The sequence below is a fragment of the Nuphar pumila genome, chromosome 15 (genome assembly GCF_984573655.1).
Source record: "Nuphar pumila chromosome 15, dmNupPumi1.hap1.1, whole genome shotgun sequence".
Lineage (NCBI taxonomy): Eukaryota > Viridiplantae > Streptophyta > Magnoliopsida > Nymphaeales > Nymphaeaceae > Nuphar > Nuphar pumila.
In genome coordinates, this window is record NC_143263.1 from 58524908 (window position 1) to 58669086 (window position 144179).

The 144179-nt window shown below is 37.1% G+C and overlaps 1 pseudogene; it reads right to left on the bottom strand.

Annotated features, from left to right (window-relative positions):
• Positions 1 to 22519: 22519 nt before the first annotated feature.
• Positions 22520 to 115016, bottom strand: LOC149815428 (solanesyl-diphosphate synthase 1, mitochondrial-like; annotated as a pseudogene).
• Between the last annotated feature and the right edge of the window lie 29163 nt (positions 115017 to 144179).

Consider the following 144179-nt stretch of genomic DNA (forward strand, 5'->3'; position numbering starts at 1 on the left):
CTCGTACCGACAGGTCGAGCCCCATCCCATGAATTTTCTCGCAATTTTCAAAACGGAGGCGAGTATTTCAAAACATTTTCCAAAATCCGGTCAAGTTTGAATCGCAAAAGCATTTCCCTCTCTCTCTTCCGCAAGGAGGGGAAGACGGGAAAAATTTCGCGACGATAACAGCAGGGTCTCTAAAATTATAATCAGGTGTTCGCGATGTTGATCCCAGGTCTTCGAGTACACCAGGATGTCATTGATGAACACGATCATGAAGGTGTCCAAAAAGGGTTTGAACACACAGTTTATGAGGTCCATGAAGGCTGCAGGAGCGTTGGTGAGTCTGAAAGGCATAACAACAAACTCGTAATGCCCATACCTGGTTTGAAAAGCTATTTTGGAGATATCATCTCCCTTAATTCTGAGTTGATGGTACCCAGATCTAAGGTCGATTTTAGACAATATCCTAGCCTTCCTTAGCTGATCGAATAGATCCTTAATGCGAGGCAATGGATACTTATTCTTTATTGTGGCCTGATTGAGCATTTGATAATCAACGCACAATCGCAACGATCCATCCTTCTTTTTAACGAATAGTACAGGAGCTCCCCAGGGCGAGACACTGGGGCGAATGAAACCCAAATCCATCAACTCCTGCATTTGCTTCTTGAGCTCCTCGAGCTCAGCTGATGCCATTCGGTATAGAGCTTTAGAAATCGGTGCGGTACCCGGTAGCAACTCGATGTTGAATTCCACTTCACGAGGCGGGGGAAGTCCTTGCAACTCCTTTGGGAAGACGTCTAAAAAATCATGAACAACCTCCAAATCTCTGATTGAAACTTGCAATGACTCAGACTAGACGACACTGGCTAAAAAGGTAGTGCATCCCCTTCTTAGGTAGTTTTGCGCCTTTAGCGAAGAAATTATCTTACTAGCTCGAACTGATCTCACGATCTTGAATTCCATCTTAGGCATCCCTGGTGGAGACAAGACAATTCTACTATCGCGACAAAAGATTTTGGCATGGTACTTGTGCAACCAATCTATGCGTAGGATGACGTCGAATTTTGTCATCTCAAGCAGGATAGCACAAGCAGGCAAGTACCGACCGACTAAGACTATATCCAAAGTTGGTTCGTAGGTTGCACAAACTGTGTTCTTTCCAATTGGATTATACACGTCGAGAACATTTTCAAAGGACTAACAGGTAAGTGCAAGTGTTCAACAAACTTTAAGGAAATAAAGGAATGAGTGACACCATAATCAAAGAGTATGAAAGTTGCTTGGTTAGCGACCAAAATGGTACCTTGCACGAGCTCGCCCTTGTTCAACTGCTCAACCGTAGCGGTGTAGAGGCATCCTGGCGTCTTCTTCTGGCCGCTGGATTGTGGTTGTTGTGGTGGTCGAGGAAGCAGAGGTGCTCCGTTATTTCGCCTGATATCATCAATCACCTTTTTGCGGCATTCACGGATGTAGTGGCTTATCTTACCATAATACAAGCATCCAACGGTCTCACGAGGGCATGCTTGCCCAGGATGGGGTCATGAGCACTGGGGGCAAGCATCACTAGCTTGCTGCATGATTGGAGGGTTGCCCTAAGGGTGCTGACGCTTGTGAGGAGGAACCTGCCTCCTTCCTCCTTCCCTTTTTACAAAAAAGGGCGGCCGCTTGGCTTGGCCGCCGGAAGGGATATTCTTCTGCTCTCCACCTGCAACTGGTGGCTTCTTGGCCTGGGTGCTCTTAGAGATCTCCCAGTCTTGGTTCAGGAGGGTGGCAGCCATAACTACCGCGGAGAAGGTTGGGGGCATGCTGCTGAGGACCCTAGGTTGGAGTCCTTTCCTCAATCCTCAAACAAACTTGCCGGCCCGTTCGCACTCACCGTCGAACAGGCCGGGGCAGTAACGCTCTAGTCTTTGAAAACTGACGATATAGTCCACCAATTTGGATCTCCAGAACTAAGCGTTTCAAAATCGGGATAATGCACGAACAAAAGCTATACTAAGGCTGACGAAAATACAGAAAAACGCACAGCACGTTACACACGCACATGATAGGTTTTAGCTAGAAGAGAAGGGAGAAGAAGACCTACCTCTCGGGCGATCCGAAGATTGAGGGGAAGAAGAGAAGAGCGAACTTTGCTTGACTCCATGCCATGAGGAACCTCGGTGATGCTGTCTAACATCTCTTTGCTGTACTTTTACAGGGATCCACAGGTGGTGGTGTTCCGGGATGAGGAAGAAGAAGAAGAAGTGGTGAAGATGCGTAGAGGGTCGTACGGGGGTAGAGACGACCGGCCATGGAGAAGTAGACTGCACCCCTACCATGGCTAGAACACTCCAATGCTGCAAATACCTGCAAAAGACAACCTCAATGATTAGTTTCAGCAGGGGGAGAAGAAAGACAAGATGTGAAAAGAAAAGAATGGAAGAAGGGGGTGGCGTCTCCATTGAAGATGGTCTCCATGGATGAGGAAGAAGGTGGATGAGAGGGGCGGCTTGAGAGAAGGTGGAGTTGAGCTAGAATCGTGCCCCTAGGGCACGAAAATCAAAGCAAAAACAAGGAATGGCTGGGTGTCTCCCCCTCTTTTGACAATTTTGCTTGATTGGGTTTATTTTAAAAAATAGTGTTAAAAACAAAAGAATTGTTGGGCGCCTCTTTCTGCAGGGGGTTTTCAGAAAATGTTTTATGAAAACGTGAATGGGTTGGAGCTGGGTTGAATCCATGTATTTTGACCCAAATCCAGGATCCAAATGGCCGTCTGGATCCAAATCTTCTAAATCGGCTCTGAGATTTGACCCGTTACACTGTAAATGCATTAATTCCTTCATTTTAACTCCGAATTCGATGAAATTCGAACCAGAGCTCTATAATATCATTATGTATCTAAGTGTATGCTCTTAACCTATAGATGATGCATTTATGCAGTGAAATTGTATTAATAGAACATATAATTTATGCATCATCAAATACCCCCATGCTAGAATAATTGCTAGTCCCTAGCAATACACTCTAACATGCTATAAAAATATGGACTACCCAATAACATGAAAGCTCTTATTGAATAAAATAAAATAAAAAAAACTAACTCACTTTCGTAGGAATCACGGTTGCATTTAGCACATGCAACAAGCCCTTTAAACCCTTGGGTTACCCCAGTGGACTAGTAAGGTCTCGTGGGGGTTTGCAGTGATGTTACCCACAAACATCAAAATCATGCATGAATAATTTTTCAGAAATAATAGGCAATTAAGAACTCTTTGTAAACATATATTTCATGTAATCTACATTTTCAAAACAAATTCAGAAATTTCTATGCCACCACAGTAAAATTTATTTTTCTTTCACTTCTCTAAACTTGTAATTATTTATGAATTTTCTCAGAAAGTCAAGTATTATCATGTTTTACTCATTTATCCTCACCTGTATGTTTTCTGCACAGTATTCAATAATTATTCTAAGCAATGAAATTTTCTCTTTCAGCTCATTCTTTTTCTTTTGATATTCAATTTTCCATTCTTTTTCATTCTTCTAAATTGAGCACTATTTCGAATATCAAGTCTTGTAACCCATGTAGCGAGCTTTGGGTCAGTGACTCCCAGGTCGACCGACCTTAGGGCACTAGATACAAAGTATCCCTCAGACTTAATTGCTCGAGTCACTAAACCTTCTATTCTAATAGTTTACGTATAGTTTTCCTCTCATCATGTGCAATGTCTCTATCCCTTAGGCTTTCTATGCAGTCCATGTAACAAGTTTTCGAATCACTGGCTCCCAAACCAGCTGGCTTTGGGGTACCAGGTGTAAAACACCCTTCAGACTCTACTTACTCGAACCACAAAGGCCAAAGATATCGACTAGATAAGAGAATGATCTCCTTCGTTATCCATTTCGTAAGAGACTCAAACATTTCAACTCGTGTCTGAGTTCTACTACTAGGATTCACGAAGAAATCAACAACTAAACGTAACTCTATTCTATTAAGCTCATTTTTCAAAAACATAATTCAATTGCTCACTTTTCTCATAAAACACACTGTGCATACTTATACTACAGTGATTCAAAACTTTATAACATGTAAATACTATCTTTTCTTTAAACTATTTCATAAACAACTACTCCATTTAAATCAGATAAGAAAAAAAAAATTTACATGGGGCTTACAATTTTCTAAATTGTCAGATCATGCAGATAAACAATCATAAATGCTACAAATTATTCTTAAAAGACCTACTTTTATGAGTTTTAAGCTATCAGACATAAAGAATTTTTTTTTAAAATTTGTGCATCTAAACCATCCCCCCATGCTTGAATAACATTGTCCCTAGTGGCATACAGAATAATGCAAACATGCAATGCAGATGCACACTTCAGAACAATAAAATGAATAAGGAGAAAGGATTGATACAACCTGATATACTCGACCCTCTGGAGTTGTCGATTGACTGGACTCTGCACTACCACTATGCATGTACAAATGCATAGTTTTTTACTCATTTGGTCAATGTTCTACTCTTGAAGGCTTCTTCATATCCAATTACTTGAACTCATACATTGATGGATCGATGCTCATACATGACAATCATGCAATCCAAAACAAAAGAAATGAAATCAAAACATAATTCAGAATAAAACACGAAAACAACTAACTACTTTATTTCTAATATACATATGATACATCCTACTTAAAGTTAATAAAATAAAATTCTAATGCATAAAGCAACTACACTATGTCAGAATTATTTTATAAAACTAATCTACATCTAAATCAGTAAAACAATGAACAAAATAGCAGCTAACCTATGTTAGAATTAAACTATGAAGATTAAGCTAATCTAAATCAGCAAGTTAGCAACTATTCTATTTTAAACTATGTTAAACTAATCTAATTAATCTATGAATTTAAAACATCTACTCTAAATCAAAGAGTTAAACAACTAAACTATTTTAAACTATGTTAAAGCTATCTAATTAAACTATGCAAACTATGTTAACAATGTTAAACTAAGCTTATTAATCTATGAAATAAAAGACAATCTAATCTAAAACACAATATCAGTAAATACAGGAATTCACAACTATTTTATCTAAGACCCACCTGTTTAAGTAATCATTAAAGCATGGAATTCAGTGAATCTTTAAGAAAAACAGCAAATGAACCCTATATTTTTCTAACAATGTTAATTCTACAAACTAAAATAATTAAATAAACTATGCTAAACTAAACACATATATTAATAAAATGATATCTCAGAAATAATCAGAATAAATCGCCGTTCCCCGGCAACGGCGCCAAAATTTGGTTGCACTTTTGGAAGTGACATTTTTTTAAAACATATTTTCAATAAACACAAAGGAAAATCGTCAACCAAAGATATAAAAACCGACTTTCCACCGAAGTGGCGAGTACGGGTCGAATCCACACGGAACAGGATATTTCTGAAATAATTCTAAAATAACACTTTATTAACATAAAATTTTTACAATCTATGTCAATGTTTACAAGTTACATTAAATAACATTCTAACTATGAAAATAAACTACAATAGGCGGCAAAGTCTTCAGCAGGTCTCCAGGGGCAAAATTGTCATTTCACATCAAGTGCAGTCGCACATCACAATTGAATTGCATCTGTGAACCTGTTCTATCTTAACAACCTACATAATAAAAACACAAAGTCAATAACTAAATCAATAATTAATCTAAATTACATCTACAACTATTTCTAAACTATTTCTAAATTAAACTACAGTTAAATTAAACATATAAAACTAAAGTTATACTAAGTGAACTAACTAAGCTAAGAAACTCTAATTACTCTAAATACTGTTAATATACTAACTACAATGTTAGAAAATAGTAAAACTACACGAAATCAGACAAATAGTTAAAAGACAGTTTTGTCCCTAAAGAAGGCAAAAATGGATTCTGACAGCTTTTTGCAAAATGACTGTTTGAGGGGACAAACGAATTCCAAAATTCATCAAATCACTTCTATTCTGTAAAAGACAAATCCAAAAAACTGACACATTTTACAGAACTAAAAAATAAGTTCTGGATCTCCAGAACTAAGCGTTTCAAAATCAGGGTAATTTGGGAAATCGCTGGACCCGAAATTTCAAAATCCGAAAAAGTTGTTTTCATAATACGCTTAAAAACCAGACCAAATCAACTCCGATCAAGCTGAAATTTGGTCTGAAGACAGTTAACATGCAGATAAAGTGAATAGAAAAATAATTTTTAGGAAATTCGATAAAAATCCACGTATGATGACGAGTGCACGATCGGGTAAAAATTAAGGTTTTGGTTCAATGCACTATTCATCCCTTTGAATCCACTAATGCATTTATATTTTGAAATCATAGACAAATACAGTCCTAAATAAACCTAAACTACTGCTAAACTACAGAAAACAATAACAATTAAATTAAATATTTAAAACTAAGAAGTAACATAATCAACTAATATTAATCCTAATCGAAACTACTTGTTAAATCTAATCTAACCTAAACTTACTAACTAGCTAACTCTAATGCTAATCTATCTAACTGAACAACAAATCTACTAAGTCTAATATACTCTAACTAATGTAATTAATTAATGACTAATTAATCTATAGCTAGTTCTAAAACCTAATTAAAACCACTAATGACCTATGGTTAAATAAACTATAGTTAGGAGCTAACTAATAACTAGAATTGAATTATCTACTAAGGTTACATGGTACGGTTAGGTTAATTAGGGTCGGTTAGATAACTACAGTTAGCTAGGGTTATTCTAACTAGAATTACTGGGGGCGGTTAGACTAGGGTTGACTGAGTGAGATAGGTTAATAACTAACTATAATTAGTTAACTATGGTTAGTCTCCTAGGGTTAACTAATTATCTAATGACTAGGGTTTATTAACTAAGGTTGCTAGGGTCGGATGGGATAAGGTAGGGTTAACTAAGATGCTAACTAGGGTACGGTTGGGATGATTAAAATCGGTTAGGGTTGAGAGGGTTTAACTAGGGGTCGGTTGTGGTTAGTATCCTAACTAAGGTTAAGTTAACTAACTATGGTCGGCTACTTAAGGTTAATGAACTAACTATATTTAACTACCTAGAGTCAAGCACTAACTATGATTAAACTAGGGTCGACTAGAGTTAGTAGGGGTCGGTTAAGGTTAAATAGGGGGTTAGCTAAGGTTCTAACTAAGGGCTTTAGGTTCTAGTTGAGGTTTGACTAGGATTGGACTAAGGTTTTAGCTAACTAGGGTCTACTAAGTTAGTTTCTAACTTAGGTCAACTAAGGTTTAACTATGGTATAACTAGGGTTAAGTTAGGGTTACGGTTAACTATGTAACTAGGGTTTAACTATGGTTAGACTAACTACTTAAGTCTAGTAACTAACTAAGGTTATGTATTTAACTAGAGTTATTCTAACTAGCACTAACTACTAGCTAAGGTTAATACCTATGGTTAGCTAAAGTCGACTAAGGGTAAACAACTAATTATAAGTAGATACCTAAGGTTAGGCTAATTAACATTAACTAGAGTTAGGGTTTATCTAGGTGGCGGTTTTATGATATGGGGTTCAAGTGGGTCCACGCCACCCTAGTTGGGTCACTTCCTTACTAACTAAGGTAGAGTTAACTAACTATGGGTAATTAAGGTACGGTTAAGACTAACTATGAGTTTGACTACCTAGGGTTAGTTAGTATTAACTAGAGTTAGACTAATTAAAGGGAGTTAGGGTGACGATTTAGGATAGGGTATTGAATTACACGCCACCCTAAGGTCATTAATTACCCTAATAACTAATGGATATTTCCTAAAACACTAAAGTAACCCTAAATTAACTCCTACATTGAATATACACTAAAATTAGTAACTACCTAAAAGGATATACACGAATTTTTCAAACCATCCTAAACTAATTAACGCCTAATGAATACTACCATAAATAGAATACACGAATTCTAACAACTAATCTTATTTCTAACTTTATTAAATTAATTAATTAACACCTAATTAATGCTAAGTCAATCTAGGCAATAATAAATAGGGCTATAAAAATAGAAATCCACGAATTTGGTAGAATCTAACTCCTTCTTTTCTTGCCTTAATTGCACATTGGAAAGTGTTTGATTTTAAAAACCGTCCAGCCTATTGATTCACACGTTTTTCCAAATTTGCACTAAAAGCATTAAAACCTTTTGAATTCTTTCCCAAAAACACACTATACGATTTTGGCTAGATTTAAAAGAAGAGATAGCATTTAAAATTTTGCCAAAATCGAGTAAACCATTTTGGAAACTCTTTTGAAAATCCAAGCATTAAATCCTCTTTTTGAAAATTTTTCCTAAAGCATCCCACACGATTTTTGGGGTTGGCCTTAAATGAGCATTTATAATTTCAAAACTTCCCCAAAACTCGTGTAAATGCTTTTGGAAGGATTTTTGGAATTCCAAAGGGTTTTCAAAAATCATGTAACACTCTTTAAAAGGCCCTTTGGAATTCCAAAGGGTTTCCAACTTTGAAAATGAGAAGTCATTTATGACTTGGTTGGGAAATAGGGATTTTATTAAAAGCAATTCATGGATTTGGAGGGGTTGGTCTTCTACCAAAAACGGATTTCAAAATAAAGACTCTAATGCCCTTTGACTAAAATCTACATTATTTACATACCTAGGCTAAAATAAAATTAATCTAACTAACTTACTATCTATATAAATTAGTCCAAGGGTATGAACAAGAACTAACGAATTGGACAACTCTATTGAATTAACACTACACCAAGAAAAATGAAATTCTATATTAATGCTAATTTAGCTATAATGAAAATTAAAGATCATAATTATTCTAATGAACACATACCTAAACTAATTATCAAACCCAATAACAATCATCTATAAGCTACTATCTACAAAATTTTTAAGCAACACACGAATTGAACAAACCTAATATGCAATCTACATTAAATTAGCAACATAAAAACTACAAACTAAGGATTCTAAGCAAAACCTAATTATGCTATCTTACACATGATATAACTAAACTATTAAAACTAAAAACATGAAGAAATGAACAAACTACTATGCTGTACATGAAAATAAAAATAGAAAAACGAATGCTACACAACCCTACAATCGACTAAATTAGAACAAAATAGAAATTAAGAAGTAAACAAAAACTGCTACATGATGAAGACTACATCTAAACAATAATGAAAACACGTTAATCTAATTTATCAAAATATAATTAACCTACACTACAGCCGGCTGGACATTCTACCTAAAAACCAAAAAGACAATACTCGACTAGACAATTTCACAAAATCTAAAAACGCATAAAACAACAAATGATCTAAACACTTTTCCTAAAATACTAAAATCGATTAAGACAACATCTATTAGACTTAGAACAACTGAAAAACACAGATGCACCACAGAAATATTTTTAAACACACGCACACACCCAAAAAACCTAAAAACTCCCAACGTTGGATTGAAAAACATACAAGTAAATGACCCAAACACCTAAACATTCTACGTGCTGGCCTTTGCACGAACAAAAGCTATACTAAGGCTGAAGAAAATACAGAAAAACGCACATCACGTTACACACGCACATGATAGGTTTTAGCTAGAAGAGAAGGGAGAAGAAGACCTACCTCTCGAGCGATCCAAAGACTAAGGAAAAGAAGAGAAGAGCAGACTTTGCTTGACTCCATGCCACGAGGAACCTCGGTGATGCTGTCTAACATCTCTTTGTTGTACTTTTACAGGGATCCACAGGTGGTGGTGTTCCGGGATGAGGAAGAAGAAGAAGAAGTGGTGAAGATGCGTAGAGGGTTGTACGAGGGTAGAGACGACCGGCCATGGAGAAGTAGACTGCACCCCTACCATGGCTAGAACACTCCAATGCTGCAAATACCTGCAAAAGACAACCTCAATGATTAGTTTCAGCAGGGGGAGAAGAAAGACAAGATGTGAAAAGAAAAGAATGGAAGAAAAGGGTGGCGTCTCCATTGAAGATGGTCTCCATGGATGAGGAAGAAGGTGGATGAGAGGGGCGGCTTGGGAGAAGGTGGAGTTGAGCTAGAATCGTGCCCCTAGGGCACGAAAATCAAAGCAAAGACAAGGAATGGTTGGGCGTCTCCCCCTCTTTTGATGATTTTGCTTGTTTGGGTTTATTTTCAAAAACAGTGTTAAAAACAAAAGAATTGCCGGGCGCCTCTTTCTGCAGGGGGTTTTCAGAAAATGTTTTATGAAAACGTGAATGGGTTGAAGCTAGGTTGAATCCATGTATTTTGACTCAAATCCAGGATCCCAATGGGCGTCTGGATCCAAATCTTCTAAATCAACTCTGAGATTTGACCCGTTACACTATAAATGCATTAATTCCTTCGTTTTAACTCCGAATTCGATGAAATTCGATCCAGAGCTCTATAATATCATTATGCACCTAAGTGTATGCTCTTAACCTATAGATGATGCATTTATGCAGTGAAATTATATTAATAAAACATATAATTTATGCATCATCACCTTCGTTCGTACCTTGCACCATCCTTAATATAAAAAGATACGTAAGTCAGGATTCAAAGAGACATAGTGAAGAACCCAAAATATCGTAGTATTTCTAAGTGTCAAAGTTATAAAAACCCAACAGTGCTGGTACAAAAAGTCACTTTACAAAAAGCAACAGAGTACACAAACTCTAGTACAAAAAGTTACTTGATAAACAAAAGGACAAGCCGATTATCGAGAAAAGACAACGAGTCCTATATCCTTTAGGATCGACGAGAGTACTTCTTCAAGTACTCTCTTGCGATACTCGTATGTCTTATCCCTCGCGGAGGAAAAAATTGATGCAAATCTTCATTCGGGACTCCTTGATTGTGAGGAGGGGTCGTGGGGGTGTAATGTGGCGAAGCATTTGGCGCATAAGGTGGCGAGGCTAAAGTATATTTCAGAGAATCTGCTGAGTATTGGGATGAGTAAGAGGCTGGTGTGTATATTGGCGAGTTGGGTGAGGGTCTATAAGCGGGCGAACGATTGCGTTGAGCACCCTCTTGGGGAGAAAAATGCTCATCAAACATCGGTGCCTCGAAGGCACCTTGGACTGAGAAAGTTGTGTCTTCCAAATCTTGGGCTGCAGACACCTTTTTGTCGTATGCTTCTCTGAGTTGGCAATTAGTCATTGTGTGCCCGTTTTCGCCACAGAAAATGCATTCCATCACGGCCCGCCAGGGAGATTCTGCTTCTGATGATTCCAAAGTGGTATGATGGTTAAGCAAAACGTGCTTTGGCACGTGACCATTTAAGGGAATCCGCATTTCGAAAGGCACTGGCTCACCGGGATAGTTAGCATAAACGTGCCATGGGACGTGACCCCTATCCTGATAGTGCACTGTTGCCCATGTAGTGGCAAGTGGTGCTTGGTAAGCATTTGGTAGCGTAAAGCCCCAAGAATCCACAAAAGTAGGAGGGTTCGACCTTCTTGCCCAAAACTTAGTTCGGGACCCTTCACGGTCGTGACGAGAAGTCGTAGGGTTTCTTTCCCTACTTAAACGGCAACGCATCCGTCATGCTCCTCAGCCTAGTACGCACTCTGCACCATCTGAAGGATTCATATTCTTTAAACAAGAGACCCCAAATACCCATGTAAGGTATGCTTAAGTTAAATAGTAAAAACATTAATAGGAAAAGAGATTACTTACAGCGGGATGCGGATGTCAGATGTCCAAGAATCACTGTAAACCTTTGGCTCTGATACCAAAGTTATAATGCCCCAAAAATTTCAAACTTGTAAACATTTTTTAAAACGGTTAGAAGACTAGAGAATCACTTTTCTTTTCAGAGTTTATTTATAAACTCAGTGGAAACATGACTTTAAAAGAAAAGAGGGCAAGCCGACAATCTTTGGTATGTTAGCTAAAAGCGCACAAATGACAAAGGCATAGCTTGCAAATATCTAGATGAAATCATAAACAGTTTCAAGTTGTACAAAATTTGGATTTCCTTAAGAAATCCGTAAAAAAAACCCAAAATGATCAGAACAAGAGCTGCGAGTGGTAACAGTGGATCCTGAAGACATCTCGCAATCGCGCCATCGCCTGCTAAGTATCTAATCATCACCTGTACCGGTAAAATGGATTAGTTTTATGAAAAACTAGTAGGTGCACAAGTAGACAGAAATGTCTGAAAGAAGTATAAATAATTAATTATGCATGATGAGTAACTAAATAGTTATTGAATTAACATGAGCAATTTAATAGCATATGTGAAAGTCTAACTAGCACATGCTACACATTATATCAAAGCATTTAACAATGAATTGAAAATTACTGAGCATTAAGCAAAACAATAATTCTATGCTTATTAGGTAGAGTGCACAAGTTACTTTATGTTTCATTATTAACTGGTCTGTGGGTACGCGCAGACGCAATTTGTAGAAACAACTGAAACTAGTTCGGACGTCTGTTATTCTATGTATTTTGAATAACCCGAATAGCTAGTTGAGTCTGCTCCTAAGGGAACGACCGTTAGCCGAGAGAGGATTCTCCAAAGGCATTCGTGGCTACGGATGCATCATACTTCTGTAGAAGTCCAAAAGATCTACCACCTAGGATAATGTTTGGTAGTCTGATCCTCTAACTCCGATGACTGAGGACACCAAATCTTTGCTCGTAGAATGGTTGTTAACAACCTGTCCATCGAAGTGTGTGTACCAATCCATCCTCTCTCTATACAAACAACAAGAAACGAATGGGTGTGTCAGGGGTTACTTAACCAATGACTCATTCTACATGCTCTGGTCTTTTGACCCAATCGAGCATCTTACCTGTGAAAGCAAAAATCAATCAATCTGCAATGTGGTTTACCAATGTGCTCATAGCACTGGTCAAGGTCATATGACCGTTTCAAACATCTGTCGTATTACTCGCATGACATGCATGTCTATGAGCACGTTACGAGGAAGGGTTCTAGGTCCTCAATAGGAGCCTCAACAACATAATTTGCAAAGATATAATGTCATCATTCTAAACTTTTGAAATGACCAATATCATGTGCCAACTTATGGCATGTGATTTTCTTGAATCTTGTATTCGTTATCGTAATGTCAACATGCAACGCAAATTTTGACACTGATAACGATGAATGCGGATTTTGCACGAGAAAATTATGCTCAAAAGCTTGCACGAGTCCCAAATTTTGGGAAATCTCGAGCTGCACCAAAAATACTAAACAGAGTGGAAAAACTACTCCTTCTGAACGCTTTGATTCGGAAAAAACAGCTGTGATGGCGCAAATACCCAAAGCCTCCAGCGTTATTTGTAAAATTGTTCAATCGATGAATCCGGGTTCTTACAAAGGACCCCTTCCATCATCGAGGTTGCAAAGTTTAAACCTTGTTATTCCTTGATTGCAGGCGCGAGAGAGGTGCAAGCCTATGCACATTCCCTGAGTTTGAAACTATGAAACTCTGTACGAAGAAATGCTACAAGATAGTCTGTGTGATAGCAAGGTGAAAACAACAACAATAATGCAAAAACACAAAAGCCTGGGCACAAAGCGCGACGGCAAGTTTAAAGACAGAAAACAGAAAATGCGAAAGCAAAAGCCTGGGTGCAAAGCGCGACAACAGATTTAAAGACAAAAAGCAGGAAATGCGAAAGCAAAAGCCTGGGCACAAAGCGTGACGACAGACATGGAACAAGAAGTGTGAAGGCAAAGGACAAGGATTGTGAAACCGCGTCCTTGAGCTAAAACACAGAAAGTAGTAAATGCAGAAACAAAAGCCTGGGCGAAAAGCGCGACAACAAATTTAAAGACAGAAAGCAGAAAAATGCGTAAGTAAAGGACAAGGATTGCAAAACCGCGTCTTTGAGCTAAGAGCATACTTATATACTTATACGTATGCAAATATATATTTTAATTCTTCTGGTCTTTAATTATTTAAGCTTGGTTCAGTTATTTAAGTCCTTGTGCAATTTCCCCTACCTTGGGATATTACGAGGAAAAAGTCGTCTATGAGCGTAGGTGATCGGTGGTTCGGTTCACGGGGCGTGAACGGGCTCCATTGCGTAAGATGCAAAGGTACGTTATTAGCATGCATTTAAATGAATAAGGAAAAAGGCAACAAGGGCCTTCAGTCAGACAAGTATAGGTGGTAGGGGCAAGGCCCCTACCGCTTTCTTAAAATAACAAGGCAGGAGCAAGGAGGCCCCTACTGGCTTTGAATAGGAATGGGGCAGGGCCAAAGGCCCTTACCAGTTTCAAATAGCAAGGCAGGGGGCTTGCCTTCCCCTCTGCTCGATAAATGAAATAAAGGCAAGGGGCGAGCCCCTTGCCTGATTGGAAATTAAATAAGCAGAGGGGGCTCGCCCCCTGCCTGATAAAAACAAGGGCAAGGGGCTCAAGGGGCGGCAGAGCCCCTTGCCTGACAAAAAAAAAAAAAAGAAGAGGAAGGCACGGCAGGGGCCGCCGGCCACCTGCCGGCCTTCTGGCGAACGTAGAGGATGAGGGGGAAGAAGACAAGAGAAGAGGAAGGTTTTACCTGGGCCTATCGAAGAGAGAGACATCGTCGACGGGGCTCGCTGGAGAGGAGAGCGAGGGAACAAGGGAGAGATGCAGAGAGGCGAGAGATAGAGAGAGAGTCAGGGGTCGTGGGAAAGGATTCAAATGCCTCTCCTTCCCCCTCCCTTTTATAATGACACAGGGGGCGGCCAACCGCCTGTGTGTCACCCACGGCCAGCCCCTAAAAGCCCTTTCAATGGGCAGGGCTGGCTCGGGTATGGATCCGGGTCGGGTTCAGACCCGACCCAGGTCCCCCTTTTTTCTTTGTCTGGGTTTACATTATGTGAATCTCATAGAAAATATTCATGTATCTCAGGCACATGTTTGGCAATTTTCAGGAAATCAGAGGCTCATCTCAAGAAATTCATAAATGTGAGGCCCATTCTTGTGATTAGGGGCAAAATGTTGGCCCCCAAATAAAAATTTCCCTAATTTTAAATGGTAGAAGGTTTAAAGATAAGAAACTACATTTGAGAAAATTGAAGGATTAGACCAAACTAATTATTAAATTGTTTTGCATTCCATGAAAAATCTATTTGGTAGGATTGTTTATCTTCTAGGAAAAAAACTGGAAAATAGTCTTGTGATTTGGTTTCAATATTTGTCTTAAGATTTATAAGATCTATAACCTTCACTTGTACAAATACCTTCTAATTCTCACTTTGTCTAATCTTCACAGTTGACTGAACATGTATGCCACTATTGTCTTAAACTAAGAAAAAGACTTGTCCAAAGTCTGAATCTCTCCACAAATGTAACTATAGTCACCAAAATCAATATTTGTAATTTCTTGGCAGGACTATCTCTCAGGATTTTAGAAGCCTTTCTATAAATCTTATGAAGTTTAAGTAAAAATAAATTTGAAGAAAGAAGTTCAGGTAAAATATTAAACACAAAATAAGTTCATCAGTAGCATATGAAAAAGATGTAATGAAAATTGCTTTACTTGAACTCAAAAGTTCAAATAATGTGGTAATAGTTTCTGAAAATATCCCAATACCTTGTATGATTTTTCTGACATTATCACCAATAATTTTGATATAGCAATTGTTTGAAAATAGTCATATGTCCTTTTTGCTTTTTGAGAAAACCTTTCCTGCAATATTTTAAAATATTTCTTATACTGGTTAACACTATCACCAACTATGGTTGTCATTATTAAAATGTTCATCAATATGTGCAAGATTTAATCTATCAGAGATTCTAACTGCAGTAAGTGTAGTTGTAGAACAAGGACTATAATCACTTTTATACCATACTTAGCTTACTTCTCTATGAAACCTTTTTTTCTGAGCCAATTTATTGGGTGATACTATATATATATATATATATATATATATATATATATATATATATATATATATATATATATATATATACATACAATTGATGTGGAAAGATCCATTTTTATCTTAAATAAGGAAGAACTAAGTATATAATATTGCATTATGAAAGAAAAAATTCTGGAAGCTATAATGTTTGAGCTTCCAGAATATGGTGATGAACAACATTTTTTGTTAAAGAAAAGGTTTTATTGGTTATTGCACAATGTTCACAACAACAACAACAACTACGCCTTCATCCCAAAACAATTGGGGTCGGCGATATGAACCAACAAAGAAAATCATTTTGGGTCTTCCACATGAATCCTTCTCCTCCAATCATTTCTATCCAATGTCATGTCCTCTGTGAGGTTCAAAGCCTTCATATCCTTTCCTATCATCTCCATCCAAGTCTTCCTAGGCCTACCCCGACCTCTTTTAACTAATATATTTTCCCATTTCTCCATCCTTCTAACTGAAGCATCATTAGGCCTTCGCCGAATATGTCCAAACCACCATAAACGATTTTCTCTCATCTTATTTTCAATGGATGCAACGCCTACCTTCTTACGTATCTCCTCATTCTGAATCTTATCTTTTATTGTATTTCCACACATCCATCTAAGCATACGCATCTCAGCTACACACATATTTTGAATATGATGTCTCTAGGCAACCCAACATTCCGTACCATATAGTAAAGCAGGCCTAATAATCGTCCTATAAAACTTTCCCTTCAACCGCAATGGCATTCAACGATCGCACAACACTCCAGTTGCACTTTTCCATTTCATCCACCCAACTTTTATCCTATGATTTACATCTCCATCAATTTCTCCATACTTTTGAATGATAGATCCCAAATATTTGAAACAATCATCCACCAAAATTTCTTGCTCACCAAGCTTCACTACACTCCCATCACTACTCCGTTGCTTACTAAATTGACATTCCATATATTCTGTCTTACTCTTACTCAACTTAAAACCTCTTGCTTCCAATGTCTGTCTCCATAATTCTAACTTAGCATTATCCCATCTCTAGACTTATCAATCAAAACAATATTATTAGCAAACAACATACACCACGACACATTTTCTTGAATTGCACAATGTTCACAATGATGTAAATACTGCATTATGGCTTCCATGCTGGTATTCTTGATCAGATTATAAGCTTAAGTTCATAGATGTAGGATTTACTTATTTTCTTCTTGTGAACATGGAACTATGGCAATTTAGTTGTTTATTGTAGTATAGGTACCCCCTGTTTGGATTACTTTTTAAGTTGCTCCTTGCCATTTATGCTTATTTTAAATAGCAAGTTTCGGTGTTCGAATCTTTTACTTTTACTTTTTAATGGTTGTTTATAAATTTCACCCCTTTTGATCCCTATCACCACCATCACTTCTCCACAGTTACCATCACCGTGATCACTACTACCACATTTCCACCACCACAACCATTGCCACTATCATCATCTATCACCATTACCACCACCATTTACATCACTAATATTACCACCACCACCACCACCATTACCATTACCATTGCCATTGCCATTGCCATTGCCATTGCCATCACCACCACTATCATCACCATTGTCACCACCTCCATCCACCATCACCATAACCACCACCACTACCACTACCACTACCACCATGCCATAATTACATTGCCACCACCACCATCCACCACTGCCACCACCACTACCATCTACCATCATCCAATGACAGAGCTAGGAATCTAAACTAGGGTGAGCACAATTGTACAGTGAAAAGAAAAAAAAATACAAAAAACCTAAAACCTAATTAAATATTTATGTACTGAAAAAACCAACTCCTAAATCATAAAAAACATCATATCATTCATATATATAATAATAAAAAAAATAAAATCCTTAAAATTCTAAGTTTATAACTGAAATGAAGCATGTAGAAGCAAGTTTAATTTTGAATGAAAAGAAAAAATACATAAATGCCTAAATGCTAATTGAAAAAAAAAACACAAAAAACCCTAAAACCTAATGAAATATTCATGGTTCATGCTATTTAAACAATAAAAATTAAATAAAAAAGCTAAATCATAAACAAACATCATTCACATGTATATGTTAATTGAAAAAAAAACTCTAGAATTTCAAGTTTCTAACTAAAATCAAGCATTTGAAATCATCAATCATATTTAATGTTAATTGAAAATAAAATGACTCAAAATAATGTCGCATTAATCTCATTTGCAAAAACAAAATAAGAAACCTAATTGCTAATTGAAAAACAAAACAAAAGAAAACAAAAAACTCTTAAATCCTAAACTCTTAAAAAAGCACAAGATGAAGAAGATGGAGTGCCCATTGCCCATGCTTGCTGGACGTCGGATTCAGATGACACACTTAGGACTTGAGAGAGAGAGACCACCACCTTGCAATGTGCCAAAGTAAGTTGCCGAACAGGAGGAGATACTCGTTGAAGACACAAGGATTGTGTGTGTGTGTGTGTGTGTGTGTGTGAGAGAGAGAGAGAGAGAGAGAGAGAGAGAGAGAGAGAGAGAGAGAGAGGGAGAGATGTAAATGGGTGGTGTCCACCCTGACCTGAGACTCTATTTAGAGTTTTGGGGTTAGGGTGGGCACTACCGAAGCAGGTTATATGTCCTCCCCCAAAAACGCAGGTGCATCTTCGAGGGTCCGAATGAGCGCCACATATATAAGCACATCGAGCTTGTATCCCTGTGTATGTCGACATCACTTAGCATCGGAGTCCGTTGGAGTTGCAAAGAGTTAAGTACTCTTTCTCGCCATTCCTGCCATAAAACAATGATTCAAAAAAGGACAAAAATGTCCTCCATCCAGAAAAGGGAGGATGATCTTAACTCTTCAAAGTCTAAACGTTCTGTTTTCACCCTAAGCAGTAAACTCCCTTGATACCACTGAATCACCCTTTCACGATGCAAAGAAAAGGAAAAAAATGTCCTCCATCCAGAGAAGGGAGGATGATCTTAACTCTTCAAATTCCAAACGTTCTGTTTTCACCCTAAGTAGTAAACTCCCTTGATACCGTCGGATTAGCCTTTGACGATGCACCATCTGCTGTAACAAGAGCTCCATTTGACGACGCACCTACTATCGTCGAAGCAACCTTTGTTGTCGTTTGCCATCGTCGGAGCATCCTTTGTCATCATCTGCGTAGTAGGAGCACTGTTGCCACCATCGACTGCATCTACCTTCTGGATGTTTCTCCTCCACTGCCAGATTACCAAAACTCTTATCGTTTCGGTGAGTTTTGTGTAAGGTTTTGTGATCATCGCAAAATTTTTCCTCTCGTAATATTCTCTCTCTTCCCTCTCTTTTCCTTTTCTAACCTTTTATTTTTCTCCTTTTTAAAGGAAGAAGAATAAAAGATAGAAAAAGAAAGAGAGAAGCGAAAAGAAGAGAAAAGAAGAGAAAAGAAGAGAGAGAGGAACTCTTTTGCGGGGTCTCACTTGACCTTAATTTTGAAAATATTTGAAATAACTCGCCTCCGTTTTTAAAATATTCGCGGGAAAACTGGGAGACGGGATTCGCTCGTCGGTATGAGGTTCGACCGTTCCTGGCGCCTTTACCAAGGGTAATCAAACCAAGGGTCGAATTCTTGCCTTTTGCTTTGCTAAGAATTTATCTAAGGATTTATCCTAAGTCTAGATGCACAAAGAATCATGCTTGTGCAATGCAAGGATGTATGCTCCTTTTAAAAATGATTTGAAAAAAAAAATTCCCAAGTGTTTCTAAGATGAATCTGATAATGGAGTGAAGAAAATGATTTCTAACTTTAGAACTTAAGATTTGAAGTTCTAAGTTTTTAGAATAATCAGAGCTTAGGAAAATGAATTTGGATCTTGAGAGAAATGATCTTGAAACTGAGATAAAGAGAGAAGAAAGGAAATTTCAAAGTCATAAATGGACTTTGAATTTGAAAGTTTGAACTTGGATGAATATTTGGAATGGAATTGAATTCTAACTTTGAAGTTTTGAAATTAGAAGAAAATGTGGGAAATCTAAAGTGAATTGAGAAGTAGAATTGTTTTGAAAGTTGGAATTCAAGATGGAATTTGAATCCAAAGTCTGGATTCTAAATAGAGTTGGAGATTCAAAATTGAATTCTGGATTTAGAATCCGAAGTGGGAATTGGATCTGAATTCTGGGATCCAAGATAAAATTGGATTCTGATTTTTAAATGAGATTGAATCTAAGATCTGAGATCCAAAGAGAATTTGGATTCTGGATCCTAGAATGAAATTGGATCTGAAGTCTGAGATCCAAGATAGAATTGGGTTCTGGATCCTAAAATGAAATTAGATCTGAAGTCTGAGATTCAAAGTAGAATTTGGGTCCTGGCTCCTAAAATGGATTTGGATCTGAAGTCTGAGATCCAAAGTAGAATTGGGTTCTGGAGCCTAAATGGGCTTTGGATCTGTAATCTGAGATCCAATGTAGATTGGATTTTGGATCCTAAAATAGAGTTTGGATCTGAATCTGAGATCCAAAAGTAGATTTAGGTTCTGGATCCTATAATGGAATTTGGATCTGAATCTGAGATCCAAAGTAGATTTGGGTTCTGGATCCTAAATGGGCTTTGGATCTGTAATCTGAGATCCAATGTAGATTGGATTCTGGATCTAAAAATAGAGTTTCGATCTGAATCTGAGATCCAAAGTAGAAGTGGAATCTTGGATCCTAGAATGGATTTGATCCAAGATTTGGAATCCAAGATGAAATGTGGATCTGAAGTCTAAGATCCAAAGTGGGATTGAATTCATACTTGGAAATCTGGATCCGAGTTGAGATTAGGATTTTAACTTTGGATTCGGATTATGAAAAGTCCAAATAGGACCTTTAAAAATAGATCTGGGTTTTAGAAACCCAGTTTTAAATTTTAAAACTTTAGGAAGATTCAGATTTTGAGATTCAAAATCAATCTCAAACTGCTATTGAAGATAAGAAGATAAACTTGATTTTGATTTTGAGAATGAATCAGAAACTTCAAAGTTTAATTTGAACTTTGAAATTGAATTTTTGAATTGAATTTGGAATTTTGGGGTTTGAGTATGGAATGGTTTTGAAATTCCAAAGTCAAATTGGACTTTGAAATTGAGATAGATTTGGAATTCGAAATAGAAATTTGAAGAAGGGATATTCACAATCACTTGGGTTTTTGAAAGAAAGGAATTTTGAAAATATGATGCAGTTCTATCCTAAATGATGAATGATTTTAAAGAATTTTAAAATTGGATTTTGAAAATCGTATTTCATTCTTTACATGAATTGAAATAAGATGGAAAATATAATACATCCTTGACTATGGTCATTGAATGTATTATATAATAATCTGTATTTAAATTCAGGTGAAGAATAAAACATATTTTTGTGCTTTTATAGAGTTTAAAATGAAATTAACTCTCAATATACCCTGACTATGACCATTGGTATATATTTTAAGCCAATTTTAAGTTAAACTCTAATAAAAGAAGGAAATATTTGAAAAATATGAGGATTTTTGAAGAGGATCCAGTGTGGATCAGTGTTATTTTATAAGAGATAAAAATCCTAAGTCTTGTTTACATCCCGACTATGGCCGTTGATGTAAATCATCAACTTAGGATTAATTTACCTCTTACGAAATGGTGCACGTGCCGTTTGTGCCGCCATTTTGTGAGATTTTGGAAAATAAGGGCAAAAAATATGAGAACAAGAAATTCATGATATTTACAATGCTCATTCATTCTATCTAAAAGCTGGAAATTTAAATTTTCATTAATATCTGGCTTATTACAATGTCGAAGTTGAAAACATCGAAAGCTTTCTAATTTCAAGCTTCTTTCATGTTCCTGCAAAAAATAGAGTTAACACTAGATGTATGTAGGAAACAATTTACCTAACACTACTTTGGACCTAAGGTGCGATTGATGAAGTACTCATGTGTATGCAATGACAAAGTATGCACTAGAATTATATATTAGAACCTACATGTAACATCCTAAAGTAATGATGAAGTTCAGATTTGTTGAAAGAGGTGAAAGAGTATTCTGAATTAATTAGGGTATACATACTATCTAAATGGAAATATGACACTCTAAACTGTTGGGAAAGTGGGAGCTGACATATATACATGATACCCTAAATTAGTAGTAAGATGAGATGCTGAGTGGGGTGCCATATGCCATGAGCTGGATGCAAATCCAGGTGGTACCGCGATGGGGATGCTAACAAGGGATGGGGAATGGGAACATGGTGCTGTTGAAAGTGACAGCAGATTTGCTGTTGGGATACCTACAGCAAGGTTGAAGGAAGAGGTGAAGTGGAAAGAAGGTATTTACAGTGGTAGTGTGCTGGATGCATATGCCATAATAAGTGATTTATAATCACAAAACATAGGTGTTGTAGGGGATGGACAGCTGTAAGTACAACAGTGGTTGTGCTGGAGATGGCAGGTAAGTGTAGAGAGAAAGAGAGAGGTGGTGAGCTAAATCAATTGCTGAACACCAAATTAATATCAATAAAATTTTACAGAAAGAAAATGGCAAGACAGAAGCAAAAGAACAGATATTGCTACAGTAGAACCTGTCAGAATTGATCTTCGTTTATCATTATAATGAACCAATAGCCTAGCTCCAGTAATCACCAGTAACGCTGCTGGAACAATATAATAACTCCATGATTGAGAATGCAGTGTTTCCACTGGCAGCGGAAGGTTGGTAGCTGCTTTATTCTTTGTATTCCTACGCTTCTGCCATGGTAGGCGAGTGTAATGTCAACATTTGTAGCAGCATCAAAACCTCGGTCAACAACATCACCCAACTAAGGAAACTCTTCCATAGCAAATAATATTGGACCCATCACAATTCCACGGTGGATGTCAGACAAAGAACCTTTCCCAAGGGAAGATGATGTTCTCGTGAAGTCTAGAACATCATCAGTCAGCTGAAATACTAGTCCCTGTAAATCAATAAGATTTATAATTTTATTGACCAGTCGTCAAATGAAGAGAATCATAAAATATGTTTTGAAAAGCAAAGGAGTGCCACTAAAGTAATTGGTCCACAACCATATGGAATTTCTGCTGCTAAAAAAATGAAAGCTTCAGTTACGGTTGTGAAGTCACATAGAGACTTCCAAACCATAATTTAACGAATGATGCAGGAACAACAAAGGTCAACTTATCAACAATTTCTGAAAGTCCCGGCACGCTCAGCAAGAACAAAAAGAGATCAACTTATCAACAAACCTGAAAGTCCTGTCATGCTCAACCAACTCAGACGACATCTTTAAACAGCCCTCAGTAGGATACTTTATGGATGGGTCTCTTCATTAGACCTGTCTTTTCTTGATTCAAAAGCTTGGGCTAGGTTTGTTGGCTGTGTACTGGGAGCAAAAAGAGAAGTTTCTTGTTCCCAACAAACGTCATCTAGAATGTTCTCTCAGGGCCAAAATTGACACTTAGAATTTCATTACTAATGAATACCAAAATTTTCGAGAATCAGAGGGGGAAAGGATGACTTTGATGAAATATTGAAAACATCATAAGTTTAAATCACATTCCGACCATACTCATAAGCGACCATTGAAATTTCTGTTGTTTGTCCTGCAAGCAAAGCAATAGGTTTGCAACTGTTAGATATCACTGATGTTGTCTTGTAGTATGGCTTCTGCAGATAATAATCCATGTCGCAACATCAGCCAGCAGTAGTTGCCATTTATATCATTTCACTAGTCACAAGATGCACTATAACAATAGCAATTATTGATACAACTTTTGTATCTCTTAAAGATGCAAGAGTTACACATGCCCTGGAAAGTATAAAAAAAGGAAAAAAAAATCCCCAGCTAGTACAGTTACCTTATTTCCCATTACAAAATCGAGTGAACCTGTACCACGCCTTGTCTCTGCATCATTTAGAACATCCTCATGAAGAAGGCTTGCCATATGGATTATTTCAGTAATCTCTGCAATACACTGCTGCCGTGCACGTAGCTCCTTGGATAAACTGTCAAGTGCAGTACCTCAATATCATCTGCTTAGCCAGTTTTCTGACACCGGTACTCCGAAAGCCCCTGGAATCTGACACCGTTATCGATTCATCATCATCAGCCAAACCATATTTAGTCAATTACGTCTCCTCCCAATATTGAGATTTTTAACTGGGTATTATCTGAAACAAAGTCATCATAAGATACAAATATTTTATCATAAAATTAAAATAGTAATGTCTGTAATGAATCATCAGAAATGAGAGAGAAATGAATTAAACATATCAAAAGAAGTATACGCCCCCTTTAGGTTTCCTGTGTTGAATCGCAGCAAGACTCTCAGAATAGTTGAATTAAGTATACCATGGCTGCGTAATTTTGAAGGAGACAACTTTCCCGATTCATCAAAAGGAAGTCTTTCGAGCATCAAACGAAAGGGCAGGTCAGTCTCCATTTGCCATATACAAAGCTGATGTAAGGCAGGTTGACAATTCCTCTCCTTCTGACTGAGAAAATCCTGAAACTTCTGTGCTCACATGATTGTAACTGCGCTGACAGTGTCTATGTTATTTTCATTTAGCCCCAGTAGGAATGGTGTGAAAGTGCACTAGGATCTAGGCAACGAGCACTAGAGGGGGGGTGAATAGTGCTTTTAAAAATTGTCTATGGAATATTAAAGGATTTTGCAAATCGAAAAGCAAACACACAAAGAACCCAAGATTTTATCCTGGTTCGGTCTATCCCGACCTACATTCAGTCTCCATGCAAAACCCGCTTGAGATTTTCACTATCAACCTTGTTAACTACAAGATCACACAAACCAAAACCGGTCCCACTTTCAGTAACAACCCTACTGAAAGCAAACAACTCCTTTACACCAAGGAGTCCTTCTTTTTACAGAAAATAAGTAACAACTTACAAAACAACCTATGAGCCTTCCTTTTGAATGCAAATGAGATGTTATTGGCTTTTGAGGTTGTTGAAATACTCTTACTCACGAATTCACTATCTTTCAAAGTGATTTGAGTGAAAAACTGAAGTGAAAATATCACGTGAGTGAGAAAACAAATACTTGAATGAATAGGAGTGAAAAGCAATAAGTAAATGATTCAAATCGATTGAATTCTTGTTGTCTTTGAGTGTACAATGCACTCATATTTATAGTTAAAGTTTTTCATACGTTGAGGGTATGAAAGGGTATCAAAACTGTCTATTTCGAACGATCAAAACGTTTGAAAAATGAAAAGATACGCCTTTTTTTGAAGTTTCAGGAAAATGACAAAATTAGTCGACTGAAACATCAGTTAGTCGACTAATAGTTAGTTATTAGTAGACTGATAGTTATCGTCGGTCGACTAATCTGTTAATCGAGCCGTTTGAAAATCTAAACTTTTGAAACTTAGTCGACTTGAGAAAAGTTAGTCGACTGCTGCTAAAATCTTCTGAAAAACAAACATTCTGTTCGGTCGACTGATAAAAAGCATTAGTCGACTGCTGCTAAATTTTCATAAAACACATGTTCTGTTCAGTCGACTGATAAAACCATTAGTCGAGTGCTGCTAATTTTCCAGAAAACAGACATTTTGTCCAGTCGACTAATAAAACCTTCGGTCGACTAATTTGACAAAAATGACTTCTTAGAAAATATGGCGCGAAAGGATTAGTCGACTGGTAAGTCTATTGGTCGACTAATAAACATGAAAATTTAAGAAAAGAGTTTTCTAAAAAGATTTTCATGAGGGTTCTTTTTAGAAAAGTTTTTTCTAAAGACTTTTAAGGTGAAATGCAACCTAAATATGCACTCTAAGTAAGGCTCTTACAAGAATCTAAGACTTTTAATGAATTAAACATTTGCACACTAGTCTTCAAAGATTCTTCACTGAATTCTTCAATTTCTTCATAGCCTTAGCTGAAATGCAGTTGATTCCACTTGCTCATCATCAAAACCTTATACTTGAAGTATCATGTATGGCTTCATTGTCTTAACATGGTGATCATTGATCACTCCCTAAGTTGAGTAAGCGATCTGACTTATGCATATCAGTCTTCGACACTCCATTCGACTTGTGCACCAAGAAGTCGATTCATCGATCCCTTTGATGGCGTGAACACAGCCCCTTTTCGTAACCGATTCGAATCATCACCAACCAATGCTGCTAAAAAAAAAACTTGGGAACCAAAGGCTTGATGACATGAATGGCCACAATAAAATCCCATCTTAGTTTTGCCGGGAACAAACAGAGTATAATTAGAATGTGTAGCAGGCTTGCAACAAAAAAAAACACAAGGAAATGCCAGTACGCAACAGATCAATAACAGAGAAAATGTAAAAAAAAAGAAAATGTTCGGAATGATATAAAAGATACAGGAAGATACGAATAAATGCAATAATGGATCAATACTGGTGTGAATTTATCTCATTACCTTGATTTTTAAACCAATTGTTCAGCCTTCGAAGTGCTCATAGACCCCTTTTCCAGTTTGATTGATGGAGAGGGATCCTTTTATTGTCAGGTTTCATTCACTGTCAAGAATACTGGTGACAATACCAGAACATGAATTCCAGTTTACGAATTCGAAATCCTCCCATCCGGACCATGAAGCCATAATTTCGGAAATTAGATTGGTTTCATCATTGGTGGTTGTTCAAGATTTTAGCAAATCCCTGAGGTTCAATCTACCATGAGTTTTCTCAAGCTCATGCATCCAGTTTTCTTACTTTCCAGCCGATTCAAGTACGGATTCACCGAATGTGGAGTCCATTTTGTCCCGAAGAGCTAAGCGATAGTGAAGAACTGATGCAACAACTCATTGCCATCATTAAGGGTATCCGTGATAGGCAGTCAATGATATATCACCGAAGGAACATCAGATCTAGGCTTCTTATACTGATATTAACAAAAATAAAATGGAGAAATAGGAAGTAAAAAGGGAAATCAAAGACAATTGAAGCAAATGGGGGATCGACTGTAAGGTGAAACGGGAGAATGAAAAATAGGGAATCGGAACAACTCCTAGACAGGGAGCAGGGTGTGATTCAAAACAAGAATCATACGGAAATTTAAACACAGTAAGACAGGACGTAGAAGGAACTATTGAAAACAACTTCAAGCAACAAAACGAAATCACAAAACAGAACTAAGAAAAGAACAACAACAAAAAAAAATGTTGGAATCGCTTGATTTTGGTGGCTGTAGCACTTGGTGGGTAGGTACTGCGATAAGCAGGCCGACACCACCAATGATGCATCAATGGTAGCCCAAAACAGGTAAAAGAGGAAAATCAGAAAAAGGGGAAGAAGACTTACCTGATTTGCAAAAGTTCTGAAGAAAGGGGGAAAGAGGCTTCTTCTGTGACCTTTGGGAGGAAGACTTCAGAGGAGAAAGAGGGATCAGAGAAGAGACATGGAGAGGTGAAAGAGAAGAAGATGAAGAAGCAGAAGATGGATGCAGAGAGGAAGGAGAGACGATTCAAGAAGAAGGAAGAAAGTGCGGGGGTGACAACGGATCCCTGGATGAAGAGAACCTTCGTGCCTTTTTAAAGATGACAAGGAAAATTCTGGAAGGGAGGAGTTCGTTGAAGATGGGCGACTGGAGGGAGAAGGTGCGCGATGGAGAAAGTTGTTGATGATCTACGACTGAAGATTGTGATGGTTCAGAGATGGCTTCAGAGAGAGGGCGCACTGGAGAGAGAGGGTTTGGAGGATGTAGGGTTTCGGTGAGAAGAAGGTGCAGCAAGGTTTTTTTTTCATTTTTTTTTCTTTCTTACGAAGTATTTTAACAAACCCTAAAAGAATTTTTTTTTACCGAGGAGCCCCTTTGATTTTCAAGATTTTACAAAGAGGGGGGGGGGCTCCCGAGGTTTTTAGCAAAATTGTTTTTCAAAAGGCTCAAAATCATTTGTTTTTCTCAAAATTTTTCCAATTTTTTGGTTTTTGTATTATTTTTAAAATTTTTGGTAATTTTAGAATAAAATCCTAATGTTTGTGAGAAAACAAAGATTAAAACTATTTTTTTTGTGTTTTTGCAAAAAATATTTACAAAAGAAAATTTTCTGAGAATTAAAAGCTATTTTAAGAAAATTTCTTCAAAAAAAATGTGTTTGGATCCGGATTTTGAGGAAGTATGGATTTAAAGTACTGGATTCGGATCCGGAATAGGTTTTGAATATATCAATATTTTAACTCAGAAAATCTGAAGTTTATCTTTGAAATTGCTTTGATTTTCTCAGAAAACGGGGTTAGGGGCAAAAAGGTCATTTTTACAAAACTTTGAAAAATTTGGGGTGTTCACAGATGCCCCTCTTTGCTACTAAGCCGGTTGAAAGCCGAGCTTAGTGACAAAGACAACACTCCAAATTTTGAAAATGCCCCAATCAGCGGGTCTGAACTGGGCGTGGAAGAATTATTTTGAAAATATGGCTTTTCAGGTTTAAAACCTTATCCTGAATGGTTTTGGGGAGACGAAATCCTCGAAATGATATGATTTGAGTAGAGAATGAGGAAATCGTGATGGGACTTTGGGTGAAAATTCCGAAATGGTGGGAAATGAGAATTTTGATCAGGTCTCGTGGGTGAGACAAGATACTCTTATCAGAATGATTCAGGTTTAGCCCTTAACCTGGATGGGACGAAAATATATCAAGATGAATTTGAAATGAGGAAAGGAATACACGAGGGTCTTGATGGGACATTTTTGAAAAATGTCTTGTGAAATGAAGCTCAAGTGGAATCCTATCCTGGATGGATATACAAAGCATGGGTTCCTTGATGGGAATAACCATGATGGGATTGGAAGAAAACATCTTGTTAGAACGAGGAATCTCGTTGGAATGAGTCTCAGGTTTAACCCAAACCTGAAAGAAAGATACCTCCTGAAGCGAGGTTTCGGATTAACTCTTAACCTAAATAGAAAATCTACCATACGGATTTCTCGAATAGAGAAACCATAATGGGACCTTTGGAACTTGGACGAACAAATCTGAAAGGGGTTTTACGTGAGGAGGAAAATATAGGGTTCCCTAAAGCTTCGAAAAGGGGAAGAAATTGGGCGTCTCATTATTGAGACTGAAATAGCTTTTAAAATCTATGACCTCTCGTAGGGGGTTCAGGTTTGACCCTTATCCTGAGTGGGGGAAATCTACCATACATGTTTCTTAAAAATGGAAAAAGCATGATGGGACCTTCGGAATTTGGACGAACAAATCCGAAAGGGGTTTTTGCGAAAGGAGAAATATAGGGTTCCCTAAAGCTTTGAAAAGGGAGAAGAAATTGGGCATCTCATTGCTGAGACTGAAATAGCTTTTAAAATCAAATGATCATTCGCAAATGGTTCAGGTTTGACCCTTATCCTGAGTGGGGGAAATCTACCATACGGATTTCTAAAAAATGGAGAAAGCACGATGGGACCTTCGAAATTTGGACGAACAAATCCGAGAGGGGTTTTTGCGAAAGGAGGAAATATAGGGTTCCCTAAAGCTTTTGAAAAGGGGAAAAAATTGGGCGTCTCATTGCTGAGACTGAAATAGCTTTTGAAATCTATGATCTTTCGCAATTGGTTCAGGTTTTTGACACCTTATCCTGAGTGGGGGAAATCTACCATACATGTTTCTTAAAAATGGAGAAAGCATGATGGGACCTTCGGAATTTGGATGAACGAATCCAAAAGGGGTTTTTGCGAAAGGAGAAATATAGGGTTCCCTAAGGCTTTGAAAAGGGAGAAGAAATTGGGCGTCTCATTGCTGAGACTGAAATAACTTTTAAAATCAAATGATCTTTCGCAAATGGTTCAGGTTTGACCCTTATCCTGAGTGGGGGAAATCTACGATACAGATTTCTCAAAAATGGAGAAACCATAATGGGACCTTCGGAATTTGGACGAACAAATCCGAAAGGGGTTTTTGCGAAAGGAGGAAATATAGGGTTCCCTAAAGCTTTGAAAAGGGAGAAGAAATTGGGCGTCTCATTGCTGAGACTGAAATAGCTTTTGAAATCAAATGATCTTTCGCAGATGATTCAGGTTTGACCCTTATCCTGAGTGGGTTGTCCATACGAAATTCTTCAATGAGAAAACCGTGATGATGCCCCTCTTTGCTACTAAGCCGGTTGAGAGCCGAGCTTAGTGGCAAAGACAACACTCCAATGTTTGAAAATGCCCCAGTCAGCATGTCTGAACTGGATGTGGAAGAATTATTTTGAAAATATGGTTTTTCAGGCTTTGAAACCTTATACTGAATGGTTTTGGGGAGACGAAATTCTCGAAGATGATATGATTGAGTAGAAAATGAGGAAATCGTGATGGGACTTTAGATGGAAATTCTGAAATGGTTTGAAATGAAAATTTTGATCAGGTCTCATGGGTGAGACAAGATACTCTTTTTGGAATGATTCAGGTTTAGCCCTTAACCTGGATGGGACGAAGATATATTAAAAATGAATTTGGACATGAGGAAAGGGATATACGGGGACCTTGATGGGACATTTTGGAAAATGCCTTATGAAATGAAGCCCGAGTATGATCCTTTCTTGGATGAATGTATGAAGTATGGGTTCCTTGATGGGTGGAGCCATGATGGGACTGGAAGAAATCATCTCGTCCAAACGAGGAATCTCATCGGAACGAGACTCAGGTTTAACCCAAACCTGTAAGGAAGATACCTTGTGAAGCGAGGTTCCGGGTTAACTCTTAATCTGAATAGGAAATCTACCATACAGGTTTTCTCAAAAATGGAGAAAGCACGATGGGACCTTCGGAATTTGGACGAACAAATCCGAGAGGGGTTTTTGCGAAAGGAGGAAATATAGAGTCCCTAAAGCTTTGAAAAAGGGGAAGAAATTGGGCGTCTCATTGCTGAGACTGAAATAGCTTTTGAAATCAAAGAATCTTTCGCAAATGGTTCAGGTTTGACCCTTATCCTGAGTGGGGGAAATCTACGATACAGATTTCTCAAAAATGGAGAAACCATAATGGGACCTTCGGAATTTGGACGAACAAATCCGAAAGGGGTTTTTGCGAAGGGAGGAAATATAGGGTTTCCTAAAGCTTTGAAAAGGGAGAAGAAATTGGGCGTCTCATTGCTGAGACTGAAATAGCTTTTGAAATCAAATGATCTTTCGCAGATGATTCAGGTTTGACCCTTATCCTGAGTGGGTTGTCCATACAGAATTCTTCAATGAGAAAACCGTGATGATGCCCCTCTTTGCTACTAAGCCGGTTGAGAGTCGAGCTTAGTGGCAAAGACAACACTCCAAATTTTGAAAATGCCCCAGTCAGCATGTCTGAACTGGATGTAGAAGAATTATTTTGAAAATATGGTTTTTCAGGCTTTGAAACCTTATCCTGAATGGTTTTGGGGAGACGAAATTCTCGAAGATGATATGATTGAGTAGAAAATGAGGAAATCGTGATGGGACTTTAGATGAAAATTCTGAAATGGTTTGAAATGAAAATTTTGATCAGGTCTCATGGGTGAGACAAGATACTCTTTTTGGAATGATTCAGGTTTAGCCCTTAACCTGGATGGGACGAAGATATATTAAAAATGAATTTGGACATGAGGAAAGGGATATACGGGGACCTTGATGGGACATTTTGGAAAATGCCTTATGAAATGAAGCCCGAGTATGATCCTTTCTTGGATGAATGTATGAAGTATGGGTTCCTTGATGGGCGGAGCCATGATGGGACTGGAAGAAATCATCTCGTCCAAACGAGGAATCTCATCGGAACGAGACTCAGGTTTAACCCAAACCTGTAAGGAAGATACCTCGTGAAGCGAGGTTCCGGGTTAACTCTTAATCTGAATAGGAAATCTACCATACGGGTTTTCTAAAAAATGGAGAAAGCACGATGGGACCTTCGGAATTTGGACGAACAAATCCGAGAGGGGTTTTTGCGAAAGGAGGAAATATAGAGTCCCTAAAGCTTTGAAAAAGGGGAAGAAATTGGGCGTCTCATTGCTGAGACTGAAATAGCTTTTGAAATCAAAGAATCTTTCGCAAATGGTTCAGGTTTGACCCTTATCCTGAGTGGGAGAAATCTGTCATACATGTTTCTCAAAAGTGGAGAAAGCATAATGGGACCTTCGGAATTTGGACGAACAAATCCGAAAAGAAATTTTTGCGAAAGGAGGAAATATAGAGTCCCTAAAGCTTTGGAAAAGGGGAAGAAATTGGGCGTCTCATTGCTGAGACTGAAATAGCTTTTGAAATCAAAGAATCTTTCGCAAATGGTTCAGGTTTGACCCTTATCCTGAGTGAGAGAAATCTACCATACAGGTTTCTCAAAAATGGAGAAAGCATAATGGGACCTTCGGAATTTGGACGAACAAATCCGAAAAGGGATTTTTGCGAAAGGAGGAAATATAGAGTCCCTAAAGCTTTGAAAAAGGGGAAGAAATTGGGCGTCTCATTGCTGAGACTGAATTAGCTTTTGAAATCAAGAATCTTTCGCAAATGGTTCAGGTTTGACCCTTATCGTGAGTGGGAGAAATCTACCATACAGGTTTCTCAAAAGTGGAGAAAGCATAATGGGACCTTCGGAATTTGGACGAACAAATCCGAAAAGGGATTTTTATGAAAGGAGGAAATATAGAGTCCCTAAAGCTTTGAAAAGGGGAAGAAATTGGGCGTCTTATTGCTGAGACTGAAATAGCTTTTGAAATTAAATGATCTTTCGCAAATGGTTCAGGTTTGACCCTTATCCTAAGTGGGTCGTCCATACAGAATTCTTCAATGAGAAAAACCGTGATGGGACAGGAAGAGATACTTCCTTCAGAGGCAACTATTTTGGAAAATATAAACAACGTTAGGTTGCATCAAAATGGATATTGAATGTTTATTTTATTCTTGGAATAGCTAGAAAGTTTTGCCAATAAGATAAAATCATAGTAGATTCAAACGCTTGGAAATGTGCACATATGTGCAAAAGATATTCCCTCTTTTACCTAGAGTATTTCCTCCAGTGAGATTAACTCTTCGATTTTAAGAGTCAAATTCAAAAAATTTAGCACTGATGATTTTCTTCAAGGAAGCTATCCATTTCCCTGATATGAGAATAAAAGAAATATTCTTAATTTCATAAAAGCAGGAAGTGAAGAGATATTGATAAAAGAATTTTGCATGAGAAAAGATGACTTCTGGCAACTTTGGCAGTTTGATATCTGGGTGTTTTCCCACGATGATCTTTTTGCACTCTTTTTTGAGTCTTTGGGCTTTCTCGGGTTTTTCTCATCATCCTTCATTTGGATGTCCTGACTTTTTTCTCTTTTTCAGGGAAGGGTACGTCACAAACTCCTTCATCTCGGAGATGCTCCGATCCTTCTTTCTCTCAAGGATCACATATGATATTGGTTCAAAAGGTCTTTAGATGATAGCTGGAATCAAATATCTTTTAGGGTTTGTCGGTAGGCCCATCACATCTGCCTTCATCTCGACAGTGATCCGAACTTTCCCTAGAAGGATCCGTCACAAACTCTGTCATCTTGGAGATGTTTCAAATCTTCTTTGGCCCCGGGGATCTATTCGCTTAATTCGCCTTCATCTTGACGACAATCGAGAGATCTCTTTTGCGGATATTTGATTGAAGCTTTAAATGAATAAATGAGGAGATATGGATTGAGTGGATTCTTTTTATAGCTCCAGATATTTCCATTGCCTGATTGCCAGAAAGTCATTTTTAAAACATGCACCATAGCCAAGATCAATATCAATTCGCTTCTGGCTTTTCAATATCATTGAAGATTTCTTTCATTGATCATATCGAGGACATTTCTTACATCCTTTTGGTTGATCAACAAGAAAAGATTTGAATTTTATCTTTTTCGCAAAAAGTTTCACCTTTTGGAAGGAAATACAAGAGGTAATCTAAGAAAATTCTTTTTGTGCAGTAAGAATATTTAGAATCAACAAATGCTTTTAGCAAATTAGCAAAGTTTTCATGAATTCTTTGTGAAATAATCACTCAATATAGATTTTGATGAGACCTTGAGTTGCAATCTTCGATTCCGGAAATACATGACCAGCAAAAAGCTGGGACTTTTGAAATACATGACCAGCTGTAAACATCCCAAATTTTCACCCTCATCCAGTGTTTGTCCATTTCATAGGTCATCACAGATTATTGCATATCATTGCATGTATTCTGCATTTCATTTCATCACATCTCATTGCATTGCATAGCATTGCATGTCATTACATCTCATTTTCGAGATCCAGCACTCCTATTTCAAAACATTCAATCCAGATTTGAATTTTAAAGCTTTATTTCAAAATCAATTTCAAAACCTGGGTTTTTATTCAATACTCTGTCATTTTTCCAACCCCAGGACTTTATATTTCGAAATATTTTCGCAAGGAAACAATCTGGATTCATTTCAAATTCAAATTTTAATCGATTTCAATTCACAGATGAGACCCATTGAGGTGGTGTCGCTTTTGAATTCCTCTATTCATCAAATTTCTCAAATTTTTGAAAGTTTCAGTCCGATCAGGACTCTGTCTCAGAGTCCTAATCCAGTCAGGAGTCTGTTTTTAAGTCTGTTTTACTTCCATTTTCAGTCTTTTTCGATTATTTTCAAAATTTAGGTCATTTTACAGAGTCCAGTTAGTTCAGGACTCTATTTTAGAGTTCGGTCGAGTTAGGAGTCTAACCCTGACTGTGTTTTCTGACTTATTTCATCATTTCTTGATAAAATCTTTTGAAAATTCTTTCATTTGGCTTTTAAAATCTAAAATCTCAGAGTCCTAAGAGTTCAGGACTCTAACCCGGAGTTCCAGTTCGCTTGAGACCCTATTTTCAAAGATCTTGAATTTCAAATGTCGATTTTAACCCTTTTTCAAAGCCATTTTCAATGTTTATTTCAAAATTTTCAAAATTAGATGTGGGCCCACTCAGTTGGCGCCACATCCAGAGGAGTTTTAACCCAGTTGGAACTCTATGCCATTTCAAAACTTTTAATTTCAAGTTTGCTTTTGAAAATCTTTTGAAAACTCTCTTAATTTTAAGTTTTAAAATCATTTTTTGACAAAATCAAGTAGGGCCCACTCGGGGTGGCGCCACATTTGAGAAAGTCAGGGTTAGCTTAGGCTTAGTCAGTGTCTTGGTTAGTTTTAAAAGTTTAGAAGAGTCAAAATCTATTTTGAAAACTCATTTTTAGAGTTGGTTTTTAAATTGTTGTTTTTAAAAGTTTTAGTTAAAACTTTAAAAACCCAATGTGAGAAAATGCCAAGTGGCACCACATTTGGGGATTTTCTAGGTTTAGCTAGGGGCTAATTAGGACTTAATTAGGATAATCTAGGCTAGGGTTAGTTAGGTAAACTCACACCAAAATCGCCCCCCTTAGAGAGTCCAAGATTTTCAAAAGTGTTAAAATTTAAACCTAATTTTTTTATTATAAATAGATGCATAAGGGGGGTCTATTTTTCCATCTCTCTCCTATTGGATTCTTGGAGCTTCTCTCTCCTCTTCAGCCCTTCCTCCATTGCAGCAACCTCAAGGTAATTATTTTTTTTAATTTTTAGTTTTTATTTAATATTTTTCATTGTTTTAAGCATGATTTAGCCTTTGGCACCATCACCTTCATGGATTAAACCATGGATTCAACCTCAAGAACCATCAAGAATCAGCAAGAACGATCCAAGAAGGTGATCTAACCCTGTTTTGGATGATTTACAGAGATTTTAATCCATTAGAATTGATTTTAATATGATTCTTTACATTATTAACCAATAAAATATATGATTTACCCCTTTTAATGGGTTAAATCTATGTTTTAAAGGTGATATCAAATTTCAGCCATTGATTCCCTGTTTTTATTTTATTTTCATGGTTTATTCATGTTTGTTTTACGTTCTATAGCATAGAAATAATTTTTATTTACTGTATTATGGTTTATTTTATTGATTTACATTAGTTAATGCATGGTTTGTCAAGTTTCTTAAATTTCTGTGTGTTTTAGGTTTAGAACAGTAAAGATAATGTTATTTCGGATTGACGTTCTCAGTTTTTATTTTTGATTTTTTTATATGTGATGCATGCATGCGTTATTGAGTTACTGTAGAAAAATCAGAGGTTTTGGATCTCGGGAACCCTGTCAAAAAAATCAGACATCAAATCGGGGTTTTAAAGCTTTAAAATCGTGGTTAAAATCAAGAAGGTAACTTGCTGTTATGATATTTCTCTCATCTTATATTCGATTTTAGATCTGTAAAGTGCTATGGATTCACATTGAGTAGGTCTGTCTTCTGTGAAATTTTCGGATTTTTTGATTACTTTTTAGTATTTTTCCCCTTTCAGAGAATCTGTTTTTAAATTTAAAACTCGTTAGGGTTTACCAAAACCCTAATCAGACTTGTGTTAGTCATAAATCCCAAACCACAGATCTGATTTTAGATTTGTAAAAAGTGAGTATTGTTATTTTTCTGTCTACTATTCACCACTAAAATTTCAGAGATTTTTGTTTAGGTTTTCTATTTATTTTTGTATTTTCAACCTGAAGTAGCCGTTTTAATCCCTGTTAAAAGTGATATATTTTAGCCCAGATTGCCGGAAGGGTTTCTCCCTAACCGGAGATGATTTTTCCGATATGTAAATTGGAAAATCTCTGTTTTTCTTCTTAGTTAGTATCTGTAAAATTTCATAAATTTTTATGGAGATTTGACCCCTGGTTCAGGTCTTGGACTGAGACTGGTTGGTGAATTAGGTCAAAAATAGCATATTTTTAGGGTTTAATGCAATTTTCGGGTTAATTCAATGTCAAAAAATTATTTTTATAATTCCAATTCTACATTAGGGTTATAAAAAGTGCAGGTACCAATTTTTATGTATTTTGGAATCCATTTGATCTCTGAATTAAGCAAATTGCAAAACCGGGTTCCTGAAAGATCCAAAAACACTGCTAAAATCACAATTTTTGTGATATTCTTGAATTTTCGTGCATAAGCATATATTTTTAGGGTTTAATCATGTTCATAATCATATTAGGATGCTTTTGGTTTAATTTTGTGCTCATTTGATTTCATTTAGTGCATAAAACTTAAGTTTTTATCAAAATCTATTTCTAAAAACCCTGATTTCAAGGCCATAGTCTTGCTATCGGGGGCAATTTGGTCATTTGACCTAAATTTCGAAATCCCTAACCCTAATTTCATATTTTTAATCATGTCATAGCATATTTGGTTTGAGTTTATTCCATTCAAATTTCAAAACTTGCATTTTATCAAAATATCTTTCTAAAAACCCTAATTTCAAGGCCATAGTCTTGTTATTAGGGGTATTTTGGTCATTTGGACCCCAATTTCGAAATTTCATATCTTACCTTCCTTATTTATTCCATTTTATTTCATACTTTATCACTTTTGATTTAAGGGAATCATGGCAAAAAGGCTTATATCTAGCAAAATCCAACAATGTCCTGATATTGTTGGATAAATCTAGAAAAGCCAACATATTTTCATTAACCAAGTTTTCTAGTTTTGCAGGTACATTGAAGACTTTATTTTTCATGTATTTAAATTTCAATAGTGATGTAATTTGTAATTAAACTTTGGAATAAGAATTTATATTTCCTGCTTAGCTTAGGTTGCATTGCATATAGTTTATTTTTATAATTTTAATGTGTGATGGATGATGATTCATGCATATTTTTACAAATTCACAATGGTCTACACGAATGGCACATGCACTAGCTTTTATGAAGTTTATAAACTTGGTGAAATTTGAATTTATGGCCATAGTCAGAATACGAATGATACTGAGATTTATGATCTTCACATTAGCCACATTCAGCCTACACTCTTAGGCTAACTTCAAAAATGCACTGCATTTCTCAAAAACACAAAAAGTATTTCTCAATTCCTCAAATCCATATTCATTCATTTCATGCATTTGCCAATTCCAATCTCAATTCAAAGAAGTTCATTTTCTCAAAATCTCCTAAGTCTTATAGCAAAATCGATTTTCCCAAAAGCATTGAATTTCAAAGAATATTTCAAGTGTTTTTCTCAAGTTCATAAACTCAATTTTCCAAAGTTATGCAGTCAAGTTCAAAGTTTGAAGTTAGAATTTTTCTAAGTCTTATTCAAAAGAATATGGATTTGCCAATGATATTTCAAATATTTCCCAAGTTCCAAATTCAATTTTCTAAGTTAGAATTTCAATTTCAAAGTTGGAATTCAGAGAAACCAAGTCTCTCAGAATCGATTTTCACCAAATGTCAAGGATTCCTCAAAATCGATTTTATTTCTCTCAGAAGTACATTTCAAATCCCAATTCATGATTTTCCAAGATTTACATTTTCTAAATATTTCAATCATTCAAAGCAAACATCATGTTTTCAAAATGTGCATTTTCTGAAAATTCATAGCACATGCCTGATTCTATGTGCATTTAGAAATTAGAATATGATTTAGACAAGTTGAATAGAGTAGAGCATAAGATTGATCCTTGGTTCAATTACCCCTGTTAAAGGTGGCAGGAACGGTTGAACCTCGTACCGACAGGCGAGTCTCATTCTACGGAATTTTCCCACATTTTAAAAACGGAGGCGAGTTATTTTCAAAAATCTTTTTCAAAGGTCAGTTTGATTTGCAAAAGTAAAAATTTTGCGATGATAACAGGTTTGGCGACCGTGATGGGACCTATCTTTGCTTGATCAATCTATTGCTCTACTTAGTTCAAATTGTCAAAATCGATTTCCATGGAATGTCAACCTTGCTTTATGATATCATGTGAACCTAGGAGCCTAGACTTGAACCCAGCTGACATGGAATGCATGTAGACTAGGTATGGTTTGGTAGGACCATATTGAGGAGGAAATTTTCATGCTCACATAGACTTAGGTCTAATACAACACTCCTCAATTTAGGAATTGTATGAAAACAATGTTTGCTTCTTCAAAAATTTTAAAATCTCTATCTCTTTAGGTTTTAGAGCCTTCTGATTTGCTTGCATGTGCTCATGTTTTCAAAAACCACCCTACCTATATTGTCCCGGTCTTCACGTTGTTGGGCTCTCTTCCAGAACCATAGTTCGGGACAGAGCCTCACAACTGGGCCACCTATTTGGGTGAAAACCCCCCTGCCACGTACCAAGGGCCATAGTCCAACGTATATCGGCAGGTGCTCAAGGATGTTGGAAAACTTGAACCTAGAACCGGAGAAATTGATTTTATGCCACGTACATCGAGCCTTGGCTTGAGTATATAGGCATAACTGGATTAGACACAGATGATCTGAACCTTAGAGTTAGGATTAAGGTCCTACAGCCATTTCAAAATTTGTGTATCTAGAGTCAGCTTTTAGGGAATGTTGTTTGTGCATACTTGTTTATGCAGAATTTGATTGAATATGTTATTTCCTTTTTATTTTCCATATTTTTCCCAATTTTCTAAAATACTGGACGATTTTCTCAAAATTCCCCAATCTATGTCCATGTTTTAAACCTTGGACGATTTTCCAAATACTTCATTTTCCATTTATTTCTTCATATTTCATCAAACCCTGGACGATTTTCCAAATTTCCCTTAATTTCTTTCAAAACTCCAGGTGATTTCCCATCTTTCCTGTCTTCTAGATCTCGAATTTCCTGCTTTATTTTTATCCTGCCTGCATTTTTCTCAAATTTCCTGTATTTTCCCAAGTCTTATTCCAATTTCCATGTCTTCCAGTTCGATGGCATCCAGTCAGCTTGATTCAGTCTTCCCTGAGGGTCACATCTCCTACGAGGTGCGACAAAGTCTTCCCAAACATCGAGTCCTCAGCACCGGATCCTTCTTTCCCCAATGGTACTATTCATGGTTCAAGAACTTCTCTCGTATGTTTCTGGACCATCTGGACGAGTGTGGATTGGAACTGGCGTCCGCAGTGGGAAAGCAGACAGTCAACGGCAACTTGATCCATGCACTAGCAGAGCGGTGGAATCCGAGCACTTCTACCTTCTGGTTTCCGTGGGGCGAGATGACAATACTGATGGATGAATTTTCAGAGATTATGGGATTGCTCGAGCCAGCCGGTCAGCCTGGAGATCCATTGGAGAAACAGTTTCTGATTAATGTTAAGGGTCTGGACCCTAAGGATGCCTTAGCTCGCATGACAGGACGCAAGTCTTGGCCATTGATAGAGGAGGATGGAAACGAATATGTGGACCTGCTCGAAATCTACAGACAGTATGGAACATTTGCAGAAGTCAGCTTGTTGTCCAGGACGGCTCGAGAGAGAATTCAGCACGCGATGGTTCTGTGCACGGTGGGATTAGCTTTCTTTCTTGATGGACGGAATTACATGGATATCAGAATAGTTCAGCTTCTAAGGAGATGGGGAAGTCGACAGACCAGCCGCCTCTCAATAGCCATGGCCGCACTCGCTTTTCTATACCGAGGGTTGACTCGTTTCGCACTCGGAGAGTCGATCCTAGTCGAAGGGTGCACCTATGCCTTGCAGTCTTGGTTCCTCCGACATGTGCCAGTCCGAGCCAGTTCCTTCAGATACAATGGTGAAAAGCTTCTTCCAGTTGCGCGATACCGGTTCCTGATCGACAACCTTCAGGAGGAAGAAGTCGTATGGGACTACTTTGATCGTCAGGAATCACCTCCCAGATATACTTATGCATATGGTAAGCGATTCAGGCTACTTGGCCCATTCTTCTGTGCATACTATCATCCAGAGCGGTGTGTCAGGCAGTTCTCTCAGAGGCAGAAGCGCGTAGAGATTCGTCCACTAGCCGGGGTTCTGCCAGAATTCGATCTCGCATCAGATCAGTGGTCCGGAGCATACCATTCTGCCAGACATGGCTGGGATTCCTTTGTTACTCTCACTATTTTTCCTGGTCCTCGTGTATCTTCTGATTATCCAGAGTGGTGGAAAATTGTTTGTCCCCCTCCCCTCTGTCAAGTGTATTTTTGATAAAAGCATGTTTTTCCCCTCAATAAAATTCCTTTATTTTACATTTCACTTTGGTTTGACGACCTCGCCTAGGTAACAAGGCATATTTCCAGTTGTTTATCTTGCAAAGAATAGCAACGCAATTGTCGTAATCCCAGCGACGACTCAATCCCTAGTAATGGGATATTATTTCAATTGTCTACCAAAATTCTCAACAAATATTTTCCTCCAAACCAAATTTCCTTCAGAAGCCTAACCATCAGTTCTACCTCAAGAGAGCATCAGCAACATCCAAGAGAACATTTGTGATATCCGATGGTTCATACAAGATCCAGAAAGAAAACCACATCAGTTGAAGGCGTCGCGTACTCAGTAGCTTCAGAAGAAAAGATGGACTCACCTCGATCCATCCAGAGTTAGGGTCAGCAGGCGGATGATGGCATCGATCCCCAAATGTACGTCGTGTTAAAAAAAATGATGACCAAGATGCTGGCAGAGCAAGCTGAGGCCAGTACTGAGCAAATTCAGACCAAACAGAAAGATAAGGGTCATGCCGTCAAGAATGTGAAGATCAGCAAAAAGCAGAGTCGTCACGAGGAAATATCTGATGAGTCAGAATCAGCTGACGATGCTGACAAGGAATGTGAAAATAAATATGAATTCAAAAGGTCGACTCAGGGTCAGGGGTCGGCTTACAAATCCAAAAATCAGTCTGTTAATGACCCTACTCAGTCACAGCTAAAAGACATGATAAAAATGGTCAAAGATCTGCAGGCCCGCGACAAGGGCAAGAAAGTCTTCACCAGCGAAGACTTCTATGATGGTTTAGATGGGGACGGCAATCTAGATAATCTCCCCAGAAAATTTATCAAGTTTGATGGTTCTGGCGACCCTAAGGCTCATCTCGCCATGTTTTTCGCTGAATGTTCACGATTCAAGCGTGACAATCGGGCACTCTTCCTTTGCTTCTCTCGCAGTCTGGAGGGAACGTCAGCTAAATGGTACTCGAAGCACATCAACCCCATAGAGCTGAAAGAATTTGATAAGGTGGTGAATATGTTCATTGAGCGCTTTCTGTTCAATGCTGAGGCGCTCCCGACCCTCAGCCACCTCTGTGGCCTGAAACAGAGAGAAAATGAAAAGGCCCGAGATTTTATCCATCGCTGGAGGTCAGCTTGCAACAAGATGAGAGACCCCATATCAGAAGGGCATGCTTTGTCCCTAATTCTAAGCAATTTCTCGCAACCTCTAAAAGGCCTCATCTCCACCGCACCATCCAGAACCTTTATAGAGTTAACAGAGCGAGCCGAATGGCTCGAATTGAGTATGGAGAATGGTTTCTACGAAGGTTTCACTTTCACCAAGAACAGCGGCCAGAACGAGTCAAAGAAGAAGACTCACTTCACTAATTCTGTCAGTAATAATAAATGGAATCATCGCAAGGGGCAGAATAGAGACTTTTGTTATGGGGCAGGAGGTTCAAACAGGAATGATCAGAAAGGGAAGCCGATCCCGCAATTCAGCAAGCCGCTAGAGCAGGGACCAAAACCTCGAGAGAAAGTGAAGCATGAAGGATGGAGCTATGACAGGAAATTCACTCCATTAGATCAATCACTCGAGACTGTGCTCGAGTACATGTTGACCAAGGAGATGGTCAAGTTGCCAAGGCTGGCCGATCCTCCCGTTCCTATGGGAAAATTCAAAGACCAATTCTGCAAGTTCCACAGAACAGTGGGGCACAATACCGAGAATTGCTTCGTTCTCAAGAACATAGTTCAAGATCTTATTGACAAGAATCTTCTGATAGAAGGTGACGAAGACGAGAATATAGATATTTTGAAAGAGCCATTTACTCGTCATTCTACAGTAGTTATCACCGAATAGTCATTTCAACCACAGGAGCATATCAGGCCGTGCTCTGAAAATGACATGCAAGCTCAGCATCAAGTCCTGGTATTGCAGCAGGCTCGGTCCAAGGCCCAGAAGATGGACCTTATTTCAGCTTTCGGCAAATTGAAAGCATCTGACAAGCCCGCTGGGATATCTCCCGAGGTAGCCAGAAGTATGCCATGGCTCCCTAAGCATCTCATCAAGTCCACCCCAAAGAAAAGTGAGACATCCACTCTAAAGCCTATTACAACATTATCCAATGTCTCAATTTTGGACTTAACCCAAGCTTCCGCTAAACATCAGCAAGTATTAAATAATCTGTTGCAGAAAATCAAGGTGAAACCAAGCATAACTCCGGAAGACATGGCCCACATAGTCAATCAGGCCATGACTAATGCTCCAGTTACTTTCTCCGATGAGGATCTCCCTAAGCCTCATGTGTTCCATAACAACGCCTTGTATGTTGTGGTTCGAACCAGAGGGATGACAGTTCCTCATGTGCTGATCGATGGAGGCAGCAACCTCAATATATGTCCGGAAATGACTGCCAAAGCTTTGGGCATAAAAGAAGAAGAATACATTCCAAATCCAATCACCATTTATGGATTCGACAATCATGGCCAAACAGCGAAAGGAAAAATATTCCTAGAGATCTTCATTGACTACTCGGTCCATTCAATTCTCTTTCACGTGGTCAATGTGCCGCCCACTTATAATCTGCTTCTCGGGAGACCATGGATCCACAACACAAACGCAGTACCATCTACTCTGCATCAGTGCATCAAGTGGTAAAAAGGTGGTATGATCACGATGGTTTTGGGCGAGGATCCGGAGCAGAGGCTTGCACAACCCATGATTCCCAGGCCCTCTTTCACTACTGATATCCCTAGCATTAGGAGTATCGAAGAGGTCAGCTTTGAAGAGAATTCGAGAATAATGCAGACGGCAGAGCAACCCGAGCATACAGTGGCTGCGACCCGATGGGGAGGTCCACAGTTTTTCAAGATTGGAGGACGAATTGATTAGAACACACTTAAGGATCATCCTCTATTCTCCCAATTTATGAAAGCTAAGAAGGGATTTGATTTATTAGTGAAGCACGGCTACCAGCCTTTTTAAGGCCTAGGCAAAAATGAAGATGGTCGTCTTGAACCAGTGATTCCTCAGCATTGCCCTAAAAGGACCGGATTGGGCTTTAATGGCCGAAGATCTCAGAAAGGGACTGTTTTCATTAAGGGAGCGCATTAGAAGAATTCCTTTGTCTTTCCTTTTCTATTCTTTTGTCGGGATGATATCCCATTTCATTTTCATCATTGTCATTTTGATTAATTCTATCTTTCAATAAAGTTGCCAGTTTCCTTTGTCTATCTTGGTGCCATTTGTCTCTTTACTCCTCAATATTAGATCTTCACAAAATTGAAATCATTTTGCTCTTTTATCTTTCCAATTATTTTCAATAAAAGCAATTTATTTCATGATGAGCAATTTCCCTAAATCAATTTATCCTCCAATTTTCAGAATGTCTTCCCGATCTATCAAGAAGCTCGTCTTTAATCCAAAAGCTTGTTCGAAATCAGCAATAATTCATCAGGTCAGAATAAGAACAGAATGTGGTCAAACTGCAAAGCAGTCAGAAGAATCCGCAGAGTTCGATTCAGCTCTTCAAGAACTGCCAGAATTTGCATCGGTTCAGAAGCAAGATGAGCCATCATCCTTAGTTCAAGATCCGACTGAGGATATCAATATCGGATCAGAAGACAATCCTAAAATTCTCAAGATTGGCAGTGGTTTGAGTCCAGGAGAGAAAGAAAGGCTCACTAATTTCCTCAAGCAGCATGAAGAAGTATTCGCATGGACTTATGAGGATATGCCAGGTTTAGATCTGAAATTGGTGGAACATCGCCTCGTTTTGAAGCTTGAGGCGAAACCAGTCAAGCAGAAGTTGAGAAAAATGGATCATCGAATCGAGCAACAGGTCAAGGAAGGACTTGAGGATCTGCTTAAAGCAGGATTCATTCGAGCAATTGATTACCCGGATTGGTTGGCGAATATCGTAGCAGTTCCTAAGAAGAATGGGAAAGTGCGAATCTGTATCGACTTCCGTGATCTCAATAAAGCCACTCCAAAGGATGACTATCCGCTCCCAAACATTAATCTCCTAGTCGATAGCACAGCCGGGCATGCTATGTTTTTCTTTATAGACGGATACTCCGGATATAATCAAATCAAGTTGGCCGCTCGTGACCAATCCAAAACATCCTTTACCACGCCATGGGGCACTTTCTGTTATACAGTCATGCCATTTGGGCTCAAGAATGTTGGGGCAACCTATCAGCGTGCTATGGCTGTTATTTTCCATGATCAGATGCACAAAATCATGGATGTATATGTTGATGATATTCTAGTAAAATCCAAAAAAGAGGAAGATCATATCAAAGCTCTCAATCAAGTTTTCAAGCGGCTCATTCTTTACAAGCTAAGACTCAACCCACAAAAATGTGTTTTTGGAGTCGAATCAGGCAAGTTGCTAGGCTTCTTAGTCAGCAAGAAGGGGATAGAGATGGATCCCGCTAAGGCCAAGACTATCATTGGCATGCCCGCCTCCGACTAATCTCAAAGAATTGCGTAGCCTTCAGGGACGCATGCAGTCAATTCGGCGATTTATATCCAATTTGGCCATGAGATGTGAGCCTTTCAATCATTTGCTCAGAAAAGGAGTGAGGTTCGAATGGGGACCTGAGTGTCAGCAGTCGTTCGAACGCATCAAGAAGTATCTTCTTAATCCGTCCGTTCTAAAACCACCAGAATTGGGAAAGCCCCTATTGCTATATATTTCAGTTAATCAAGTTGCTTGCGGTGGATTCTTGGCACAATACGAAGAAGGCAGTTTGATAGAACATGCCATTTACTATGTGAGCAAGACCTTTATTGATTATGAGAAGAAATACTCTCTGATAGAGAAGACATGCCTAGCTCTGGTATGGATGTGTCAGAAATTGAGACATTATCTATTGGCGTCTGAAGTCAAGATTCTATCTAAATTAAATCCTCTCAACTACATTCTTGAACAACCATTTCTCAGCGGACGAATCGCCAAATGGCAAGTCCTATTAATGCAATACGACTTAGAATATGTCTCTCAGCAATCTATCAAAGGCCAAGCAATTGCAGACCAATTAGCAGTTTTTCCTCTAGCAGAGGATGTTAAAGCTGAGGATGATTTCTCCGACGAGCGGATCTGCAATATTCAACAATCCCCAATTTGGAATTTATTCTTCGACGGTTCCAAGAATATGGCAGGCATAGGAATCGAAATTCTGCTAATTACATCAGAGAAGGAGATGATTCCCTTTTCTCTTAAACTGGATTTTCAGTGCACTCATAATATGGCCGAGTATGAAGCTTTGATACAAGGTCTGAAAATTCTACAGGACTTCAATGTCAAAAGAGTGCATGCTTATGGCGATTCTTTGTTAATCGTCAATCAAGTTCTGGCCGAATGGCAAGTGAAAGATCAGAAATTACTTCCTTACCAGAAGATTGTCTCAGCGCTTGCCAACAAATTCAAAGAATTCCAACTTTTTCATATCAAGAGAGATTTCAATCAAGTTGCAGACAGTTTAGCTAATCTGGGATCCATCATGTCTTTCAGGAGTGGAGAATCTTGTCGCTCATTTGAAATTGGCAGACTTGATCAACCCGCTTTCGTCCCAGTAGAGCAGATAAACCAGGCTGAGCAAAAAAAGAAGCCCTGGTATCATGATATCAAGAATTTGATTAAAACTGGCGAATTTCCTCTAGAATTATCAAAGAGAGAGCAACGAGCAATTCAACGCATGTCTGCTCGATATTTTATTCTTGCCGACGTCCTTTATCGTCGTGGATTCAGTCCTGAGTATTCCAGATGTTTGGACGAAGAAGAAGCCAAAGAAGTTGTGCAAGAAGCACATGAAGGCATTTGTGGTGGTCATGTTGGCTATCAGACTCTCGTCAAACAAATCATCCGAGCAGGATATTATTGGAGAACTATGCAACAAGATTGCTATCGTTTTGTGAAGAAGTGCGTTCAATGTCAGATGCATGCGCCTTCCATACATGCGCCAGCGACATACTTACAATCTGTCGTCTCGCCATGGCCATTTTCCATGTGGGCTTTCGATATTGTAGGTCCCATCACTCCTTCAGCCTCCAATGGTCATAAATATTTTTTTGCCGCAACAGAATACTTTACTAAATGGGTAGAAGCAGTCACTCTACGCACAGTAGAAGGTCGACACGTGGTTTCTTTCATCCATAAGAATATCCTTTGTCGTTTCGGTATACCGCATGATATTGTGTCGGATAATGGCAGTCATTTCAAGAATGAGAGAATGAGGATATTATGCTCAAAATTCAAAATTCATCATCATTTTTCCGCTCCTTATTATCCTCAAGGGAATGGTCAGGCAGAGGCCACCAACAAGATTCTGATTCGAATCCTGAAGCGAACTTTAGAAACAGGCCGTGACTGGCATGAAAAGATTCATGATGCATTATGGGCATACAGAACCACCATTCAAACTCCAACGAATGCTACTCCATCAGAACTTATCTACGGAACTGAAGTAGTACTGCCTCTACATGTTCAGAAACCTGCTCTAAAATTTGCATCACTTCTAAAATTACCTCTTGATCAGTATCAGCAACAACGGCTGGTACAACTTGATTTGCTCGATGAAAGAAGGCTCAGAGCAGCAGAGCATGCTCAATCCTATCGCCAGAGGATAGCCCGACAATATGCAAAATCTGTCATTGAGAGAAAATTTTGGGTCAATGATCTAGTGCTTAGATCAACAGCTTATCTCAGGCACCGCCCGGGTGGCAAATGGTCGCCAAATTGGGAAGGTCCTTATGTTGTCAAAGAGGCACTACCTCGCAATTCATATCGGCTCATCAATGCTGATGGAATAGAATTACCAGATCCCATCAATGCTCGACATTTGAAAAAATTCTATACTTGAACAATTTCCTATTCTTTGTAATTCTTCCAAATTTTCTTCAATAATGATCAAAATTCTTTTTCCCAGTTACACTGGGGCATTTTAAAATTTTGTTTTTATCTACAAATATTCCGTATGCAGGCAGGATAAACAAATCTCTCATTTCACGCACTTGTGCACGCATGTGCACCCATTTACATTCATTTGCATTTGCATGCATTCATTCGCATCCATCTGCATCAATTTGCATTTGCATCGATTACCCATTCAGGATAAGGGATAAATCCTAAGACCCCGACAGTTGCCCAAGTCATCGTGAGGGTGAAGACTGAAAATTTTCCACCAAAATCAATTAGTAATTCTTCAGAATCCAGTGTTGTGCTGGTAATTTTTCAAAAATCCAGTGTTCGTGCTGGTAAATGTCCAAAACCCAGTGCTCGTACTGGTAACCATTTAAAATCCAGCACTCGTACTAGTAACCTTTTAAAATCCAGTGCTCGTACTGGTAACCTTCCAAAATCCAGCGCTCGTACTGGTAATCTTCATAAACCCAGTATTCGTACTGGTAATTTTTCAAAACATAATGCTTGTATTGGCACATTTTCAAAATCCGGTGTTTGCACTGGTACACTTTAAAATTCAGTGTCCACTAATTTAGTTTTCCTTTGAGATTCGAGTTCCGACTCGAATTTCCTTTCCTTCCACACCGGTTTAAGTTTGCCTTTGGGATTCGAGTTCCGACTCGAATCTTCTTTCCTTCTGGTTAACCTAGTTTTCCTTCGGAATTCGAGTTCCGACTCGAATTTCCTTTCCTTCCACACCAGTTTAAGTTTTCCTGCGGGATTCGAGTTCCAACTCGAATCCTCTTTCCTTTTGGTTAACCTAATTTTCCTCCGGAATTCGAGTTCCGATTCGAATTTCCTTTCCTTCCAACCGGTCTAGTTTTCCTTCGGGATTCGAGTTCCGACTCGAATCTTCTTTCCTTCTAGTTAATCTAATTTTCCTCCGGAATTTGAGTTCCGACTCGAATTTCCTTTCCTTCTAACCGGTTTAGTTTTCCTTCGAGATTCGAGTTCCGACTCGAATCTTCTTTCCTTCTAGTTGATCCAGTTTGCCTTTGGGATTCGGGTTCTGACTCGAATTTCTTCTCCTTCCAAATTGATCTACCTTTCCTTCAGGAATCGAGTTCTGACTCGAATTTCTTCTCCTTCCACGATGGATCTAGTTTTCCTTCAAAGATTCGGGTTCCGATCTGAGTTTTCCTTTCCTTCAGAGTTGGTCTAGAAGATCCGAGTCCCGACTTGAATCTTCTTCTAAATTCAATTCAGAACTGGTCTAGAAGATTCGAGTTCCGACTCGAATTCTCTTTCAAAATCCAATTCATCTAGTTTCCTTGAAGAGTTGAATTCCGATTCGAATCTTCCCTCAAAAACCCAGATTAGCATCTGGTCCATTCAAAGCTCACAAGTTGGAATCATTCCTTCTTAAACTATGATCCTTAGGTTAAATCCCTATGGAATAGATAGTTCGTAGGTTGAATCCCTACAGAACCCATGTCGCTCCCAGTGAACCAATGCCGTTCTCAATTGAACCAATGTCGTTCTCAATTGAACCAATGTCGTTCTTAGGCCGAATCCCTATAGAACCCATGTCATTCTCAGTAAACCAATTCACAATTTTGACCTTCGGGTCAATCAATTTCCAATTTTCAATTATCAATTTCCAATTTCCAATTTCCAATTTCAAATATCAAATTTCAAAATTCCAATTTCCAAAATTTGACCCTTTTGAGTCACCCAATACCGAATTTCAATTATTTTCTCTTGCGAGAGACCCTTTTTATAGGGAGAGTTCGAGGGAGCTCGCTCTTTTCGCATGCTATCCAATTCGTTCACTTAGCCCCTTTTCAGGGAGAGTTTGAAGGGACTCATGTCTTTGTGAACCGTTTGCAAAACAAAATTCTAAATTTCACACAATGAACCCTTTTATAGGGAGAGACTCGACGGAGACTTGCTTTCCTTGTGGCCCCCCAAATTTCAGACTAGGCCATTTCATCATGAAGGACCCTCTTTTCAGGGAGAGTGTGATGAACTCGTCCCTTCATGACCAATTTACCAACCTCACCAATTTCGGGCCCCTTTCTATAAGAGAAGCCTAATGTTAGGAAGTTTTGACGAAAGCTTAATTTCTCTTCGAAAGTTCGTTTTGCAAACACCTCCTCTTCAGGGAAGAGAGGAGTAATTCCCAATTCTAATTTCTGAATCTTCTCCTTTGGGGAAAGGAGAAGAGAATTTTTGTCATGGATGTGTTGCGTTGCGCTTCAAATGCTTGCTTTCACAAAAGGATTTCAAGAAAGTTTTGCCAATTTGTCATTAAATATTTGTTGATTTCAAAAATCTTTATTGCACAAAATTATTACTTCAGAATACCTCCACTATTACTTCCGAAAGGACAATGCTTTCGCGAAAAAGGATTCAAAGTTCAAAATCTTTCTATTGGCCAACCAAAAGGATGAAGAATAAATCCGCGATATGGCCAGCAAAGAGAATTCAATGTTGTTGCCAAGCCATGAGTGATTGATATTGATCGCAGTCAATGACACATTTTTAAAGACCATTCTTGAAAAATAAAGCAGTCGAAATATCCTGGGTGATACAAAAAAAAAAATCCACTCAATCTCCATATCTCCTCAAACACCCAAGCTGCAATTAAATATCTGCAAAAGGGATCTCTCAATTGTCGTCAAGATGAAGGCGAATTAAGTGAGTCGACCCCCGGGGCCAAAGAAGATTTGGATCATCTCCAAGATGACGGAGTTTGTGACGGATCCTTCCAGGGAAAGTTCAGATCACCGTCGAGATGAATGCGAGTGTGATGAGCCTACCGACAAACCCTAAAAGATATTTAATTTCTGCTATCATCAAGAGATTCCCAACTAATGAGCCAATAACTATCAAGATAATCCCTGAGAGAAAAGAAGGATCGGAACATCTCTGAGATGAAGGAGTTTGTGACGCACCCTTCCCCAAAAAAAAAAGAGAGAAAAGTTAGGACATCTCCAAAATGAAGGATGATGTAATTCCCGAAAAATCCAAGAGAGCTCCAATCTGCTAAAAAAAAAAAAGAGTGCAGAAAGATCATCATAAGAAAAGAATCCCAGGATATCAGACTGCCGAATCTATCAAGAATCTTCTTTAATTTTGTGAAATTCTTTTATCAATATTCTTTCACCAATAGCTCTCGCAATATCAAGAATACTTTCTTTCCCGTCCATATCAAGGAAATTGATAGCTTCCTTGAAAGAAAACCAATCGCAAGCAATTTGAATTTGAATCTTGATTCTACGGAGTTAAGCTCAGTTGGAGGTAATACTTCAGGTAGAAAAGAGGGAATACTTTCAAAACAATACGCATCACTTTCAATTATTTTGAATCAACAATAATTTTCAACATTTTGACAATATTTTCTAGCTATCCTGGCGTGAAGCGAGAGCTTGAAGTTCATCTTTGGCGCATCCTTACATCAGTTGTTATCCCTTTTAGGACTTGATAACGGGAGTTTTCAAGATTCCTTCCCTTCTTTGGTATAATCTGAGCGCACGGGCTCTCAGATTCGCACACTTCCCTGTGTCCCCATTGTCCCACCATAGACAGTCCAATTTCGGCTTGAGGTTAAGCCACCAATTTCAGCAAAAGGCAATTTCAAAAGTTAATTAGTCTCAGCAATGAGGCGCCCAAAATCAATCCCTTTTCAAACTTTAGGGACCCCAATTTCCTTCCTTTCGCAAAACCCCTATCGGATTCATTGTGCGGAAATCCGAAGGTTCCATCACGGTCTCTTCTTTCGAGGATTCCGTCCATTTTCTGCCCAATCAGGATAAGGGTACAAACCTGGGCCTCCTTTGATGAGGTATTCCATTTTCTGCCCAATCAGGTTAAGGGTATAAACCTGAGCCTCCTTTGATGAGGTATTTCATTTTCTGCCCAATCAGGATAAGGGTACAAACCTGGGCCTCCTTTGATGAGGTATTCCATTTTCTGCCCAATCAGGTTAAGGGTATAAACCTGAGCCTCCTTTGATGAGGAATTCCATTTTCCATCCAATCAGGTTAAGGGTATAAACCTGAGCCTCCTTTGATGAGGTATTCCATTTTCCGCCCAATCAGGTTAAGGGTATAAACCTGGGCCTCCTTTGATGAGGTATTCCATTCTCTGCCCAATCAGGTCAAGGGTACAAACCTGAGCCTCACGTGGTGAGGTATTTCATTTCCCAATCAGGTTAAAGGTTAAGCTTCGTTCCATACGAGGTATTTCCCATCTTATCCAGGTTAAGGGCAAAACCTGAATCTCATTTCTTTTTGAAATAAAATTTTCTCCTTATTCCCCATTTCATATCTACCATCATCATTTGAATAAATTCTTTCATACCGAGTCAGACCCATCTAACTGGGGCATTTTTATGGTTCAAATTTGGTATGTTTTCTTTGCCACTAAGCTCGGCTCACAACCGGCTTAGTAGCAAAGAGGGGCATCTGTAAACATCTCAAATTTTCACCCTCATCCAGTGTTTGTTCATTTCATAGGTCATCACAGATTATTGCATATCATTGCATGTATTCTGCATTTCATTTCATCACATCTCATTGCATTGCATAGCATTGCATGTCATTACATCTCATTTTCGAGATCCAGCACTCCTATTTCAAAACATTCAATCCAGATTTGAATTTTAAAGCTTTATTTCAAAATCAATTTCAAAACCTGGGTTTTTATTCAATACTCTGTCATTTTCCAACCCAGGACTTTATATTTCGAAATATTTTCTCAAGGAAACAATCTGGATTCATTTCAAATTCAAATTTTAATCGATTTCAATTCACAGATGAGACCTATTGAGGTGGTGTCGCTTCTGAATTCCTCTATTCATCAAATTTCTCAAATTTTTGAAAGTTTCAGTCCGATCAGGACTCTGTCTCAGAGTCCTAATCCAGTCAGGAGTCTGTTTTTAAGTCTGTTTTACTTTCATTTTCAGTCTTTTTCGATTATTTTCAAAATTTAGGTCATTTTACAGAGTCCAGTTAGTTCAAGACTCTATTTTAGAGTTCGGTCGAGTTAGGAGTCTAACCCTGACTGTGTTTTCTGACTTATTTCATCATTTCTTGATAAAATCTTTTGAAAATTCTTTCATTTGGCTTTTAAAATCTAAAATCTCAGAGTCCTAAGAGTTCAGGACTCTAACCCGAAGTTCCAGTTCGCTTGAGACCCTATTTTCAAAGATCTTGAATTTCAAATGTCGATTTTAACCCTTTTTCAAAGCCATTTTCATTGTTTATTTCAAAAATTTCAAAATTAGATGTGGGCCCACTCAGTTGGCGCCACATCCAGAGGAGTTTTAACCCAGTTGGAACTCTATGCCATTTCAAAACTTTTAATTTCAAGTTTGCTTTTGAAAATCTTTTGAAAACTCTCTTAATTTTAAGTTTTAAAATCATTTTTTGACAAAATCAAGTAGGGCCCACTCGGGGTGGCGCCACATTTGAGAAAGTCAGGGTTAGCTTAGGCTTAGTCAGTGTCTTGGTTAGTTTTAGAAGTTTAGAAGAGTCAAAATCTATTTTAAAAACTCATTTTTAAAGTTGGTTTTTAAATTGTTGTTTTTAAAAGTTTTAGTTAAAACTTTAAAAACCCAATGTGAGAAAATGCCAAGTGGCACCACATTTGGGGATTTTCTAGGTTTAGCTAGGGGCTAATTAGGACTTAATTAGGATAATCTAGGCTAGGGTTAGTTAGGTAAACTCACACCAAAATCGCCCCCCTTAGAGAGTCCAAGATTTTCAAAAGTGTTAAAATTTAAACCTAATTTTTTTATTATAAATAGATGCATAAGGGGGGTCTATTTTTCCATCTCTCTCCTATTGGATTCTTGGAGCTTCTCTCTCCTCTTCAGCCCTTCCTCCATTGCAGCAACCTCAAGGTAATTATTTTTTTTAATTTTTAGTTTTTATTTAATATTTTTCATTGTTTTAAGCATGATTTAGCCTTTGGCACCATCACCTTCATGGATTAAACCATGGATTCAACCTCAAGAACCATCAAGAATCAGCAAGAACGATCCAAGAAGGTGATCTAACCCTGTTTTGGATGATTTATAGAGATTTTAATCCATTAGAATTGATTTTAATATGATTCTTTACATTATTAACCAATAAAATATATGATTTACCCCTTTTAATGGGTTAAATCTATGTTTTAAAGGTGATATCAAATTTCAGCCATTGATTCCCTGTTTTAATTTTATTTTCATGGTTTATTCATGTTTGTTTTACGTTCTATAGCATAGAAATAATTTTTATTTACTGTATTATGGTTTATTTTATTGATTTACATTAGTTAATGCATGGTTTGTCAAGTTTCTTAAATTTCTGTGTGTTTTAGGTTTAGAACAGTAAAGATAATGTTGTTTCGGATTGACGTTCTCATTTTTTATTTTTGATTTTTTTATATGTGATGCATGCATGAGTTATTGAGTTACTGTAGAAAAATCAGAGGTTTTGGATCAAGGGTACTCTGTCAAAAAAATCAGACATCAAATCGGGTTTTTAAAGCTTTAAAATCATGGTTAAAATCAAGAAGGTAACTTGCTGTTATGATATTTCTCTCATCTTATATCCGATTTTAGATCTGTAAAGTGCTATGGATTCACATTGAGTAGTCTGTCTTCTGTGAAATTTTCGGATTTTTTGATTACTTTTTAGTATTTTTCCCCTTTCAGAGAATCTGTTTTTAAATTTAAAACTCGTTAGGGTTTACCAAAACCCTAATCAGACTTGTGTTAGTCATAAATCCCAAACCACAGATCTGATTTTAGATCTGTAAAAAGTGAGTATTGTTATTTTTCTGTCTACTGTTCACCACTAAAATTTCAGAGATTTTTGTTTAGGTTTTCTATTTATTTTTGTATTTTCAACATGAAGTAGCCGTTTTAATCCCTGTTAAAAGTGATATATTTTAGCCCAGATTGCCGGAAGGGTTTCTCCCTAACCGGAGATGATTTTTCCGATCTGTAAATTGGAAAATCTCTGTTTTTCTTCTTAGTTAGTATCTGTAAAATTTCATAAATTTTTATGGAGATTTGACCCCTGGTTCAGGTCTTGGACTGAGACTGGTTGGTGAATTATGTCAAAAATAGCATATTTTTAGAGTTTAATGCAATTTTCGGGTTAATTCAATGTCAAAAAATTATTTTTATAATTCCAATTCGACATTAGGGTTATAACAAGTGAAGGTACCAATTTTTATGGATTTTGGAATCCATTTGATCTCTGAATTAAGCAAATTGCAAAACCGGGTTCTTGAAAGATCCAAAAACACTGCTAAAATCACAATTTTTGTGATATTCTTGAATTTTCGTGCATAAGCATATATTTTTAGGGTTTAATCATGTTAATAATCATATTAGGATGCTTTAGGTTTAATTTTGTGCTCATTTGATTTCATTTAGTGCATAAAACTTAAGTTTTTATCAAAATCTATTTCTAAAAACCCTGATTTCAAGTCCATAGTCTTGCTATCGGGGGCAATTTGGTCATTTGACCTAAATTTCTAAATCCCTAACCCTAATTTCATATTTTTAATTATGTCATAGCATATTTGGTTTGAGTTTATTCCATTCAAATTTCAAAACTTGCATTTTATCAAAATATCTTTCTAAAAACCCTAATTTCAAGGCCATAGTCTTGTTATTAGGGGTATTTTGGTCATTTGGACCCCAATTTCGAAATTTCATATCTTACCTTCCTTATTTATTCCATTTTATTTCATACTTTATCACTTTTGATTTAAGGGAATCATGGCAAAAAGGCTTATATCTAGCAAAATCCAACAATTTCCTGATATTGTTGGATAAATCTAGAAAAGCCAACATATTTTCATTAACCAAGTTTTCTAGTTTTGCAGGTACATTGAAGACTTTATTTTTCATGTATTTAAATTTCAATAGTGATGTAATTTGTAATTAAACTTTGGAATAAGAATTTATATTTCCTGCTTAGCTTAGGTTGCATTGCATATAGTTTATTTTTATAATTTTAATGTGTGATGGATGATGATTCATGCATATTTTTACAAATTCACAATGGTCTACACGAATGGCACATGCACTAGCTTCTATGAAGTTTATAAACTTGGTGAAATTTGTATTTATGGCCATAGTCAGAATACGAATGATACTTAGATTTATGATCTTCACATTAGCCACATTCAACCTACACTCTTAGGCTAACTTCAAAAATGCACTGCATTTCTCAAAAATACAAAAAGTATTTCTCAATTCCTCAAATCCATATTCATTCATTTCATGCATTTGCCAATTCCAATCTCAATTCAAAGAAGTTCATTTTCTCAAAATCTCCTAAGTCTTATAGCAAAATCGATTTTCCCAAAAGCATTGAATTTCAAAGAATATTTCAAGTGTTTTTCTCAAGTTCATAAACTCAATTTTCCAAAGTTATGCAGTCAATTTCAAAGTTTGAAGTTAGAATTTTTCTAAGTCTTATTCAAAAGAATATGGATTTGCCAATGATATTTCAAATATTTCTCAAGTTCCAAATTCAAATTTTCTAAGTTAGAATTTCAATTTCAAAGTTTGAATTCAGAGAAACCAAGTCTCTCAGAATCGATTTTCACCAAATGTCAAGGATTCCTCAAAATTGATTTTATTTCTCTCAGAAGTACATTTCAAATCCCAATTCATGATTTTCCAAGATTTACATTTTCTAAATATTTTAATCATTCAAAGCAAACATCATGTTTTCAAAATGTACATTTTCTGAAAATTCATAGCACATGCGTGATTCTATGTGCATTTAGAAATTAGAATATGATTTAGACAAGTTTAATAGAGTAGAGCATAAGATTGATCCTTGGTTCAATTACCCCTGTTAAAGGTGACAGGAACGGTTGAACCTCGTACCGACAGGCGAGTACCATTCTACGGAATTTTCCCGCATTTTAAAAACGGAGGCGAGTTATTTTAAAAAATCTTTTTCAAAGGTCAGTTTGATTTGCAAAAGTAAAAATTTTGCGATGATAACACCAGCGAAAGCTGGAACCTTTGAAATACGTGACCAGCGGAAGCTGGAACCTTTTCGAGATACATGACCAGCGAAGCTGGAACCTTTTTGGAATACATGACAAGTAGATGTTGAGATCTTTTTGAAATACCTGTCCAGCGAAAACTGGAACTTTTGAAATACGTGACCAGCGAGGAGCTGGAACCTTTTGAAATACTTGACTAGTAAAACTGGAACATTTAAAATACATGACCAGTAATAATGCTGGAACATTTTGGAAATACATGACCAACGAGTGTTGGGTCTTTTGGGAAATACACGAATGGTTATGAAAAACTGGGTTTTAATAAAAAGGTTGAGAATGATAGAAATTGGGAGATTTTAACCTAAGGGTTGAGAAAATGATGAATTTTTTGAAAACATTGTACCCAAAGGTTGGAGAATTGATAATCTTGAGAGATTTGAAGATTTAGAAAATGACTTATTTGAAAGATTGAAACCCGAAGGTTTGAAAAGAAGAGAATGGAGGAATCGCACCCTGAAGGTTTGATTTATGGAAAATAGGTTGATTTGGGAGCTCGAAAATTGTGAGCTGGGACCTTTTGAAATATATGACCAGCGAGAGCTGGGTCTTTTGAAAATATATGACCAAAAAGCTGAGTTCTTTTTTTTAGAAATACATGACCAGCAAAACTGGAACGTTTTAAAATGCGTGACCAGTGAAAAGCTGGAACGTTTGAAATACTTGACCAGCGAAAAAGCTGAAACGTTTGAAATACATGACCAACGAGTGTTGGATCTTTTTTTGGAAATCTCTGACCAGCGAAAGCTGGAACGTTTGAAATACATGACCAGCGGAATGCTGGAACGTTTGAAATACATGTCCAATGGGTGTTGGATCTTTTGAAATACCTGACCAGCAAAAGTTGGGACGTTTGAAATACCTGACCAGCGAGAAGCTGGAATGTTTGAAATACATAACCAACGAGTGTTGGATCTGATCAGCAAAAAGCTGGAACTTTTGAAATACCTGACCAGCAAGAAGCTGGAACGTTTGAAATACATGCCCAACGAGTGTTGGATCTTTTGAAATACCTGACCAGCAGAAGCTGGGACATTTGAAAGACCTGACCAGCGAGAAGCTGGAACTTTTGGAATATATGACCAACGTGTGTTGGATCCTTTGGAAATACCTGACCAGCAAAAGCTGGAACGTTTGAAATACCTGACCAGCGAGAGGCTGGAACGTTTGGAATACATGCCCAATGAGTGTTGGAACTTTTGAAATACCTGACCAGCAAAAGCTGGGACGTTTGAAATACCTGATCAGCGAGAAGCTGGAACGTTTTGAAATATATGACCAACAAGTTGTTGGATCTTTTTAGAAATACCCGACCAGCAAAAGCTGGAACGTTTGAAATACCTGACCAGTAAAAACTGGGACGTTTGAAATACCTGACCAGTAAAAACTGGAACGTTTGAAATACATCAGCTTTTGGAGGATTTTAAATCAGAACTTAAATTTTGGTAGAATAAAGGATTTTGATCAAAAGATTTGAATATAGAAAGTTATTGGTGCGAGGACCGGATCATCCAAATGAGCTCAATATGTGATTGAAAATTTTTGAGAAATAACCAGTGCGAGGACTGGGTTGCCGTTGTATCTGAATGAACTAGCTCTGGTCGGTACATGCTGAAGGAACCAAGATTGAAGAGCATAAGTACATCCCTCGACTAAGATGGACTCTCCAAGTGTGAAGCGGGTCAGTCCTCTGTATAGAAAAGCAAGCGCGGCCATGGCTATCGAGAGACGGCTGGTCTGTCGACTTCCCCATCTTCTCAAAAGTTGAACTATTCTGACATCCACATAATTCTGTCCATCTGGAAAGAAAGCAAGTCCCACAGTACACAAAACCATCGCATGCTGAATTCTCTCTCGAGCTGTCCTGGACAACGAGCTGACTTCTGCGAATTCTCGATACTGTCGGTAGATCTCGATCAGACTCACGTATTCATTCCCATTTTCTTCAATCAGTGGCCAAGACTTGCGCCCTGTCATGCGAGCTATGGCATCTTTGGGGTCCAGACCCTTGACATTGATCAGAAACTGCTGCTCTAACGGATCTCCAGGCTGACCGGCTGGCTCAGGCAGTCCCATAATCTCTGAAAATTCATCCATCAGTAATGTCATCTCGCCCCACGGGAACCAGAACGTGCAAGTGCGCGGATTCCACCGCTCTGCCAATGCATGAATCAGATTGTCATTGACTGTCAACTTTCCCACTGCAGATGCCAATTCCAACCAGCAGTCGCTCAAGTGATCCGGAAACATACGAGAGAAGTTTTTGAACCAGACATAGTACCACCGGGGGAAGAAGGGTCCGGTGCTAAGAGATCGATGCTCAGGAAGACTTTGTCGCACCTCGTAGGAGATGTGACCCTCAGGAAAAACAGAATCGAGCTGACTGGATGCCATTGGACTGAAAGACAAGAAGACTGGAATTAGACTTTGGAAAAATACAAGAAATTTGAAAATTGCAGGCAGGATAAAATGAAAGCTGGAAATTCGAAGTCCAGAGGAACGAAAGAATGGAAAATCTCCTGGAGTTTTGAAGAAAAGGTGGATAATTTGGAAATGAATCTATTGACAAGGCAAAAAGATAGAAGAGGGCAAATCCTTTAGACAGGAAAAGGCAAGATGTGAAATATGAAGAAGGCAATCCTTTTGGGTAAGAAGAAGGCAAAATATAAAATATGAAGAAGGCAATCTTTTTGGTAAGGAAAATGCAAAATATAAAGTATGAAGAAGGCAATCTTTTTGGTAAGGAGAAGGCAAAAATGTAAAATATGAAGAGGGCAATCCTTTTAACAAGGAGAAGGCAAGATGTGAAATATGAAGAAGGCAATTATTTTGGTAGGGAGAAGGCAAAATGTGAAATATGGAGAAGACAATCCTTTTAACAAGGAGAAGGCAAGATGTAAGATATGAAGAAGGCAACCCTTTTAACAAGGAGAAGTCAAGTCTCTCGATAAAGCAAAAGATGGAGAAGGCAATCCTTTTATCAAGGAGAAGGCGAGTCTTTTGACAGAGCGAAAGACAAAGAAGGCAATTCTTTTATCAAGGAGAAGATGAGTCTCTCGACAAAGCGAAAGATGAGGAAGGCGATCCTTTTAGAAAGGAGAAGGCGAGTCTCTTTACAAAGCAAAAGACGGGGAAGACGATCCTTTCATCAAGAAGAAGACGAGTCTCTCGACAAAGCGAAAGACGAGGAAGGCGAGTCTCTTGACAAAGCAAAAGACGGGGAAGGCAATCCTTTTAGAAAGGAGAAGGTGAGTCTCTCGACAAAGCGAAAGACGAGGAAGGCGATCCTTTTAGAAAGGAGAAGGCGAGTCTCTTGACAAAGCAAAAGACGGGGAAGGCAATCCTTTTAGAAAGGAGAAGGCGAGTCTCTCGACAAAGCGAAAGACAAGGAAGGCGATCCTTTTAGAAAGGAGAAGGCGAATCTCTCGACAAAGCGAAAGACGAGGAAGACAATCATTTAATCAAGGAGAAGGCGAATCACTCGACAAAGCGAAAGACGAGGAAGACAATCATTTAATTAAGGAGAAAGGCAAATCTTTTGACAATGCAAAAAGACAGGGAAGGCAATCCTTTTATCAAGGAGAAAGCGAGTCTTTCGACAAAGCGAAAGGCGGATAAGGCAATCCTTTTATCAAGGAGAAGGCGAGTCTCTTGACAGAGCGAAAGACGGAGAAGGCAATCCTTTTATCAAGGAGAAGGCAAGTCTCTCGATAAAGCGAAAGACAAGGAAGGCAACTCTTATGAAAGAGGGGAAGGCAACTCTTCCGACTATGCGAAAGAAGGAAAAGGCAACACCAAGATGTATCAAAACAGATGTCAAGTTCTTATTTCTCATTAGGAAAGCTAAAAAAAAAACATTGCCAAAGTGATAAAATTGCAGTTTTTTCAAGGTAATCTGAAAGATGTTCCTTCTTCCACCTAGAGTATTACCCCCAACTAGGTTAACTCTATAGAATTCAGAATCAAAGCCAAATTTTGTTGTTGGTTTTTCTTCAAGGATGCTATCAATTTCCTTGATATGAAAGGAGAGGAGATATTCTTAGCTTCATAAAAGCAATTAAATGAAAGGATATTGATAGAAGAATTTCACACAGGTAAAGAAGATTCTTTGCAGTTTGGGCCGTTTGATATCCTGGGTATTTTCCCGTGATGATCTTTTTGCACTCTTTTGAGTCATAGGGCTTTCTTGGGCTTTTACATCATCCTTCATTTTGGAGATGTCCTGACTTTTCTCTCTTTTTCGAGGAAGGGTACGTCACAAACTCCTTCATCTTGGAGATGCTCTTATCCTTCATTTCTCTCAGGGATTATATATGACGGTATTGACTCGAAGGTATTTAGATGATAGCTGGAATCAAATATCTTTTAGGGTTTGTCGGTAGGTCCATCACATCCGCCTTCATCTCGACGGTGATCCGAACTTTCCCTGGAAGGATCCGTCACAAACTCCGTCATCTTGGAGATGTTTCAAATCTTCTTTGGCCCCGGGGGTCTACTCGCTTAATTCGCCTTCATCTTGACGACAATTGAGAGATCCCTTTTGCGGATATATGATTTGCATCTTAGCTGACTTGAGGAGACATGAGTTGGGTAGGTTCTTTTCTGACTGCCCAAGATATTTCCACTGTCTTACTGCCAAAGAATAATCTTTAAGAATGTGCCATAGTTATGATCAATATCGGCTCATTTATGGCTTTTCAGCATCATTGAATATTTCTTTCGCCGGTCATGTCAAAGATTTTTCTTCATCCTCTTGGTTGACCAACAAAAAATTTGAAGTTTGAGCCTTTATTCACGGGAGTTTCACCCTTTTGGAAGGAATACTTAAGAAGATTTGAGGAAATTCTTTATGTAATAAAAGTTTGAGATCAACAACTATTTTATGGCAATTTGGCAAAATATTCCTGAAATCCTTGATGACGAAACCTTTCCTTAACATCGAATTTTGGCATATCGGTGGGATTCTGGGGAAGAATCCAACATGAGGTTGAATTCTGAAGGTAAATGTGAATTTAAAGTTCTGAAGGTAAGCTTGAGATAAAACTGGATTTTGAAGGTAAGCCTTTGAAAGAGTATCTGAATCAGGACTCAGATTCTATAAGGAAAACAGGGAAATTTGAGTTTAAAACTCGAGTTTTCAAAGGAAAACTAGAAGGTTCGAGTCGGGGCTCGAATCTCAAAGGAAATCTTGAAAATTCATTTATTGAAGGCAAGAAAATTCGAGATAAAACTCAAATTTTCGAAGGACAGCAGGAAGGTTCGAGTCAGGGCTCGCATCTCAAAGAAAAACTTGAAAGTTCATTTATTGAAGGCAAGAAAACTTGAGACAAAACTCAAAATTTCGAAGGAAAGTAGGAAGGTTCGAGTCAGGGCTCGAATCTCAAAGGAAAACTTGAAAGTTCATTTATTGAAGGCAAGAAAACTTGAGACAAAACTCAAATTTTTGAAGGAAAGCAGAAAAATTTGAGTCAAGGCTCGAATCTTGAAGGAAAACTTAAAAGTTTAGATTTTGAAGGAAAGAAGACTCGAGTTAAGACCCAAGTCTTCAAGGAAAGCTAAAAAATTTGAGTCAAAGCTCGAATCTCAGGGAAAGAGTTGGAAGTTTGAGTCGAAACTCGAATCTCAAAGGAGAATTGATGAGAAGGGATAGAAATAGATGGAAGATTGACAGAATTTGAGGAAAATTGAGGAAAGATTGTGACCTGAGGGCTAACTGATTGGTCAGCCAGACACTAGCACGAGTGCTAGGTTTACCTGTATGAGTACTGATTTTTTCAAAAAATGCCCCAGTGTAAGTACTGGGTTTTCTGATGGAGATTTGAAGAAAAAGGGGACACCGACATTCTTTAAGATACTTGAGATTTGAGCAAGAATGATTGTCGGCGTTTTCAGGATTTTCCCTTATCCTGAAGGGGAAATGGAATAGACATTTTGATGAGAATTTAGAAAGGAATGATTCATGTTTACCCCTTAACCTGAAAGGGGAGAAGAATAAAATTTATAAAAATGGAGAAGAAGAAAGGAAAGAAATTTTGAAAATCTATTTTGGAAAAGAATTTTCACAGGTAGCATTGTTGCTCCTATGAGGGGTTTCAGGATTGTCCCTTATCCTGAATGGGAAAAAGGATAGAATTTAAGAAAATTTAATGAAGGGAAATTGATATAAATCTAGAAAATCAATAAAGATTGGCAAAACTTGTATTTACAAAAGAATCCTCGTAGGTAGCATTGTGGCTTCTACGAGGGGTTTCAGGATTATCCCTTATCCTGAATGGGAACACCTCGGACAACGAGGGTCAGGTTTATCCTTTAACCTGAGCGGGAAAAGAATAAAGGAAATATCTCTTGGGAAAGAGGCATCAGGTTTATCCCTTAACCTGAAAAAAAAAAAAAAGAATACATTTGAGAAATTTTTTGATAAAACATGATAAAACTTGATAAAATTGATGTAAACTTGATAAAAATATGAATAAATGAATGAATCTGATAAAGACATCAAAATTAACTGAAAATTTATAAGATTTAAAAGGAAACAGAGTTTTTCTGATCCTGCCTGCATATGGGATCTTGAAAAAAAAATGTTTAGGTGAAGAATCACTTTTGGGAAGAAAATTGACCATAAGGAGAATGATCAGTGCGAGAACTGATCCTTCAAATCAAACATGAGAGATCATCATGAGGGTCAAATTTTTGAAGGCAATGATTTGAAAATCTATTTTTGAAGAGGAAGATCAATAATAGATCTGATTTCAAAAACAACAGTTCGAGACTGATGATAAGATCAATACAAGGGTTGATCTTTAAAGGTAATGTTTAAAAATCAATCTTGGAAGATAAGACCAACACAGGGGTTGATCTTTGAATATAATGATTTAAAAAAACCATTTTTTGAAGATAAGATCAATGCAAGGATTGATCTTTGAATATGATGATTTAAAAAGCCAAACTTGGAAGATAAGACCAACACAGGGGTTGATCTTTGACTATAATGATTTAAAATCAATTTTTGGAAGATGAGGCCAATGCCAGGATTGATCTCTGAATATAACGTTTTGGAAAACCACTTTTTGGAAAATATGATCAACACAAGATTTGAGATCTATTTTGGAAGATAAGACCATCACAAGGGTTGATCCTTCAATGCAATGGTTCAAAACCTATTTTTGGAACACATAATCAACACGAGGGTTGAGTTTTTCAATGCAATGGTTCGAAGAAACTATTTTTGAAAACATGATCAACACGAGGGTTGATTTTTGACAAAGCTTGGACCGAAGAATGTTTGAACTCTTTGGTCATAACGAAGACTTTTTGAAATTTCATGATTTTTGAAAAGGCCCTCATAGGTAATATCATTTCTCTCATAAATGATGTCAGGGTTGGTCCCGCATTCTGAAAAGAACAGGAATTTAAATGCGGTTTTAATAGAAGCCAATGAAGAGATTTTTGAAATATAGATTTTCAAAAACAAATGCCTTATGTGGCAGAGGAAGAAAGTATTGTAATATTTAGAGATATAAAGGAAAATTGACATTTCATTGATGAGCAAAATTGATAACAAAGAACTGAAATATTTACAAGTATTTTGACCAAAAGGTCACAAAAGGACTGGGCTGACTACCCCCCTACAAGGTGACTGGCAAAAAAGGGAAAAAGTAGAAGAATTCTGGCATCTTCAGTCTTTTGAGTAGCTGAGGAGAGATTTGGTCATGACGGCTAAGTCATCTTCCTCTTCGTCTTCAACAAAGAGACTCTTGTCGACGCAATCCTAAACAATATTTTTGAAGATGAAGTAGTGATCGGTGTCATGCCTCACTGCTCGATGGAACTTGCAGAACTGATTTGTGAACCTTCACATGACCGTGGGAGGATCCGCGACTTTCGGGAGTTTAACCAATCCTTTGGCCAGCATGAATTCAAGGGCTTCTTCGAGCGTTTGCTTCAGAGGAGTGAACTCACGATCATTACTCCAACCTTCGCGCTTTATCTTTTCCTTTTGTGGAAAGTTAGACTGAGAAGATTTGTCATTCTGCTTGGAAGACTTTTCCCTTTGAGTTGCGCCATGGTTCTGACCATTTTTGCTGTCATTTCTGTTTCTTCTGCTGTTATCATGATTATTGCTAGAGGTATCAACTGCATGAGTGAACTGCACTTTCTTTTTCTGATCTTGGATATTTTTGGCAAGAGGCATGCCCTCGTAAAGCCCACTTTCTATTCCTGCCTCGAGCCATTCGGCTCGCTCAATCAACTTGATAAAGGATTTTGCTGGAGAAGTGGCAATGAGACTTCTCAGGGGCTGAGAGAAATTGCTGAGGATTATTTACAATGCATGCTCCTCAGGAATGGGTACCTTCATTTTATTGCAGGTGCTTCTCCACCTGTGGATGAACTCTCCTGCTCTTTCAGTCTCATTCTGCTTTAGGTTGTAAAGATGATTTAATGTAGGTGAAACTTCAGTGTTGAATAGAAAACGCTCAATGAACAGATTTACTACCTTATCGAACTCTCGTAGTTCGATAGGATTGATGTGGTCGGCATACCACCTGGCTGCTATACCCTCCAGACTGCGGGAAAAGCAAATGAACAGAGCCCTGTTGTCTTTTCTGAAACGGCTGCACTCTGCATAGAAGGTGGCTAAGTGGGCTTTAGGATTGCCAGTCCCATCAAATTTAAGAATTTTGCGAGGAAGATTCTCCAGGTTATCATCCCCATCTAGACCATCGTAAAAATTTTCGCCAGTATAGGTCTGCTTGCCCTTACCCTTGGCTTGAATGTTCTTAATCGCTCGATTCATCTCCTTCATTTGTTTGCTCATCAGGTCCTCTGCTGGAGCCCCAGACTTGGGCTTGTTGACGAATTCAGGCTCTTCTGCAGCTATTTTTATGGACTGCCTTGGAGGATTCTGCTTGTAGACAATCTGCTCTTCTTCTTCTGATTCTTCCTCGACTGACTCATATTCCTCAAGAGTAGTGTCGGGCTGTACCTTCTTTCTGATGATTCTGACTTGCTTCTTTACAGGCTTCTTTCTCAGCTTGCTTTTAGGAACTGCCTCTTTCAGCTTGGCTTCGGCTTGTTCCGACATCATTCTCGCCATCATCTTTTGAAACATATCATACATAGTGGGGTCGATGTCATCTTTCTTGTTCTGACCCTGTCCCCTGACTGATTTAGGAGAGCTCATCCCTTCTGCCTCACTGTCGCTGTGTTGAGGAACTGTTTCTTTTTCTGCTCTTGTCTGAACCATTTTCAGATATCAGCTCTCTCTCTGTAGAGGAAAGAGGAGGTTTTTTAGACCAAACAAACTTTTTTGGAGAAGTTTTGACAAGAGGAAGGATTTTAGGTTGAAATCTAAAAAATTGTATCCCATTACTAGGGATTGAGTCATCACAAAATTTGTGACAATTGCGTTGTTTACTCTACGAGGGAGAGTAACCAACTAAAAATAAGAAAATATTATTTTGAAAAGGATATCTATGGATGGAAAGAGATTTTTTATGAGAATATAAACAAGAATATAAAAACAGAAGAAAACAAAAGGAAAAATGGAATTTGAGAATAAATGGTAAGGATTTAAAATTCGAAGAACTTGCAGGCAGGATCAGAAGAATTTTTGAAGAAATATAGAAGAAGAAGAAGAAAATACGCCTGGGTTTTTAGAAACAAAAGAAGAAATTTTGAAGTATATACCCAGGGTTTTGGAAAATATAAGAAAGATATATATATAAAATATCACACAATCACAGATATACAAGCAAGGATATACAAACAGCACTCCCTAAAGCTGACTCTATATGTAATATTTGAAATGGCTGATAGGACCTTAATTCTAACTCTAAGATTTAGATCATCTTATTCCAATCAGGGTACGCCGATATACTCAAGCCGAAGCTCGAAGTACGTGGCATATAAAGATATCTCTTCGGTTCTAAGGTAAAGGCTTTCCAACATCCTTGAGCACCTACCGATATACCTCAGACTATGGCCCTTAGGTACGTGGTAGGGGGGCGCAAACCCAAATAAGTGGTCCAATTGTGAGGCTCTCTCCCGAACTATGGTTCAGTGAGACAGCCCAGCAACGTGAAGACCGGGACAATATAGGTAGGGATGTTTTTAAAATATGATCAACATGCAATAAAATCAGAAGGCTCTAATGCAAGTCCTAAAGAGATAGATTTAAATAAAGAGAAGCATACACTTGCATACATTGTTTTGCATTCAATCCCTAAAATTGAGGAGAGTTGTATTTAAGACCTAAGTCTAATGTGAACATGGATAATCTCCTCAATATGGTCCTACCAAACCATACTTAGATCCTATATGAAAAATAATGTCAGCTTAGGACAGAGTCTAGACTCCTAAGGTTTGCATGGAAATGTAGCTGACATATGTTAGAATAAAGACTTAGGTTATATAAAAGCAAAGCAAAGGCACAAATTCGACCGGACGAAGACAAGTCCCATCTCGGTCGCCAAAACTGTGATCATCGCAAAAATTTTCCTCTCTTGTTGGTTTCTCTCTCTTCCTTCTCTTTTCCTTTTCCAATCTCTATTTTCCTCCTTTTTGAAGGGAGAAGAATAAAAGAAAGAAAAGAAAGAGAGAAGAGAAAAGAAAGAAAGAAAGAGAGAAGAGGAACTATTTTGCGCGGTCTCACTTGACCTTGATTTGAAAAATATTTAGAAATTTAACTCGCCTCCGTTTTGAAAATATTGCGGGAAAAATGGAGAGACGGGATTCGCTCGTCGGTACGAGGTTCGACCGTTTCTGGCGCCTTTACCAGGGGTAATCAAACCAAGGATCGAATCTATGCCTTTTGCTTTGCCTAAGTATAATCTAAGAATTTATTCTAACTCTAAATGCACAAAGAATCATACTTGTGCAATGCAAGGATGTATGCTCTTTTGAAAAGAATGTTTTGAAAATTTCCAAGTATTCTGAGATGAACTTAATAAGGGAGTGAAGAAATAATTGAATCTAACTTTAGAACTTGAGATAGATCAGAGAAGTTCTAAGTCTTTGGAAGAATAAATCTTGACTTTGGAATGAGAATAATTTAAACCCGAGATAAAGGGGAAGGAAAGGAAATTTTACAAGGTTTTTGAACTTGGATTTATGAAAAGAGATAAGATAAAAAGTGGAATTGAATTTAAGATTTGAAATTTGGAATGGATCGGAGAAATCCAAATGGTATAAAAATGAATTTAAGAAATCTAGACATGATTTGTAAAGGGATCTGGAAATGAACAGAAATTGGATTTGAAAGTGGGATTCGAGAATAAAATTTGATTTTGAAATCTGGAGTTCAAATCCAGAGTTTGGATCTTAAGATGGATTTAGATCTAAAATCTAAGATCCAAAGTAGAATTGGATTGTGGATCCTGAGATGGATTTGGATCTGAAGTCTGAGATCTAATATGAGTGTTGAATCCTGGATCCTAAAATGGATTCTGGATCTGAAATTTGAGATCCAAGGTGAAATTGGATTCCGGATCCTATAAGGAAATTGGATCTGAAGTCTAAGATCCAAAGTGAAATTGGAGTCTAGATCCTAAGGAGGAATTGGATCTGAAGTCTAAGATCCAAAGTGAAATTGGAGTCTGGATCCTAAGGAGGATTTGGAGTTAAATTCAGAAGATGAATCAAGAATCTCAAAGTTAAATTGAACTTTGATTTTGATTGGAGTTTTGAATATAAAATGAATTTAGAATTTCAAAATCAATTTGAACTTTGAAATTTGTTTTGAATTTAAATAAAAATGACTTTGAAATCTCAAAGTCAAAATTGAACTTTGAGATTGAAAATGAAATTGAACTTGAAAATGAAAAGGATGAATTAGATTTGATAAGGATTGAAGATAGATTTGAGAAAAATATTTACGTTACTTGGAGTTTTTGAAAAAGGAATTTTGAAGATATGATGCAGTTCTATCCTAAATGATGAATGAATTTAAGTAACTTTGAAATTGGATTTTAAAAAGCTATTCCATTCTTTAAATGAATTAAAATAAGATTAAAGATATAATATATCCTTGACTATGGTCATTGAATGTATTATATAATAATCTATATTTAAATTCAGGTGAAGAATGAAACACATTTGGTGCTTTTATAGAATTTAAAATGAAATTAACTCTCAATATACCCTGACTATGGCCATTGGTATATATATTTTGAATTAATTTTAAGTTAAATTCTGATAAAAGGAGAAGATATTTAAGGAAATATGCTGAATTTTGAAAATGGATCCAGTGTGGATCCAATGTTATTTCGTAAAAGATAAAAATCCTAAGTTTTGTCCACACCCTGACTATGGCCATTGATATGGATCATCAACTTAGGATTAATTTACCTCTTACGAAATGGTGCACGTGCCATTCATGTTTCACCAATGTGAGATTTTGAGAAATAAAGGAAAAATGCATGAAGAACAAGTAATTCATGATATTTACAATGCTCATTCATTCTATCTAAAACAAGAAATGTAAAGTTCTCATTAATATCTAGCTATTACAACTTTGAAATGGAAATTAAAATGATAGAATTCTGAATCTAACAAGGAATTCAACGATTTCTGCATATTTCCTGCAAAATTCCAAGTTAACACAAGCAATATGGAAAAGAGGTGTCATTTTGAAAGACTAACAAGCATATGGTCATATCTAGGCTAATAATAAAATGCAAATGTACCTATCTAAACATGATGCTTATACTAGATGAATGAGATTATAACACATGACATATAACTAAGACACTAGAAATACTAACAAAGATGAAATGGGGAATGAAATGAAGATGACATGTATAGAGGCACAATGGATGAGATTAATGCATTTATCAACTATAAGATGAATGTCACACGATTTTGCAGAGAAAACAAAATGCTGAAATTATATTGATAAATTGATGAAAAAGGGTGACGTATGAATGGTTTAATATGCCTAAATACATAATGATTGAGCAAACTGCATGATTCATATACATTTGTACAAGCAATATGCAAGAAAAGATAGTAAAAGATGATGTAAACATATACTGAGACACAGCAATGTGAGCATGAATACAGTGTTACAATATATGTGCTGAAGGTGAATGCAGGAATTGAGCGACTACAACAATGGTGATTGTGAAGGAGGAGTTTGTGAAAAGTATACAAATGCTGGGATATGATGTTAGTATAGGTACTTCAGCAGTGATGTAACATGGTGCTATGGAGTGTTACAGCTGTAGGTAAATTGAATGTATGGATGTAGATGGTAGTGAGGTTGCTGTAGTGTAGGGAGTTAGATATGCTCATGAGTAGATTGCCACTGTAGATGTAAGTGTTGGTATACTGTTGCTGTTAAAGCAACAGGTGCAGTGGGTAGTGATGTGAAGTGGATAATGCACATTGTTGTGATGAACAATGCCTTTTGCGGAAAAATGCAGGTGGGTGGTTTATGTGTCAGGTGGTGGTGAAGAGTATGAAGAAGATGTTATAGCAAAAATGAAGTAAGAGTTACAGAGCCTGCTGTGGGGCCTGAAGCAGTGGACCCTGCTGAGGAATCTGAACATAAACCGGCTTAACTTTAAGATAACAACATGCAATCTCAATGTTGCCTTTGGTCTTGAATACAAGCTTGTAGCTGGTTTACTGCTTCAGTTTTGATCAACATTGTCTTTGGATTGGACCGTTACTTGTTGCTTAGTTTGATTGCCATAACTGGCATCATCCAAAGCTTTAATTACAACATCAAATATGCTTATATTTTTGCTTCTGAGAAGGGTAAGTAGCATTCCCAATGTTGATCAAGATCCCAACGGTAGATCGAGGGTCTGTATAGTTTTAAACTAAGCAACAAGTTTTAAAACTTGGACAACGTCATGAACTATCCTTGGTAAAGAAAAAACAAAAGAGGGGATTTCGCAAAAGGATGTGAACAGATATACAAGGGATGACGACAACAGGAAAGGCATGTATGTAATGTTATGATGGTGTAAAAAAAAAAAAAAGAAGCAACACAGCAGTGCATTGGCACTGCTGTGGGTGGTGGTTGTGCATTTGTTGAATTGGTGCAAGAGGTGATAGATGCAAAGTATCATCATGCTATGAAGGGAGCAGTGACAATGTGCGTAACATGTAGACGGTTGTGAAGGGGAACTAGAATGAAAAATAAACCTATGCAAATAAAATGTATAAATGAGAACTAAGATGAAGATGACATAATATACAAATGCATCAGGTACGTGAAGTAAGAAGAGGTGTTGTCGTGCATTTGCAAAGGTGTATTTACAAAGTATCTATGAACGTTGAGGAGGTGAGCAGCAAATGTGGTGCTATGAGGTGACATGCTGAGGACTGGAGCATGGTAAGGTGAGTATGGCGCAGGTGTAGTATAGCCTACAGTTATTATTTAGGAAAATGCAACAGAACATCACAAAGAAATTGAGGCATCATATCATCTGAGCAAAACGTGCTACACTGAAATCTTTTGGGATATAATAATAGGAAAAGTTTGTAAAACCAGTCATCCAGACATCGGCAGCAACGAACATACGACTTGCATTATAGATTTCCATTGCAGCAAAACAGTGGTCCATTAAGAATAGCACCTGCATCCACCCTTTCTACTCTTCTGTTTGATATCTGTTCAAGTAAAGGACCGATTTACCTGAGAGTGCAGACTTGTCGTGGTGGATTTTGAAAGAAGTCATCGATGCAACTCCCTCTAGTAGTGTAACTCTGTCATCTCCCTTAATTACTTCATTTCCCAATTCAACCGAATTGACATCTGTGTGTCTGACTTTGGAAGGGGTAGAACTCTCTCTATACTCCAAAATTTCAACATAGATCCATGCTAAAAACGTGGGAGTGATCCCAGGTAGGAATGATATCTCAAGAAACATGACCATAACACCTCCATTTCATGAACCAAGCACTTTTTGGGAGACACAAAAAAGAAGAAAGATTACAACAAGAGAGCCACGAATTCCCGATGAAGTAGTCACAGTTTAGCATAAGAATCAATGAGAGGGACCGAGATCATATGAATTCCTTAGCTGCACGTGAGCCAGAGGCCCCAAAGTCACCATCTTTGTTTTCAGATAGATTCGAGAGAAATCACTAAGGATAGAGCGGCATTGTGATCGGAACTCAGAATTCTGACGCTGGAGAACATCAGATCCGACGGAAACTAGAGCTCAACTTCCCCCGATCTCCACAAAGAGCGTGGGAGAGTCACCGACGGTGCCGAGAAAGGGAGAGGAACGCAACAGGATTAAATTGAAAGACTATACGATGGAAACAGAAATCAAGGGAAAAAGAGAGAGAGAAAAAAAAAGGAATCAAGATGTAAACAAGCAATCAAAAATCGACAAGAATATCAAAAATAGAAGAGGAAGACTGGGCAATGGAACGCAGGAGATTCCACGATATAGATGGGATCAATCCTCATAGCCGGTTCAATGGTTGGATACACGATGAAATCAAATGCAGAGCAGATGGATTTCATCGAGAATCAGATCCAGGTAAGCATTGAATCTCTTTGATGGCTAATGGACGTTTAAGGGATCGATAAAACATGATCATGTAGATAAACCAATGAAGCCCGAGAGAACTCAAATCAGAGCGAAAATTCAATAAATCAGAGAAGATATCAGATGTCGTAAAGATGTGGTGAGGCAAAACATAACTAAAATGCATGAGATACAGTGAATTATATGGATGAAATGCAACTAAAGGTATGACCCAATGCAAACTAAAACGGGAAATCAATACAGACTGCAAATTAAAATGCAATGTTAGAAAACAAAATGGAATCAAGGAGACTTATGATATCTGGAGTGACAGAATTAGTAAACACACAGAGTCAATCATAGCAATCCGGCTATAACAAATAAAAAAAAAAGATATAATGAAACTGGGGAAAATCAGAATATATAGATCTACGAAAAGGGGTGTAGCCAATGATGGGGCCAAATTCTTGTTGCAAAACACAAGTCGATGCTGCCATACACAGATCGACATTGTGTATATTGCTTCAAATAGAAGGAAATGGAAAAATTAAAAAAAGAGAATAATAAAAACAAAAATAAAATAAATGATAAAAAAAAGAAGCAGATATTGGACATGAATTCGAAAATTGCAAACAATGAAAGAAAAAAGAAAAATAACATAAGTCATAGATTGGGATACAAAGTTAAACAAAGTAGCAAAGCATAAAAGGAAATGAGAAGGGAAAAATCGTGTTGAAATGAAATAATTCGGTTGTTGTTGCACGGAGATGGGTTAAGGATGCTATCGGCAACTCAATACCATCGAAAGTGCATTAGTGGGGGTTAAAAGCTGAAAAACTAAAAGAGAAATCATAAAAAAAAAGAACAAAGGGAAATAAATAGAGAGGTAAAATTGAAGTTTAATAAAAGAAGGAAGCAGAAGATGAATTGGCCCTAAACATGCATTAAAACTTAAAGGAATCCATGGGTAAAAGATGAAAGGAGGAGGGTTCCTTACCTTGGCCTTGCAGGAACTCTGAAGGAGGGAGGGGAACCTTCTTAAGTAGCTCAGCAGAGAGAAAAGGGAGAAGAATCGAGAAGAGGAAGGGTGTGCTGGATAAAAGGAATGGATCGTAACGGAGAAGGTGAGAGGGTGAAGCTGGATCCCCTGAAGACTCCTGCGTGATCTCCTTTTAAAGACGAAGAGGAGAATTCGAGAAATGAGTTGTTGGAGATGGAGGGTCATCCAACGGGAGAGAGGCGATGGAGGGTGCGAACGGGAGTGGCCGTTGCAGTTTTTCTCAAATTCCCAAGAGGGGTCTCCTTTTCAGAACTTTTCTAAAAAATGGTTTTCATTTTCAAAAGGAGGTTTTTAAAAGAGGGTTTTAACAAAATAGTTTTCAAGAAAAGGTTTCAATTTGCATATTTTTCTGAATTTTTGGAATTTTTCTATTGTTTCCTTTTTCGATTTTCTTATTTTTTTGTTCTTTTCTTTTTAAACATATATTTGTAAAAACAAAACTTCTAAAACTAAGAAAATTAATACTAATTTTATAAAATTTCAAAATATTCATAAAAGAAAGTTTTTTTTGAAAAATCAGGGTTATCTTGGGGAAAATTTCTTCAGAAGAATGGGTTTGGACCCAAGTATTGAGGAAATGTTCGAGTTTTGACACTCGAATCGAGAAATACAATTCGATGGATCCAAACGGATACCAGACGAAGTGTCTGAGCCTTTTAAAAGGTTATTTTGGTGATTTTGGGAATTTGATTTTAAACATTGGACAACGAAGCTCAGATTTAGATCTTTTATCTTGATCCAGATCTGAAATTGAGTCAGATATATAAAAGGAATTTAGTTTCAATAAAACTTGAAAAATAAAGTAGAATTTAGATTTAAAACTGACTTAATTGCCCAAAAATGAAGATAAAGGGCAAAAGGAGAATATTTACAAACTTTTGAAAAATTTGGGGTGTTCACAGACCTACAAGCCATTTCAAATTATTGCATTTTAGGGTCAGCCTCTAGGGAGTGTTGTTTGTGCATTCTTGTTTGTATATCTATGATTGTATGATATTTTATATTCCCTATATTTTCCAAAACCCTGGGTATATATTATTCAAAATTTCTTCTTTATTTTAAAAACCCAGGTGTATTCTCCATTTTTTATCTTAAATCTCTTCTAAATACCTTTTGATCCTGCCTGCAATTCTTCAAAAATTTTCTTTTTTATATTCCATTACTTACCCCCATTTACAATAAAACATCTTTTGTTAGGATATGTCCTTTTCAAAATTTATCTTTATTCACATTTTACTTGTCTATCCTTTTTCAGAAAAATAGTGCGGTTGTCACAAATTTTGGTGACAACCCGATCCCTCGTAATGGGATGTTTTCATATTCAGATTATGATTTCCTCCTTTATTAAAAATTTCTTCCTAGATCTTTTCTAAAATGCCCGTTTATGCTCTACAAAGAGCATTAGCGCTATCAGTTGAATCAGACAAAGCTCAGAGATTGCACTAACATCCCAGTTACAAGCAGAGAGAGTAAGGAATGGATTCTCAAAAATCTGTCAGAAAGGGAGTTCAGGACAGCAAAAGTGAGATCGATCCCGCGATATACCAATTATTCAAAAGGATGATGGTTGAGATATTGTCTGAACAAGCTGAAGCCAGTTGCGGAAAAGCTCCCACAGAAGGAAAGGCACCTGTCACTTTCCCCATGAATGAACACGGCAACATCGGTACAGGAAACTCTAAAGCCAACAGGGGCATCAATCAAGGCAACTAGGGCAGCAACTTGAGAGAGCATAAAAGCCAGATTGGGAAATATTGTGAAAACCATGATAGACCTCTTCAATACAGTCCTCAGCAAAAAAGCAAAAAGCAAGAAGAACCAGAGCGCAAGGATTGGAGCAAGGGTCGAGATTTCACTCCTTTGGATGAACCGCTCGAAAAAGTCCTCGAATACATGTTGTCTAGCGGATTACTCAGGCTCCCAAAAGTCGCCAGCCCTTCCACAGTCATGGGAAAATATATAGACCAGTTCTGCGGATACCATCGAGTAACAGGGCATGACACCGAACATTGCTTTGACTTCAAGAATATCGTTCAGGATTGCCCTGATAAAAATCTCTTTGTCCAAAATAAAGAAGAAAGGCATCCAGATCTCCTAAACATGCAAGCTCAGTCTAGTTGCCAGGCAAGGATCATCACTCAGTGGAAGTCAAGCAAGCCGAAGAAAGCAAAGCATGAGGGTTGGGGTTATGATCGTCAGCTTACCCCTCTAGGTCAGCCGATCGAAGAAGTTCTCCTATATCTGCTTGAGAAAGAAATGATCAAACTTCCAAAGCAGGATGATCCCTCTATCACCAAAGGGAAATGGAAGAATTGTTTTTGCAAGTTTCATCGAGAGAGGGGACATGACACGGAGCGCTGCTTTGTCCTCAAAAACATTGTGCAGGACTACATTGATAAAGAGCTTCTGGTACCAGAGGAAGGAGAAGAGCAGCCTGTAGTTTCAACCGAACCATTTTCATACTACTCAGAAAGTTGAAAATACCAAGAGTTTTTCGCTTTCATCCCTTTCTGTCAGTCGCTTTGTAGGGGCAAGTCAGCCCAGTCTTTGTGACTTCTTTCAGTTAAAATACTTGTAAATATTCAGTTCTGTTATCAAACTTTTGCTCATCAATGAAGTGTCGATTTTCTTTATATCTTTGATATTCAATACTTTCTTCTTTTTGCTATATTGGGGCATTAAATTTCTTTTTCAAAATGCGGGACAATCCTGACATCATTCATGAGAGAAATGATATTACCTATGAGGGTCTTTCAAAAATCATGAAAATTTAATTCAAATATTTTATTACAACCCTTTTCAAAGATCAACCCTTGTGTTGATCATATTTTTTCTACAAATTGATTTCAAATCATTGCATTTCAAAGATCAACCCTTGTGTTGATCATATTTTCTGAAAATTGATTTTGAATTATTACACTTCAAAGATCAACCCTTGTGTTGATCATATTTTCCAAAAAGTGACTTCGAATCATTACATTCAAAGATCAACCCTTGTGTTGATCATATTTTCTAAAAATTAGTTTCGAACCATTACATTCAAAGATCAACCCTTGTGTTGATCTCATTTTCCAAAATTTGATTTTCATTACATTCAAAGATCAACCCTCATGTTGATCATATTTTTCTACAAATCGATTTCGAATCATTGCATTTCAAAGATCAACCCTTGTGTTGATCTCATTTTCCAAAATTTGATTTCATTACATTCAAACATCAACCCTTGTGTTGATCTCATCTTCCAAAGTTTGATTTCATTACATCAACCCGTGTGTTGATCTCATTTTCCAAAATTTGATTTCATTACATTCAAACATCAACCCTTGGGTTGATCATATTTTCTAAAAATTGATTTCAAATCATTTGCATTTCAAAAATCAACCCTTGTGTTGATCATATTTTCTAAAAATTTGGTTTTCGAACCATTGCATTTCAAAGATCAACCCTTGCATTGATCATATTTTCTAAAAAAATTGATTTTGAATCATTGCATTCATATATCAACCCTCGTGTTGATCATATTTTCTACAAATTTGGTTTTCAAATCATTGCTTAAAAAAAAAATTAACCCTCATGATGATCTCTCATGAATGATCCCCTTTCAAAGATTAGCTCTCACGGTTAATCTTTCTTTCCAAAAAAATGGTTTTCTCATCTTCTTCTCTTATTTTAAAGATCCCACATGCAGACAGGATCAAACTATTTTTCTCAAACTTTTATCAACCTTTTGTTTATCCATCTTTATCAGTTTTATCAATTTTTATTCATTTTATTATTATTTATCCATTTTATTAATTCTTCTTGATTCTTATTTTCAAAGATTACCCTTTCAGGTTAAGGGATAAACCTGATGCCTCTTTCCCATGAGGTATTTCTTTTTTCCTTCTTCATCTTTACCCTTTCAGGTTAAGGGATAAACCTGATGCCTCTTTCCCATGAGGTATTTCTTTTTCCTTCTTTGCCCCCCCCCCTTCAGGTTAAGGGATAAACCTGAAACCTCATCCTACGAGGTCCTTCTTTCTTCAGGATAAGGGATAGTCCTGAATGTCTTTTTCTTTTTAAAGCTAAATCCTTTTCTTCATTCAATTTTATCAGTTTTATTTCTTAATTAAGTTTCAATTCTTCCAATTCTTTATTAAAGCTTTTTCAACAACTTTTTGCCTAAATTTTATTCCTTTCCCATTCAGGATAAGGGATAATCCTGAAACCCCTTATAGGAGCAACAATGCTACCTGTGAGAATTATTTTACAAAGATTCTTTTCCATAAAATTTCCTTGATTCTTCTCTCTTGTCAAATCTTTCATCAATTTCTATCTCTTTTCATCAATTCTTTTTTTTTTCCCAGTCGAGATAAGGGGGCAATCAGATCACATGAAAATAAATTTAGTCCTCTAAATGGTCATTCACAATCCCAGGTCCGGTCCTCGCACTGACAAATTTTCAAAACTCAATCTTTTGATTAAAAACTTTCTGTCAAAAACCTGAGTTTCCACTCGGGCTTCTCCCTCTATATCTTTCGTTCGAAGTTCCCCATGAATGAACACGGCAACATCGGTACAGGAAACTCTAAAGCCAACAGGGGCATCAATCAAGGCAACTAGGGCAGCAACTTGAGAGAGCATAAAAGCCAGATTGGGAAATATTGTGAAAACCATGATAGACCTCTTCAATACAGTCCTCAGCAAAAAAGCAAGAAGCAAGAAGAACCAGAGCGCAAGGATTGGAGCAAGGGTCGAGATTTCACTCTTTTGGATGAACCGCTCGAAAAAGTCCTCGAATACATGTTGTCTAGCGGATTACTCAGGCTCCCAAAAGCCGCCAGCCCTTCCACAGTCATGGGAAAATATATAGACCAGTTCTGCGGATACCATCGAGTAACAGGGCATGACACCGAACATTGCTTTGACTTCAAGAATATCGTTCAGGATTGCCCTGATAAAAATCTCTTTGTCCAAAATAAAGAAGAAAGGCATCCAGATCTCCTAAACATGCAAGCTCAGTCTAGTTGCCAGGCAAGGTTCATCACTCAGTGGAAGTCAAGCAAGCCGAAGAAAGCAAAGCATGAGGGTTGGGGTTATGATCGTCAGCTTACCCCTCTAGGTCAGCCGATCGAAGAAGTTCTCCTATATCTGCTCGAGAAAGAAATGATCAAACTTCCAAAGCAGGATGATCCCTCTATCACCAAAGGGAAATGGAAGAATCATTTTTGCAAGTTTCATCGAGAGAGGGGACATGACACGGAGCGCTGCTTTGTCCTCAAAAACATTGTGCAGGACTACATTGATAAAGAGCTTCTGGTACCAGAGGAAGGAGAAGAGCAGCCTGTAGTTTCAACCGAACCATTTCCATACTACTCAGAAAGTTGAAAATACCAAGAGTTTTTTGCTTTCATCCCTTTCTGTCAGTCTCTTTGTAGGGGCAAGTCAGCCCAGTCTTTGTGACTTCTTTCAGTTAAAATACTTGTAAATATTGAGTTCTGTTATCAAACTTTTGCTCATCAATGAAGTGTCGATTTTCTTTATATCTTTGATATTCAATACTTTCTTCTTTTTGCTATATTGGGGCATTAAATTTCTTTTTCAAAATGCGGGACAATCCTGACATCATTCATGAGAGAAATGATATTACCTATGAGGGTCTTTCAAAAATCATGAAAATTTTAGTTCAAATATTTTATTACAACCCTTTTCAAAGATCAACCCTTGTGTTGATCATATTTTTCTACAAATTGATTTCAAAACTTCTTTCCAAATCTGAACACACTTTTGATTGGAGATACTTTGACAAAGACCATATCATCAATTTCAAAAGTGAGTTCTTTCTGTCTTTGATCAGCATATCCTTTTTGTCGGCTCTGGGCAGCACGTAGTCTGTCTCGGATCAAATTTACTTGCTGAGTGTAATGTTGTAGTATCATTGGTGACTCTAACTTTCGTTCACCAATTTCATTCCAATAGAGTGGCGATCGACAAGGTCTTCCATATAAAGCTTCGTATGGCACCATTCCAATACTAGCATGATAACTATTATTATAAGCGAATTCAGCTAGCATAATATGAATGTCCCAATCTCCTTTCCAGTCTAGCATACATGCGCGTAACATATCTTCCAGAGTTTGAATAGTACGCTCTGATTGTCCATCAGTTTGGGGATGAAATGCAGAACTGAACTTTAACTTTGTTCCCAAAGCCCGCTGAAGTTGGTTCCAGAATCGAGAAGTAAACCTGGGATCACGATCAGAGATAATTGAAAATGGTATTCCATGTAGTCTTACAATCACTTGAATGTATAAATCTGCCAGACTTTCCAAAGATTGACTTATAAGAATAGGTAGAAAGAACATTTATTCATATGAACATATATATACATCAAAACCCATATTTACAAGAATTTACATATTTAACAAAAAGTTAACAAAAGATATCCTATGGAAGCTTGAGGAATTTTCCCAAATAATTCCTCTTGTTCCTAATCCGCTCTAGTGGATGAGAAGGCCCTGCAACATTTGGATCTATATTATAAACTTGTTTATCTGGATTTCCTAAATATAAGCTAAGGTCATCCGTAGGTTCCCTTGGGATATATAGGATCAGGGGGTTGGACTAAAAATACAAAGTCCAAAGGAGTTAAAGTGGGTGCAGGAGCAGGTATTATGGGTGAGTTGAATGAAATGACAATAGGTTCCATTGGAGGAGGAGAAGCAAGAATATCCACACGGGATTATTGATCTGGTAGGTTTTCAGCGGCTTGCTGTCTTTTAATACAACCCATCTTCACTTGGCATTCTTTTTCTATATGCCCAACTTCTCCACAGAATAAGCATTCTTCCAATTCCAGTGGGCAAGGTTGTGATAAATGGGTCTGTAAACACCTATGACATTTTTCTAAGTTTTCTTTTTCTTTTGTGAGACTTCGAACTTGATTTTCTAAATTATCCACCACCCATTTTTGTACTGTATGTGATTCTTCTAGCTTTTGAATATCCTTGACAAGTTCTTTAATGATATTGACCAAATCTTGAGGAGTCATCTATAAGAAAAACAATGATTTAACAAAAATAATAAAATAAAAATCTAAAGTACATACTTACAGTGTAATGTATGAACAAGGTGGATTTCGAACCAGATTTCCCAAAACTCTGCTCTGATACCAACTGTAACGCCCCGGGGTTTTAAAACCTTTAAAAATGTAGATTTTTTTTTTTTTAAACAGCGGAAATAACTTTTGATTTTCGGTTTCCTAAACCTCAGGCACGTCACATTCCAATTAACAACAAAAACAACAATAATTTATATCAACATTATATACATAGTCTTTTCACAAGGTTCAAAAATGAAAACATTTAGGATTAAATTTAAAATAAATCCTAAATTAATCTCAGGATCTTGGGAATCTAGATTCTTCGATGCCACACTTGTTCAACATCCATTGTAAGATTTCTTATTCCATATCTGAACCTGAAATTCCCATAAAACGGGGTTAGACTTATGATAGCCAAGTAAGTCATTAATCAAAACCATACAATTCAAATATTAAGCATGATTTCAATAATTTACAAATCAAAATGCATTTATTCAAGAACAATTATGCAATTGAAAATAAGGCAATTAAAAATAATGCATAATCTCAGATCAAATTCTGTGAAAGAAAAAGGTCATTGTTTCGATATTAACGCCCTCCTGGTACGGTGGAGAGTACTCCGATCTCAAACTAAGTATTCTGGGGGTATATTATTCTATTGTGGATTACCCGGATACCTGAGTGAAACGGGCTCCCAAGTGAGCGGTCAACGATTGGGAAGATTCTCAGCAATGGCGAGCAAACAAGGAGAGTTGGATGCATCCACTTGCATGCGACAGCCTTGAGACCCGTTGTCTCGACCTCCTCAACCCGAGTGACAGGAGGTCCAGGGAATCTATCGCTCCCAACAATCATCATCTTCACAATGTCACTTCTGGTTGTACCACTACCCCTTCCAGGGTAGGCTAAACCTAGATGGGCTTGAAGGATTCTTTTATAGGACTTTTCATCTTTTCAAAACTAGGCTCAATAGCCAAATCATTCCTTTCAAATAAACACGGTTTATGTATCCAGCCCATCCAGAATTTTGCTCTATCACAACGAGCATTCGCCTATGAAGGCGAGAATTAAGTTTGTATAGACATGACTCCTGCAACAATAAAATCTTTCGAAAATCAACATGCTATACAAATTCTTTTATCAAAATCAAAGTTTTGATCATAGTATCCTTCAAAATTTTATTCAAATCATAAAATTGAAAATCTTGTCATTCAAAACAAATATTTGAATGCGCCCTTAGGTGTCCCTAAAATGTTGCCAAAAATTCGGAGCCATTTGAATTTGTTTACTGCGGTAAACATTCAAAATGGCAAGTCGGGTTTTGTTACCCGGGATACGTTTTGAAAATCATTTGCCGACTTGTAAAATCGAGATATCCCTCATGGGAGATCCGAGTTTCGATCCGAAAGATGTTATGAACTCGGTAGAATGTATAGTTTTTAATATGATTTTTCCAGATTTTTCCGATTTTTTTTATATCTGACAAAAATCCGAGAGTTCGGGACACGTGTCAGAGCCTAATTTGGGCCTCTGAGATCTTGGATCGACTTAGGGCTATGGTTTCTCTTTGTGTGTTGCTCCAAATCCAAAACTGTAAAAAGTGAAAGTTGTGTCCGAGATGTCCTCTATTTGAATCTGAAAGCCTGTAATTTTTAGAACAGTGTTGACCCCTGCTTCGTATTTTTCTTGTCAGCCCCCTGTTTTGCTACATTTGTCTGTTCTGTTAGTTTAGGCAGGAATAGTTATATTTTTCTCTGTGTTTCTGTTGATCAAATGCCAAAGTCATAAACATTAAAGTTGTTCATGTAAGTGTCGTGCATAGCTCTGATTAATTTCATAAATTTCCATGGCTGTTTTGTATTTCTTTAGCATTTTTCATCAGATTAGTGTGATTTTTACCTCTGTCAGAACAAAATCTCTGTTATTGAACTCACCATGGCTCAAATCCCGAGGCTATAAAAACCGAAAATGTTCCATTTCGGGTATTTTAGCAGTCTGCAAAATATCAGAAGTTTCCATTGTGTAAATCTTGCATTATCATATTAGGCATTGCATTTGGTTCGGATCCATAGGCAAAATCCATCATTTTAGGACTTTCCTTGAATTTTAGCATTTAAATCATATCATTTCGTGTTTTTTAGCATTCTAGGTTGTTTATCAGAGTGTTTAGATGCTTCATACTGAATTTGGTGCAATTTGGAATCCATTTGAGGTTCGGATCATCCATAATACCAAAACAGGGTCCCGCAGGACCCGGATCCAAGCGAAAAACAAGCGAAAATCGTTATTTTTGATAATTTGCAAAATACCAAATTCTGATTTTACAGTCTTAATGTGTCTAGCAGCATGTCATCATATCTCTTACTGCATTTCATCATCATTTGATTCAATTTGAACTTCAAAATCTCAATTTTACCAAGTTTTCCTTCAAAAAACCCTGATTTTAAAGGTATAACTTTATAATTAGGGGTATTTTGGTCATTTTGACCACCAATTCCGAATTTCAAACTGTTTTCCACTGAATTCCCTGCATTTACATTATTTCAAATATCAAGGAAGCATGAGAATAGGGTTTATATCCAATTAAATCCAATAATTTCATAATATTATTGGAAAATCTTGGAAAAACCCACATATTTGAGCTAACTTTATTTCAAGCTTGGCAGAGACATTCCAAAGAAGGAGCTGAAGTCTGCAAATTTCTTTTATTTTCTTTATTTAGTGATGTAATAATGCAAATTTTGGAATAAGAGATTTAATTTCTTGCTTAGACTAGGATGCATATCATATAGTTTGAATTTATGCAATATCATGTCTCTATGATTCATGCATTTTATTTCAAAAGCACTATGGATGTTCACGAATGGCACGTGCACCAACTCTTAGGGAGTTGATGGACTCGGTGGGATCCATATTTACGGCCCTAGTCGGAATATGGACGAGACCCAGATCCATCATCTTTCTACTAGTCACATTGAGCCTACACTCTTAGGCTATCTTAAAATGCACATCATATTTCCAAAGTTTTCAAAATCATGTGCATCAAATCAACTAAATTCTGAACATATTCATGGCCACAGTCAGGATATGTGAAAGATTTATCTTGACTCAATGCACATTTTTCCAACAAATCTCTTAGAAAATCTTTTCAAAGTGCATTCATTCACTCCTGTCATTTGCATCATGAAATCATTGATTTTCTCAAGATTTTCTCAAGAAAACTTCATTCTCAAGAAATTGATTTCTCAAGAAACTCTATGGATTTTCCAAAATCGATTTTCCCAAGTCAAGTTTTTCACAGTTTTCCCTGGAAAATGATATTTTCTTAAGAGATTCAAAAGAGTTTTCCAATCCTTCTCCAAGATCAAAATCGATTTCCAAGTATTTCAAGGGTAAAAATTCCTAGTATTTCAATTTCCCAAGTTTTGAATTTCCTTCCTCAATGAGTTTTCCTATAAGTTTTCCATTATTTTCCTAAAAAACTCTCAAAGTCCAAGTTTTCCTAAGAAGTATTTCCCTTTTCAAAGGTTCACCTTTTTTTCAAGAATCACTTCCATTTTCCCAGGATTTTCAACTATTCCTGATTTTCTCACATCTTTATAAGCTTTCTCATGTTTTCAAAAACCCTTTTTATCTGAGTTTCCTGAGAAATTGACCCTTTTCCTGAGAGATTCTTTCCAACTCCAAATGTTTTCTAAGCATACATCATGTTTTCCAACTTGCATTTTTCAAAATCTCATAGCACATGCATGAATTCTTTGTGCATTTAGGATAGAACATAATTTCGATGATCTTACTAAGTCAAGCACAATTTTGGTCCTTGGTTCGATTACCCCTGTTAAAGGCGGCAGGAACGGTCGAACCTCGTACCGACAGGTCGAGCCCCATCCCATGGATTTTCCCGCAATTTTCAAAACGGAGGCGAGTATTTCAAAACAATTTCCAAAATCCGGTCAAGTTTGAAGCGCGAAAGCGTTTCCTCTTTTTCTCTTCCGCAAGGAAGGGAAGACGAGGGAAAAATTTCGCGACGATAACAGGTTTGGCGACCGTGATGGGACCTGTCCATGTCTGACCTAAAATTATGCTTGACTTAGTTTAATTATCAAAATTATGTTCACAAAATGTCAGCTCTTTTACTTTCAATATCATGTGAGCCTAGGAGCTAGATTCTGACCTAGTTGACATTGATTGCATATAGACTAGGCATGGTTTGGTACGACCAGATTGAGGAGATATTTTCATGCTCACATAGACTTAGGTCTAAATACAACTCTCCTCAATTTAGGATCTGAATGCAAACAATGTATGCTTCTTCAAAGATTTTCAAAATCTATCTCTCTAGGATTTAGAGCCATTTATTTCTTGCATGTGATCATTTTTAAAAACTCCATTACCTATATTGTCCCGGTCTTCACGTTGCTGGGCTCTCTTCCAGAACCATAGTTCGGGACAGAGCCTCACAACTGGGCCAACTATTTGGGTTAACACCCCCCTACCACGTACCGCGGGCCACAGTACGAAGTATATCGGTAGACGCTCAAGATGTTGGAAAACCTTACCTTAGAACCGGAGTTGAAATTCTATGCCACGTACCTCGGATTTCGATTCGAGTATATCGGCATAACTAGATTGGACAAAGATGATCTGAACCTAGAGTTAGGATTAGGGTCCTACAGCTGTTTTTCAAATTGATGCATCTAGAGTCAGCCTTTTAGGGAATGCTGAATGTGCATAAATGTTTGTGCAAGATGTGATTGTATGTGTATGATTTCCTTAATTTTTCCCAATATTTTCCAACTTATTAGGCCTTTTCCAAAGCATCCTTATTTTCCCACAAGATCTTTTTCTCAAACCCTGGACGATTTTTTCCAAATATTCAATTTCTTTCAAAACTCCAGGTGATTTTTCATTCTCCCGTTCTACTGGATCTCGAATTTCCAGCTGCATTTTTATCCTGCCTGCGATTTTCCAAAATCATATGTTTTCTCTCATTGGATTTCAATCCTTTTATCTATTTGCAAAATTCTTCATCTTATTTTCCTCATGCATACCTTGATTATTGTGGTGAAAACTGTTTACTCACTTGCCTTCTCCTTATTCTTAATCCGTTTGTGGATTGTTTTTCCAAAAGATATCTCTTTCCTTCAAAAATGGTGTTTTCCTCATGGTTGACGACCTCACCTAGGTAACAAGGCACATTTTCCGTTGTTCATTTCTCTTACAAAGAATGACAACATAATTGTCGTGACTCCAACGACGACTCCATCCCTAGCAATGGGATATTCTTCCAATTGTCCACCATATAATTTTCTTCCCAATCCAAAAATTTCCTCAGAGTCTAATCAAGACCTTATTCTGCAGAGAGCCTTCGCAACATTTGATGGTTCAGACAAGGTCAGGGAAGAAGACCGCACCAATTCAGCGTATCAGTTACTCATCAACATCAGAAGGAGAGATGAATTCGCCAAGGTCAGACAAAGACCAAGAGCAACCAGAAGATGACAGTATCGACCCTCAGATGTACGCAATGTTTCAGAAAATGATGAAGAGGATGATGAGTGAGCAGGCTGGCACCAGCTCAGACAAAGATCCATTCAGTCAGAAAATTAGGGATCATGTGGCCAAGAGGTCAACCAAGTCCTCTGAGGAGAATGTTCAAGATACTTCAGACGAAGATGATACCGATGAAGAATATGAGGTGCCTCCGGCATTTCAAAAATGTGGCCAAAGGAGGAGTCACAAATCAAAAAGTCAGGTCGCAGAAGAGCCCCTGCGAGCACAATTTAGGGAAATGGCCAGAGTGGTCAAGGATCTGCAAGCCCGCGACAAGGGCAAGAAAGTCTTCACCAGCGAGGACTTCTACGACGGTTTAGAAGGGGATGATGATCTGGAGAATCTTCCCCGAAAATTCATCAAGTTCGATGGTTCTGGCGACCCAAAAGCCCATCTCGCCATGTTCTTCGCTGAATGCTCTAGGTTCAAGAGAGACAACAGAGCATTGTTCTTATGCTTTCCCCGCAGCCTGGAAGGAGTCGCGGCCAAATGGTACGCGGAACATGTCAATCCTATAGAACTGAAAGAGTTCGACAAAGTCGTGAATTTGTTTGTCGAGCGATTTCTGTTCAATACTGAAGCGCTCCCAACATTGAGCCATCTCTGCAACCTAAGGCAGAATGAAAATAAAAAGGCAAGGGACTTCATTCGCAGATGGAGAGAGACCTGCAACAAAATGAGTGATCCTATATCAGAAAGACATGCTTTATCATTGATCCTCAATAATTTTTCGCAACCTCTGAGAGGATTAATTTCTACCTCACCATCCAAATCTTTCGTTGAACTCATTGAACGAGCAGAATGGCTCGAGTTGAGTGTGGAGAATGGAGTCTATGAAGGCTTCACATTTTCCAAGAACAACCCTCAAGGACAAAAGAAGAAGGCTCACTTCACTTTTGCGGCTAAATCTTTCAATAATAGCAAAGGCAACAAGAATGATCATAGTTTGGAGAGAATAAAAAAGCAAAGAGGAAAGGACATCAACAGTGATAAACCTCTCCAATCCAGCCCTCAGCATCAAAAGAAAGATCAGGAAAAATCAAAGCGCAAGGACTGGAGAACTGATCGAGAATTCACCCCTCTGGATCAGACACTCGAGAGTATCCTCGAGTATATGCTTGAGAAAGACCTTGTCCGGTTGCCTAAAGCTGCTGATCCTCCAGCAATTATGGGCAGATTCAAAGAACAATTTTGCAAGTTTCATCGAGCAGTAGGGCATGATACAGAAAACTGCTTCGTCCTTAAGAACATTGTTCAAGACTGCATTGACAAGAAGCTCCTCGTTGAAGATGAAAAGGAAGACTAGTCATCCTGACAAAGATTTTTTCTACAATCATTCAAGAAGATGACAATGCCAACAATTTCCCATTTCCCATCTTGCTTTTTCAAAAGAATAATGTAATCCCATTCTCTTTCCTTGATTTTAAAGCATCAATAAAGTCATCAAATTTTTTTCAATAGCTTGGTGTCGTCTTATTTACTTCCTCTTCCTTTTCATAACGTCTCTCTTGTGAGGAATGATCTTGAGGACATCTATCAGTCAAGAAACTTATCGCCTTATTCATCAATTGTCCTTCTTCTATTAAAAACTTTCTCCCTAGTTACACTGGGGCATTTTTTTGAAAAATTTATCTTTACCTCAAAACATCCTGTATGCAGGCAGGATAATCCATTCTCTCATTCTGCATATATATGCACTCATTTGCATTCATTTGCACTTCATTTGCATTTCATGTGCATGTGCATTGCATTTGCATTGACTATGCACCCAATTCCATTTCCCCTTCAGGTTAAGGGATAAACCTGAATCATTTTCCATAATTCTTCAATTTTGACCCTCGGGTCATCCAATTCTTCAATTTCGACCTCCGGGTCACCCAATTCCCAATTTTAAAATCACCAAAATTCTCAATTTCGATCGCCAGGTCATCCATTTTTCAGTCCCCGTTCAGGATAAGGGGATAATCCTGAAACCATTCATAGAAGCAATCCAACTCTCTATAATGGTCCTCGTTCTTCATCGAACTGATAGTGTTCTAAGTGAACTGATAGTTGTTCTTCATTGAACTGATAGTGTTCCTAGCGAACTGATAGTCGTTCTTCATCGAACTGATAGTGTTCCAAGTGAACTGATAATCGTTCTTCATCGAACTGATAGTGTTCCAAGTGAACTGATAGTTGTTCTTCATCGAACTGATAGTGTTCCAACCAAACTGATAGTGTTCCAAGCGAACTGATAGTCGTTCTTCATTGAACTGATAGTGTTCCAAGTGAACTGATAGTCGTTCTTCATTGAACTGATATTGTTCCCAGTGAACTGATAGTCGTTCTTCATTGAACTGATAGTATTCCAAGCGAACTGATAGTCGTTCTTCATCAAACTGATATTGTTCCAAGTGAACTGATAGTCGTTCTTCATTGAACTGATATTATTACCAGTGAACTGATAGTCGTTCTTCATTGAACTGATAGTATTCCAAGCAAACTGATAGTCGTTCTTCATTGAACTGATAGTATTCCAAGCGAACTGATAGTCGTTCTTAATTGAACTGATATTATTCCCACCGATGGTTGTTCTTAATTGAACTGATATTGTTCCTAGCAAACCGATGGGCGTTCTTAATTGAACTGATATTGTTTTCAACGAACCGATGGTCGTTCTTAATTGAACTGATATTGTTCCCAGTGAACTTATAGTTGCCTCCTTTGGGGAAAGGAGAGGATGATTTTCGTCAAGGATGTGTTAAGCAGGACTTCAAATACTCACTTTCACCAAGGATTTCAAGAAAATTTTGTCAATGTGTCAATCAATTACCTGTTGATTTCAAAATTTTATTGCATAAATCTTTATTTCAGTTTACCTTCAGCATTACTTCCAAAAGAGTGAAGCTTCTGCGAAAAGAGATTCAAACTTTAAATTCTTTCTATTGGCTAACCAAAAGGATGAAGGATAAATCCTCGATATGGCCAGAAAAGAAGATTCAATGTTATTGAAAAGCCGTAGATGATCGATATTGATCGCAGTCAATGACGCATCTTTAAGGTTTATTCTTGTAAAGACAAAGCAGTGGAAATATCCTGAGCGCTAGAAAAGAGAGCGTTTACCCAAGCCCCGTTTCCTCAAAATCACCTAAGCTGCAATTAAGTATCCGCAAAAGGGATCTCTCACCTGTCGTCAAGATGAAGGCGAATTAGGCGAGTAGACCCCCGGGGCCAAAGAAGATTCGAAACATCTCCAAGATGACGGAGTTTGTGACGAATCCTTCCAGGGAAAGTCCAAAGCACTGTCGAGATGAAGGCAGATGCGATGAATCTCTCGACAATCCCTAAAAGATATTTAATTTCAGCTATCGCCCAAAGATTTCCAAACCCATCATCCAAGAAGGATCGAAACATCTCCAAGTTGAAGGAGTTTGTGACGTACCCTTCCCAAAAGAGAGAAAGAGAGGAAAAAGAAAGAGAGAAAGAGTCAGAACATCTCCAAAATGAAGGAGAATATAGCCAAAACACCAGAGAGCCGAAAGAGTATCAGGAGAGAAGCTCTCAGGATATCAAACTGCCAAATTTATCAAGAATCCTCTTTAACTTTGTGAAATTCTATTATCAATATTCTTTCATCAATTGCTTTCACAATATCAAATTCTCTTTCTTGTTCATATCAAGGAAATTGATAGCTTCCTTGAAGAAGGTCAATTGCAAACAATTTGGGTTTCCAATTTCGATTCTACGAAGTGAACCTTGTTTGGAGGTAATGCTTTGGGTAGAAAAGAAAAAATATCTCTGCAACCATGTGCAACATTTTCAAAAACTTTGAATCAACAACAAAATTCCCAACATTTTGACAATATTTTCTAGCTATCCTGACATGAAGTGAGAGCTCGATATCCGTCTTTGATACATCCAGACACCAATTTTAAATCCCTCCTAAGGACTTGATTACTTCCCTTCTTTGAGAGCATGAACTCTCAGATTGCACACTTCCCTGTGTCTCCACTGTCCCACCATAGACAGTCTCATTTTGGTTCGAGGTCGAACCACCAATCATTTCTCGCAAAAGGCAATTTCAAAAGCTATTTAGTCTCAGCAATGAGGCACCCAAAATCAATCCCTTTTCAAGCTTTAGGGACCCTATTTTCCTTCATTTTGCAAACCCCTGTCGGATTTATTGTGCAAAATCTGAAGGTTCCATCATGGTCTCTTCTTTCGAGGATTCCATTCCATTTTCCACCCGATCAGGATAAGGGTACAAACCTGAGCCCCATTCAAAGAGGTATTTCATTTTCCGCCCAATCAGGATAAGGGTATAAACCTGAGCCTCCTCTGAAGAGGTACTTCATTTTCCGCCCGATCAGGATAAGGGTACAAACCTGAGCCTCGATCAAAGAGGTATTCCATTTCAACACCCAATCAGGATAAGGGTACAAACCTGAGCCTCGATCAAAGAGGTATTTCATTTTTCACCCGATCAGGATAAGGGTACAAACCTGAGCCTCCATCGATGAGGTATTTCATTTTCCGCCCGATCAGGATAAGGGTACAAACCTGAGCCTCCTTTGATGAGGTATTCCATTTCAACGCCCGATCAGGATAAGGGTACAAACCTGAGCCTCCGTCGATGAGGTATTTCATTTTCCGCCCGATCAGGATAAGGGTACAAACCTGAGCCTCGATCAAAGAGGTATTCCATTTTCCGCCCGATCAGGATAAGGGTACAAACCTGAGCCTCAATCAAAGAGGTATTTCATCTTCCGCCCGATCAGGTTAAGGGTACAAACCTGAGTCTCATTTCGATGAGATATTCCATTCCCCAATAAGGTCAAGGGTCAAAACCTGAGCTTCGTTCCATGCGAGGTATTTCTGTCCCATCAGGTTAAGGGTCAAACCTGAGCTTCGTTCCATGCGAGGTATTTTTGTCCCATCCAGGTCAAGGGCATAAACCTGAACTTTGCTCTCACAGAGCAAATCTTTTCTCTTCATTCTCCGTTTCATATCTACCATCTTCCTCGGGCTAATTTCTTCACACTCAGTCAGATCCTTCTAACTGAGGCATTTTTTTATGTATAGCCCAAATTTGGTGTGTTTTTCTTTGCCACTAAGCTCGGCCATGAGCCGGCTTAGTAGCAAAGAGGGGCATCTGTAAACACCCCAAATTTTTAATCACCTCCCCAACATTTCCACCAAGCATCAACATCTAGCCTCTGAAATCGCTGGAGGGCAAAATGGTCATTTTTTGAGCCCGGACCTTGCAAAAGTCCAAATTTCATCTGAAACTCTCAAATTTTCTCTATTTTTATCTCAGATGTTCAAGATTTTACTCCTGACAGGAGACAGACATCTCCAAGTCTTGGTTCAAGATTATATTGCATAAGACATGTCATTGCATATCATTGCATGAGCATTTCAAATCACTGCACTGCACAGCATGTCATTTCGAGGTCCAGAACTCTCGATTTCAAAATCTTCAATCCAGATTAGAATTTTAACTCTTTTCAAAATTGATTTCAAAACCCTGGGTCTTCAAAATTATCAATTTTTCCCATTTTACCCCCAGGACTCTGAATTTCAAAATATTTCCTCAGGAAAACCATCTGGATAGTTTTCAATGTGGATTTCAGTCACTTCACCTTAGATTTTGCCCTTTTTGACAATTTCAAATATCTTTCTTTTACAAAATCGCCCTACAAGGGCCAACTCTTTCCAAAATTCCTGTTTTGCCCATTAGTCCAGATTTTATGAAAATTCCAAAAAGAAGTTGTGGTTTTATCCTTATTTCAATAAAGAAGCAATGTGGGACCCACACTGAGGTGGTGTCACACAAGCTTTCCTTTTGAAAATTTGAATTTTGAAAAACCCAAAAATATAGGAGCCTTGTCCCCTGGATTGGTGCCACTCTCTCCTCCCATTTACATGCCATGTGTCAGCATAGGGTTCACCTAGAGTTGGCGCCACATGTCACCTTCTCTCTTCTGCCACCCTTTGACACGTGTCAGTGTGGGACCACCTTAAGATGCCGCCACATGTCATTAGTCATCCTCTTTATTTTATGCCACGTGTCAATGTCTACCATCTTCACCCTGTGCCAAGTGTCATTCCAAGGTCACCATGAGATGCCACGTGTCATGTGTTGTCCTGTTCAGAAAAAGTAGAACTTGTCTCCCCTGAGGTGGCACCATTTAAATTATGTCTCCTGCAGGTGACACATGTCACTCTCTCCTTTCCTCAGGAAAAGCAAGCGACACGTGTCAATCTCTGCTCCTTTCAGAAAAAGCAGAGGACACATGTCTCCCTCCTATTTTTCTCAGAAAAGTAGATGACACATGTCATCTCCAGCTTCCTTTAGAAAAAGTAGAAGACACATGTCACTCCCTGCTTTTCTCAGAAAAAGCAAGTGACACATGTCACCCTCTGCTCTTCTCAGAAAAAGCAAGGGACACGTGTCTCTCTCTGCTTTCTTCAGAAAAAGCAAGTGACACATGTCACTTTCGGCCTCCTTCAGAGAAAGCTAGAATTCAAATGTTCAAACTCCAGTCTGAGGTGGCGCAAATCCTGAACTTTACCTTTTCTATTTTGTGTGAGATGGTGCCACATGTCCCTTTTCCTCCCTCTTGCCACATGTCATTGTAGGAGCCACCCTAAGGTGGTGCCACATGGCAGTCTCTCCTTTCCTCTAGAAAAAGCAGAAATTTAAATTTCAAACTCTCTCTGAGGTGGCACCATCTGAATCCTCTGCCTTTCCTTCTGACACATGTCAATGAAGATGCTCTGAGGTGGTGCCACATGTCAGTCTCTCCTTTCATCAGAAAAAGTAGAATTCAAACCCCTCTGAGGTGGCGTCTTCTGCTTCCTCTGCTCCTACCTTCTGACACATGGCAATGTGGATGCTCTGAGATGGCGCCACATGGAAGTCTCTCCTCCTTCCAGAATAAAGCAGAATTTGAATTTCAAACTTCAAGACAATACCCTCTGAGATGGCGCCACATGGAGGGCTCAGATTAAGCTTCTTTGAATTTCAAAATTTTCCAAAAATCTCTATAAATACAAGGCCCCATGCCCAGCCTAGAGGAGCTTCTTTTGGATTTAGCATTTTCACTCTGAGAGCCCTGTTTGAGAATTGAACTTCAGAATTCCATTTTCATTCTTTCTTGGTTTCCTCTGGATTCACGCCCCTCTGGAGCCCATTATCAAGGTAGCCACTCATTTTGGGAGTTCCAAAACCGCTGGAGAACACAAGGTAAGCCTCCATTCCTATTGATTTCACTATGATAATTCTTTTGGTTGATTCGTGTTGTCGTTTGAAGAAAGAGCTCATCCGAGGGATGGATTGAGCTATTCTCATAAAACGACATATATAAAAATACATAATTATACTTCCTTGATGATTTTTAACATTCATATAGTTAGCTAGGTTTAATTTGCATTTTATTTCATTCATTTAGCATATTTCATGAATTAATTAGGATTAATTTAGCCTTTATTTCAATTCTGCTTATTTTCAGTAGGTCTCTGTTTTTGTCAGTCAGTCCACACGTCATTTCATGCATTTGTTTTTTATTAAAAATCCCAAAAAATTACGGAATGCGCCCTTAGGTGTCCCTAAAATTTTGCCAAAAATTCGGAGCCATTTGAATTTGTTTACTGCGGTAAACATTCAAAATGGCAAGTCGGGTTTTGTTACCCGGGATACGTTTTGAAAATCATTTGCCGACTTGTAAAATCGAGATATCCCTCATGGGAGATCCGAGTTTCGATCCGAAAGATGTTATGAACTCGGTAGAATGTATAGTTTTTAATATGATTTTTTCAGATTTTTCTGATTTTTTTTATATCTGACAAAAATCCGAGAGTTCGGGACACGTGTCAGAGCCTAATTTGGGCCTCTGAGATCTTGGATCGACTTAGGGCTATGGTTTCTCTTTGTGTGTTGCTCCAAATCCAAAACTGTAAAAAGTGAAAGTTGTGTCCGAGGTGTCCTCTGTTTGAATCTGAAAGCCTGTAATTTTTAGAACAGTGTTGACCCCTGCTTCGGATTTTTCTTGTCAGCCCCCTGTTTTGCTACATTTGTCTGTTCTGTTAGTTTAGGCAGGAATAGTTATATTTTTCTCTGTGTTTTTGTTGATCAAATTCCAAAGTCATAAACATTAAAGTTGTTCATGTAGGTGTCGTGCATAGCTCTGATTAATTTCATAAATTTCCATGGCTGTTTTGTATTTCTTTAGCATTTTTCATCAGATTAGTGTGATTTTTACCTCTGTCAGAACACAATCTCTGTTATTGAACTCACCATGGCTCAAATCCCGAGGCTATAAAAACCAAAAATGTTCCATTTCGGGTCTTTTAGCAGTCTGCAAAATATCAGAAGTTTTCATTGTGTAAATCTTGCATTATCATATTAGGCATTGCATTTGGTTCGGATCCATAGGCAAAATCCATCATTTTAGGACTTTCCTTGAATTTTAGCATTTAAATCATATCATTTCGTGTTTTTTAGCATTCTAGGTTGTTTATCAGAGTGTTTAGATGCTTCATACCGAATTTGGTGCAATTTGGAATCCATTTGAGGTTCGGATCATCCATAATACCAAAACAGGGTCCCGCAGGACCCGGATCCAAGCGAAAAACAAGCGAAAATCGTTATTTTTGATAAATTGCAAAATACCAAATTCTGATTTTACAGTCTTAATGTGTCTAGTAGCATGTCATCATATCTCTTACTGCATTTCATCATCATTTGATTCAGTTTGAACTTCAAAATCTCAATTTTACAAAGTTTTCCTTCAAAAAACCCTGATTTTAAAGGTATAACTTTATAATTAGGGGTATTTTGGTCATTTTGACCACCAATTCCGAATTTCAAACTGTTTTCCACTGAATTCCCTGCATTTACATCATTTCAAATATCAAGGAAGCATGAGAATAGGGTTTATATCCAATTAAATCCAATAATTTCATAATATTATTGGAAAATCTTGGAAAAACCCACATATTTGAGCTAACTTTATTTCAAGCTTGGCAGAGACATTCCAAAGAAGGAGCTGAAGTCTGCAAATTTCTTTTATTTTCTTTATTTAGTGATGTAATAATGCAAATTTTGGAATAAGAGATTTAATTTCCTGCTTAGACTAGGATGCATATCATATAGTTTGAATTTATGCAATATCATGTCTCTATGATTCATGCATTTTATTTCAAAAGCACTATGGATGTTCACGAATGGCACGTGCACCAACTCTTAGGGAGTTGATGGACTCGGTGGGATCCATATTTACGGCCCTAGTCGGAATATGGACGAGACCCAGATCCATCATCTTTCTACTAGTCACATTGAGCCTACACTCTTAGGCTATCTTAAAATGCACATCATATTTCCAAAGTTTTCAAAATCATGTGCATCAAATCAACTAAATTCTGAACATATTCATGGCCACAGTCAGGATATGTGAAGGATTTATCTTGACTCAATGCACATTTTTCCAACAAATCTCTTAGAAAATCTTTTCAAAGTGCATTCATTCACTCCTGTCATTTGCATCATGAAATCATTGATTTTCTCAAGATTTTCTCAAGAAAACTTCATTCTCAAGAAATCGATTTCTCAAGAAACTCTATGGATTTTCCAAAATCGATTTTCCCAAGTCAAGTTTTTCACAGTTTTCCCTGGAAAATGATATTTTCTTAAGAGATTCAAAAGAGTTTTCCAATCCTTCTCCAAGATCAAAATCGATTTCCAAGTATTTCAAGGGTAAAAATTCCTAGGATTTCAATTTCCCAAGTTTTGAATTTCCTTCCCCAATGAGTTTTCCTATAAATTTTCCATTATTTTCCTAAAAAACTCTCAAAGTCCAAGTTTTCCTAAGAAGTATTTCCCTTTTCAAAGGTTCACCTTTTTTTCAAGAATCACTTCCATTTTCCCAGGATTTTCAACTATTCCTGATTTTCTTACATCTTTATAAGCTTTCTCATGTTTTCAAAAACCCTTTTTATCTGAGTTTCCTGAGAAATTGACCCTTTTCCTGAGAGATTCTTTCCAACTCCAAATGTTTTCTAAGCATACATCATGTTTTCCAACTTGCATTTTTCAAAATCTCATAGCACATGCCTGAATTCTTTGTGCATTTAGGATAGAACATAATTTCGATGGTCTTACTAAGTCAAGCACAATTTTGGTCCTTGGTTCGATTACCCCTGTTAAAGGCGGCAGGAACGGTCGAACCTCGTACCGACAGGTCGAGCCCCATCCCATGGATTTTCCCGCAATTTTCAAAACGGAGGCGAGTATTTCAAAACAATTTCCAAAATCCGGTCAAGTTTGAAGCGCGAAAGCGTTTCCTCTTTTTCTCTTCCGCAAGGAAGGGAAGACGAGGGAAAAATTTCGCGACGATAACAATTACCCTTTCAGGTTAAGTGATAAACCTGATGCCTCTTTCCCATGAGGTATTTCTTTTTTCCTTCTTCATCTTTACCCTTTCAGGTTAAGGGATAAACCTGATGCCTCTTTCCCATGAGGTATTTCTTTTTCCTTCTTTGCCCCCCCCCCCCTTCAGGTTAAGGGATAAACCTGAAACCTCATCCTACGAGGTCCTTCTTTCTTCAGGATAAGGGATAGTCCTGAATGTCTTTTTCTTTTTAAAGCTAAATCCTTTTCTTCATTCAATTTTATCAGTTTTATTTCTTAATTAAGTTTCAATTCTTCCAATTCTTTATTAAAGCTTTTTCACCAACTTTTGGCCTAAATTTTATTCCTTTCCCATTCAGGATAAGGGATAATCCTGAAACCCCTTATAGGAGCAACAATGCTACCTGTGAGAATTATTTTACAAAGATTCTTTTCCATAAAATTTCCTTGATTCTTCTCTTTTGTCAAATCTTCCATCAATTTCTATCTCTTCTCATCAATTCTTTTTTTTTTCCCAGTCGAGATAAGGGGGCAATCAGATCACATGCAAATAAATTTAGTCCTCTAAATGGTCATTCTCAATCCCAGGTCCGGTCCTCGCACTGACAAATTTTCAAAACTCAATCTTTTGATTAAAAACTTTCTGTCAAAAACCTGAGTTTCCACTCGGGCTTCTCCCTCTATATCTTTCGTTCGAAGTTCCCCATGAATGAACACGGCAACATCAGTACAGGAAACTCTAAAGCCAACAGGGGCATCAATCAAGGCAACTAGGGCAGCAACTTGAGAGAGCATAAAAGCCAGATTGGGAAATATTGTGAAAACCATGATAGACCTCTTCAATACAGTCCTCAGCAAAAAGCAAGAAGCAAGAAGAACCAGAGCGCAAGGATTGGAGCAAGGGTCGAGATTTCACTCCTTTGGATGAACCGCTCGAAAAAGTCCTCGAATACATGTTGTCTAGCGGATTACTCAGGCTCCCAAAAGCCGCCAGCCCTTCCACAGTCATGGGAAAGTATATAGACCAGTTCTGCGGATACCATCGAGTAACAGGGCATGACACCGAACATTGCTTTGACTTCAAGAATATCGTTCAGGATTGCCCTGATAAAAATCTCTTTGTCCAAAATAAAGAAGAAAGGCATCCAGATCTCCTAAACATGCAAGCTCAGTCTAGTTGCCAGGCAAGGATCATCACTCAATGGAAGTCAAGCAAGCCGAAGAAAGCAAAGCATGAGGGTTGGGGTTATGATAGTCAGCTTACCCCTCTAGGTCAGCCGATCGAAGAAGTTCTCCTATATCTGCTCGAGAAAGAAATGATCAAACTTCCAAAGCAGGATGATCCCTCTATCACCAAAGGGAAATAGAAGAATCGTTTTTGCAAGTTTCATCGAGAGAGGGGACATGACACGGAGCGCTGCTTTGTCCTCAAAAACATTGTGCAGGACTACATTGATCAAGAGCTTCTGGTCCCAGAGGAAGGAGAAGAGCAGCCTGTAGTTTCAACCGAACCATTTCCATACTACTCAGAAAGTTGAAAATACCAAGAGTTTTTCGCTTTCATCCCTTTCTGTCAGTCGCTTTGTAGGGGCAAGTCAGCCCAGTCTTTGTGACTTCTTTCAGTTAAAATACTTGTAAATATTCAGATCTGTTATCAAACTTTTGCTCATCAATGAAGTGTCGATTTTCTTTATATCTTTGATATTCAATACTTTCTTCTTTTTGCAATATTGGGGCATTAAATTTCTTTTTCAAAATGCGGGACAATCCTGACATCATTCATGAGAGAAATGATATTACCTATGAGGGTCTTTCAAAAATCATGAAAATTTTAGTTCAAATATTTTATTACAACCCTTTTCAAAGATCAACCCTTGTGTTGATCATATTTTTTCTATAAATTGATTTCAAATCATTGCATTTCAAAGATCAACCCTTGTGTTGATCATATTTTCTGAAAATTGATTTTGAATTATTACACTTCAAAGATCAACCCTTGTGTTGATCATATTTTCCAAAAATTGACTTTGAATCATTACATTCAAAGATCAACCCTTGTGTTGATCATATTTTCTAAAAATTAGTTTCGAACCATTACATTCAAAGATCAACCCTTGTGTTGATCTCATTTTCCAAAATTTGATTTTCATTACATTCAAAGATCAACCCTCATGTTGATCATATTTTTCTACAAATCGATTTCGAATCATTGCATTTCAAAGATCAACCCTTGTGTTGATCTCATTTTCCAAAATTTGATTTCATTACATTCAAACATCAACCCTTGTGTTGATCTCATCTTCCAAAGTTTGATTTCATTACATCAACCCGTGTGTTTATCTCATTTTCCAAAATTTGATTTCATTACATTCAAACATCAACCCTTGGGTTGATCATATTTTCTAAAAATTGATTTCAAATCATATGCATTTCAAAAATCAACCCTTGTGTTGATCATATTTTCTAAAAATTTGGTTTTCGAACCATTGCATTTCAAAGATCAACCCTTGCATTGATCATATTTTCTAAAAAAATTGATTTTGAATCATTGCATTCATATATCAACCCTCGTGTTGATCATATTTTCTACAAATTTGGTTTTCAAATCATTGCTTCAAAAAAAAAATTAACCCTCATGATGATCTCTCATGAATGATCCCCTTTCAATAATTAGCTCTCACGGTTAATCTTTCTTTCCAAAAAAATGGTTTTCTCATCTTCTTCTCTCATTTTAAAGATCCCACATGTAGGCAGCATTAAACTATTTTTCTCAAACTTTTATCAACCTTTTGTTTATCCATCTTTATCAGTTTTATCAATTTTTATTCATTTTATTATTATTTATCCATTTTATTAATTCTTCTTGATTCTTATTTTCAAAGATTACCCTTTCAGGTTAAGGGATAAACCTGATGCCTCTTTCCCATGAGGTATTTCTTTTTTCCTTCTTCATCTTTACCCTTTCAGGTTAAGGGATAAACCTGATGTCTCTTTCCCATGAGGTATTTCTTTTTCCTTCTTTGCCCCCCCCCCCCTTTCAGGTTAAGGGATAAACCTGAAACCTCATCCTACGAGGTCCTTCTTTCTTCAGGATAAGGGATAGTCCTGAATGTCTTTTTCTTTTTAAAGCTAAATCCTTTTCTTCATTCAATTTTATCAGTTTTATTTCTTAATTAAGTTTCAATTCTTCCAATTCTTTATTAAAGCTTTTTCACCAACTTTTTGCCTAAATTTTATTCTTTTCCCATTCAGGATAAGGGATAATCCTGAAACCCCTTATAGGAGCAACAATGGTACCTGTGAGAATTATTTTACAAAGATTCTTTTCCATAAAATTTCCTTGATTCTTCTCTTTTGTCAAATCTTCCATCAATTTCTATCTCTTCTCATCAATTCTTTTTTTTTTCCCAGTCGAGATAAGGGGGCAATCAGATCACATGCAAATAAATTTAGTCCTCTAAATGGTCATTCTCAATCCCAGGTCCGGTCCTCGCACTGACAAATTTTCAAAACTCAATCTTTTGATTAAAAACTTTCTGTCAAAAACCTGAGTTTCCACTCGGGCTTCTCCCTCTATATCTTTCGTTCGAAGTTCCCCATGAATGAACACGGCAACATCGGTACAGGAAACTCTAAAGCCAACAGGGGCATCAATCAAGGCAACTAGGGCAGCAACTTGAGAGAGCATAAAAGCCAGATTGGGAAATATTGTGAAAACCATGATAGACCTCTTCAATACAGTCCTCAGCAAAAAGCAAGAAGCAAGAAGAACCAGAGCGCAAGGATTGGAGCAAGGGTCGAGATTTCACTCCTTTGGATGAACCGCTCGAAAAAGTCCTCGAATACATATTGTCTAGCGGATTACTCAGGCTCCCAAAAGCCGCCAGCCCTTCCACAGTCATGGGAAAGTATATAGACCAGTTCTGCGGATACCATCGAGTAACAGGGCATGACACCGAACATTGCTTTGACTTCAAGAATATCGTTCAGGATTGCCCTGATAAAAATCTCTTTGTCCAAAATAAAGAAGAAAGGCATCCAGATCTCCTAAACATGCAAGCTCAGTCTAGTTGCCAGGCAAGGATCATCACTCAATGGAAGTCAAGCAAGCCGAAGAAAGCAAAGCATGAGGGTTGGGGTTATGATAGTCAGCTTACCCCTCTAGGTCAGCCGATCGAAGAAGTTCTCCTATATCTGCTCGAGAAAGAAATGATCAAACTTCCAAAGCAGGATGATCCCTCTATCACCAAAGGGAAATAGAAGAATCGTTTTTGCAAGTTTCATCGAGAGAGGGGACATGACACGGAGCGCTGCTTTGTCCTCAAAAACATTGTGCAGGACTACATTGATAAAGAGCTTCTGGTACCAGAGGAAGGAGAAGAGAAGCCTGTAGTTTCAACCGAACCATTTCCATACTACTCAGAAAGTTGAAAATACCAAGAGTTTTTCGCTTTCATCCCTTTCTGTCAGTCGCTTTGTAGGGGCAAGTCAGCCCAGTCTTTGTGACTTCTTTCAGTTAAAATACTTGTAAATATTCAGTTCTGTTATCAAACTTTTGCTCATCAATGAAGTGTCGATTTTCTTTATATCTTTGATATTCAATACTTTCTTCTTTTTGCTATATTGGGACATTAAATTTCTTTTTCAAAATGCGGGACAATCCTGACATCATTCATGAGAGAAATGATATTACCTATGAGGGTCTTTCAAAAATCATGAAAATTTTAGTTCAAATATTTTATTACAACCCTTTTCAAAGATCAACCCTTGTGTTGATCATATTTTTTCTACAAATTGATTTCAAATCATTGCATTTCAAAGATCAACCCTTGTGTTGATCATATTTTCTGAAAATTGATTTTGAATTATTACACTTCAAAGATCAACCCTTGTGTTGATCATATTTTCCAAAAATTGACTTCGAATCATTACATTCAAAGATCAACCCTTGTGTTGATCATATTTTCTAAAAATTAGTTTTGAACCATTACATTCAAAGATCAACCCTTGTGTTGATCTCATTTTCCAAAATTTGATTTTCATTACATTCAAAGATCAACCCTCATGTTGATCATATTTTTCTACAAATCGATTTCGAATCATTGCATTTCAAAGATCAACCCTTGTGTTGATCTCATTTTCCAAAATTTGATTTCATTACATTCAAACATCAACCCTTGTGTTGATCTCATCTTCCAAAGTTTGATTTCATTACATCAACCCGTGTGTTGATCTCATTTTCCAAAATTTGATTTCATTACATTCAAACATCAACCCTTGGGTTGATCATATTTTCTCAAAATTGATTTCAAATCATATGCATTTCAAAAATCAACCCTTGTGTTGATCATATTTTCTAAAAATTTGGTTTTCGAACCATTGCATTTCAAAGATCAACCCTTGCATTGATCATATTTTCTAAAAAAATTGATTTTGAATCATTGCATTCATATATCAACCCTCGTGTTGATCATATTTTCTACAAATTTGGTTTTCAAATCATTGCTTCAAAAAAAAAATTAACCCTCATGATGATCTCTCATGAATGATCCCCTTTCAAAGATTAGCTCTCACGGTTAATCTTTCTTTCCAAAAAAATGGTTTTCTCATCTTCTTCTCTCATTTTAAAGATCCCACATGCAGGCAGGATTAAACTATTTTTCTCAAACTTTTATCAACCTTTTGTTTATCCATCTTTATCAGTTTTATCAATTTTTATTCATTTTATTATTATTTATCCATTTTATTAATTCTTCTTGATTCTTATTTTCAAAGATTACCCTTTCACGTTAAGGGATAAACCTGATGCCTCTTTCCCATGAGGTATTTCTTTTTTCCTTCTTCATCTTTACCCTTTCAGGTTAAGGGATAAACCTGATGCCTCTTTCCCATGAGGTATTTCTTTTTCCTTCTTTGCCCCCCCCCCCCTTTCAGGTTAAGGGATAAACCTGAAACCTCATCCTACGAGGTCCTTCTTTCTTCAGGATAAGGGATAGTCTTGAATGTCTTTTTCTTTTTAAAGCTAAATCCTTTTCTTCATTCAATTTTATCAGTTTTATTTCTTAATTAAGTTTCAATTCTTCCAATTCTTTATTAAAGATTTTTCACCAACTTTTTGCCTAAATTTTATTCTTTTCCCATTCAGGATAAGGGATAATTTTGAAACCCCTTATAGGAGCAACAATGGTACCTGTGAGAATTATTTTACAAAGATTCTTTTCCATAAAATTTCCTTGATTCTTCTCTTTTGTCAAATCTTCCATCAATTTCTATCTCTTCTCATCAATTCTTTTTTTTTTCCCAGTCGAGATAAGGGGGCAATCAGATCACATGCAAATAAATTTAGTCCTCTAAATGGTCATTCTCAATCCCAGGTCCGGTCCTCGCACTGACAAATTTTCAAAACTCAATCTTTTGATTAAAAACTTTCTGTCAAAAACCTGAGTTTCCACTCGGGCTTCTCCCTCTATATCTTTCGTTCGAAGTTCCCCATGAATTAACACGGCAACATCGGTACAGGAAACTCTAAAGCCAACAGGGGCATCAATCAAGGCAACTAGGGCAGCAACTTGAGAGAGCATAAAAGCCAGATTGGGAAATATTGTGAAAACCATGATAGACCTCTTCAATACAGTCCTCAGCAAAAAGCAAGAAGCAAGAAGAACCAGAGCGCAAGGATTGGAGCAAGGGTCGAGATTTCACTCCTTTGGATGAACCGCTCGAAAAAGTCCTCGAATACATGTTGTCTAGCAGATTACTCAGGCTCCCAAAAGCCGCCAGCCCTTCCACAGTCATGGGAAAGTATATAGACCAGTTCTGCGGATACCATCGAGTAACAGGGCATGACACCGAACATTGCTTTGACTTCAAGAATATCGTTCAGGATTGCCCTGATAAAAATCTCTTTGTCCAAAATAAAGAAGAAAGGCATCCAGATCTCCTAAACATGCAAGCTCAGTCTAGTTGCCAGGCAAGGATCATCACTCAATGGAAGTCAAGCAAGCCGAAGAAAGCAAAGCATGAGGGTTGGGGTTATGATCGTCAGCTTACCCCTCTAGGTCAGCCGATCGAAGAAGTTCTCCTATATCTGCTCGAGAAAGAAATGATCAAACTTCCAAAGCAGGATGATCCCTCTATCACCAAAGGGAAATGGAAGAATCGTTTTTGCAAGTTTCATCGAGAGAGGGGACATGACACGGAGTGCTGCTTTGTCCTCAAAAACATTGTGCAGGACTACATTGATAAAGAGCTTCTGGTACCAGAGGAAGGAGAAGAGCAGCCTGTAGTTTCAACCGAACCATTTCCATACTACTCAGAAAGTTGAAAATACCAAGAGTTTTTCGCTTTCATCCCTTTCTGTCAGTCGCTTTGTAGGGGCAAGTCAGCCCAGTCTTTGTGACTTCTTTCAGTTAAAATACTTGTAAATATTCAGTTCTGTTATCAAACTTTTGCTCATCAATGAAGTGTCGATTTTCTTTATATCTTTGATATTCAATACTTTCTTCTTTTTGCTATATTGGGACATTAAATTTCTTTTTCAAAATGCGGGACAATCCTGACATCATTCATGAGAGAAATGATATTACCTATGAGGGTCTTTCAAAAATCATGAAAATTTTAGTTCAAATATTTTATTACAACCCTTTTCAAAGATCAACCCTTGTGTTGATCATATTTTTTCTACAAATTGATTTCAAATCATTGCATTTCAAAGATCAACCCTTGTGTTGATCATATTTTCTGAAAATTGATTTTGAATTATTACACTTCAAAGATCAACCCTTGTGTTGATCATATTTTCCAAAAATTGACTTCGAATCATTACATTCAAAGATCAACCCTTGTGTTGATCATATTTTCTAAAAATTAGTTTTGAACCATTACATTCAAAGATCAACCCTTGTGTTGATCTCATTTTCCAAAATTTGATTTTCATTACATTCAAAGATCAACCCTCATGTTGATCATATTTTTCTACAAATCGATTTCGAATCATTGCATTTCAAAGATCAACCCTTGTGTTGATCTCATTTTCCAAAATTTGATTTCATTACATTCAAACATCAACCCTTGTGTTGATCTCATCTTCCAAAGTTTGATTTCATTACATCAACCCGTGTGTTGATCTCATTTTCCAAAATTTGATTTCATTACATTCAAACATCAACCCTTGGGTTGATCATATTTTCTCAAAATTGATTTCAAATCATATGCATTTCAAAAATCAACCCTTGTGTTGATCATATTTTCTAAAAATTTGGTTTTCGAACCATTGCATTTCAAAGATCAACCCTTGCATTGATCATATTTTCTAAAAAAATTGATTTTGAATCATTGCATTCATATATCAACCCTCGTGTTGATCATATTTTCTACAAATTTGGTTTTCAAATCATTGCTTCAAAAAAAAAATTAACCCTCATGATGATCTCTCATGAATGATCCCCTTTCAAAGATTAGCTCTCACGGTTAATCTTTCTTTCCAAAAAAATGGTTTTCTCATCTTCTTCTCTCATTTTAAAGATCCCACATGCAGGCAGGATTAAACTATTTTTCTCAAACTTTTATCAACCTTTTGTTTATCCATCTTTATCAGTTTTATCAATTTTTATTCATTTTATTATTATTTATCCATTTTATTAATTCTTCTTGATTCTTATTTTCAAAGATTACCCTTTCACGTTAAGGGATAAACCTGATGCCTCTTTCCCATGAGGTATTTCTTTTTTCCTTCTTCATCTTTACCCTTTCAGGTTAAGGGATAAACCTGATGCCTCTTTCCCATGAGGTATTTCTTTTTCCTTCTTTGCCCCCCCCCCCCTTTCAGGTTAAGGGATAAACCTGAAACCTCATCCTACGAGGTCCTTCTTTCTTCAGGATAAGGGATAGTCTTGAATGTCTTTTTCTTTTTAAAGCTAAATCCTTTTCTTCATTCAATTTTATCAGTTTTATTTCTTAATTAAGTTTCAATTCTTCCAATTCTTTATTAAAGATTTTTCACCAACTTTTTGCCTAAATTTTATTCTTTTCCCATTCAGGATAAGGGATAATTTTGAAACCCCTTATAGGAGCAACAATGGTACCTGTGAGAATTATTTTACAAAGATTCTTTTCCATAAAATTTCCTTGATTCTTCTCTTTTGTCAAATCTTCCATCAATTTCTATCTCTTCTCATCAATTCTTTTTTTTTTCCCAGTCGAGATAAGGGGGCAATCAGATCACATGCAAATAAATTTAGTCCTCTAAATGGTCATTCTCAATCCCAGGTCCGGTCCTCGCACTGACAAATTTTCAAAACTCAATCTTTTGATTAAAAACTTTCTGTCAAAAACCTGAGTTTCCACTCGGGCTTCTCCCTCTATATCTTTCGTTCGAAGTTCCCCATGAATTAACACGGCAACATCGGTACAGGAAACTCTAAAGCCAACAGGGGCATCAATCAAGGCAACTAGGGCAGCAACTTGAGAGAGCATAAAAGCCAGATTGGGAAATATTGTGAAAACCATGATAGACCTCTTCAATACAGTCCTCAGCAAAAAGCAAGAAGCAAGAAGAACCAGAGCGCAAGGATTGGAGCAAGGGTCGAGATTTCACTCCTTTGGATGAACCGCTCGAAAAAGTCCTCGAATACATGTTGTCTAGCAGATTACTCAGGCTCCCAAAAGCCGCCAGCCCTTCCACAGTCATGGGAAAGTATATAGACCAGTTCTGCGGATACCATCGAGTAACAGGGCATGACACCGAACATTGCTTTGACTTCAAGAATATCGTTCAGGATTGCCCTGATAAAAATCTCTTTGTCCAAAATAAAGAAGAAAGGCATCCAGATCTCCTAAACATGCAAGCTCAGTCTAGTTGCCAGGCAAGGATCATCACTCAATGGAAGTCAAGCAAGCCGAAGAAAGCAAAGCATGAGGGTTGGGGTTATGATCGTCAGCTTACCCCTCTAGGTCAGCCGATCGAAGAAGTTCTCCTATATCTGCTCGAGAAAGAAATGATCAAACTTCCAAAGCAGGATGATCCCTCTATCACCAAAGGGAAATGGAAGAATTGTTTTTGCAAGTTTCATCGAGAGAGGGGATATGACACGGAGCGCTGCTTTGTCCTCAAAAACATTGTGCAGGACTACATTGATAAAGAGCTTCTGGTACCAGAGGAAGGAGAAGAGCAGCCTGTAGTTTCAACCGAACCATTTCCATACTACTCAGAAAGTTGAAAATACCAAGAGTTTTTCGCTTTCATCCCTTTCTGTCAGTCGCTTTGTAGGGGAAAGTCAGCCCAGTCTTTGTGACTTCTTTCAGTTAAAATACTTGTAAATATTCAGTTCTGTTATCAAACTTTTGCTCATCAATGAAGTGTCGATTTTCTTTATATCTTTGATATTCAATACTTTCTTCTTTTTGCTATTTTGGGGCATTAAATTTCTTTTTCAAAATGCGGGACAATCCTGACATCATTCATGAGAGAAATGATATTACCTATGAGGGTCTTTCAAAAATCATGAAAATTTTAGTTCAAATATTTTATTACAACCCTTTTCAAAGATCAACCCTTGTGTTGATCATATTTTTTCTACAAATTGATTTCAAATCATTGCATTTCAAAGATCAACCCTTGTGTTGATCATATTTTCTGAAAATTGATTTTGAATTATTACACTTCAAAGATCAACCCTTGTGTTGATCATATTTTCCAAAAATTGACTTCGAATCATTACATTCAAAGATCAACCCTTGTGTTGATCATATTTTCTAAAAATTAGTTTCGAACCATTACATTCAAAGCTCAACCCTCATGTTGATCATATTTTTCTACAAATCGATTTCGAATCATTGCATTTCAAAGATCAACCCTTGTGTTGATCTCATTTTCCAAAATTTGATTTCATTACATTCAAACATCAACCCTTGTGTTGATCTCATCTTCCAAAGTTTGATTTCATTACATCAACCCGTGTGTTGATCTCATTTTCCAAAATTTGATTTCATTACATTCAAACATCAACCCTTGGGTTGATCATATTTTCTAAAAATTGATTTCAAATCATATGCATTTCAAAAATCAACCCTTGTGTTGATCATATTTTCTAAAAATTTGGTTTTCGAACCATTGCATTTCAAAGATCAACCCTTGCATTGATCATATTTTCTAAAAAAATTGATTTTGAATCATTGCATTCATATATCAACCCTCGTGTTGATCATATTTTCTACAAATTTGGTTTTCAAATCATTGCTTCAAAAAAAAAATTAACCCTCATGATGATCTCTCATGAATGGTCCCCTTTCAAAGATTAGCTCTCACGGTTAATCTTTCTTTCCAAAAAAATGGTTTTCTCATCTTCTTCTCTCATTTTAAAGATCCCACATGCAGGCAGGATCAAACTATTTTTCTCAAACTTTTATCAACCTTTTGTTTATCCATCTTTATCAGTTTTATCAATTTTTATTCATTTTATTATTATTTATCCATTTTATTAATTCTTCTTGATTCTTATTTTCAAAGATTACACTTTCAGGTTAAGGGATAAACCTGATGCCTCTTTCCCATGAGGTATTTCTTTTTTCCTTCTTCATCTTTACCCTTTCAGGTTAAGGGATAAACCTGATGCCTCTTTCCCATGAGGTATTTCTTTTTCCTTCTTTGCCCCCCCCCCACCTTCAGGTTAAGGGATAAAACTGAAACCTCATCCTACGAGGTCCTTCTTTCTTCAGGATAAGGGATAGTCCTGAATGTCTTTTTCTTTTTAAAGCTAAATCATTTTCTTCATTCAATTTTATCAGTTTTATTTCTTAATTAAGTTTCAATTCTTCCAATTCTTTATTAAAGCTTTTTCACCAACTTTTTGCCTAAATTTTATTTCTTTCCCATTCAGGATATGGGATAATCCTGAAACCCCTTATAGGAGCAACAATGCTACCTGTGAGAATTATTTTACAAAGATTCTTTTCCATAAAATTTCCTTGATTCTTCTCTTTTGTCAAATCTTCCATCAATTTCTATCTCTTCTCATCAATTCTTTTTTTTTCCCAGTCGAGATAAGGGGGCAATCAGATCACATGCAAATAAATTTAGTCCTCTAAATGGTCATTCTCAATCCCAGGTCCGGTCCTCGCACTGACAAATTTTCAAAACTCAATTTTTTGATTAAAAACTTTTTGTCAAAAACCTGAGTTTCCACTCGGGCTTCTCCCTCTATATCTTTCGTTCGAAGTTCCCCATGAATGAACACGGCAACATCGGTACAGGAAACTCTAAAGCCAACAGGGGCATCAATCAAGGCAACTAGGGCAGCAACTTGAGAGAGCATAAAAGCCAGATTGGGAAATATTGTGAAAACCATGATAGACCTCTTCAATACAGTCCTCAGCAAAAAAGCAAGAAGCAAGAAGAACCAGAGCGCAAGGATTGGAGCAAGGGTCGAGATTTCACTCCTTTGGATGAACCGCTCGAAAAAGTCCTCGAATACATGTTGTCTAGCGGATTACTTAGGCTCCCAAAAGCCGCCAGCCCTTCCACAGTCATGGGAAAATATATAGACCAGTTCTGCGGACACCATCGAGTAACAGGGCATGACACCGAACATTGCTTTGACTTCAAGAATATCGTTCAGGATTGCCCTGATAAAAATCTCTTTGTCCAAAATAAAGAAGAAAGGCATCCAAATCTCCTAAACATGCAAGCTCAGTCTAGTTGCCAGGCAAGGATCATCACTCAGTGGAAGTCAAGCAAGCCGAAGAAAGCAAAGCATGAGGGTTGGGGTTATGATCGTCAGCTTACCCCTCTTGGTCAGCCGATCTTAGAAGTTCTCCTATATCTGCTCGAGAAAGAAATGATCAAACTTCCAAAGCAGGATGATCCCTCTATCACCAAAGGGAAATGGAAGAATCGTTTTTGCAAGTTTCATCGAGAGAGGGGACATGACACGGAGTGCTGCTTTGTCCTCAAAAACATTGTGCAGGACTACATTGATAAAGAGCTTCTGGTACCAGAGGAAGGAGAAGAGCAGCCTGTAGTTTCAACCGAACCATTTCCATACTACTCAGAAAGTTGAAAATACCAAGAGTTTTTCGCTTTCATCCCTTTCTGTCAGTCGCTTTGTAGGGGCAAGTCAGCCCAGTCTTTGTGACTTCTTTCAGTTAAAATACTTGTAAATATTCAGTTCTGTTATCAAACTTTTGCTCATCAATGAAGTGTCGATTTTCTTTATATCTTTGATATTCAATACTTTCTTCTTTTTGCTATATTGGGACATTAAATTTCTTTTTCAAAATGCGGGACAATCCTGACATCATTCATGAGAGAAATGATATTACCTATGAGGGTCTTTCAAAAATCATGAAAATTTTAGTTCAAATATTTTATTACAACCCTTTTCAAAGATCAACCCTTGTGTTGATCATATTTTTTCTACAAATTGATTTCAAATCATTGCATTTCAAAGATCAACCCTTGTGTTGATCATATTTTCTGAAAATTGATTTTGAATTATTACACTTCAAAGATCAACCCTTGTGTTGATCATATTTTCCAAAAATTGACTTCGAATCATTACATTCAAAGATCAACCCTTGTGTTGATCATATTTTCTAAAAATTAGTTTTGAACCATTACATTCAAAGATCAACCCTTGTGTTGATCTCATTTTCCAAAATTTGATTTTCATTACATTCAAAGATCAACCCTCATGTTGATCATATTTTTCTACAAATCGATTTCGAATCATTGCATTTCAAAGATCAACCCTTGTGTTGAACTCATTTTCCAAAATTTGATTTCATTACATTCAAACATCAACCCTTGTGTTGATCTCATCTTCCAAAGTTTGATTTCATTACATCAACCCATGTGTTGATCTCATTTTCCAAAATTAGATTTCATTACATTCAAACATCAACCCTTGGGTTGATCATATTTTCTAAAAATTGATTTTAAATCATTTGCATTTCAAAAATCAACCCTTGTGTTGATCATATTTTCTAAAAATTTGGTTTTCGAACCATTGCATTTCAAAGATCAACCCTTGCATTGATCATATTTTCTAAAAAAATTGATTTTGAATCATTGCATTCATATATCAACCCTCGTGTTGATCATATTTTCTACAAATTTGGTTTTCAAATCATTGCTTCAAAAAAAAAATTAACCCTCATGATGATCTCTCATGAATGATCCCCTTTCAAAGATTAGCTCTCACGGTTAATCTTTCTTTCCAAAAAAATGGTTTTCTCATCTTCTTCTCTCATTTTAAAGATCCCACATGCAGACAGGATCAAACTATTTTTCTCAAACTTTTATCAACCTTTTGTTTATCCATCTTTATCAGTTTTATCAATTTTTATTTATTTTATTATTATTTATCCATTTTATTAATTCTTCTTGATTCTTATTTTCAAAGATTACCCTTTCAGGTTAAGGGATAAACCTGATGCCTCTTTCCCATGAGGTATTTCTTTTTTCCTTCTTCATCTTTACCCTTTCAGGTTAAGGGATAAACTTGATGCCTCTTTCCCATGAGGTATTTCTTTTTCCTTCTTTGCCCACCCCCCCCCCCCCTTCAGGTTAAGGGATAAACCTGAAACCTCATCCTACGAGGTCCTTCTTTCTTTAGGATAAGGGATAGTCCTGAATGTCTTTTTCTTTTTAAAGCTAAATCCTTTTCTTCATTCAATTTTATCAGTTTTATTTCTTAATTAAGTTTCAATTCTTCCAATTCTTTATTAAAGCTTTTTCACCAACTTTTTGCCTAAATTTTATTCCTTTCCCATTCAGGATAAGGGATAATCCTGAAACCCCTTATAGGAGCAACAATGCTACCTGTGAGAATTATTTTACAAAGATTCTTTTCCATAAAATTTCCTTGATTCTTCTCTTTTGTCAAATCTTCCATCAATTTCTATCTCTTCTCTTCAATTCTTTTTTTTTTCCCAGTCGAGATAAGGGGGCAATCAGATCACATGCAAATAAATTTAGTCCTCTAAATGGTCATTCTCAATCCCAGGTCCGGTCCTCGCACTGGCAAATTTTCAAAACTCAATCTTTTGATTAAAAACTTTTTGTCAAAAACCTGAGTTTCCACTCGGGCTTCTCCCTCTATATCTTTCGTTCGAAGTTCTGAGTTCCGACCAGGACTTCCTTCTGAATCCAATCCTCGCATTGGAAATCCATCATTTCTTTAGAAATCCGAGTTCCAACTCGGGTTTTTCTTCTATTATTTTCGTTCGAAGTTCTGAGTTTCGACCAGGACATCCTTCTGAATCCAATCCTCGCATTGGAAATCCATCATTTCTTAAGAAATCCGAGTTCCAGCTCGAGTTTTTCTTTTATTATTTTCGTTTGAAGTTCCGACCAGGACTTCCTTCTGAATCAAATCCTCACATTGGAAATCCATCATTTCTTTAGAAATCCGAGTTCCAGCTCGGGTTTTTCTTTTATTATTTTTCGTTTGAAGTTCTGAGTTCCGACCAGGACTTATTTTTGAATCCAATCCTCGCATTGGAAATCCATCATTTCTTTAGAAATCTGAGTTCCAGTTCGGGTTTTTCTTTTAATTTTTTTGTTCGAAGTTCTGAGTTCCGACCAGGACTTCCTTCTGAATCCAATCCTTGGATTGGAAATCAATTATTTCTTTAGAAAACCGAGTTCCAGCTCAGGTTTTTCATCTATTAATTTTGTTTGAAGTTCTGACTTCCGACCAGGACTTCCTTTTGAATCCAATCCTTGCATTGGACATCATTCATTTCTTTAGATATCCGAGTTTCAGCTCGGGTTTTTCTTCTATTATTATTCGTTCGAAGTTCTGAGTTTCGACCAGGACTTCCTTTTGAATCCAATCCTCGCATTGGAAATCAATCATTTCTTTAGAAAACCGAGTTTCAGCTCGGGTTTTTCATCTATTAATTTCGTTTGAAGTTCCGAGTCTCGACTCGGACTTCCTTCTGAATCCAATCCTCGCTTTGGAAAACAATTGTTTCTTTAGAAATTTAAGTTTTCAAAACTCGGGTTTCTCTTTATCTTTTATTTTTTGAAGATTCGAGTCCCAACTCGGACTCTCTTCTTTTTCAAAAAAATCCTAACTGCCAGGCGGAACATTCTTCCAAAATCCAGCCTTCCGGCTAATCCATTTCAAAATTCAAAAATCCAGGTTTATTCTCTTTAAAAATCCTTCTGTGTCCCCTTCAGGTTAAGGGATAAACCTGATGCCTCCTGCTAACGAGGTATTTCTTTCCTTCCTTCCCAGTTCAGGATAAGGAGATAAATCCTGAAAACAGACCACACGCAGTCGGGATTTGACAATCCATTGAATTCAGAATCTCTCATCAAATTTTACTTTTCTAGCTCATCTTCACAACCCATTCCTCGCACTGGTTATTTCTCAAAATTTTCAATCATATGTTGAGCTCATTTAGAAAATCCGGTCCTCACATCGGTAACCTTCTAAATTCAGTGTTCTGATCAAATTCTTTCCTACAAAATTCAAGTTCTGACTTAAATCTAATGTATTTCTAAAAGATCTAGCATCTCGCTGGTCATGTATTTCCAAAAGATCCAACTTTCGTTGGTCATGTAAAGATCCAGCTTTTTCTGGTCATGTATGCTCCAGCTTTTGCTGGTCATGTATTTTCAAACGTTCCAGCATTTTGCTGGTCAGGTATTTCAAATGTTCTAGCTTTCACTGGTCATGTATTTCAAACATTCCAGCTTCTGCTGATCATGTATTTCAAAGGTTACAGCTTTTGCTGGTCATGTATTTCCAAAATCAAACAATTGCAACTCAAGGTCTCGTCAAAATCTATATTGAGTGATTATTTTACAAAGAATTCGTGAAAACTTTGCCAATTTGCTAAAAGCATTTGTTGATTCTAAATATTCTTACTGCACAAAAAGAATTTTCTCAGATTACCTCCAGTATTTCCTTCCAAAAAGGTGAAACTTTTTGCAAAAAAAGAGGTAAAATTCAAATCTTTTCCTATTGATCAACCAAAAGGATATAAGAAATGTCCTCGATATGATCAATGAAAGAAATCTTCAATGATGTTGAAAAGCCAGAAGCGAATTGATATTGATCTTAGCTATGGCGCATGTTTAAAAATGACTTTCTGGCAATCAGGCAGTGGAGATATCTTGAGCTATAAAAAGAATCCACTCAACCCATATCTTCTCATTCGTTTAAAGTTGCAATCAAATATCCGCAAAAGGGATCTCTCAACTGTCGCCAAGATGAAGAAGAATATGTGAGCAGACCTACGGGGCCAAAGAAGATTTGGATCATCTTCAAGATGAAGGAGTTGGTGAAGGATCCTTCCAAGAAAAGTTCAGATCACCGTCGAGATGAAGGCGAGTGCAATGAACCTACCGACAAACCCTAAAAGATATTTGATTTCTGCTATCATCTAAAGACCTTTTGAGCCAATGTCATCATATATAATCTCTGAGAGAAAGAAGGATCGGAGCATCTCCAAGATGAAAGAGTTTGTGACGTACCCTTCCCTGAAAAAGAGAAAAAAGTCAGGACATCCAAATGAAGGATGATGTGAAAAACCGAGAAAGCCCAATGACTCAAAAAGAGTGCAAAAAGATCATCGTAGGGAAAACACCCAGATATCAAACTGCCAAAGTTGCCAAAAGTCATCTTTTCTCATACAAAATTCTTTTATCAATATCTCTTTATTTCCTGCTTTTATGAAATTAAGAATGTTTCTTCTACTTCTCATATCAGGGAAATGAATAACTTCCTTGAAGAAAATCATCAGTGCTAAAATTTTGAATTTGACTCTTAGAACTGAGGAGTTAACCTCATTGGAGGAAATACTCTAGGTAAAAGAGGGAATACCTTTGCACATACGTGCACGTTTAGAAGCGTTTGAATCTACTATGATTTTATCTTATTGATAAAATTTTCTAGCTATTCTGAGAATAAAATAAACATTCAATATCCATTTTGATGCAACCTAGCGTTGTTTATATTTCCCAAAAAGAGTTGCCTCTGAAGAAAGTATCTCTTCCTGTCTGTGAACATCCCAAATTTTTCAAAGTTTTGTAAAAATGACCCTTTTGCCCCTAAGTCCGTTTTCTGAGAAAATCAAGTCATTTCTTCAGATTCTCTGAATTAAAATTCATATTGATATATTCAAAATCAACTCCGGATCTGAATCCAGCACTTTAAATCCATATTTCCTCAAAATCCGGATCAAAACCCATTTCTGAAGAAATTTTCTCAAAATAGTTTTTAAATTCTCAGAAAAGTTCCTTTTATAAATATTTTTGCAAAAATACAAAAAATTAGTTTTAATCTTTGTTTTCTCGCAAATCTTAGGACTTTTACTTAAATACAAAAAAATTGGAAAAATAACACCCAAAAACCAAAAATTGGGAAAATTTCCAGAAAAACGAAGGAGTTTAAGACTTTTAAAAATCGATATTTTGCTAAAAGCCTCAGGAGCCCCCTCTTTGTAAATTTTTGAAATAACAAGGGGCCCCTTCTGCAAAATAGTTTTTTTTTTTTTTAGGGTTTTCTTTTTACCCTTCGTAAGGAAGGAGATGGGAGAAGAGCGCAGCCGCCTCTCCCAAAACCCTCTCCATCGCCCAAGCCCTTCATCGCCAGCCTCCACGAGCTCCTTCCATCCTCTCCTCCATCGCCCACCGATGGATTTCCTTCCGTCGATCCCCAACGGCATGGCCCCTTCCCGAATCGTCCTCCCCCTCTTTAAGAGGGGCACGATGGGGAAGCATTCGTTCACCGCTTCTTCACCTCCCCATTCACCATCCTTCTCTCTCACGATCCGTTCTCACCCCTCCATTTGGCATTTTTCTCCTTGCTTCTTTTTGAATTTTTCGATCGATTGAAGAGAACCCACAAGAGGCTACCTATGACTTCGAGATCTCGGCAGGAGCAAGCATCGCATCCCTCTTTCACGAAGCAGTGAAAACCCCTCTCCTGCTTCGATTGACGATTGGAATGAAGCTGTAAGAAGGAAAAAGAAGGGAAACTCCATTTTGCAGAGGTTCCAAGCAAACCAAAGGAGTATCTAGAATCATCCAGAGGAAGCACTGCCCAATTGATCGAACCATGGGTAAATTTCTTTACTCCTTCCTTTCCATTTTCCTATTTTCTTTGTCATTATCAGATTTTCTCCTCGTTTCCTCTTGGTTTTTGTCAAAGTTTTTGAAATTTCCTCCATCAGTTAAGCCACAAGCCTTGTATACAGCACCAATCTGCATATAGCAGTTTTAGTCTGTGTTTGGCAATAACAATGGAGCATATTGGCTCCAACATTCCTTTCTTTTTTTTATCTTTCTTTCTCTCTCTCTTGCCATTTACCTCTGAATCTTTCTAATTTTCACAAGTTTGAATATTTGTTTACATTTGATTCTCAACTTTTACAAGTAATCGTCTGATACGTACCATTTCATGTTTATGGTTTCAGACCCCCTTAACACTCATTCTGACTATTGTTCTGCATTTTAATTTTTTTTTCTCTTATTTTATTAACACTGGATCCCCCTTTTGTGTTATATCACAACTTCCTTTGTCTTCGGATTTGCCTGGTTTTCATTAAATTTCATATGATGCTTCTTGGTTTTGTAGACACCCCAAATTTTCACCCTCATTCAGTACTTACATTTCATGTGTCATTGCATATCATTGCATGCATTCGACATACCATTTCATTGCATTGCATAGCATTGCATGTCATCCCATCTCATTTTCGAGATCCAGCACTCTTGTTTTTAAAATATTCAATCCAGATTCGGGTTTTTAAAACTTTTCTTTCAAAAACAATTTTAAAACCTGGGTTTTTATTCAACATTCTGTCATTTTCCAACCCCCGGGACCTTATATTTTGAAATACTTTCTTAGAAAAATGATCTGGATTCATTTCAAACTCAATTTCAATTGATTTTAATTCTCAGATGAGGCCCATTTAGGTGGTGTCGCTTTTGGATTCCTTCAAAAATCTTAGAGTCTTAATTGGATCAGGACTCTTTTTCCAGAGTCCTAGTCGGATCACAACTATAATTTTCACTACCTTTTTACCTATTTTTGAAGAAAACCTTTCAAAATCTTCTGTTTTGGCCAAAATCTCAGAGTCCTAGTTGGATCAGGACTCTTCTTCAAGAGTCCAGTCGGATCAGGACTCTTCTTTAGAGTTTCAATTGGATTGGAACTCTAATCTTTTACAACTATTTTTATCCATTTTCAATCAAATCTTTCAAAATCTTTCAAAAAGAGTCAGAAACTCAGAGTTTTAGTCAAAACAGGACTCTGTTCAGAGAGTCCTAGTTGGATCAGGACTCTGATCCTGATTTCAATTTTGAAAGGATATTTCAGAAATCTTTCAATCTACCAAAACTATTACACTTTTATCAAAGAATTTCAAAATTCTGAGGTTTTATCTCAGAGTCCTGATCAAATCAGGACTCTACCCCAAAGTCCTGATCGAAGTAGGACTCTATCCAAAATTGATGTTCTCGCTTCATTTTCACTGGTTTTCAAAAGCTTCGCCCAAATTTCATCATTTGCCTACCAGAAAAACCAAAATGCTTAGAGTTATGATCGAATCAGAACTCTTTCTTAGAGTCCTAATCAGATCAGGACTCTGAACCAAAATTCAATTTCATCCTGTTTTTAACTATTTTTCAAAATTCTCTCATTTGATTTCTCAGAAAATCCAAAAATTAAAAGTCCTAGTTCAATCAGGACTCTGTCCTTAGAGTCTCAGTTGAATTAGAACTCTCTTTTACTTCAATATTCGTTATTGTTTTCACTGTTTTGACAAGTTCTTTCATTTGTTTTTCAGAAAAATACCAAAAAAAATCTAGAGTTTCAGTCCGATCAGGACTCTGTCCCAGAGTCCTAGTCCAGTCAGGAGTCTGTTTTGAAGTCCGTTGTCATTTCCATTTTTTATTTATTTCCATTTATTTTCAAAATTTAGGTCATTTTGTAGAGTCTAGTTAATCCAGGACTCTAATTTAGAGTTCTGATCGAGTTAGGAGTCTAACCCTGACTGTATTTTCTGACTTGTTTCACCATTTTCGCTGAAATCTTTTCAAAAATTTCTTTATTTGGCTTTTAAAAACCAAAATCACAGAGTCCTAAAAATCCAAGACTCTAGCCCAGAGTCCAGTTCGCTTGAGACTCTATTTTCAAAAATCTTTGAATTTCAACTATTGATTTTAACCCCTTTTTCAAAGCCATTTTCAATATTTATTTCAAATTTTCAAAACTCTGATGTGGGGTCCACTCAGTTGGCGCCATATCCAGAGGAGTTCTAACTCGGTTAGAACCCTATGCCATTTCAAAAAATTCTAATTTTAAGTTTACTTTTGAAAATCTTTTGAAAACTCCTTCAATTTCAAGTTTTAAAATCGCTTTTTGAAAAAAACTCAAGTAGGGCCCGCTCGGGGTGGCGCCACATTTGAAGAAGTCAAGGTTAGACTAGGGTTAGTCAATGTCCTAGTTGGGTTAGGGGTTTAGAGGAGTCAAAATCAATTTTAAAAATCCATTTTATTTAACTTTTAAACCATTGTTTTTTAAAGGTTTTAAATTCAGGTTTTAAAAAACCAAATGTGGGTCCATACTAGGTGGTGTCACATTTGGACTTTTTAGGGTTTAATTAGGTATTAATTTGAGTTTAATTAGGTATTAATTAGAGTTTAATTAGAGTTCATTTAGGGTTAGGAAACCACAAAAAATCATTGCCCTTAGTGGATTTATTAGAAAGAGTCCTGAAAAAATGAAAAACCTCTTAATTAACCCTAATTAAGTGACTTTTTGAAAAACTATAAAAAAGACCTAAGGAGGGTCAAAAGAGGGCTCCTTTTCTCTCAAATTTTCGTGGCCTCTCTCTCCTTTCCAGCACCTCTACCTTCCTCCATTGCAGCTGCAGCCCCAAGGTGAGTTTATTTAATATTATTCCATTATTATTTTATTAGTTTTTATGATTTTTCAATAGATTTCACCATGAAAGCTCTTGTGTTCATGAATTTAACCATGGATTTCATCCAAGAACCCCAAAATCTACCCAAGAAGATGATCTAACTCAGTTTGAGGGTGATTTCAAGGATTCTAATCCATTAGAATCGATGAGAGGTACGTTTTTCATGTTCTTAACCGACGAAACGTGAGATTTACCCGTTAAATGAGTTAAATCCATGATTTCAAAGGTGAAAGCAAATTCCAGCCATGGATTCCCTGTATTTTATTTTTTTCTTTGCTTATTCATGTTTAATACACGTTTTCCAGCATAGAAATAATTTTTATTTTACTGTTTTATGGTTTATTTTATTGTTTTTCATTAGTTAATGCATATTTTCTCAAGTTTCTTAGATTTCTGTGTGTTTTTAGTTTAGAACAGAAAAGAGCATGCTGTTTCGAATTGAAATATGTGTTGTTTATTTCTGATTTTTTTATATGTGATGCATGCATATGTGATTGATCTACTGTAAAAAAATAAGAGATTTTGGACTTCGGGAACCCTGTCAGAAAAATCAGACATCAAATCGGGTTTTTAAAACTTTAAAATCGTTGTTAAAATCAAGAGGGTAACTTGCTGTGGTTATATTTTTCTTATCTTATATCCGATTTTAGATATGTAAAGTGCCATGGATTCACATTGATTAGATCTGTCTATTGTAAAATTTTCAGAATTTTTTATTACTGTTTAGTATTTTTCCTATGTCAGAGACTTTGATTTTTAATTTAAAACTCGTTAGGGTTTACCAAAACCCTAATCAGACTTGTGTTATTCATAAATCCCAAACCACAGATCCGATTCATGATCTGTAAAAAGTGAGTATTGCTATTTTTCTGTGTAATGTTCAACACTAAAATTTCAGAGTTTTTTGTTTAGGATTGCTATTTATGTCTGTATTTTCAATCTGAAGTAGCCGTTTTAATCCCTGTTGAAAGTAATATATTTTAGCTCAGATTGCCGGAAGGGTTTCTCCCTAACCGGAGATGCTTTTTCCGATCTGTAAATTGGGAAATCTCTTTTTATTTCTTAGTTAGTCTCGGTAAAATTTCATAAATTTGCATGGAGATTTGACCCCTGGTTCGGGTCTTGGATTGAAACTGGTTGATAAATTAGGTCAATAATAGCATATTTTTAGGGTTTGATGCAATTTTCGGGTTAATTTAATGTCAAAAAATTATTTTTATAATTCTAAGTCAAAACTAGGGTTATAAAAAGTGCAGGTACCAATTTTTATGGATTTTGGAATCCATTTGATGTCTGAATTAATAAAATTGCAAAACAGGATACCTAAAAGATCCAAAAACACTGTTAAAATCATATTTTTTGTGATATTATTGGATTTTCGTGCATAAGCATATAGTTTCAGGGTTTAATCATATTCATAATCATATTAGGATGCTTTAGGTTGAATTTTATGCTCATTTGATTTCATTTAGTGCATAAAACCTAAGTTTTTACCAAAATCTATTTCAGAAAACCCTGATTTCAAGGCCATAGTCTTGCTATCAAGGGCAATTTGGTCATTTGATCTCAATTTCGAAATCTCTAACCCTAATTTTCATATTTTAATCATGTCATAGCATATTTAGTTTAATTTATTTGCATTTGAATTTCAAAACTTGCATTTTATCAAATAATCTTTCTGAAAACCCTAATTTCAAGGCCATAGTCTTGTTATTAGGGGTATTTTGGTCATTTGGACCCCAATTTCGAAATTTCATATCTTATATTCATCATTTGTTCAATTTGATTTCATATCTTTATCATTTTTATTTAAGGGAATCAAGGAAAAAGCTTATATCTAGCAAAATCCAGTAATTTCCTAATATTGTTGGATAAATCTAGAAAAGCCAACATATCATCACTAACAAAGTTTTCTAGTTTTGCAGGTACATTGAAAACTTTATTTTTCATGTATTTAAATTTCAATTAGTGATGTAAATTAAATTAAACTTTGGAATAAGAATTTACATTTCCTGCTTAGCTTAGGCACCATTGCATATAGTTTACTTTTTTTTTTAAATAATGTTAATGTGTGATGGATGATGATTCATGCATATTCAAACTCACTATGGTCTACACGAATGGCACATGCACTAGCTTTTATGAAGTTTATAAACTTGGTGGAATTCGTATTTATGGCCATAGTCAGAATATGAATGATACCTAGATTTATGATCTTCACATTAGCCACATTCAGCCTACACTCTTAGGCTAATTTCAAAATGCACTGCATTTCTCAAAAATACAAAGAGTTTTTCCCAATTCCTCAAAATCATATTCATTCATTTCATGAATTTTCCAATTCCAATTCCAATTCAAATTCCAAGTCAAAGGAATCAAATTCTTCAAAATTTCCTAAGTCTTATTCAAAATCGATTTTCTCAAAATATGGATTTGCCAATGATATTTCAAGTATTTCCCAAGTTCCAAATTCGATTTTCTAAGTTAGATTTTCAATTTCAAAGTTTGAATTCAAAAAAATGGAGTTCTTCAAAGTTATTTCACATTTCTCAAAATCGATTTTCACAAAATCCTTATATTTCTTTAGAAATCGATTTTCACTTTCTCAAATACAGCATCTCAAAAATAATTCACAATTTTCCAAGTGTTATCTTTTCCAAGAATCTTCCAAATATTTTCCAATCTTTGAAGCAAACATCATGTTTTCAAATGTGTATTTTTAGAAATTCATAGCATATGCCTGATTCTTTGTGCATTTAGGAATTAGAATATGGTTTAGACAAGTTGAACAAAGCAAAGCAGTAGATTGATCCTTGGTTCGATTACCCCTGTTAAAGGTGGCAAGAACGGTCGAACCTCGTACCGACAGGCGAGTCCCATTCTTCGGAATTATCCCGCATTTTAAAAACGGAGGCGAGTTATTTTCAAAATCTTTTTCAAAGGTCAGTTTGACTTGCAAAAGCTAAAAATTTTGCGATGATAACAGGTTTGGCGACTGTGATGGGACCTGTCTTCGCCTGATCAATCTAATGCTCTACTTAGTTCAAATTGTCAAAATCAATTTCCATGGAATGTCAGCTTTTAATTTATGCTATCATGTGAACCTAGGAGCCTAGGCTTGAACCCAGCTGACATGGAATGCATATAGACTAGGTATGGTTTGGTAGGACCATATTGAGGAGAATTATTCATGCTCACATAGACTTAGGTCTAATACAACACTCCTCAATTTAGGAATTGTATGAAAATAATGTTTGCTTCTTCAAATATTTCAAAATTCTATCTCTTTAGGACTTAGAGCCCTCTGTTTTCTTGCATGTGCTCATATTTCAAAAATCACCCTACCTATATTGTCCCGGTCTTCACGTTGCTGGGCTCTCTTCCAGAACCATAGTTCGGGACAGAGCCTCACAACTGGGCCACCTATCTGGGTGAAAACCCCCCTGCCACGTACCAAGGGCCATAGTCCAACGTATATCGGCAGGTGCTCAAGGATGTTGAAAAACTTGAACCTAGAATCGGAGAAATCGATTTTATGCCACGTACATCGAGCCTTGGCTTGAGTATATAGGCATAACTGGATTGGATACAGTTGATCTGAACCTTAGAGTTAGGATTAAGGTCCTACAGCTATTTCAAAATTTATGCATCTAGAGTCAGCTTTTAGGGAATGTTGTATGTGCATACTTGTTTATGCAGAATGTGATTGAATGTGTTATTTCCTTTTTATTTTCCATATTTTCCCAATTTTCTAAAATACTGGACGATTTTCTCAAAATTCCCCAATCTATGTCCACGTACTGTCCATGTTTTAAACCTTGGACGATTTTCCAAATACTTCATTTTCTATTTATTTCTTCATATTTCATCAAACCCTGGACGATTTTCCAAATTTCCCTTAATTTCCTTCAAAACTCCAGGTGATTTCCCATCTTTCCTATCTTCTGGATCTCGAATTTCCTGCTTTATTTTTATCCTGCCTGCATTTTCCTCAAATTTTTTGTATTTTCCCAAGTCTTATTCCAATTTTCCATGTTTTCCAGTCTGATGGCATCCAGTCAGCTTGATTCAGTCTTCCCTGAGGGTCACATCTCCTACGAGGTGCGACAAAGTCTTCCCGAGCATCGAGTCCTCAGCACCGGATCCTTCTTTCCCCGGTGGTACTATTTATGGTTCAAGAATTTCTCTCGTATGTTTCCGGACCACTTGGACGATTGTGGGTTAAAACTGGCGTCCGCAGTGGGAAAGCAGACAGTGAACGACAACTTGATCCATGCACTAGCAGAATGGTGGAATCCGAGCACTTCTACCTTCTGGTTCCCGTGGGGCGAGATGACAATACTGATGGATGAATTTTCAGAAATCATGGGATTGCCCGAGCCAGCCGGTCAGCCTGGAGATCCATTGGAGAAATAGTTTTTGATTAATGTCAAGGGTCTGGACCCTAAAGATGCCTTAGCTCGCATGACGGGACGCAAGTCTTGGCCTTTGATTGAAGAAGATGGAAATAAATATGTGGACCTGCTCAAAATCTACAGACAGTATGGGATATTCATAGAAGTCAGCTCATTGTCCAGGACAGCTCGAGAAAGAATTCAGCATGCGATGGTTCTGTGCACGGTGGGATTGGCTTTCTTTCTCGATGGACGAAATTATATAGATATCAGAATAGTTCAGCTTCTGTGAAGGTGGGGGAGTCGACAGACCAACCGCCTCTCCATTGCCATGGCCGCACTTGCTTTTCTATACCGAGGGTTGACCCGCTTCACACTTAGAGAATCGATTCTAGTCGAAGGGTGCACATATGCACTTCAGTCTTGGTTCCTTCGGCATGTGCTAGCCCGAGCCAGTTCATTCAGATACAATGAAAAAAAGCTTTTGCCAGTTGCGCGATACCGGTTCTTGATCAACAACCTTCAGGAGGAAGAAGTCGTATGAGATTACTTTGATCGTCAGGAAGCGCCTCCCAGATATACCTACGCTTATGGCAAGCGGTTCAGGCTACTTGGCCCGTTCTTCTGCGCATACTATCATCTAGAGCAGTGCGTCAGGCAGTTCTCTCAGAGGCAGAAGCGCATAGAGATTCGTCCACTAGCAGGGGTTCTGCCAGAATTCGACCTCGCATCAGATCAGTGGTCCGGAGCATACCATTCTGCCAGACATGGCTGAGATTCCTTTGTCAATCTTACTATTTTTCCTGGCCCTCGAGTGTCATCTGATTATCCGGAGTGGTGGAAAATTGTCTGTCCCCCTCCCCTCTGTCAAGTATATTATTGATAAAATCATGTTTTTTCCCTCAATAAAATTCCTTTATTCTACATTTCACCTTGGTTTGACGACCTCGCCTAGGTAACAAGGCATATTCTCAGTTGTTTATTTTGCAAAGGAATGACAACACAATTGTCGTAATCCCAGCGACGACTCAATCCCTAGTAATGGGATACTCTTTCAATTGTCTACCAAAATTCTCAGTGAATATTTTCCTCCAACCAAATTTCCTTCAAAAGCCTAATCATCAGTTCTACCTTGCAGAGAGCATCAACAACGTTCAGGAGAACATTTGTGATACTCGATGGTTTATACAAGATCCGGAAAGAAAACCTCATCAATCGAAGGTGTGGCATACTCGATCGCTTCAGAAGAGGAAATTGACTCACCTCGATCAGCTAGAAGTCAGGGTCAGCAAGCAAAGGATGATGTTGATCCCCAGATATATGCTATGTTCAAAGAGATGATGACCAAAATGTCGACAGAACAAGCTGAAGCTAGTACAGAAAAGATCTAGGTCAAGCAGAGGGCAAAAGGTCGGTCAGCCAAGAAAGTTTTAAAACTATCCAAGAAACATATCCAACACGAGGATACATCTGATGAATCAGAATCAGTAGTTGGCACTGATGAAGAGTATGAAGTCTGGCAAGCACTTCAAAGATCCTCTCATAGACAAGGGACAACCTATAAATCGAAAGATCAAGCAATGGATGATCCAGTCCAAATACAGCTGAAGGAAATGGCCAAGATGATTAAAGATTTGCAAGCTCATGACAAGGGAAAGAAGGTCTTCAGGAACAAAGATTTCCATGATGGCATCACCTCCGTCAGGAATAATCAAGATTCAGAAAAGAAGACAAAACTCATCTTCTTCGTTGATGCCAATCGCAGTGATTGCAAAAATAACAAAGGCAATCATACAAGTCAGAAAGAGAAACCTTTAAAGCAGAGTGAAAAATTGAGTCAACAGAAAGAGAAGAAAAAGCATGACGGTTGGGGTTACGATCGCGAATTCACTCCTCTAGATCAGCCCCTCGAAGAGGTCCTTGAATACATGTTGAGCAAAGGAATGGTTAAGCTTCCAAGAATTGTTAATCCTCTGGTCGCCCTAGGGAAATGGAAAGACCGCTTCGGCAAATTCCACCAAACAACGGGGCACGATATTGAACATTGTTTCATCTTTAAGAATATTGTCCAAGATTATATCGACAAGAATTTCTTTGTTAAGGGTGAGAAAGAATACCAGTCGACTGTCTTTGCCAAGTCTCAGCAGAAATCAAGCACTCGGCAAGAGGTACAACATGATGATCAAAATCAGGACCGCAAGATGGCCCCTTTGGATCAAATATTTGAAAGTTTTTTGGAATACATGCTTGCGAAAGATACAGTAAGATCTCCGAAGGCTCACTTCACTCTTTCTGCCAATGATAGCAAAAGCAATAAGAAGAATCATGATCACTATTCAGAGGGATCCAAGGGCCAAAAAGGAAAGTTCTCCAACAATGATAGGCCTCTTCAATCTAGTCCTCAGCATAAAGAGAAAGATCAAGAAAAGCCAAAGCGCAAGGATTGGAGTACGGATCGAAAGTTCACCCCTTTGGACCAGACACTAGAGAGTGTTTTGAAATACATGCTCGCGAAAGATATGATCCGTTTACCTAAAGCAGCTGATCCCGCAACCATCATGGGCAGATTCAAAGGAAAATTTTGCAAATTTCATTGGGCAGTGGGGCATGACACTGAGAATTCTTTCGTCCTAAAGAATATCATTCAAGATTGCATCGACAAGAATATCCTTATTGAAGATGAGGAAGATACCAGTCGACCATCCTGAGCAAGTTTTCTAAAAATTGACAATGTCGAGACTATGTCACTTTCATCATTTTGTCATTTTGAAGGGACAATGTAGTCTCAGTTCTTCTATCAATTTGTTATTTCCTTCTTCAATGCATTAATAAATTTGTCAATCTTTCTTATGGCCTGGCGTCATCTTTTATATTCCTCATTTGCAAATGTTTAAATGTCTTCTTATAAGGGGTAACCTTTTTCAAAGTGCCTCTTTGATCAACCAAGAAGCTCATTGTCAGTTTTTACCTCGTTATTCTCAGAGAATTCTCATCAAATATCAACTACTTATCCTTTCATCCAAACTCTCACTCCCCAGTTATACTGGGGCATTATTTTGAAAATTGGCTTCAAAACTTTCTGTATGCAGGCAGGATCAAACAAATCTCTCATTTTGCACACATGTGCACCCATCTACATTCATTTGCATGCATTCATTCGCATTCATCTGCATTCATTTACATCAATTTGCATTGAACTCCCCATTCAGAATAAGGGATAAATCCTGAGGCCCCGACAGTCGCCCAAGTTGTCGTAAGGGTGAAGACTGAAAATTTTCCATCAAAATCCATTAGTAATTCTTCAGAATCCAGTGTTCGTGCTGGTAATTTTTTAAAAATCCAATGTTCGTGCTGATAAACTTTCAAAATCCAGTGTTCGTGCTGGTAAACTTTCAAAACCCAGTACTCGTACTGGTAATCATTTAAAACCCAGTGCTCGTACTGGTAACCATTTAAAATCCAGTGCTCGTACTGGTAATCTTTCAAAATCCAGTGCTCGTACTGGTACTCTTCCAAAATCTGATGCTCGTGCTAGTTGAACTAGTCCCAAATGTCATCTTTATACTTATCAACTTTTCTTTCCTTTAAATGTCTTGAATTGGTCTAGAGGAGTCGAGTTCCGATTTGAATCTTCTTCCAAATCCAATTCAGAATTTGTCTAGAAAATCCAAGTTCCGACTTGAATTTTCTTACAAATCCAATTCGTATAATTTTCTTTCCTCTAGATTCTAGAATTGGTCTAGAAGAGTCGAGTTCCAATTCGAATCTTCTTCCAAATCCAATTCAGAATTGGTCTAGAAAATCCAAGTTCCGACTTGAATTTTCTTACAAATCCAATTCGTATAATTTTCTTTCCTCTAGATTCTAGAATTGGTCTAGAAGAGTCGAGTTCCAATTCGAATCTTCTTCCAAATCCAATTCAGAATTGGTCTAGAAAATCCAAGTTCCGACTTGAATTTTCTTACAAATCCAATTCGTATAATTTTCTTTCCTCTAGATTCTAGAATTGGTCTAGAAGAGTCGAGTTATGATTCGAATCTTCTTCCAAATCCAATTCAGAATTGGTCTAGAAAATCCAAGTTCCGACTTGAATTTTCTTACAAATCCAATTCGTATAATTTTCTTTCCTCTAGATTCTAGAATTGGTCTAGAAGAGTCGAGTTCCGATTCGAATCTTCTTCCAAATCCAATTCAGAATTGGTCTAGAAAATCCAAGTTCCGACTTGAATTTTCTTACAAATCCAATTCGTATAATTTTCTTTCCTCTAGATTCTAGAATTGGTCTAGAAGAGTTGAGTTCCGATTTGAATCTTCTTCCAAATCCAATTCAGAATTGGTCTAGAAAATCAGAGTTCCGACTCGAATTTTCTTTCAAATCCAATTCGCTTAGCTTTCCTTTACAAGTTTGAACTTCTACTCAAACTATCCTGCGAGTTGGTCTAGAAGATCCGAGTTTCGACTCGAATTGTCTTTCAAAATCCAATTCATCTAGTTTTCCTTGAAGAATTGAATTCCGATTCGAATCTTCCCTCAAAAACCCAGTTTAGCACCTGGTTCATTCAAAGCTCACAAGTTGGAATCATTCCTTCTTAGGCTATGATCCTTAGGTTGAATTCCTATGGAATTGATAGTTCGTAGGTCGAACCCCTACGGGACCAATGCCATTCTCAATAGAACCAATGTCGTTCTTAGGCTGAATCCCTATAGAACCCATGTCATTCTCAGTAAACCAATTCACAATTTCGACCTTCGGGTCAATCAATTTCCAATTTCCAATTATCAATTTCTAAATTTCCAATTTCAAATATCAAATTTCAAAATTCCAATTTCCAAAATTTGACCCTTTTGGTCATCCAATACCAATTTCAATCATTTTCTCTTGCGAGAGACCCTTTTTATAGGGAGAGTTCGAGGGAGCTCGCTCTTTTCGCATGCTATCCAATTCGTTCACTTAGCCCCTTTTCAGGGAGAGTTTGAAGGGACTCGTGTCTTTGTGAACCGTTTGCAAAACAAAATTCCAAATTTCACACAAGGAACCCTTTTTATAGGGAGAGACTCGACGAAGACTTGCTTTCCTTGTGGCCCCATAATTTCAGACTAGGCCATTTCATCATGAAGGACCCTCTTTTCAGGGAGAGTGTGATGAACTCGTTCCTTCATGACCAATTTACCAACCTCACCAATTCCGGCCCCCTTTCTATAAGAGAAGCCTAATGCTAGGAAATTTTGACGAAAGTTTAATTTCTCTTAGAAAGTTCATTTTGCAAACACCTCCTCTTCAGGGAAGAGAGGAGTAATTCCCAATTCTAATTTCTGAATCTTCTCTTTTGGGGAAAGGAGAAGAGAATTTCTGCCATGGATGTGTTGCATTGTGCTTCAAATGCTCGCTTTCACAAAAGGATTTCAAGAAAGTTTTGCCAATTTGTCATTAAATATTTGTTGATTTCAAAAATCTTTATTGCACAAAATTATTACTTCAGAATACCTCCACTATTACTTCCGAAAGGGCAATGCTTTCACGAACAAGGATTCAAAATTCAAAATCTTTCTATTGACCAACCAAAAGGATGAAGAATAAATCCACGATATGGCCAGCAAAGAGAATTCAATGTTGTTGCAAAGCCATGAGTGATTGATATTGATCGCAGTCAATGACACATTTTTAAAGACCATTCTTGAAGAATAAAGCAGTCGAAATATCCTGGGTGATACAGAAAAATCCACTCAAATTCCATATCTCCTCAATCACCTAAGCTGCAATTAAATATCTGCAAAAGGGATCTCTCAATTGTCGTCAAGATGAAGGCGAATTAAGCGAGTCGACCCCCGGGGCCAAAGAAGATTTGGATCATCTCCAAGATGACGGAGTTTGTGACGGATCCTTCCAGAGAAAGTTCAGATCACCGTCGAGATGAAGGTGAGTGTGATGAGCCTACCGACAAACCCTAAAAGATATTTGATTCCAGCTATCATCAAGAGATTCCCAACCAATGAGCCAATAACTATCAAGATAATCCCTGAGAGAAAAGAAGGATCAGAACATCTCTGAGATGAAGGAGTTTGTGACGTACCCTTCCCAAGAAAAAAAGAGAGAAAAGTCAGGACATCTCCAAAATGAAGGATGATGTAATTCCCGAAAAATCCAAGAAAGCTCCAATTCTGTCAAAAAGAGTGCAGAAAGATCATCATGAGAAAAGAATCCCAGGATATCAGACTGCCAAATCTATCAAGAATCTTTTTTAATTTTGTGAAATTCTTTTATCAATATTCTTTCACCAATAACTCTCGCAATATCAAGAATACTTTCTTTCCCGTCCATATCAAGGAAATTGATAGCTTCCTTGAAAGAAAGCCAATCGCAAGCAATTTGAATTCGAATCTTGATTCTACGGAGTTAAGCCCAGTCGGAGGTAATACTTCAGGTAGAAAAGAGGGAATACTTTCAAAACAATGTGCATCATTTTCAATTATTTTGAATCAACAACAATTTTCAACATTTTGACAATATTTTCTAGCTATCCTGGCATGAAACGAGAGCTTGAGGTTCATCTTTGGTGCATCCTGACATCAGTTGTTATCCCTTTTTAGGACTTGATAACGGGAGTTTTCAAGATTCCTTCCCTTCATTGGTATAATCTGAGCGCACGGGCTCTCAGATTTGCACACTTCCCTGTGTCCCCACTGTCCCACCATAGACAGTCCAATTTCGGCTTGAGGTTAATCCACCAATTTCAGCAAAAGGCAATTTCAAAAGTTAATTAGTCTCAGCAATGAGGCGCCCAAAATCAATCCATTTTCAAACTTTAGGGACCCCAATTTCCTTTCTTTTGCAAAACCCCTATCGGATTTATTGTGCGGAAATCCGAAGGTTCCATCACGGTCTCTTCTTTCGAGGATTCCGTCCATTTTCTGCCCAATCAGGTCAAGGGTATAAACCTGAGCCTCCTTTGATGAGGTATTCCATTTTGTGCCCAATCAGGTCAAGGGTATAAACCTGAACCTCCTTTGATGAGGTATTCCATTTTGTGCCCAATCAGATTAAGGGTATAAACCTGAGCCTCCTTTGATGAGGTATTCCATTTTCTGCCCAATCAGGTTAAGGGTATAAACCTGGGCCTCACTTGATGAGGTATTCCATTTTCCACCCAATCAGGTCAAGGGTACAAACCTGAGCCTCCCTTGATGAGGTATTCCATTTTCAACCCGGTCAGGTTAAGGGTTAAGCCTGAGCTTCGTTCCATACGAGGTATTTCCCGTCCCATCCAGGTTAAGGGCAAAACCTGAATCTCATTTCTTTTTGAAGTAAAATTTTCTTCTTATTTTCCATTTCATATCTATCATCATCATTTGAATTAATTCTTTCATACCCAGTCAGATTTATCTAACTGGGGCATTTTTATAATCCAAATTTGGTGTGTTTTCTTTGCCACTAAGCTCGGCTTACAACCGGCTTAGTAGCAAAGAGGGGCATCTGTAAACACCCCAAATTTTCACCCTCATCCAGTACTTACATTTCATGTGTCATTGCATATCGTTGCATGCATTCGGCATACCATTTCATTGCATTGCATAGCATTGCATGTCATCCCATCTCATTTTCGAGATCCAGCACTCTTGTTTTTAAAATATTCAATCCAGATTCGGGTTTTTAAAACTTTTCTTTCAAAAACAATTTTAAAACCTGGGTTTTTATTCAACATTCTGTCATTTTCCAACCCCCGAGACCTTATATTTTGAAATACTTTCTTAGAAAAATGATCTGGATTCATTTCAAACTCAATTTCAATTGATTTTAATTCTCAGATGAGGCCCATTTAGGTGGTGTCACTTCTGGATTCCTTCAAAAATCTTAGAGTCTTAATTGGATCAGGACTCTTTTTCTAGAGTCCTAGTCGGATCATAACTATAATTTTCACTACCTTTTTACCTATTTTTGAAGAAAACCTTTCAAAATCTTCTGTTTTGGCCAAAATCTCAGAGTCCTAGTTGGATCAGGACTCTTCTTCAAGAGTCCAGTCGGATCAGGACTCTTCTTTAGAGTTTCAATTGGATTGGAACTCTAATCTTTTACAACTATTTTTATCCATTTTCAATCAAATCTTTTAAAATCTTTCAAAAAGAGTCAGAAACTCAGAGTTTTAGTCAAAACAGGACTCTGTTCAGAGAGTCCTAGTTGGATCAGGACTCTGATCCTGATTTCAATTTTGAGAGGATCTTTCAGAAATCTTTCAATCTACCAAAACTATTACACTTTTATCAAAGAATTTCAAAATTCTGAGGTTTTATCTCAGAGTCCTGATCAAATCAGGACTCTACCCCAGAGTCCTGATCGAAGTAGGACTCTATCCAAAATTGATGTTCTCGCTTCATTTTCACTGGTTTTCAAAAGCTTTGCCCAAATTTCATCATTTGCCTACCAGAAAAACCAAAATGCTTAGAGTTATGATCGAATCAGAACTCTTTCTTAGAGTCCTAATCAGATCAGGACTCTGAACCAAAATTCAATTTCATCCTGTTTTTAACTGTTTTTCAAAATTCTCTCATTTGATTTCTCAGAAAATCCAAAAATTAAAAGTCCTAGTTCAATCAGGACTCTGTCCTTAGAGTCTCAGTTGAATCAGAACTCTCTTTTACTTCAATATTTGTTATTGTTTTCACTGTTTTGACAAGTTCTTTCATTTGTTTTTCAGAAAAATGCCAAAAAAAATCTAGAGTTTCAGTCCGATCAGGACTCTGTCCCAGAGTCCTAGTCCAGTCAGGAGTCTGTTTTGAAGTCCGTTGTCATTTCCATTTTTTATTTATTTTCATTTATTTTCAAAATTTAGGTCATTTTGTAGAGTCCAGTTAATCCAGGACTCTAATTTAGAGTTCTGATCGATTTAGGAGTCTAACCCTGACTGTATTTTCTGACTTGTTTCACCATTTTCGCTGAAATCTTTTCAGAAATTTCTTTATTTGGCTTTTAAAAAACAAAATCACAGAGTCCTAAAAATCCAGGACTCTAGCCCAGAGTCCAGTTCGCTTGAGACTCTATTTTCAAAAATCTTTGAATTTCAACTATTGATTTTAACCCATTTTCAAAGCCATTTTCAGTATTTATTTCAAATTTTCAAAACTCTGATGTGGGGTCCACTCAGTTGGCGCCATATCCAGAGGAGTTTTAACTCGGTTAGAACCCTATGCCATTTCAAAAAATTCTAATTTTAAGTTTACTTTTGAAGATCTTTTGAAAACTCCTTCAATTTCAAGTTTTAAAATCGCTTTTTGAAAAAAACTCAAGTAGGGCCCGCTCGGGGTGGCGCCACATTTGAAGAAGTCAAGGTTAGACTAGGGTTAGTCAATGTCCTAGTTGGGTTAGGGGTTTAGAGGAGTCAAAATCAATTTTAAAAATCCAGTTTATTTAACTTTTAAACCAATGTTTTTTAAAGGTTTTAAATTCAGGTTTTAAAAAACCAAATGTGGGTCCATACTAGGTGGTGTCACATTTGGACTTTTTAGGGTTTAATTAGGTATTAATTAGAGTTTAATTAGAGTTCATTTAGGGTTAGGAAACCACAAAAAATAGTTTCCCTTAGTGGATTTATTAGAAAGAGTCCTGAAAAAATGAAAAACCTCTTAATTAACCCTAATTAAGTGACTTTTTGAAAAACTATAAAAAGGGACCTAAGGGGGGTCAAAAGAGGGCTCCTTTTCTCTCAAATTTTTGTGGCCACTCTCTGCTCTCCAGCACCTATACCTTCCTCCATTTCAGCTGCAGCCCCAAGGTGAGTTTATTTAATATTATTCCATTATTATTTTATTAGTTTTTATGATTTTTCAATAGATTTCACCATAGAAACTCTTGTGTTCATGGATTTAACCATGGATTTCATCCAAGAACCCCAAAATCGACCCAAGAAGATGATCTAACTCAGTTTGAGGGTGATTTCAAGTATTTTAATCCATTAGAATCGATGAGAGGTACGTTTTTCATGTTCTTAACCGACGAAACATGAGATTTACCCGTTAAATGGGTTAAATCCATGATTTCAAAAGTGAAAGCAAATTCCAGGCATGGATTCCCTGTATTTTAATTTTTTCTTTGCTTATTCATGTTTATTACACGTTTTCCAGCATAGAAATAATTTTTATTTTACTGTTTTATGGTTTATTTTATTGTTTTTCATTAGTTAATGCATATTTTCTCAAGTTTCTTAGATTTCTGTGTGTTTTTAGTTTAGAACAGAAAAGAGCATGCTGTTTTGAATTGAAATATGTGTTGTTTATTTCTGATTTTTTTATATGTGATGCATGCATATGTGATTGATCTACTGTAAAAAAATCAGAGATTTTGGACTTCGGGAACCCTGTCAGAAAAATCAGACATCAAATCGAGTTTTTAAAACTTTAAAATCATTGTTAAAATCAAGAGGGTAACTTGCTGTGGTGATATTTTTCTTATCTTATATCCGATTTTAGATCTGTAAAGTGTCATGGATTCACATTGATTAGATCTGTCTACTGTAAAATTTTCAGAATTTTTTATTACTGTTTAGTATTTTTCCTATGTCAGAGACTTTGATTTTTAATTTAAAACTCGTTAGGGTTTACCAAAACCCTAATCAGACTTGTGTTATTCATAAATCCCAAACCACAGATCCGATTCATGATCTGTAAAAAGTGAGTATTGCTATTTTTCTGTGTAATGTGCAACACTAAAATTTCAGAGATTTTTGTTTAGGATTGCTATTTATGTCTGTATTTTCAATCTGAAGTAGTCGTTTTAATCCCTGTTGAAAGTGATATATTTTAGCTCAGATTGCCGGAAGGGTTTCTCCCTAACCGGAGATGCTTTTTCCAATCTGTAAATTGAGAAATCTCTGTTTTTCTTCTTACTTAGTCTCGGTAAAATTTCATAAATTTTCATGGAGATTTGACCCCTGGTTCGGGTCTTGGATTGAAACTGGTTGATAAATTAGGTCAAAAATAGCATATTTTTAGGGTTTGATGCAATTTTCGGGTTAATTTAATGTCAAAAAATTATTTTTATAATTCTAAGTCAAAACTAGGGTTATAACAAGTACAGGTACCAATTTTTATAGATTTTGGAATCCATTTGATGTCTGAATTAATAAAATTGCAAAACAGGATACCTAAAAGATCCAAAAACACTGTTAAAATCATATTTTTTGTGATATTATTGGATTTTCGTGCATAAGCATATAGTTTCAGGGTTTAATCATATTCATAATCATATTAGGATGCTTTAGGTTTAATTTTATGCTCATTTGATTTCATTTAGTGCATAAAACCTAAGTTTTTACCAAAATCTATTTCAGAAAACCCTGATTTCAAGGCCATAGTCTTGCTATCAAGGGCAATTTGGTCATTTGATCTCAATTTCGAAATCTCTAACCCTAATTTTCATATTTTAATCATGTCATAGCATATTTAGTTTAATTTATTTGCATTTGAATTTCAAAACTTGCATTTTATCAAATAATCTTTCTGAAAACCCTAATTTCAAGGCCATAGTCTTGTTATTAGGGGTATTTTGGTCATTTGAACCCCAATTTCGAAATTCCATATCTTATATTCATCATTTGTTCAATTTGATTTCATATCTTTATCATTTTTATTTAAGGGAATCAAGGAAAAGGCTTATATCTAGCAAAATCCAATAATTTCCTGATATTGCTGGATAAATCTAGAAAAGCCAACATATCATCACTAACAAAGTTTTCTAGTTTTGCAGGTACATTGAAAACTTTATTTTTCATGTATTTAAATTTCAATTAGTGATGTAAATTAAATTAAACTTTGGAATAAGAATTTACATTTCCTGCTTAGCTTAGGCACCATTGCATATAGTTTACTTTTTTTTTAAATAATGTTAATGTGTGATGGATGATGATTCATGCATATTCAAACTCACTATGATCTACACGAATGGCACATGCACTAGCTTTTATGAAGTTTATAAACTTGGTGGAATTCGTATTTATGGCCATAGTCAGAATATGAATGATACCTAGATTTATGATCTTCACATTAGCCACATTCAGCCTACACTCTTAGGCTAATTTTAAAATGCACTGCATTTCTCAAAAATACAAAGAGTTTTTCCCAATTCCTCAAAATCATATTCATTCATTTCATGAATTTTCCAATTCCAATTTCAAGTCAAAGGAATCAAATTCTTCAAAATTTCCTAAGTCTTATTCAAAATCGATTTTCTCAAAATATGGATTTGCCAATGATATTTCAAGTATTTTCCAAGTTCCAAATTCGATTTTCTAAGTTAGATTTTCAATTTCAAAGTTTGAATTCAAAAAAATCGAGTTCTTCAAAGTTATTTCACATTTCTCAAAATCGATTTTCACAAAATCCTTATATTTCTTTAGAAATCGATTTTCACTTTCTCAAATACAGCATCTCAAAAATAATTCACAATTTTCCAAGTGTTATCTTTTCCAAGAATCTTCCAAATATTTTCCAATCTTTGAAGCAAACATCATGTTTTCAAATGTGCATTTTTAGAAATTCATAGCACATGCCTGATTCTTTGTGCATTTAGGAATTAGAATATGGTTTAGACAAGTTGAACAAAGCAAAGCAGTAGATTGATCCTTGGTTCGATTACCTCTGTTAAAGGTGGCTGGAACGGTCGAACCTCGTACTGACAGGCGAGTCTCATTCTTTGGAATTATCCCGCATTTTAAAAACGAAGGCGAGTTATTTTCAAAATCTTTTTCAAAGGTCAGTTTGACTCGCAAAAGCTAAAAATTTTGCGATGATAACAGGTTTACATTCATCGGATGCCGTTAGTTAATCATTTCTTATTTTTCGCCTTGAATCTTTCTGTTGTCTATATATTTCATGATGTATTTCTGTAATTCGTCTCTGCAATTTCTGAAAATACATACCTAATTCACAAGTTGAAGCCATCAATCCCTTCCGAGGTGGGTATTCTCCTGAGATCATGCTTCCATAAAATGGCAGTTCAAAGGGATGATCCCTCTCAGCGATCTATGTTCCCTGGAATTATAATCCTGCAATTTCCCTATAAATTCATACTTATGCTCTGTTGTGATAGAAATATGTAATCTCATCCTTTGATTATGTCGCATACCTTACCTAATAATTACTTTTGTTATGTCTTGTATCTCAGGTCATATTTTCATTCGGCATTTTCTGGTGGATCAATTACTACAACTTTCTATCTTTTAAATAAATGCTTGTTGTTTGAACCTGATTGATTGCAGGAAACTCTGAGCAATCAAAATCTCGATTTGATCGACATCGTCCCCATTTTCTGATGATGGAATCTGGCTATTGTTTGGAATATTCAATCGATGATGTTGTTGTCTGTTGTTGTTTGAATTTGATTTATTGTTTCCGATCAAAAATCTGCAAAGTGAAAATCTCTGAAGCTGTCACTATTTTTCGGTAGAGGATGCCTGCTGTTTGAAATTCCAGTGGACTCCAACCTGTTGTTTACTTTTCCAGTGAATACTGATTCGATCAGATGTTTGAATCTGAGGTAAATGTCAAGGTCTATTGATTTTTGAAACAGTGATTATTGTTTCCTAGCCAGTTTTGATTTCAAAACTGATCTGTGGGCAACTATAATCGATTTCTGAATATTGTGTTCCTGAGCTTTGATGGATTCCTGAGTACTTTCCATAATCTCCAATCATAAGAGTACTCTTGACAAAAGAAAAGTTCATAGTCCAGTTCGTTGAGTTGATTATACTTTATCGAAAAACTAGTTATTCCGAGGTAACTGTTAGCCTGTAGCTTTCATTGTGCCTCCAGTTGCTTGCAGCATTTGTAATATCGTGCATTGCTATAATGGTTGTCCTTGGTCATTGTGGTGGTATTCCTTTTGATTTAGGCATCCGGGGCTGGTAAGCCTCTCATATGCTGCTCTATTTGTAACTCTGCTGAGCAGTTACTTGGCTAGTTTTATAGAAATAGAACAGAAGATGGTTTCAGTTGAAAGGATAATTATGTACATGAATGTTACAGAGAAAGTCCCCAGTGGCATAATAACCAGTGCAGGAAATCAGGTTGTAATTGTTGGAAGAACCGGCACTGGTAAATCCAGTGTGCTGAATGCTCTATCCTATCTGTGAGGAGCGCATCTTATTGGATGGTGTAGAACTAGCTTCTGTGGCTTTTTGCTGCCTGGCATGGATGGCCAGAATTGCGATGAAGATGGCATCAACAATGATGATTCTCAGCAGCTTGACTGTGAGAGAAATTCCAGACATCTGCAAAAGAAGGCTAAAAGGGGTTTTCGGTTCCTAATTACTCCCTAAAATCATATGACTCAGACATTACGAGCCATTTCGTTCCTTGGTTATTAAAGTATCCTAACATATTAAAATTGTGCAGGTCTACGATACTGCTTAGAAGCGCCTTTTGGAGATAATCAAGCTATAAACTTCTAAAAGGGAGGTGGAGATAAACCTCAGCTCATGTGTGACATAGGCTCCCCACTATGTTCCAGCGCAAGTAAAGAGATTTCACATCAGACTCAATAACGAAATAGTGCATGGTGAGATGTAAAGTCAAGTTGAAGTTCATATTATGAAGATACTTGACCTGTTTTGAACTCTGAAATATGAAAGGTCAGTACTCCTCTTTACTTGAATTTCTAAAAGAGGTGAGGATCATTTATCTGCTCTGTACTTCCAGGATTTGAGGTATGTGCCTGACATTCAAAACTTTACTTCCCCATTTCCTGTGTTAATTCCTTGTATTTAGTCCACCCAGTAGTCCAACGTTAACACATATACACTTGCATATTTTCTCTTTTGCAGATTATACTGTTTATCACACTTTGCACTCCATCTGTGCATCCCAAACCACCATCACACACCAACTATTTGAATTACTGCACATCAATATAATATCCTGCTGCAATGCTTCAGTTCACCCTATATGTACAAGCATTTCATGGCATTCTCAATTTTATATCTGATATTCACAGGACCATTAATCTCCCTGAATTTGTATCTCCTATGTCACGGTTGTTGCATACAACCAACTCATTTCATAATGAATAGTTACTTCAAGAAATCCAGTTGCAGAAATTGATCTGTTAGTTGATCTTATGGTGTTTTGTGTCATCAATTGATACAATCAACTTACTTCAACCGGCTTGCTGAAACTATGCAGACATGTGGCATCGAGTTGATTGACTTAACTTGTATATTTGATCTTTGAGTTATGTAATCAATTCAATTTACTGGTTAAGTAACCAAGTTAGGGAACCTACTATATTTTCATAGTGGTTCACAATGAACCACTGTGTCCCCTTTTCTTCTATGATAGTTTATTAAGAACTACCATAGTTGCTGCGTATTCACAGTGGTTCACCGCGAACCACCGTGGTCTCCTTCCTTTATAGTAGTTCATCAGGGACTACTATAGTAGTCATCTTTTGCAATGATTCACAAAGAATCCCTGCAATCCTGCTTTATTATAAGTAGTTCATCGAAAACTACTATAATAGTTTTCCTTTCATAAGTAGTTCACAATGAATCACTGTGTCCCTTCTTTCCTATGGTGGATCATCATAAACTACCTTATTTCATCTTGGACCATCCTGGTTCTTGACTTCACCCATGTGTATATGCCCTTCTCATTCAACATAAACATAGCATCCGGTGTTAGAATCAACACCTTCATTTTTTTTTTCTCTCAACAAAGTGTTCTCTCCTGCATTATGCTAACTCGTTTCTTTACAGTGAATATATGGAAAAGGCTGTTTCTTGGATTTATATTTCTATTTTCAATTTGTGTAATGAGATAGATTTTAAATGAAAATTTACGTTTCCAGTTCTTAGATAGAATGAATGAGCATTGTAAATATCATGAATTATTTGTTTTCATGCATTTTTTTTTCTCAAATTTTCACAATGGTGAAACACGAATGACACATGCACCATTTCGTAAGAGGTAATTGATACTAAGTTGATGATCCACATCAATGGCCATAGTCAGGGTGTGGACAAAACTTAGCATTTTTATCTTTTACAAAATAACACTGGATTCACATTGGATCCATTTTTCAAAATTCATCATATTTTTTCTAAAATATTTTATTCTTTTATCAGAATTTAACCTAAAATTAACTCAAAATATATACCAATGGCCATAGTCAGGGTATATTGAGGGTTAATTTCATTTTAAATTCTATAAAAGCACAAAAAGGGTATTTTATCCTTCATTTGAATTTAGATATGACTATTATATAATACATTCAATGACCATAGTCAGGAGTGTATTATATCATTAGTCTTGTTTAAATTCATTTGAAGAATAAAATATGATTTTTAAAATCCAATTTCAAACTTATTCAAATTCATTCATCATATAGGATAGAATTGCATCATATTTTCAAAATTTACTTTTCAAAATTCCAAGTGATTCTCCTTCTCCATTTCTCAGATCAGATCTTATTCCAATCCAATTCTATGTCATTTCAAGATTCAAAATTCAATTTCAAAGTCCAATTTGACTTTGAAATTCCAAAATCATTTTATATTCAAACTCCAAATTTCCAACTCAATTCAAAACACAATTTCAAAGTTTCATTTAACTTTGAAGTTACCTTCTGATTTTAAAATCAAGTTCATCCCCTTATCTTCAAATCAAGGTTTGGATTTGAATCTCAAAATTTGGGTTTCTAAAACCCAGATCCATTTTTAAAGGTCCTATTTGGGTTCTTCATAATCCGAATCCAAAGTTAAAACCTAGTCTCAACTTGGATCCAGATTTCCAAGTATAAACTCAATTCCACTTTGGATCTCAGATTCAGATCCAAAAGTCCATTCTAGGGTCCAGAACCCAATTCTTCATTGGATCTCAGATTCATATCCAAAATCCATTCTAGGGTCCATAACCCAATTCTTCATTGGATCTCAGATTACAGATCTAAATTCCATTTAGAATCCAGAACCCAACTCTACTTTGGATCTCAGACTTCAGATCCAAATTCATTCTAGGATCCCGAACCAACTTTACTTTGGATCTCAGACTTCAGATCCAGTTCCATTCTAGGATCTAGAACCCAATTCACTTTGGATCTCAGACTTTAGATCCAAATCTATTTTAGGATCCAGAATCCAATCCTACTTTGGATCTCAGACTTCAGATCCAATTCCATTTTAGGATCCAAAAATCCAACTTCATCTTGGATCTCAAATTGAAGATCCGAAATCCATTTAGGATCCAGAACCCAACTTTACTTTGGATCTTAGACTTCAGATCCCAATTCCATCTCGGATTCCAAATCTTGGATCCAATTCCATTCAATATTTCAGATCTGAATACCATCTTGGATTCCAAGTCTTGAATCCAATTCCATTCAAAATTCCAAATCCAAAATTTTATTTTAATTCCAACTCTTAAAATCAATTTCATTTCATTCTAGATTTCAAACCAAGTTTTCATTTTAGATCCTAAATTAAAAGCTCAAACTTTGAACTCTATTCAGAATCCAGATCTTGGATTCGGATTTCATCTTGAAATTCCAAATCAAATTTCATTTCCCAAAATTTTATTCAGATCTTCCCTTTTTATTCAAATTCCATTTCTATTCTGATTCAAAGTCCATTTATGACTTTGAACATTCATTTTTATCTCAAAACTTCAAAATCATTCTTCCAAAATCCAGATTTATTTTCCCAAACTCTTGATTATTCTAAAAACTTAGAACTTTAATCTTAAGTTCTAAGTTAGAAATCATTTCTTCACTTTATCAGATTCATCTCAGAAACACTTGGAATTCTTCAAAACATTTTCAAAAAGAGCATACATCTTTGCATTTGCACAAGCATGATTCTTTGTGCATTTAGACTTAGAATAATTCTTAGATAATTTCTTAGCAAAGCAAAAGGCATAAATTCGACCCTTGGTTTGATTACCCCTGGTAAAGGCGCCAGGAATGGTCGAATCTCGTACCGACGAGCGGATCCCGTCTCCCAGTTTTCCCGCAAATATTTCAAAAACGGAGGCGAGTTATTTCAAATATTTTCAAAATTAAGGTCAAGTGAGACCCGCAAAAGAGTTCCTCTTCTCTTCTCTTCTTTCTTTTCTCTTCTCTCTTTCTTTCCGTTCTTTTATCTTTCTCCCTTCAAAAAGGAGGAAAATAAGAGGTTGGAAAGGAAAAGAGAAGGAAGAGAGAGAATATTACGAGAGGAAAAATTTTGCGATGATCACAGGTTTGGCGACCGTGATGGGACCTCGTCTCCGTCCGGTCGAATTATGCCTTTTCTTTTTCTTTGATATTTTCTAAGTTTTATTCTACATATGTCAGTCACATTTTCATGCAAACCTTAGGAGCCTAGACTCTGTCCTAAGCTGACATTATTTGCATATAGGATCTAAGTATGGTTTGGTAGGACTGTATTGAGGAGATTATTCCATGCTCACATTAGACTTAGGTCTTAAATACAACTCTCCTCAATTTTAGGGATTGAATGCAAAACAATGTATGCAAGTGTATGCTTCTCTTCATTTTAATCTATCTCTTTAGGACTTGCATTAGAGCCATCTGATTTCTTGCATGTTACACATATTTTGAAAACCTCCTTACCTAATATTGTCCCGGTCTTCACGTTGCTGGGCTGTCTCACTGAACCATAGTTCGGGAGAGAGCCTCACAACTGGACCACTTATTTGGGTTCGCGCCCCCCTACCACGTACCTAAGGGCCATAGTCCGAGGTATATCGGTAGGTGCTCAAGGATGTTGGGAAGCCATTACCTTAGAATCGGAGGAATATTTCTATGCCACGTACTTCGAACTTCGGCTTGGGTATATCGGCGTATCTTGATTGGAATCAAATGATCTGAACCCTAGAGTTAGGATTAAGGTCCTACAAGCCATTTCAAATATTGCATTTAGAGTCAGCCTCTAGGGATTGCTGTTTGTACATCCTTGTTTGTATATTTATGATTGTATGATATTTTATATTCCCTATATTTTCCAAAACCCTGGGTATATATTATTATTTAAAATTTCCTCTTTATTTTAAGACCCAGGTGTATTTTCCTTTTTCTTCTCTTAATTTCTTCTAATTCTTTTTTGATCCTGCCTGCAATTCTTCAAAATTTTTCTTTTCTATATTCCATTCCCTACCTTCATTTACAATAAAACATCTTTTGTCAGGAGATGTCCTTTTTCAAAATTAATCTTTGTTCATATCTTATTTGTCTATCTTATTTCGGAAAAACAGTGCGGTTGTCGCAAAATTTGGTGACAATCTGATCCCTCGTAATGGGATGTTTTCATTTTCAGATTATGATTTCCTCCTTTATTAAAATTTCTTCCTAGATCTTTTCTAAAAGACCCATTTATAATCCACAGAGAGCATCAACAGTATCAGTTGAGTCAGGCAAAGCTCAGGAGATTACACTGCTCTAGCATCCCAGTTATAAGCGGAAAGAGTAAGGAATGGATTCTCAAAAGTTTGTCAAAAGAGGGGTTCAGGATAGCAAAAGTGAGATTGATCCCGCGATATACCAATTATTCAAAAAGATGATGGTTGAGATCTTGTCTGAACAAGCTGAAGCCAATTGCGGAAAAGCTTCCACAGAAGAAAAAGCACCTGTCACTTTCCCCATGAATAAGCACAACAATATCAGTGTAGGAAATTCCAAAGCCAGCAGGGGCAACAGTCAAGGCAACCAAGGCAGCAACTTGAGAGAGTATAAAAGCCAGATTGGGAAATATTGTGAAAACCGTGATAGACCTTTTCAATTCAGTCCTCAGCAGAAAGGCAAGAAGCAGGAAGAACCAAAGCGTAAAGATTGGAGCAAGGATCGAGATTTCACCCCTTTAGATGAGTCGCTCGACAAAGTCCTCGAATACATGATGTCTAACGGATTACTCAGGCTCCCAAAAGCCGCCAGCCCTTCCACAGTCATGGGAAAATATATAGACCAGTTCTGCGGATACCATCAAGTAACAGAGCATGACACTGAGCATTGCTTCATCTTTAAGAATATAGTTCAAGACTGCCTTGATAAGAATCTCCTTGTCAAAAACGAAGAAGGAAAACATCCGGATCTCCTAAACCTGCAAGCCCAGTCCAGCTACCAGGCAAGGGTCAGCGCTCAGCAGAAACCAAACAAGCCGAAGAAAGCAAAGCATGAAGGCTGGGGTTATGATCGTCAGTTTACCCCTCTAAGTCAGCCGATTGAAGAAGTTCTCCAAAACCTGCTCGAGAAAGAAATGATCAAGCTCCCAAAGCAGGATGATCCCTCAGTCACTAAAGGAAAATAGAAGAATCACTTTTGCAAATTTCATCGAGCAAGGGGGCATGACACGGAGCGCTACTTCGTCCTCAAAAACATTATGCAGGATTACATTGATAAAGAGCTTCTGGTACCAGAGGAAGGAGAAGAGCAGCCTGCAGTTTCAGCCGGACCTTTTTCAGACCGATCAGAGAATTGAGAATGTCAAGAACTTTTTTTCCGCTTTCATCCCTTTCTGTCAGTCGCTTTGTAGGGGCAAGTCAGCCCAGTCTTTGTGACTTCTTTCTAGTTAAAATACTTGTAAATATTCAGTTCTGTCATCAACTTTTGCTTATCAATGAAATGTCGATTTTTCTTTATATCTTTGATATTCAATACTTTCTTCCTTTTGCTATATTGGGGCATTAAAATTTCTTTTTCAAAAAAATTCGGGACAATCCTGACATCATTCATGAGAGAAATGATATTACCTATGAGGGTCTTTCAAAAATCATGAAAATTTTAGTTCATATATTTTATTACAACCTTTTTCAAAGATCAACCCTTGCGTTGATCATATTTTCTGAAAACTGATTTCAAATTATCACATTTCAAAGATCAACCCTTGTGTTGATCATATTTTCAAAAGAATTGACTTCGAACCATTACATTCAAAGATCAACCCTTGTGTTGATCATATTCTCAAAAATTGACTTTGAATCATTACATTCAAAGATCAACCCTTGTGTTGATCATATTTTCTAAAAATTGGTTTCAAACCATTGCATTCAAAGATCAACCCTTGGGTTGATCTCATTTTCCGAAATTTGATTTCATTACATTCAAACATCAACCCTTGCGTTGATCATATTTTCTAAAAATTTGGTTTTCAAATCATTACATTCAAACATCAACTCTTGTGTTGATCATATTTTCCTAAAAATTGATTTCAAATCATTGCATTTCAAAAATCAACCCTTGTGTTGATCATATCTTCCAAAATTGGTCTTTCAAGCCATTACATTTCATAGATCAACCCTTGCGTTGATCATATTTTCTAAAAATTTGGTTTTCAAATCATTACATTCAAACATCAACTCTTGTGTTGATCATATTTTCCTAAAAATTGATTTCAAATCATTGCATTTCAAAAATCAACCCTTGTGTTGATCATATCTTCCAAAATTGGTCTTTCAAGCCATTACATTTCATAGATCAACCCTTGCGTTGATCATATTTTCTAAAAATTTGGTTTTCAAATCATTACATTCAAAC